The 128778-nt window shown below is 45.1% G+C and overlaps 3 protein-coding genes across 3 annotated transcripts; 2 read left to right on the top strand and 1 right to left on the bottom strand.

Annotated features, from left to right (window-relative positions):
• Window positions 1-8534: 8534 nt before the first annotated feature.
• Window positions 8535-47041, top strand: ARHGEF5 (Rho guanine nucleotide exchange factor 5). The gene is made up of 15 exons (XM_052788898.1): window positions 8535-8567; window positions 28204-31798; window positions 33610-33691; window positions 34063-34127; window positions 34451-34713; window positions 35632-35792; window positions 36670-36822; window positions 38180-38309; window positions 39220-39294; window positions 41175-41264; window positions 41599-41753; window positions 42437-42598; window positions 43012-43082; window positions 43418-43522; window positions 43798-47041. The coding sequence occupies exons 2-15, from the start codon at window positions 28216-28218 to the stop codon at window positions 43950-43952; spliced, it is 5250 nt and encodes a 1749-aa protein (XP_052644858.1). The 5' UTR covers window positions 8535-8567; window positions 28204-28215; the 3' UTR covers window positions 43953-47041.
• Window positions 47042-50913: 3872 nt separating this feature from the next.
• LOC128143533 (homeobox protein ARX-like) lies at window positions 50914-66119 on the top strand. The gene is made up of 9 exons (XM_052790848.1): window positions 50914-52404; window positions 52819-52925; window positions 53483-53601; window positions 54538-54671; window positions 61199-61644; window positions 61912-62182; window positions 62755-63101; window positions 64945-65289; window positions 65870-66119. Exons 1-5 carry the CDS (start codon window positions 51669-51671, stop codon window positions 61210-61212), a joined length of 1110 nt encoding a protein of 369 aa, XP_052646808.1. The 5' UTR covers window positions 50914-51668; the 3' UTR covers window positions 61213-61644; window positions 61912-62182; window positions 62755-63101; window positions 64945-65289; window positions 65870-66119.
• Window positions 66120-85711: 19592 nt separating this feature from the next.
• CD9 (CD9 molecule) lies at window positions 85712-101705 on the bottom strand. The gene is made up of 8 exons (XM_052789823.1): window positions 101555-101705; window positions 94605-94707; window positions 91625-91722; window positions 90338-90412; window positions 89305-89397; window positions 88632-88721; window positions 86767-86850; window positions 85712-86054 (listed from the first exon to the last, which is right to left on the bottom strand). Exons 1-8 carry the CDS (start codon window positions 101618-101620, stop codon window positions 85989-85991), a joined length of 675 nt encoding a protein of 224 aa, XP_052645783.1. The 5' UTR covers window positions 101621-101705; the 3' UTR covers window positions 85712-85988.
• Between the last annotated feature and the right edge of the window lie 27073 nt (window positions 101706-128778).

Genomic DNA, 128778 nt, shown 5'->3' on the forward strand with positions numbered 1-128778 from the left:
TCGGAATTTCTGAACTTTTCAAGTGCTTTATTTCGTAGCCATTCAAGAGTCTCTTAATACAAGCCAGGGACTTTTGCGTGCAATTTGTTAATTAACAGGGCATCATCTTTATTGGTGCATGGGACAGATTAATTTGTTTGTGGGCTGGATTTTGTGTCTAGCCAACAAGAGGAAGGAAAGTAAAGGTCTGGTCTGAGTCACTGCTACTGACCCATACCACAAGCAGCAACACTCAGATGGACATTATCGTCTGAGGATCTCAGCTAGGAAGAAGTAGCTTCCTAGCACAGGGGTTTCCAAGTGAGCAGGGCCGGGCAGGACGGGGTTGGGGCAGAGGCAGCGCTGCTGTTTCGAGCACAGGGAAGAAGGTTTCTGAATGTCATCCTCCCACCCGTGCTGCACATGCTAAGGTGCTGCAGCTGCCTGCACGCATGCATGTGCAGTGCTTTCTGTATCCAGCTCCTACACAGCAAGATCCTCCCCTTCAGGTTGAACCAGAGGACTGTTTGGCAAGCCCCTTCTGCTTCTCCTTTCATTTTTGCTCTCCATGTTCAATTTTGCTGAGGTTCTAACTATAGTTCACTGTTGGAGCAGCTCTGGACTAGAATAAGATTGCCTGCAGTGGAGTGACTTTGTCCGTATTCCACCTTTCCCTTACAGTAATTTATTTCTCGAGCTCACAGTTGAGCAGGAAGCCTGAAGAAATGACCACAGGACAACTGGCCTGAATCTGAAGAGAGCAGGAAGGCAGAAAGGAGGAATGAAGTTTCCTAGTTGTTCTGGTAGCTAATTGATTTATTTGCTGTCAGCATCCTTTCTACAGGGGGCTTTGTGTGGCATACACATACACCTAACAAGTTATTGCCATGAACGCCTGTATATGTGAGAAAAGTACAGAGGAAGACTCTGCTTAAGTTCTTGCCTTGGCAAATGGAGTGGAGGTATTCTAAGAGTCCCAGTAGCCTTCTCCTGGGCTTCCCAAAGGACGTTGGGGGAAGAGAAAGGGAGAAAATAGCCATTGTCACCGATCCGCTCTGTTTAGGCCTTTTTTCACTCCCAAGGAAGGAGAGGACACATCAGTGTGTGAGGTCCAGGTAAAGGGCAAGGCCGTTAGAGACCCGAATCCAGCACTTGCCTGCATGCGTAAGTGAAAGAGAGACGCGTGTAGGGAGTGGGCTGGGAAACAACTTACTGCACCAAGACACAGCATTAGGACTCTGATTCATGTCTGCATGAGGATTTAGCTGAGTCTAATTCAAGCATTTCTCTTCTGCGCAGCTGCCCTCCCTGCCCCTCGGCTGCCACCGCACAGGAAGGACAGCTGGACGCGACACTGGCAAATTCCCCTTTGCCCGTTTGCCGATGCTGATCTCCTCCGACTTCCTCCATCCCAAGAGGCCAAGTTCACAGGCCATCCCCCTCCGCCAGTCTGCAGGGAGAATTTGATTCTTAAAACGTCTGTAGGATCAAGAGTCCTGCAGCAGTAAAGAGAGGGAACGATACCTTTAAAGTCTCGAGGCTACGAATTACAGCCACGTAGCCTGAGCTCTGGATGGAGTCCCAGAAGAAAACGAGCACGTAAGAGCAAAGCTGTTAGCAAATTAGTCTCCTGTTCAGGGAAGGCGACAACCGAGATGGGGCTTTTAAGATCTGGATCCCAGTCAGACAGCTGCAGAGGCATCACGGCAGCCTCGCTGCCTGGACCAGACTTCGCAGTATCTTCAGGAAGCCGCTGCTCCCCTGCGCTGCAGCCCACAATGTTCTCAGCTGTTCTCACAGATCTCTGAGATCACCAAAGGATTTGGGGGAAAAAATAGCATTTTGCATTCCTCTTGCAGCTTTCAGATTCATAAACACAGAAATCAAGAGCGCTGCAGGAGACGGAGAGCTGCACTGTTGGCCTCCTAAAGCCTCCCTGGGAGCTGCAACGGAGGATTTCAGTCTGTGAGAGGCACCTGCCAGGAATAAGCAATAACCAGAGTATCCTTTGCACGTAGCATCTCAGTGGGGAGACAGCGTAAGCCCAAAGATTTCCTTAAAATTGTAACTGAGCTAGAAATTGCCTCTGTCAATTGGTGTAAAAGAACAGCTGTTTGGAAATGTTTGCATAACTAGCTTTCATTAAGATTTTTCAAAATTTGTTTGTGGTATTTTTGGATAGTAAGACCCATGTTGTGTATTCTGGACTACCAGGAATTAACACTTTGGATGATGGAGTAGAAGCAAAGTCCATTAAAAGCTTTCCTCTCTTTCTCTTTGTCTGACTGCTCATTCCCTAGTACAAATGTTTTTTCTCCGTGATGTGTTTTTGTCCTTTTGGAGGCATCTTAATACTATGTAGCACAGTTTTTTAACCTGTTTTTGGTTCTAGGATCCTTGTTTACAGATAATGCCTTTTATTTCCAGTTACCTTTTGTGGATCCTCTTCAGGTAGCCCATGGACCTCTGACGTGTGCAGACAATGGCCCAGAAATTACTGCAATAGACTTACTCAGTGAAAGACACCTGTACCAACATTCAGTGTGAAGTACCAAGGAATGCCCTCATTGCTCTTTCTTGGTCATAAACCATCTTTTCCCTGCACTAGTTCAAGCTTTACGTATTGGAAAAAAAGTGTATCTCAAGCTCATGTTATTTAGCTGCAGGGACACTTCCATATAGATCTGTGTGTATTAATCAGGTGGGAATAGGGCTTGAAAAGCCATATATTCAACAGGAAGGAGTGTGGTGTCATATGCGTTAGGTATATCAAATGTAATTTTTGCAATTTTGGCTGAGGAAAATCTTAAAAATGTAAAAGCTTACTATTTCACTGAAAATTCAGTCACCGAGTTGCCAAATACTATTGGTGAGCAGGAAACAGGTTGCTTTGTCCACAGTATTGTACTGTTAAAGGTTGAGCACCTGCTTCAGAGAACATACCCCATTTAGTTATAGCTCCTTTTTTTCCCCAATATTTATGCAAAGGAGCTTCTTGCTTGTGCAAGAAGTCAGTATTTTATTAACCTTGAACAAAAGGATTTTTAATTGAATTGGACTAAGCTTTAATCTATTCCCTTCTGTCTTTTAAAACAGTATATAAGGAAACAGATGTGAAGTTTTGGGTTGTGTTTTGCTGTAGCTAATCATATTAAATCCTGTGCAGGAGATATGTTGTGGGGATTTTTTTTTCTTCTTTCTTTGGTTTGTACCTAATGCTATGAGCAGTTCACAGTAGTTTGTCTTACCTTCTGCTCGGCTGACAATATTTGCACCCTCAGCAAAAAAAATAACATCGGAGGCTATTTTGCCTGCTTTTGCTATTGGAGCCTGCCCATCCTAGCTCCAATTCAACCCAAATCAGGAAAGGTCAAGGAAACCAGCATTTGCACATGTGAAGGCCACAACTTTCTGAAGTCCTGGCACGAGCAGTTATTTTCCTTGACACCAGTCTGGGTTGCAGTGAAAGAGCTGCAGCTGTGATTGTAACTGGGAAAGCCCAACAGCCTCTGCCAGGCCCATGTTCCCAAAGTAAGAACCACCTTCTTGCCTTTTAAAACAGGCAGTAGCTTCTAATCAAGTGAATTGTCAGGCAATGTCGGGCTAAACGGATGTATGCAAATAGAAATACGCTTTTGCCACCTTATGCAGCTGACAGGCAGGGACTCTCCAGACAAGCCCTTACCCTTGTGCCTCTAACAGCAGCCTTTGTCTTTGACTGTCAGTCTGAAATCTTGTCCATTTGTTTAATTTTTCCTGGCAGCATCTGTAAGGAAGCAGGGTTTAGCAAGCAACCCATTTAGGACAATGGCCCCATTTGCACATCAGGCAAGACCACTGCTATTATTTTGAAAGAAATTTGTACAACACACTAAATGAGCCATTAATTCTTAACCCATCCTGCCAGCATAGACCTTCATAGTAACTGATACATAGTTCATCATGACATAAAACTATCACTCCATGGCACATATGTAGGTATCCATTTGGACAGAGAGTCCTTAGTGCTTTTTGTAGGAAAAAAAAAAAAAAAGGATGAGGTTGAGTAAGGATTATAAAGTCATACAATTTAAGTGGATTATTTTGCTCCTGGTTTTATTCTATAAGAGCAAACATGGTGTTGTGTCTAGGTCACTTGTTGGCTGCAGGTTAGCTGGGATTCCCAGGAGAGAAAGCACGTGAGAACGAAATGGAGGAAGCCCATGGCAGCCTGTGACTGCTCTTCTCGGGATGTACACGCTCTTTGACAATACGGGTTTTTGTCTCAGAGCTACTGTTATTAACTCAGATTACATCAGCAACGCGGGTTTATAAGTAGTTTCATGTAGGAAAGCATCTCTAGCCCTATCACCTGAAGGACTTTCCCAGTTCCACATTTTCCTAATCCTTTCTGTCATGGCCACCTATTCCTGGACATAGGATGCCACAAATTTCAGGAAAGATTCCAGAAATCAGTACTTGTCTATGTGAAGCCCATAGTCTCTTGAATGCCTGGGGTAAGTGATGGCTCTGCCAGACAACAGTAGGAGTTCACCATTATAACTGCATCCACGACTGCCACTGAAGCGGATTCTCAGACTAAGACAGGCCCAAGCTCACTTCCACAAATGAAGAACTACTATAAGTAAACAGACAAACAAAGACTAAAAATACTGCTCCTTCCTAGCCGTTGTCATGTGAGGAAATCAGAGCACACAAGGTACACCTTAAGCTGAACCAGGGAGACTCAAACCCGTATCTCTGAGAGATGGTTTGCACACCAAAACAGCTTAATATTCCACTGCATCCTTTCTGCCCTACCAGACTGAATCCAAGGGGATTGTTATAAGAATATATAACTTCTGTCAATAATAAGGCTGTATTCAGGATAAAACCAAAAAATGTGAGTGAACTGTGCAAATCTGACGTTTTTTCCTCTTTTTCTCCAGCACCTGCTATAGCTCAACAAGGCGCTAGCATCTACAAATCCAACATGAGCATGGGACCTGTGGTACCGAAGCTGAGCTGAGGTCTGGGAGAGTCCGCACTTCTCTTGGGGTGCTGGAGAGGGGCCTGTGGAAACGCAGTGCTGGATGCTAGGACTCCGCTAACTGCCGAGAACAAGCCGTAAATAAAGGGCAGGAAGGGAGATGACTGAATTTCAGAAGGACCGTTATCGCTGGATGTTCACAGCAAGCCTTGGAGGAAATGAAGGAAACAGCCAGGACCTGACTCACTGGGGATGGGTGTTTTACTTGCTGCTTGTGTAAACTTACTTTGGTTCAGTTTCCAAGCTCAGTGTTGTTTCCATTCCTATGAGGCTTTTTCTTGCCATACACGCAGGTTTGCATCTGCTTGGAGGAAGGTATGGCTGCTAAACATGCCCCGGGAAGTTATTTGGTTTTCCAAGGAGCGAGGGCTCAAGGAGATGATTTTAGTTAATTTTAAGAAGACCCTTAGACCCCCGCCACAGTACTTCTGACATGTCAGCAGCTTAACTAAGAGTTACTAAAACTGCGAGGTTCTGTCCTGCTGTCTGCCTGGCTTTTTACGTTTACAGCTGTGTGTTTTGCATATAGTAGAAGTTAAACCCAGAATAATGTCTGCTATGGAGCGGCGAGGATGAGACAACACAGGACTTGAGCTGGATGGGATGTTGACGAGGAGGATGTGCTGCTCTCTGTACTGCTTCCCACTAATGCTGGATCTCGACTCGCTGGGAGAGGACGCCTGTGCTGTGGGATCTACTGGCCAAAAAACATTGACTCACTGTAGCTCACCTTCCTAAAGGAGAAGGGGAGGTATTCCCAGCATGGGACAGGACCTCTCTTGCTCACACTGTGCAGCGCTCCAGGTGTGCAGATGTTCTAAACGTAAGAAACCCCTTTCTTTTACCATGAGGGTGATTCAGCTGGCCCAGGCTGCCCAGAGAGATTGTGGAGTCTCCATCTGTGGAGATATTAAAAGCCTGACTGGACACAGTCCTGGGCAGCCTGCTGCAGCTGACCCTGCTCTGAGCCAGATCTCCCGAGGTGTTGGCCAGCCTCAGCGATTCTATAGCACGCTTACTTATTCTTCGTTGATCTTTCCTCCATGCCACAGGCAGAAGCACCTGAATGGCAGTGCAGTAATTTTGCATGGGTCCACACAGAAGTTAGGAGCCCAGAGCCCAGCGAGTTAGGGAAGGAGAGCTTGGCCCACAGAAGGATATAGATATTGCGATACCAAGAGCTCCACATTATAACTTTTAGGCACTTCTTCACCATATGTAATGCATGAAAAATAGTTAGGCACTGAAACTCTCTGTGCAACGGGCAGGGAAAGCGAGGTACCTCAGGATATGATTCACAAAAGCAAATAGAAAGCTGCCTCTGCAGCTGCTGGAGGTGCCAAGGAAAGGGGTAAAGGTTAAGCCCTTCTTAGACAATGCGCTGTCCTTTTCTGGATGACAGAGGTGCTGTTTTCCAGTCAGGATGCCCAACTCCAGCCCGCTGCCAGTTGCTAGGAATTTATAAAATGCAGTAGGAAGAGGCATCGCCTATTTATGTAATGTCCCAGAGGTCTGAGAACCAACCTGAGAGAGACATGATGCAGAGTTGATTTCCCCAGTCTCTTGGCTTGTGGGAATTTGAAGCATCCCTTTCCTCTCCGTTGACTGTAAATGCAGTGATGTGGAATAGGAATCTCAGCTGCAGAAGCTGATCCACTACGATGAAATAATTCATCCACACAAACGAATAAAAGCATTAATTGAATCAGAAAGCAGTAGCAAGCACAAGTATGATTTTGTTGCTGGCTGGGTAGAGTTTTCAGTGTGCCGCTTCTGGAGTGAGTCTTCCTGCCTGGGAGACCCCGCATGGGTCATGCAGGGAAGGGAAGGTTGAGGATTCCCTGGGTGTGGGCTACAGGGCTTCTCCAGTTGTGGGGTCAAGCTCCCTCTTCTCTTTTGCTGAACTCTTCAGAGCACATCCTGGAGGATATACACCTGCAAGCCTCATGAAATGATTAGGAAAAAAAGACTCAGCAAAGAGTTGGCACTGGGTATCAATTTGAGGAGGCAGAAAATATAATATAGGTAATGCCTTAGCCACCTGCGTAGCATAATTCTTTGCTCACCTTGCATTCTTTGTGAGCAAAGATCTATACTGCGGTCAAGTGCATTCTCACATAAATCCTGTACTCCTTTAAGCAAATCCAGGCATCTATGCCGCAAATAATAAAACTGGGGCAGTGGAGAATCAGGCAACCTACTCTATTTTGCCATTGAATGAAACCCCCAAAATTTCTGAATTTGCCCCTTCTTTTATGGTCACACTAATCAGCTGTGTCAGGGCTTCCCTTTGCCCTGCTACTCCCAAGCACATGTTGTCTGGTATCTAGTCGCCTTCCCCTTCTTTCCCTTTATTTAAGCCTTTTCTCTGCCAAGCTCTGTTCCACTCTCCTACGTGGGGGAAGTCTCCCTACAGGCTCTCTGCCCCTATCGCTACAGTCAGGCTGGCAGGCAGGGACAGAATTTCCTTGACTGGGAACGGATATGCTGTCCCCTTTCAGTCCACAACAGACCACAACAACCAGAGAAAGCTTTGATGCAGGCAGGGCTCCTCAGGATATTTACCTGTGTACCTAGGAGAGACAGGATGCTTGAGAATGGTAGCTGTGGATTCAGATTTTTAACACAACCTACAGAGTTTTTTCTACCCGCATCCCGCTCGATTTCTTGTGAATCCAGGTGTTTAATTCATTTACATTTATTTGACGATCTCCGACGTAATCTTGGGATCCCTGAGGTCTGCTGCTGCAGAGGCAAAGCCCCGCCACGTGTAGCGAGGACGATTCTCCCGACACCCGGCGCTTTTCCTTCAAACCCCGGCTGCCTGTTGGGAGGAAATACAAAGCAGGAGGGTTCACGCACGCGAAGTTAAGGAGTTACCTGAAGGAGCGGGAAAACAAGAGACTCAGGTAACGAAGACAAAAATTAAAAAAAAAAAACCAAAAAAAGGTAATAAAAAGCTCTTCTGTTTCTTGAGCCAGTCCGGGTACCTGGGATGGGCGGGCCAGGTGTACCCGCTCTGCTTTTGCGCCCTGGAGGCAAAGCAACCGAGCGCTGAGCACCTCCCCCCCCCCCCCCGCCAAACCCGGGGGAGACGCAGTTATTACCCCCGTTGCAATTAAAAAAGAAGAGCAAAATACCTCACGCTCGGACGGACTGGGGCGGGGGGCTGCGGCCGGGTCCAGGGGCCGGGTCCAGGGGCCGGGTCCGTGCCCAGGAGCCGCGGCCGTGGCCGGCTCCGCCGCGTCCCCCGGCGGCCCCTTCAGCGGCGGCTGCGCCCTGCCCCGCGCCGTCGGAGCGCGGCCCGCTGCCGGCCGGGCTGAGCCCCGCACGCCAATCAGGGCGGCCCGCCTGCCTTCCTGTAGGTGTGCCCGGCTACACCTGGGAGCCTCGGCACTCATGACATACCTGCGGCCCCGCGGGCGGCGGGGAGACGGCGGCCGGCTGCCGAGCGGCGGGGGGCCGCGGAGGTAGCGGCGCTGCCGGGGAGGAGCGGAGCGGAGCGGAGCGGGGGGGGGAGCGGCGCTGGCCCCGGCCCGGCGATGGGAGGCCGGCGCAGGTAAGGGCGGCCCGGCCCGGCCCGGCTCGGCTCGGCGGGAGCGGCGTTGCCGTGTTCCCGGGAGAAGGCGGGGTGAGGCGCGGGCCTGGCGCCGGATCCCCGCGGAGCCCGGGCCGGGCCGGAGGGGCGGCTGCCCCCTCACCGCGGCGGGGGGGGGGGGTGTGGGCCGGGGCGGCGGGCAGGCTCGGGGAGCGAGGCGGGAAGAAGGAGAGGGAGGGCTCCACCATTTTAGGACCCGAGGGGGACGGGGAGGAGGGATCTCCTGGGAAGGGAGCGCTCGCCCCTCCCGAGGCGGGACGGCGGGCCTGCTGCGCTCCTCCGCGGGGCCGGGCCCGCGGCGCACAGGTGTGGGTGCGCGGGGAGGGCCGCCGTCGGGACCCGCCGCCCCGGGGAACCGCTCCCGCCGGGGGCTGGGGGGGTGTGGGGGTGTGTGAGGGGGGGAACGGCGGCGGCGTGAGCCCCGGCGGACCGCCGCCTCCCAGAGCGGGGGCGGCGAAGGGGACGCCTCTCCGCCGGCCGCGGGGCAAGGCCCCGGGGGGGGCCGCAGCCTTGGCGGCGGCCTGTGCGGGACGGCGAGGCTCGGCGCCCCGCCGGCAGCGCCCGTTCCCCCCCCCCGCTCCCCTCCTCCTCCTCCTTCTCCTCCTCCTCCTGCTGCTGCTGCTGCCGGCAGCAGGTAGGGCCCGGAGCAGAGGCCCGGTCGCAGGCTCAGCTGGCAGCAGCAGCCGGGGAGCCTCTTCCCGCAGCAGCGGTGCCTCCCACGCAGGAGCCAGATTCCACGGTGTTCGCTGGGTTTTTGGCTCCCGCCGGGCCAGGGTCCGCGAGTCTCGGGGCTGTGCTTGGATGAACTCTGGACACCTTGTTGTTTTCCTCCTGGCACTCTGCTGGCTGGCGCCTCGTGACTTTTATGGCCTGTCACGGAGGGAAGGCAGTGGAACGAAAGGCGAGATACCTGCGTGCTGCTCGCTTCCCGTCTCCTTCCCACAGCCGCTTCGGAGCCCCAGCCACTGCAGCAGCTCTGATGGCAACCTCTGCGCCCCAAACAACCTGCCGGAGGGGCTTTCGAGCTCCCACGGCTCTGCCCTGACACATCCTCCCCCCCCCCACCCCCAGCACCCATGTTATCCTTGCGCTCGATGCTTCGTTTATTCCCGGAGGTTGGATAAGACCTGGATCAAACCTGGTAGGGAGTACAGGGGCAGGGAAGGCGGTCTGAGTTCAACTCATCTGTGTTGACTTGTTGCAGACTTTGCTAAGGAGCTGTTGGATGTGGATGCCGTTGGCCTCTCCTTGAGCTGCGTGCCCGTTCCCCTCTGACCAAGCCGCATCTGTAACGTGGTGTTGGAGTTTTGTGACCTGATTCTCTGGGGCTTTGGAGTTTCTCGTAACCTAAAATGGCTTGTTGGAGATGGCTTGGATAAGGGCAGAGTCCTTTGAAAGGGTTGCACGGGAGGGAGGTGGCTTGCTTTGGAGGAATAATGTATGGGTGACCCAGATTTCAGAACTGCGACCGAATTGGGTGAGGAGGAGGCATCCATAAATCAGGCTTGAAGTTGTACCAAATCTGAGTTCTTAATTCTCAATTACTGTTAATTTTTGGGAAAGCTCAGCTGGCTTCTGTGTAGAATCTCATTTTGCCAACTCATGACTGAGGGCAGCATTTGTACTGTACTGTCTGTATAGTAGCCTAGTGATCTTGATAAATCTGTGAGGGGGGTTGTACGGTGTAATTGCTAGTGACAACAGGCGACTAGGCTTGAGCTTGGTGCTCCTGCTGAAGCCCCCTGTTCCTGCTGTCTGAAACAGTGGGACTCAAATGCTTCCTCTGGGAACCTCTTGTGCATCCTGATAGGTTTTGCCAGTAAGAGTCTGTTCCCTGGGACTTCTATTTCATCCTCTTAACTTTAGGTAGATGTTCTTGCTCCTGTTCTATTGTGTCTTCTCCTTTCTTACAGTTCACTTGTTTCAAGTGCTTTCTAGAGTTAAAGAGCCAAATTTTGCTATAGTTTTGTTTTTTTTTTTTTTTTTTAATGTACTGTACTTTGGAGTCTGGTTTAAAGTGGGCTGGTTTATTTAATTAGTTTGTATTCATGCCAATTATGTTCACTCTCCATGGTTATTCCAGGCAAAATTTAAGAAAACAACCTGCAAGGGATTTCAAATTCATAATTGGAATCAATTTTTTTTCCCCATGAATATTTGATTCTAAGAATTATTATGCTTTCTGTCATCTGGTATCTTTCCAGTTTGATGTTGGCTACATAGTTAATGCTTAGCTAAATTATACATAGCTAGCTTATTTCAGTAGTCATGCCTGATAACTTTTGTAATTCCTTTCAGCTTTGCAGCTCCCCACTGAACTCTGGTTGTATCTTTTAATGAAGTACTTCAAAGTGTCTTCAGCGCAAGCGTAGTTGTGCTCTGTTGTTTCGGCACTTGGGCTGTACGGAGAGAAATTGTTTCCCTCTTCTGTGAGGTGATCGTACAGTTCATGTTCCTGTTATCAGCCGTTTGGGGACAGATGCCTTATTCTGACCCCTGGCTGGTATTTACATTCCCAGCTGGCTATCGCTGCGTTGAATCCAAAATTCTATTAGAAAAGTACCCGGTCTTGATTTCAAGATACCAAGTGATAGACTGTACTGGTTCCCCAGGTAAATTATTCCAATGGCTGATTACGCTCGCTGATTTCTTATCTCAATCTGTCCAGCCTGGTTCCTAACCGCAAAGTCTTGCTACAAATTTTCATGCCAGATTACAGAGCCTGTTGCTGCCAGGATGACACATTCCAGCAGAAAGATGGCCTATTGTACCGCAAGCTTACAGCTGTTACCCGTGCTAACCTCTTGCTTCTGGGAAGAGGCAATCGTGGAGCTGTAGTCATAGGGCGACTGGTATGATTTAGAGCAGTGGCTAAGTGCGCCTGGCTGCGGTGTCTGTGTGCATACAGGGCTTTCTGAGAAATGTAATTGAATAAGTTGCATTGCTCGGAGTACGGCTGGATTAACGGTGGTTAATCCAGCATAACTACAGGCTGCTGCTGAAGGAATGATCCAGTTCTCATCCAGTCCTGACTGCAAGCTCCTGCTGCTCTGATTGGATCGGATCCAGTGACCAAGTGGCCTCAAATCAGTTCAGTCACTGCTCCAACTGAAAATTAACACCCTTCCCTAAACAAAAAATTACGACGTTTGGATCTGGAAGTTGGATCAGCCTGCTCTGTGGCCAGGTGGTGCTAGGTCTGATGCGGAAGAGTAGCATGCCACTGGGCATGAGAAACGTGAAAAGGGACTACCTCTTTCAATAGCAGCCCTGTGCCTGTGCCGGATTAGACGCAAGAGGGAATTGTACGTTCAGTTCCTACGTTTCTGTGCTCGGATAAACAGGCTGTGGTCGCACAGATCCTCTCGGCGGGCACTGCCATTGAAAGAAGCTGTCGTGCCTACATGTTGTCATCCACGTGGTTTCCCTGCTCTGGTCCGTTGTGAGACCACAGGCATGCCTATACTGCCAGAAGAGAAAGGGCAGTGTGGGGGTGGGAATAAGCGGGGCAGAGGATGGGACTCCTTTTGGCAAGCTGAAGGGCTTGTGAAACTAAGGCTTGAGATACAGGAATTGTCACAAGCACACCGTACCTTAAATCTTAATGGAAGCTAATGTATTTTTTTTCACCTTCCCTTTGCAGCAGATGCGTGAGAACAGATGCCCTGATTTGCTCAGTAGCCCAGGTTAACTCTGTTGCATGACTTGGGAGAACTGGGTTTAGCCAAGACTGGGTTTAGGTCAGCTGCGTTTGTGTCTTTCGTCAGGAAGTGTGTGTTGGAGTTGGGGTTTGTGTGGGTAAGAGCATTTAATGTACAAAGAAGGTCTGTGCCTTGGCTGTGACGTACTGATACCTACGAAAGGTTCAGCAGTGCAGAAAAGTTGCCAGCTAATGTATTTGTGCATTCTAGATGTGAGGTTCTCAGTGGTTTTCAGTGCCTGAGCAAGGTGGGGTACCTTTTTGGGAAGGCTTCATTAATCTTGTCTCTTCCATTAACAAGCAACTCCAGCTTTCTTGCTCTTCTAGTGGAATTAGTTTGCTGGGACAAAATCCATTCCCCATCTATTGTTTTAAACACCATTCCTTCAAGTGCGACGCTGAACACTGCAGGGAACGTGGAACTGAGCCTGTGGTGGAGACTCGTTTTGAACTCATGGTTTGGGAGTTGGATTACAGCTAGATGAAGTCAAAGAAGAAATTCCCATGACTTTAGTACAAGTTCAGTACAAGGTCACGGGGAGGGCTATTGGTTTTGATAGTGGGAAAAATTTAGAAGGGGGGAAGTTGATTATCATGACATGTGTACAAATGTACGTATGTAAATAGACACACATATGTAAATGTATACAAAATAGAGGGTGTTCTGATGCTAGAAGAGGTTGGGGAGGAGTGGCTATAGAAATTGTAATTGGGTAGTATACAAGAAGTGAACTGAAGCGGGAGGAAGCGCATGAACCTGCTGCTCAGAGAATACTGCATTAAAGCAGAGCTGGCCATAAATTAGCTTCCTGAGAATGTATCCTATTTGCAGTAAGTCATGTAGAAGTGTGCGACATTCAGATGTCAAACTACCTCTTTGTAGTCTCAAACTGAACATCTAGCTGCACGCAGGTGCTCAGCGTGTGAGGTCCGCTGCCCATGGCCTTGCTGGTGCTCAGAGTGCGTTCAGCACCAGAGTTCCTGTTGCTGATCACACACAAAACTTCCCAAATCCTTACCTGCGTCAGGCTGACGTGGTGCCCAGTAGGATCCACAAGCTTGGTGGTCCCCTGAATGTGCCAGCCGTGGGCAGAGCAGAGTCATACGCTGGTGAGCAGACCCAGCCTTGCACAGGGTGTGACTGGAGGAGAAGAGGTGAGGAACAGCTGCTGCTTCATCGACGAATCCAACAGTAGAGTTTATGGGTCCAAAATACACCCCTCTAGAGGGAGGGGATTAGGATCCTGGTCGTGTCAGGGCACGATTCGTTCAGATCGCAGAAGCCCGGAGATAATCGGGGACGTGTGGCGCAAGGCTGGGTTACAAGCAGACCTGTAACCTGTTGGACGTGCTCGTTGTTCACAGCTGCCGAAAGGTGGCTGCAATGGCTATGCTTGCATATTCACTTTTAATAAAAATAGATGCCCAGATCAGTGTTAAACTAACACATACACCACTAGTGGGAGGAGGGGCAGCAAGAAGAAGATGCTTTGCCCACAGTGTTGCTGGGCAGCTACAAAAAATAAGCATGTGTAAGCTTTATGGTGTGTGTGCTTTATACTCACAAAAATTTACAGGTGTAATGATCAAAAGTGCCTACATATATTCTTTGAATAGCATAAATCTTAACTGGGCCCTTATGTCTTTACTACAGATTCTTGTTCTGTGAGGAGGTGCTAGCAGAAACTTTGTAAGAGTACACCAGTAAGAGTATAGCTTTGCTGGTATACTTCATTTCATAGGAGAAGGAAGGATGCCATAGCTATACCAGTGCCTAGCAAAGCCCCGATGCTGTAGCTGTGTCTTTAGTGGGCCTAGTCTCTAGGTAAAAATCCTTTTGGCATGCATTAAGCCTGAGCTTCTGTTCAGACACAGAAATTTTACCGTAGGTATTCCATAATGCAGGTGTCCGAGGGTAACTCTAGACCTATGAAATGTAATCTAGCTGCAACATTTGAATCAATCTCCTTTCTGAAGTACTCTGAGACCACTATCTGTTTTTACAGGCGAGGACTGTCAGGTTGATAGGAGTGAAGTTGAGAAGGTGTGGTGTGTATCTATTTCCCCTCCGTTGCTGGCTTTATAGGAGAGGAGATGTTCTGAGTATACTGCCAGCCCTGCAGGACAGGGACAGTGTCTCACTGCGCAGTATTTAGAATGGTGAGGATTCAGTCCTGATTGTTGGTATTGCAGATGGCTCAAATAACTCTTCCCATTGTTTGTTGCTTCTCTGCATCTCTCTTTTTCTGTAACTCACTTTGTGCCTGGAGATATTTCAGGCTTAAGTCTGAGTACAATATAGCTGATGCATCTTATGGGTGTTTTTAGAATGATGTACTTCTCTCTCCCTTCTTTAACCCTCCCCAGGAAAGGTGTTTTCTCCTGGAAAGGCATGTTTTGGGTGTAGGCCAGAAGAGGCTCAGGATGGGCAGTGGGGGTAGCACTGAGAAGGCTTAATACAGCACACAACCCCGTCAAGACTCTGTGCTGTGACAAACCGTGGAGCAAAGAGAGGATGCTGTGGGGAGACAGGCAAAAAGAAGTGGGAGTATCCCTATTTTTATAGCAAATTATGGGTCATGGCGTGTTTTCCTAAATGTGCAAGTGACTGAGAGAGATGGGTTTACCCCTCAAGTCGCCCAGCAATTTCTGAACAACATCTGGTGCTGTGTTGAAGGATGGGAGGTACATTACTACACTGTTGCTCTCCTCCTCATCCCCGGGCACCACTGGGAAGAGCGAATGTTCTCTCAGTGCACAGGGAAGGGACTGAAAGGAAGCTATAAGGTGTTCCTGTAGGCATAGGCTCAATACTGCTCATTTCAGTCTGAGTGCTGTGCCACCTGGGAAGGGAGTCTTCCTCTGACATTGCTCGTGCTGCCCACCTTATCTTCCTGCCCCTGCGCAATGAGTAAACCGAGCTGTTTCAGAGAGGTGCAGAGAAAGGGAGATGAGCAATTTGGACATATGCTGGAGCAATGAAATGCGCCTTATCCTGGAAGAGCAAGGCCAGGCATGCAAGTTATGTCACTGTAGTGTGTGCTCTGACCAGTCACAGGGGAGGGTCAGGGCCATAAAAAGCAGCCTAAAATTGTGGCTGCATGTATAGAAAATTCACGACAGCTGAGCTGCCCAGTGGCTGTTATCAAGCATACCAAAGCCATTTTTCCTTTGTTCTGTACAGTGTCATTTTTACCTATTCAGCTGCTGAGTGTGTAATGATAGTGATACCAAAGGCATGAAAATAGGCATCTGAGTGTAAAAGGGGAAAAATGGATTGACTCTGACTCTTATGGTCATAGCAAAATGACTTTAAAAAAGAACAAGAAAAGATGAGATGTGCTGCATTGCGTGCGGAATGAAAACTGGCATGAACAGAAATCTCAAGTTCAGCAAGGCAGTATGGAAGAAAATCTGCCCTGAAATGTATTATGTTTTACTAGAAGGTTGCCTTTGAAAAGTTAATTTAAAAGATGGCATTGTACAAAGTTTGGTTGTGACAATGGAAAAGGGTAAACAAAGTGCATTTAAATAATAAAAAAAGTACTAACAGATGCAGGACCTAAATACAGAAGTGTTGAGGTAAGCACGTGCAAAACCACCAACTTGGTTTTAAAGAATGGTTTGGTAGAGAGATACAGTTTTGTGCTTAGAGGTAGCAAGAAATACCTGATGCTGTATGTCCTAAGCTCATAAAGTTGATGGAAGTGCAGAAAGCATCTCAGCTGAATGTGGACACAGTGAGAAATAGACAACCGTGAATATCTGATGTGTGTGACGTTATGGGGCGGGGGGCTTTCATTGACTGGGCAGTGAGATCCCTACAGTACAAGAAGTATGATACCAGAATAACACTGGTCCAGAATGAACTAAAGCAACTAATTATGGACACTACTTTGTGTGAAAGATGTGTCTATTGTTTGTACTAAACAACTCTGCAGCACAGAGGGAAAATATTTTAGTAACGTGTTTTGTGTCTGGAAGAGCTTGGAGGCAAAAGACACAGGAGAGAACAGACTGAGCAGCCAATATATTTTTGTTGGTGAAGGGATTGCTTAAATAAGACTTTGCTTACAGTTGCAATCAGATACAGAGTTTATAGCAGGGCTTTGCATATTCAGTGTACTGAGCAGCCACTCCCTGACTAATCCTCAGACTAAGTCTGTGAGGTGGGAGGGGTTACTATTACCTCGGTTGCACAGATGACCCTCAGACGGGCAGAAACTACTGGAAACCGCCAGAATTAGGAACTGGTGATTGTGCTGGATGAGGTCTGGGGATGAAGGCACAGTTCTTGGTTGCCTTGAAAAAAAACTAGTTATAATCTAAGCCTTCTGTAGATCCTTCTTTTAATGAGTGACTGCAGCGGGGAAATGAAGGAAGGAGAGCTCCTAGTATCCTAACATGCATGTTCCCAATTCAGCCTGTATTATGTCACTGATGATAACAGTTATCCTTTGTAGACCCACTAGCTTGAAATTCCTAGGTGACCGCAATTGTGTTTAACTGTTCATAAGCTGTAGCTGTTAGTAGAGGCAAGACTTGAAACAGCAGTCCTATGGGTGCATCCTTATCGCCTTCTGTTAGGGTAAACGCTAGTAGAGCAGGCATAGCCGAAAGTTTGGAGTGCAGGGTGTTTCCCACATGTGCAACAAAAGCAGTAATGCTGATATCGCCTGCCGTGGGTATAGCTGTAATCGCACCTTCTTTAATGCGATTGCTTCTTGGGAGCCGATCTACCATGATCAGTGTCATACCTCCTGTGTAAAGCGCTGCCAAGGGTGACAGAGTAGATTTGTCACATCAAGACACGTGCCTCTGTTCTTTGCTTCAACAGCCTTGTGGCAGCGAGTCGTAGCCAGTTACAACTGTCAGCGCTGCAGGATCTGCCACCAAGCAGAGGCAGAGCCGTTGCTCATAAACCAGTAGCTGGACTCTGGTTGTTAAACCCTCCTGCTTTGCTGCCCTTCTTAGGCGAGGACCACTGCCTCAGCCTCTCGCTCAGCCGGCTGCAAGGGTGGGACCTCGCTTGTCTTGTCCTCAGCTCTCTGCCTCACTTGCGGTTCTACTGTCCCGTTGAGCCGGACACTTGCAAAAGTTGCTCGTTTTGTGCCCCTGCCTGTCCGCTCATGTGCTGACCGGCTGGCTGTCACACATGGAGGAGGCGGGGTGCTGGGTTCAGTAATAGCCAGCAAACGTTTGTGCTGAAAGCCGGGTTCCTCAAGTGCACCAGTCTGGCAGAGGTATGACCGAAGACCCATTTTCCACACAGGAGGGCATTTGGGAAGGAGACCCTAAGAAGGAGAGCTCTGACTCTTCCCTCCCTCTTGGGCATGGTCCACTGACCCCCCCTCCCTTTCCTGGTACCCTCCCGATCCTTTCCCCTTCAGGCACCTCTGTTGCTGTTAGCTTTCCTGAACTACAGCGATCATACCAGATTGTACTCTTTGCTGTTGTCTGTAGTGATTTTTTTTTAAGCGCAGCGAAGCATTTTGCCGTGTGCCAAGTCCAATAAACTTGTTTAGGTGAGTTTGATGGGCAGTGTCAGAAGTTACAACTGAGAGCCGCCTGTGAGGCTGAACTGGAGGAACTCTGCTGTATCTCATTGAACTTGGGAGAGATGGGATGTTTATGTGTTTGTTTATGCCCCACTGATCAAAGCATGTTGCAGGTAATGGGAAAGACAGCGAGCTGAGTCTTAGATTTCATTTAACTGGTGCCTATGGCTTCCCAGGGGAAGTTTCTCATTCATGCTAAAGTATGTACAACTTCAATTAGAATATAGCATGCATGCTCGCGTAGGTTGGTGGATGCGAGTGTACCGAGGACTTTGCATTCCTCAGCTGGAGCTGGCATTATTTTGCGATCGTGTCATAAAAGAGGTAAAGGAAATTGTATCGGGTCTGTATTACACTATTAGTCACGGTGACTGTTAGGAGTTAAATTGGCTCATGTTCTAATTTCTCACTAGCACACTGAAGTCATGAGCTTGGGGTGAATTTAAGGCACACAGACCTTATTTTACTCCTCTGCATCGCCATCTGATAGGGTGGGGCCTGGGAGGGGAAAGAGAGAGGTAGTTTTACATGCCACAGGGTTGAGGAAAAGGAAGCCGTAGGCCAGTCAAGAGTCAGAGTCAATGTCTTCAAAGACTGCCAAAGGGCAATCTCAGGATTTTAATTGCTCGGCTAATGTCTGAAGAGCCATGGAGCCATCAAGGAATACTACTTTAGGAAATCTTGAAGGGTGGTGGTGAGAAGCAGACTCTGCCCCCTCATTCATATGCAGAAAAATGAAAATGGAGGGAGGAAGGATTAAAATACCTGAAATTGTTTCTTATGTGTTGAAACTCATTTAATTATTAAAATGGAAAAATATTGTTATTAATACATCATAGAAATGCTAGTGGTATTTCTAAGCTGGTAGGAAATCTATGCTTTAAACTAATACAGACTTGGAGCTGGACTACACGTGAAAGTATGCGGGCATAATTTTTGCCCGTTGACAAATAAGGGGACATATTGCTGAATTAGAGAATATCAGTATTGTTGATCTGGCTGTGCTATTTCTTTTTTTTTTTTTTTTTTTAAGGTTGGACCTGTAGGGCTCTACTACTTTTTTTTTTTTTTTTAATTTTTATAATATGCTGTGTTAATTACAGTATTAGGAACTAATGCTAAATCTTAACTACAACATCTATGAGCTGTAATTACTACTATAAACTTTGAAATAAGGTAGTGGTAATTGGTGAAGCTAGTTATAAAAAGCATTTTATAAGATTGATGTATATCAGTTACACCATTTAAAACCCTGATTTATACAACTTTTCACCGCTCATTCTGAAAGGCAGTGTCACAAAAATGCCTTCCCCTCCCCTTCCATTTGGAGTATTTCCATGCTAGACTTTGCAGAGGGTTTGAGGAGGTTTCCAGGGCTTTCCCTAGCATCTCCTTCATGTTGTTACTTGTTTTCAGAGTTGCTCACAGGGGGCTGGCTCCTTCAAGTTCATCTGGCTGCCATGCAACGTCCTCTTAGACCCAGTCCTTTGCTGAGAAGAGAAAGCTGCGTTTGGGATCACGGGAACAGTAGAGTCAGCGGCAATAATGAGACAAGGAAGCATGAAACCATAAAGTAATGGCTCCTTTGGAAATGGTTGTAAATCCAATTAGAATATCCCGCTTCCTGTAGTGCCTGCTTCTAACCTGGAAGGGTAGCAAACGTGTTACTAAGCAGAGGGCCAATACTGAAAATGTAAAATTTCCCCGCTCCGGTGCTTGTGCTCTGCGTGGGCTGGCGAGGGTGCACCTGCTTCTGCGTTTGAAGTCCTTGGCAGTCACACGCGGCAAGACACCTACGCTGGAGCGTCGGGGACTTGCTTGTAGGTCCTGGGTGTGGTTTCACTATAACTTAGGTCTAAGTCCAGGTTTCTCCTTTACCGCTCGCCGGCCCGTCGCCCAGCCTCTTGTTCCTGTCCACTCGTTGCAGCTGCTGCTACAGCCTGTACATCTGCACGTACAGCTACCGCAGGGAGCTGTCATATTTACCCCCCCCCCACCATGTCACACCTTTACAGCTGCTCACATCTTTCTGCTTCTGGGTTGGTTTTTTTGGCTAGATAACTCCCTGAGCTGGCTCACATATGGTCACGTGCGCACTGGCACGTGGGAGAAGATGGCAGCAACCTGGATGCATATTGCCTTAATCTGTTCTGGATTTCAGGGCGCCGCGTCGAGTCTTAATCGAAATTTATTATGACCCGATTGCGGGTGGTGTTGGGTGGTCTGTACAGTCAGCAGCAGCAGAAGGAATTGAAGGAGCTCTACATCTTTTTAGGACTGGACCATAAACAGATGAACTTTGCAGAATATCTGCAAATACTTAAATTGGACTTGACGAATTTGATTATTCATCTTTATTAACCCAGTTATGGCACAGCATGTTTCTCTGCCAGTCTTCTAGTTTCTGGTAGTTTGTGGAGCTCACTGGATCAGGTCTAAATACTCTGCAAACAAGTTCAGTGTCATCAGTCCCAACTGCTGAAAAACAGTAGTCAGGTAGAGGGGGAAGAGGGAGTTGCCCTTGCTCTCGTTAGTCACAAGTTAAGGCTTAACATTTTGGTTTAAAAAATGGAGATAAACCCAAACAGCAAGATCTAATTTTTGAGCCACACTTTGTTTTTCAGGCCTTTTGCACACCCATTAAAGGCCAGACGTGCGTTTTTTTTAATTGTAAGCCAAAATTCTCACGTAACCACATGATTCTAGGAAGTGGGACTATATGAAAAACAGAAAATATTGTGATGCGCACAATAAACCTATGCCAGTTGGCCATGCAGGCGTTACACCGTGAGTAACAACAAGTTTTCCATGTGTTTGCATTAGTACCTTCCTATTCAGCACCCACACAATTCCTGTGGCTTTGGGTGTGTGAAGCTATTTTTCCACGGGGAGAGGGAAAGGGTCCTTGCTGGTGCTTTCCCACATTTACATTTCTTATAACATTTTATTTATATCTAGTACGTTTTTCTCCCAATAGCAAACATGCCTCATTGTGCTTGTTAGCTTCTTCGATCTAAGCACACCAGTTAAATTTCCAGGAAAGAATGGTTTGTTCCCTGAAAAGCTGGGTTAGGGGAGGGTTGTACCAAAATCTGTTTTCCCCACACACATCCCTACATCCCTTTTGGATGGACTTCTCTTGGTTTTTTTTTTCCTTTAGCTGCAGTTTTCAGTACAAAGCTGCATCACTGTTGCAGTATTGCCACATATTTTTGATTATGATACAAGTCTCATAATGGTTTTTTTCACTTTTTTAGAAATGCTGTGGGGAGCTAAGGCTGAAAACATGCATTCTAAAAGCACAAAATGAGGACAACCATGTTCAAGATTTTAATTTTTTCTTCTTGTTGTTGCTATCTCATGGTATGTTGATACCCACAATTTTTTATTGTTATCTCTAGTTGATGGTATGGACAATATTGAAGCCAGATACATGGTACAGGTTTCTGCTGTAGGTATAGTGGTTGTGACTGATGAAGTTGTGGTGGTAGAAGTCATTAGTGTGGTATGACATAAAAGTGCAGTTTTGTTGGTATTTTAGGAATTGCTTTGGTTGCATTGGATACGCTCTACCTATTGATACAAAAGTGGCATTTTGTCAGTATATTTATGGATGGGTATATTTTGCTGTATAGCTTATCAGTCGTCCCATACTGCTAAAATGTTCCAACTTTGTATCTTCTGTCCTGTGGGGGTCTGACAGCTATCGGTAATGGCAGCAAGAAATCTTACAGTTTTCAAGGTGGAACGTAATCCGGCTGTGAAAGAGGTTATATTAGGTGTTTGCCAAGAACATTGGACAGGCTAACTTCAGAGGCCCTTTCTGCAGGGGTGGACAGTTTGTCCCGGCTCAGTTTGCTCAATATTGTTCATCCTTATCTGTCTGTAGCTTAACTGTGCTCAGGACTGGTACAGGTAACGTGACAACAACTGTGCTCAGCAATGGTTCCGCTGTGCAGTCTGGGCAAGGCCAAGCTTTCAAGTGTGTTTCCAAGCCCTTTGATGTTTTAATGGCATTTGCATCTGTCAAAATGGTTTGGTGCAAACATTAGCATTCTTTAATCTGAAACTCAAAAACAGCAGCGTGGGATTCTGGCTCATGCTTCTGTAACATAGTAAGAGACTATGAAATTTCTGCTGCTAACTGGAGAAGCTCTCCCATCTAGGTCCTGAATCACTCTGTTCAAAGAGAAACTGGGAACTCCTCTAGTTTATAGCAAACCTGCTATCTAGGACTGTGTATAGCATGCTGCTAGCAGCCTACACTCCATAAAAAAATCATAGCATACATCGCGGAAGTCCTTGCCTCCTTTTGTGTCTCAGATGTTTCTGTCGGTCATCTCTCCATCCCCAGAGTTTGTAGGGAGACCTGCACAGAGCAACTTGCAGTGACTTTGTACATTGCTTTCACTGCGGGAATTCTTCAGTCCACCCAGTACTGTCAATAATCTTTCTACTAAGCTACAGCAGTGAGAACCATACGCCATTCTTGTTTGTTCCTGTACTAGAAGACTGCAGAGTATCAAGGCTCATCCATTGCTTTTATGAATATAGAACTTAAGCTGTCCTTAAAGTGAACCAGGTTTTTTGATATACAGGTGACCCCATTTTATCTTAAGACTGAATCATTTTTATTGCATCTCTGGGAAATGCAGTGTGCAATCCAAGCCATGGTCTTCACTTGCTGTTTGGCAAATGTTCAGTAGTAATTTCCAAGATGAAATTTTGTTCTACCCAAATTGATGTTTCTTTGGTGCTTTTTTTTTTTCTTTGTTAGCAATAAGTATTATAATCTACTGAAATGGAAACAAATGTAGGAAAGGTATCCTTATTTTTTTCTCAATTGGTGAATCATTAGATAATTAATAGGTTTAGTATATCTTGAGTGTGCCTACCATGAGTGAAAGCTAGTAAGATGCTACTGGGAGTGTTGAAACTCAGGCAAACTGTCTGCACCAGTGTGACCAGGAGGTCTCGCTCACTTTTCCCAAGCTTCAGGAGAAGTTCAGATGCATTTTCCAGGAGATCAGGTGCTATTGACAAGTTTGGTTTTTTTCTCTCCTGCCTAAAACACTTGAAGTGGCTCCTAGTTCCCAGAATACTAACAGCATGTGGACCCTTTAGCACAGCAGTAGATTCTACATTATTTTGGCACATACCTGTTTAGATTGCTTTTCTTAATCTATGTGTTCTTTCCTTCAGCAAGCTCTGTCTGCTCTCTGTACCCTCAAAGCTGTCTTCACGTAACGTTATTTCCCTCCTTCATTCTTATCTCTAGCACCCTGTGTAATCTCTTCCTGAGCTCGAGAGTTTTGACCCCATTCCTTCACCTCTCTCGATGGGCCGTACAGCGATAGAGCAGCCCAGGGGCGGTGCGTGAAGGTCGGTAACCGTTTCTTTGCAGAGGAATACGTGCGGTGGGCATCTCTCACGTGGAGGGGGCATCCAGCTGAGAAAGGCCATGCAGGCCCAAGCATGGCATGAGTAGCTGTATCAAAATAAAAACCGAGACTTGCGGTAGGGCAGGCTTTGCGTTAGAGTGGTTGCACTTTCCTGAGTGTCTCCCCGAACTGAAAGAGAGCGTGACCTCCTGGGAGAGCTGGTAACTCTGGTGGCAATTCTGCTGCGTGGCGAGCTCTGGATTTTGTATGGAGAAAGGCAGGCTCTGAGCTAGCCCCCGCTGACCCAACTGCTTTTAAAGTGTATCTGAACTGTGTGACGGAGATGATTAAGCTGAGCTGAAATAGCAAGAAGGGGCTCGGGGCAGCCTTGTTGCCCTTTGGGTGGGTGTTGCAGCTTACATGGACCTCTTCCCTGCCTGAGCTGCAGCACTTAAAGCTGGCGTCGGCATTTCTACACGAAGCTGTGGCCACGCCAGCAAGAATATGCCCAAGCAATGGATTGCTTGGGATTCTTTAACAAGAAAATCAGTGTCGTTGTCCACGCTGCCCAAAGGTTGCTGCGGCTGGCTTTCTCCTCTCACGGCCAGAAGCTCTCGCTGCTGCGTTGGTGAAAAGGAGGAGAGCCGGGGAGAGAAGCCCCTGGTGCACCGACCGGCAGCCCGGTGGGCTGCGGAGCGTCTGTGGCTGCCGGTACAGCTCCGGCACGGTGGCCGGGCCCAGCCCATCGTTGCAGGGCTGGGCTTTCTCTGCTGGGAGCGTGTTTGCCGCAGCCTGGGCGTGTGGGCCGCCCCGGTGCCCGCGGCAGAGGGAGCGGGATGGGGAGCGTGGCCAGACCCGCCGCGGGCGCCGGGGCCAAGGCCGGCCGGGAGGTACCCGGCACCGCGCGGGGAGGGTGAAGACGGCACACGGAAAGCTAGGTCTCTCCCCGGTTTCGGAGGAGGAGGATCTCACGGCTCCGCTTAATTCTGTGTTGCGTTGTTTCCTGGCTAGCTGAAGGGCTTGTCTGTGCTTGATAGCACTTGTTATTTCTCCTTTCTTGTTTGTTGGAGGAGGGGGGGAGGGAAGGTGAGGTACTTTCTGTTTAAAACCAGAAGTGTTTGTCATCTCCGTCCAGGTGAATTAACCCGCACTGGAAGGAAGCATGACATTCACATCGCCTTTTGTAATGTGGGAAAGCTGTGGATGGATGCGTGCATCATCGCAGGCGTTGCTTTGTCCACTAATGCTTTCACTGCTGTCCTGTTTTGCTTATCTGGCCACCTTCCACACCCTTCCCCTCTCTCAAATTTTGTGCTCCCTACTGCTGTATGACCAAGCACTGCCCCTTCGTTTTCATGCTGGCGTGTGGCCAGCAGCACCCTCTCACGGTTCCAGCTTGCAGTGAGTTTGTGCACCCAGAGTCACCTACGAGTTAGGTGCCTGTGAGCTGAAGTTCTGGATTTCCAGGCCCTCTTGGGAGAAGAGCGTGGCTAGCTTTATCTCAACAGGGGCCATCAAATCACCTCATTTGACGAATAGAGTCAGAGCTTATGAGGGAGTGATGGCAAGCTCAGCATCTGATCCAGAGACATGTGGAAGATCAGTAAGCCCCAACAGTGGTAACAGTGAAGCTTCTGGGAGAGTTTGTGGAGCCTGCTAGAAGCTGACGCTTGCCAGATAGGCTCCTGTATGCTTGTCTGTCATGTTATTGGCCCTACTGCAAATGCTAATTGAAAGTTTGCTTTGGCTAGCCCAGCTCCTGGGGGTCTCCTGGGCCCTCCTCTGGTGGAAGACCGAGCTGACCTGCAGTGGGAGCATAACATGGCAGTGTTCCACAGGCAATCTCTTCCAGTAACTACTGGGCTCTTGTACATAGCTTCTCTGTATGTGAAAGCTACAGGCGTAGGCAGTCTTGTTTTATTATTTCCTCTCCCATCTCCCTGAAATCCTTATTGCAGAGACATCTGCATCTTTCACTGCATTGCAACAGCCTTCAAGCAGGAGCTTAACTGTTTCCCTGACAAGATGCCTAAGTTCTCCCCCGCTGTCTCTGCAGAAAGTTTGCCTGTCCCTTCTCCTGCCTCACTTCCCAAAGCTTCTCTTGCTCTCCCTGAGGTGTGCAAAACACCTGGCAGTAATATGATGAGACAAATCTCACTTGGCAGCTTCCAGTGTTGATCTGCTGTGTACCTCCCTCTACCCTGTCTCCCAGTATCATCATGGAACTGCTCCAAATGCAGCTTTAAACTTGTCCTTTCACCTGTCCAAATCCCTTGTAACAGAGCCAGGGAAGTGGAAAGTGGGTCTTTGAGCTTAGTAAGAGGAAATTCAGTGTTGTGTACATCTGTGACAGCACAGTGAGCAAGAGTTCTTCCAGCTTCTGTCCAAGACTACCTGTCTCCCTGAACACTCTCTCTGCTCCTGGGGAGCCTGTTTTTGAAAACTGTCTGTATTAGGTGTGAGAAGTAGTACTTTTGTAGTCATGTAGCAGGGGAGACTCAAGTTAGGTAGCTGGAAGACCTAAGAGCAGTGTAGCACAAGAGTGATCTGATGTGATCGTGGAACCTTTGTTAAAGGAGGGGTAGATGTATGTATCGGGAATGATGCAAGTTGATCCTGCTTTGGACAAGGTGGCTGCTTACAAGTTTGTAACCCTGCTACTTTCTGTGCTCTGCCAAGCTCTCCTTTCTGTGCTGGAGCTTCTTCCTTACAGTCCTGTACCTTCCCATGTGCAACAGTTTCAAAAGACGGTTTAGCAGCACCGAAGTAGTTTACTATTAGCTGCCAGCAGTAAGACGTGGGAGAAGCCCCGTGGGAACTTTCGGAGTGGACATCTCTTTGAAACATACTGTTTGTTGAAATTATAACTACTTACAACTACTCGCTGCTTGCGGGTGGGAAATCCAAATTGCTGAATAATCCCAGTTCTGGCCTGGTTTTGTAAGAAAGATAATCTCTCTTCAATATAAACAACAATTAAAGATTACCTGAGAAAAAATACACAGGAACTAAGTTAACTGATGAGTTAACTCAATTAGTTAACTCAATTTTTTCCCCATTTTTTAAAAAGCTGTAAGATGATGACAATCCCCATGATTAAGGTGTATATAATGCTTCAGTTCTAACTCCAGAGCATGGACTCATTGCTTTCAGGGCAGGTGTTCTGTTTCACTTGACGTAAGGGAAAATATAAGCTAAACCAGCTTTCAGGTCAGGCATGCCCTGGCCATGGAGTTAACTGGGACAATTAGTCCAGATGTAATCAAGCCCTTATTGCTTTTACTTTCTGTGTGGGATCAGAAAGTTACCTGTGACTATAGAGCCACTCCAGCACAAGGAAATCACCACTGATCTCAAAGATTTCCTTTCTCTGTTTGTGAGTCTCCCAAGTTGAAATTGTCACACGCACCCCGTAACAGCAGTTGAAACTCTGGAAAAAACGCTGTTCTTAAAATTGTAGGGAAATTAGGAATGCCAGAGAAAGAAAAAGTGTATAGATTTGATTGTCTGTTTTGAGCAAGAAGAGGAATGCTTTTTGCACGAGCTTTGTGAACAGCCCAGAGCCAGGCCTTGGGGCTTTTTTTGCCACTAAACAGCTAGCAGGCTTTTACCTGAAGAAATGGGGAATGGTTTCTCTGACCAAAAGATGCAGGAGTACGCATTCGTGTCTGGAAACTTCGACATCTATAAAATAGGATGAAGGAGGAGAACGCTGAAGCTTTATTCAGGGGGAAGTCCAACTGTGGCTGCACATTGCAGCAGATCCTTCAGGGCTAAATTACAAGCTCTGGTATGACTGCAAGGGTAGCCAGTGTATGTGAAGAGCCCAAAGCAGCAATTTATAAGCCATTTCTGAAAAGCAGGGGGTAGGGAATAGATAAGACAGGCTGGAACACTAGAGAAAGTGTCCCAAAGGCAGAAGAAAAGCGAGGGGAGCCACTAAGGTTTGTCTCTTTCTCATGTCTTTTAAGGTAGGGATTGTGGGTCATGGTATAGGTAGAAGCCAGAAGGATAAAAGCGGTGAATCAGATTCTACCCTCCTTTTCACAGACATATCCCAAACGTACATTCCCTAGTGCTTTGTCATGTCTGAACTGCAAATGCAATAATGGATGGGAAATTCCACTATATCCGTTGGGAAACTGTCCAACACGCCTGAGATTACTTCCCCCTACCCCCCCTCTAAAAGTCTACCTAAAAGGGTAGACCGAATGATGATACAGTTTCTCTTTGTAGTCTGTAGATACCTCCACACACACTGGAGGTATTCTTCTAAACCCATGTGGTTTAGAGCCTTCAGATATCTCATGTCTTGTGTCATGTCCTAGTTATCTGTTAATCAAATTATTACATTCCTATGTCTTGTTAATCAATTCGTGTGATCAGTTGCAATAAGGGCCTGTGTTGCATGTACATACATAGAGATTTGTAAAGACAGCCATCAGCTCCAAAGTACAGGCCTTTCCCTGTTGAAATCAAAGAGATCTTTAAGACTCAGCTAGCCACTAGAAGAGGTCATGAGTATTTGTCCAACATGCCCCACAAAAATTAATGGAGATTTTGGTGATTTTCTTGTTCTCTGAAGGCCTTCTGGTATCCTCTTTTGGGGTTGAGATAGCTAGCCATGGCCAGCACTTTTCATAAGTTGCACTGCAGCCGTTACAGAGAGGTCAGCATCTCTGCTCTTTGACCAAAGTCACTTTCTGGATTTGCCTGTAAAACTAAAAAGACACTAGTAGTTTTATTTTGGTGTTACTCTCATACTGCAAGCTTACATTGGGTGCTTGCGTACTCTCAGTCTTGTTACTTATTTCCCAACTCTTATTACCCACTAAGTATGTATTTTTGGATTTTTTTTCTCAGCTGCATTAGTACCTGTTTTTAAAAGTCTCTTAAGCCAATTAGATCCCCCATATTATTCTGCACTAGTAACAGAAAATTGCATTTTTCTTTATCAGGATGTGTCACTGATGGAGTCTGAAGAAACCAGTGAGGGAAATACCACTCCCCCAGAAGCCAGCAGCACCACTGGGGAAGCTTGGGATTCCACAACAGTCGAAAGAGAGCATCATGCCTCTCACACATCAGCCGAAATGAGCACCAGCCCATCTGACTCTGCAAAGGGAGCAGAGCTCAGCACTCCCAAGGATTGCCTTTCTGCTCCAGGGAAAGCAGCAGAGATGCTGGGCAGACCCTCTAACCCTGTGCAAAAAGTGCCAGCAGGACTGGAACAAGAGCAAGGTGATGCAGAGCCTCAAAAGGGACTCTCAGAATTGGAAGCAGAAATGCTTTTAGAGGAGGGTGGACTGGATTGTTCACTGAAACTTAAGCAGGTAGAGCTGGTTGACCTGGAAAGCAACGAGGACTCTTCCTCTCTCAGCACAGTCCAGGATGGGCCAGCCCCTGGCAGTGCCATCCTGCAGGCTGTGGACCTCAGCACCGAGTTTCCTCACTGCCAGGCAGAACTAGCTTTTCATGGCTCAGACCCTCAGGCCCAGCATCCGAAATCTCCTTTGGCTGATGCCATTTCCTCTCAGAGAGAGACGCCTAAGTGTTTCTTGGTGTGTAAAACTGTTTCAGAGGGGCATTATAAGGCTGAACCATTTCTGGATAAGATCTCCACAGATTCTTTGCAGGAGGTTGATACTGGTGCAGCACAGAAGCAAAGCAGCAAAAAAGTGGCACCAGCAACTGATGAGCAGCCTACCTCAGAGGAAGCAGTAGAGGACATGGCTAAACCTTACACTTCTGAAGATGCTAAGGAAAGCATAAGAGCACTCCAGGGTTTGGAAGAGAATATAGAGTCTTCCTCTTCCCATCAGTTGTCTTCCACCTTAATAGATGACAGCCAAATAACTTCACTACAAGCAGAAGGAAACATCGCAGCTCGTGAAACAAGGAATAGCAGCATGGTCAAAGACCAGGGAACAGTAATAGTTCCTAAAGAAAACTCACCCAATTCCAAACACCTTCATCTTGAAGATGATCACAGAAAAACAGAGGACAGACCTGCCTCTCCATCAGAGAGTGCCTTCCAAGTAAAGGATACTGCTAAACAGCATAAGAAACCAGCACAGGAGGAGGCAGTGTCTGAACTTCAGCTGGAAGAGGAGAAGAAAGAGTGCAAAGAGCAGAATCTGCTGGAAGAAGGAAAATCTTTGGAGCCCAAAGATCAGAAAAACAAGGAACAAAATGAGCAGGAACAACAACTGCAGAGGGAAGAACTCAAACTGGAGGAAGAGCTCAAACTGGAGGCTCTGATAGAGCTTTCAGCTTTCAGGTCAGAGATATCTTCTGTTCCCAGGCATAGTGTGGACTTGTGTGGTCTGGAGACAGTTTTTCTGGCTGAGCAAATGGGATCAGCATTTCCTCCTGAGGAACCTGTCTCTGTGGATCAGCATCCTGGTGAGGATGTACTGCTGAAAGCTCATGTCACAGAAGCAGGCTCTGGATGTCAGCCACCCACTGTCAGCTCTCTGTCCTCAAATAACCTGAACCCAGTGGGTGAAACTCCACTGGTGCCTCCACACACATGCCATATCTCTGACCAGGCAGAAGACCTAGAAGACTCTGGCCGCTTTTCCATCGGTGGTCAGGACATTGGAGAAGCTGACTGGGATGACAGGATAAGACTGGGCAGGGAGGATGAGCACAGTGATGGGCATGGAAAGGCTGTCCAGAGGTTTGATAAAAGAGATGCACCGCTCCATGGAGGAGTGGCAGCACCTTCTAGCGCAGACAACTCAGAGGCTTCTCTTCCAGCACACCCTTCCTCTGGTACCAAGAACTTGGAGCCACCTGATCCCATAGATCCTCACCTCGTTACAGAAAATCTGGGAAAAGCTGAGCTTCAGCACTTCATTCCAGCTTTACCCTCAGAGCTCACCTCTGTGGCTTCAACGTCTGGCCCACTGCAAGAGGGTGCTAATGGAACAGCCTCTGTGACCCCTGAGGACTGTCCTGGCGCCAGCCTGAACAAACTGCTAGACTCTGTAGAGAAGCCAGCCAGCCAAGCTGCTTCTCTACATGTGCAGCACCAAACATCAGGGGAAACTGCTATTGTAAGTACTGATCCAGGGGAGGCCAAAACTTCCCATGAACTCCTTACTTCTGAGGAAGGTTTTCATGAAGACCTTAGTGGCCCATCTTCTTTCTCTGTAATATACACGAGCTGCCTTCCTCTAGGGGGGAGCCTTCCTGAGGATAGGCGGACTGTGGCTATCATTGCAGGGCCTCTGGAACCCCCCCAAACACCAGGCAGGACTTCCACTCCCCTGAACCACCCAGAGACAATTCAGCAACCCCCACCCGAAAAAAGTGCCATTATCCAAGGAAAAGAAATGGGAGCAAATGTGGATCATGAAGCACAACAAATACCTTTACTTGATCAGTCTGGCCACAGTTTAAACCAAAAAGAGCCTGGATCCAGAATCTCCAGTGTCCTGAGCACCCTAACTTGGCCCTCTGAAGAAGATACGGTCCTTTCCGAGAACCAGCAAGAACAACGTCTGCCCCATGTGTCCCACTCAAGCCTACCTCTGGTGTCCGAGCCTGATGCCAAACAGCTTCCTCATCCTCCTTCCCATGTCCAAAGCCCCAGTCACGCTCAGGCTGCTGCACTTAATTCAAATCACCTTGCTCAACCTCCAGCCCTTGAAAGTTACCAGCCGCTGGCTCCTGTACTCTACTCCAGGCCACATCTCAACTGTGGTGTGGACAATAATAAGTTACTAGCCATTCACTCTACTATAAGCCATCCTCTCTGGACTGCCGCCTCTGTGTCTGATTCTAACACTGTGGCCTCTGCTTCTGATGGAGAAGATGTAGCAGAGAAAGATGACCTTGTTCCAGTAACTAGAGAGTGGGATCTTGGTGACTCAGGTACCCATGATACAGAGACTTCTGATGACTCAGGGGTCAGTTTGTTGGCCAAAAGCTTTTCTGCTGTTGGAAATGAAGCGTTGGCTGGCTGCTCTGACACCAGCCCTGAAAGAGCGGACCAGCACATGGATATACAGTGTGGAAAATCCTCACCTGACCACCCTTCTTGGCCCTCACTGGAAGGCCTGATGACATCCACAGACTCCAAGAGCAGAGACTCTGCAGAGCCACTTCCAATGCTAGCATTCACCAATCCAATCCACTTCTTCCAGCTCAGCCCTCCATCACCGCCAACCACCAGAATGACCTGCCAAGAGGAGGAGGTCTCAGGGGAGCTACGATGGGAGCAACAGGCAGGCATCTTTGGTGTGGACACAAAGAACATCCAAGCTCCATTGGCAAGCACAGAGAAAACAGAAGGTGAGAGGAGGGTCAAGCAAAGGCTGGAAGGAGAAGGAGGACAACACCACTTTGTAGCTCAGCCAAAGCAGGAAATGCCCAGACATTCACCCTTGGAAAAATCATCAAGTTGGCCAGACAAAAAAACGATCAGGGTAGTTGCTCAGGAGCCAGCAGCCAATCAAGAAAACCCAATTAAACGCCGAGTAAAAAGCAAGGACTGGCACCGTCAGGGCCTGAAGAGGACATCAGTACCACCAGATATCTTGCAGGGTGAGTCCTCTCCTCCATTGCCCCCCCCTTCCCCCAACCCCGCCTTATTGCAGATACCAAAAATGTAGGATTAAATTAAACAGGCAGTGTGACAGAAGCATGAGAGCTGAGAGCTTGGCGTTGCTCTTGTGCCTTTGTGGTAATACTCCTTGCTCCAGCCCTGTAGCCCCCTTGCTGTCCTGCCCCAAGCTCCCCCCTCCCAGCTCTCCCCCAGCTCCTCTCTGCTGCCCTGGAACCAGTGCATCCTGCTTGTTCTCCTGAGTAGGGCTGCACTCTGGGGCTCAGTCCCCTCATTTCACACTAACACCTGCAACAGAGAGCTTATCTCGCTTCACAGATGCTTCACCCCTCGACTTCGCATCCCCTTTCTCTTCTTGTCCCTTCTCCATGTTTAATCATCTGTCACCCTTCTTCAGTAATGCAGGCTGTTTTGGCCTACCTGCAGGAATGAGTTTCTTGGTGGGGCTCAGTTCAGAGCTGCTGCTTATCATCTCTGCTGCCATCACATGGCCGTTGCATTTTGCTGCACTTGTAGCAGCCGGTTTCCAGGCAGTGAGGAAAACGTATGCACGCATCCTCAGTAGCAGGTATCTGTTACCACATGTTTTAGTTCCTTGTTTATTTGCTACCTGCCTTTATTTTGCAACCAACACCTTTAGGTTCCAATTTGACCTTCTGAAAGGGATGATCTTCCTGAGAATGTAGGATTTGAGATTACAGATAAGAATGCAAATCTGTCAAATCCAAGGTCCCAACTTGCATAGAAGCCAAAATGCTGATGTCACAAAAGAAAAACATGCATCTCCTGTAATGCAGCTCATTCAGATAGTACTTACTGTCAAGGTGCATGTCTGTTCTTTGTTATACCTTACATGACCTTTAAACGTACTTGCTTCTTCTCAGTTCTTAGTTTATTTTCCAAGCTTCACAACATGCTGGACTTTTGGCACAGAGGAAAAGGAGGGGAGCATGGAGGGATGTAAAAGGTTTGGCAGCACTCGAATCAAGATTTGTTCATGTGTTCGACCTGTATATTCTTGGTTCCAAATTTTAAAACATTCAGGGCAACAGTACTGTCTTTCCCCTGACCCATTCTTGCAGCTCAGTCTTTGGGCTTTCTTCCTCCTACTGCTTCCAGTGAACTTTATATAGAATTTCTTCACACCTTATTTGGTTAAATCCCTCACAAAACAAAAGAAAAATCCACACTTTCCCCATTTTACATAAACAGGAGATGACTCAAGCAGCAGTTTGTGAATGCTCACATAGTATATAAATGTGAGAATTGGATTACAGCGTTGCATCCTTTCTAAGACTCTTCACAGAAGTGACTGTTGGATGTCCAGCATTTCTGCCCCAGAAGTCACTGAGAGTTTTTTGGGGCTCAATGTCCACAAAAGAAAGTCTAAGACTTTCAGACATGACTAGTGACTTTGGGTCCGTTGATCCTCCGATGGCTGGCCCAAGTTGCTGAAAGGGGAAAGGCAGCACCAAACAGGGCCCGCAGGCAGTGTCTTCACGTGGGCAACTTGAGAGGGAATCTCTTGGAGTTCCTGTCATCGCTGAAAGTGTCAGCCTTTTTCTTTGTATGAAAAGCAAACGTGGCTAAGTAACAGATGTAAAGTGTAAGTAGTGTCAAGGATTATTAAAACCAGAATGTTTCTGACCCAGAAGTAAAGGTCAGGAGGGCACCTGTACTCCAACCCAAGACCACCACTTAGGTGGAGTAAGTGGTATCTGTGTATCATTTGGATTGTAGCTTGACTCTAAAAATGGACTTACTGTTTACTTTCTATTTGTCTTATATGCAGAAATTCCTTCTGTTCCTTCAGAGGAAGAAGCTCACAAGGCACACAGGGAACCACCAGTCAGTTCAGAAACAGTTATATTGCGGTAAGTCTCTCAAAGGCCCCTTAAAACTTCCCCATCCCTGTGTAGCACAGACACCTGATGCTCCCCATTGTTCCAGAGGGACCAAAGATGATGATAAGGAGTAGAAAACTATAATAAAATGATTTAGGCCTGTGTTTCAGTCTGTGCCCTCTGGGAGAGGATCCCATTGCAACAGAAGTATTTCTGTCCCTTTAGGACAGTGTCTCCGTTAAGCCAAACTTTGTTCTTTGTCAAGTAAAGCATGTGGAGCTTGAGCTTCTTGGAAAGAGAGGTCCTTGCTGTTACAGATCTGTTGCTAAGATTTGGATAAGCCATCTCTGGTGCTGTGCTCTTCATTCACTCTTTGTTTCCAAATCGTTATTCCCTGACAGAGAGAAGAAACCTGCAGACGCAATGGAGAACTTCAAACGCCGGCACTCCAAATTGATCAACTCCTGTAAGCACCTTTTGCCTGAAGTGCTGTGGCAGACCCCTCTCCTCTGTCCTCTCTCACCCTTGCAGTGAGCACAAAGGAGAGGGGCTCCTGCCACACAGTAGCAAGGAGGGAGCGGAGCGTTAGAGAGCGGTGTTCAGTGGAGGCAGTGAAACCAGAGTCCTGCAGTACACTCAGGCAGCTGGTCAGCTTTGCTTATAGCAGATGCATGTGGTCTAATGTATTCAGTTGTCCTAATGTGAAACAGTAACAGAGTTTTCTTCAGATTGAAGCAGAGGGCAAGTAGCTGCTATAGAAAGTATAAATGTATATGCCTCTCTTCACAGCAAGATTGCTGTATCAGGAGTACAGTGACGTGGTTCTGAACAAGGCCATTCAAAGCCAGAAGAGAGTGGATTCTTTTGCAGAGGATATAGAGTCGAGTTTCCCAAGCTCCCCCAGGCTACGGAGGAAAGTGCTGTCTCCTCAGGACTCATATTTGCAACGTCTGTCAGTCTCATCTAATGCGTCCCTCTGGCAGGACATCCCCATGATACGGGGCAGCAGAATGCTACTCAATATGTCCCGTGATGAGCAGAAGCTGCAAGAGGTAATGGACGGATGTAATAAGGTAGATGGGTGGTCTGTAGTCAAGAAAGAGTCCCCAGAAGGGTGGTTAAAGTGGAGAGCAAAAATTCTGATGTGGGAATGCAGGTGGTTGAATGCAGAGGTCACCTCTACCCATGTAGGCAGTATGGGGATGTGGTACCAGTGCTTGTGAAGTAGTACAGCGCTGAATTGTAGAGAAAAGGAGCGCTGAAGGACGGACTCTGGACCATATCAGTAACTTCATGAAAACAGACATGGGGAAGCTGGAACAAGATAAACCAAGGAATTTTGAGCATGCTCAATGCAAAAGAGAATATTAAAGTAGAAGACTTCCAGCATTGTCCCACACATAAGCTTATGAGAGATGCTAATAAAACCACAGTGAATTGTCATTCCTGTGGTAGAGTGTGAGTTTACCAAATTGACCTGTCTGAGCTGCAGGGCTGAGAGGAAATGGGAGGACGTATGGGTTCAGCAAAATGGTACATAGAGAAACTGGGTAAGGAAAATAGGAGGAACTGAGAAGTGGATGGGAGGACCCAGAGAAAGAGGCGAAAACAACAGCATGGGAAATGTGATGAAGGAGAAAAACGTGAGTGATGTGGATGCTGGAAAATTTGTGGGAGCATGTAAAACAGGGAACCTAGTGAAAGTGGAGTTGAGGGGGAATAAAAAGGAGAATGAGAGCAGGTAGCTATTTTTCTTTTAAGTTATACCACAAGCCTGTCTTCTAAAGAAAGAAAGACTATATGTAATGACATGCTTGCCCTTCATTCCTAAAGCCTCTCTTCTGTAATTGCGCACTACTTACATCATGTACTGGGTGGTTTTCTTGCTTTGCCCCTGCCTCCTCTCCATAAGATTCCTCACAGACTTAGGTAGTCTAGTGATGCTGTGCTCCTTTGTTTTATTTCTCAAGGCCAAGTTTGAGTTGATAATGTCTGAGGCATCATACCTGCGCAGTTTAAATGTTGCAGTGGATCACTTCCAGCGATCAGCAGAGCTCCAGGCAATGCTCACCAATCAAGAGCGTCAGTGGCTTTTCTCCCGCCTTCATGATGTACGCGATGTCAGCGCCAGGTGAGATATGGCCCTTTGCTTCCAGAACTAACACCCTCCATGAAGCACAGACACAGCCCGTCATTTCCGTCAATAACATCTCTCACTCCTGTTCTGCATGTTCACTGACCTTCAAGGTAGATACACAAACACAGCACTTTGTGATTGCATACCAACACTGCCCTGAAAGGAACACTCGCCTTTTTAGGTGACAGGGCAATGTAAATCTTGGTGTTAAGTCCCAGATATTATAGCACAATTGTGCACAGAGCTCATTGCAGGAGATCAAAATGTTCAAAATCCTACTGTAGCCATGCGCTATTGGCTTCAACTACCACTAAACTTGACTAGCTCAAACCAAATGCAGCTCCTGCCAAATACAAGACAAAAGAAGCAGCTGCATGAGACCTGACCAAAAAAAAAAAGAGGGAAAAAAACAAGTAAGCTACAGCCATCACTTGACAGAACCTAATGTGAATCAATTGAGCATAAGTCATAAAATGTAGACATGACCCCACATGCAAGGAATCCTGTATGCTGTAGGATTCTGTTCTGCTTTTCTCCTGCAAGGTTTGGCTACATATATTGCTAAGCTAGTATGGTTTGCTGCTACCTTTTCCATTTCTACTAGTGGGATTATTCTGGTGATGTCTTAATTTTCAGTTGTTTCCTGACCATGCCTTTAGAAGTACGACCTCTCAAGAAGAGAGGTCTTTCCTTGCTGATATCTAGCCCTAAATTGTCATTGTACAGGCATTATGCTCTCTTTAGAACTAAAGAGCTGTCTTGTGCTTATATGTGGGCTGTCAGGATTTTAGAGGACTGAGGCCACTCCAGCTTTACTAAATGACACTGATATTTCCTTCTCCTTTTATGGCACCACAACCATGTGCTGCAGTTTCCTCTTTGACTTGGAGGAGAAATTTGAGGAGGACATGTTCACCTTCCATGTGTGTGATGTGGCTCTGAAACATGCCCCCGAGTTCCGCAGGGTGTATCTACCATATGTAACAAACCAGACATATCAGGAGCAAACCTTCCAGCGGTTACTGTAAGTTTTCTCATTTTTTGCACCTTTCTCCCCCTTACTCCCTTGCTGCATCTTGAATATTCACTCTTTCAAACGATGGGGAATGCTGCAGGTACAGGCTGTTCGCCCGTGCTCACTACGCCCCCAGAAGAACAGGCAGGAACCTTCTTCAATTCAATGGCATTTGGGACAGCAGGACAGAGCTGCATAGCATAGCATTGGAAAGGGAATGAATAATTAATATCTGATTCTATTGCAGGCTATTCTCTCTGTCTACCCTCTACTGAAGAGAGCAAAAAAGACTGTCCTGGATAATGGTTTTCAGTCTGTGGTTTTCAGACTACTAAGAACTGGAAAGTGATAATTTCAAGTGGAACTTCCAACCTCAACCATTTTGTGATTCTGTAATTAAGAAAAATATGGCTGCTGTCAGTAAGCTTAAACTTGCTACCCAGGAGTCTTAAAAATGGATTGAAAATCCTGGGGCCAGAGAACACCATCGGTCTCTCTTGCTCTGGGTGGTGGAGTGGAACATCTCTTGCCCTCCTCTTCTGTACCCAGTGGCACAACCAAGCATTAATCAGGCATGGGCCCGGTCCTGAGCAAGGTTTCCTTGCCACTTCTGCACTGCTTCCCTTTGTAACAACCCAATTCCAGTGAAGCTACAGTTATTCCAGGAGAAGACACTGTTCCCAACAGGCTATTCAGGCACTGTCTCTGGGTGCTGCTCTAGTCTCGCAATTGATTCCCTTCAGGGAAGGCTCAGTTTCACACAGAAAGGACCTCAAGGATATTGTCTAGGGCACGGTCTACTGGGCTTACAACCTTCTTCCGCATCTCTTCAAGGATATGGATGGCCAGTGCCACTCTCATACCATTAGCCTTTTATCTGCCACTGCCCAGTGTGGACAACTGGATGGCAGTGGCTGTGTCTAAGAGCGTAAAAGAGACATTAGGGGAGAAGGCAGCTTCTCTCAGGAGTAGCAAGAGGGGAGGCAGCTGTTTCCAGACCCTGAACACAGCCCCTGGAGCTGGACTGTTCAGTGTAAGGAAAGAATACAAACCACCACTGTGTCTGTGAAAGATGCCCTACCGATAGAGGGGAATTGAAATGTAGATGTTACTTCTGGCTTTTATTCCAGAGGGCTGTGGCAGAAAGAGGAAAGATATTACAACAGTTGTACTGCCGTCTTATAGCTGTTAGAAGCCCATACTTGCTCTTCATCAGCGGAGTGGCGTGGTTTCTTGACATCTCTTGCCCCAGGGACAAAACCTGACTGTTGGGACTACTCCAGCACTCAGCACTCACTGAAATCTGATACTAGGAAGACTATTTGCTCTGATGCCTGGATGTCTTCTTTCTTTACCACTCCCACAGAAATGGAAATGCAGGGTTCCAGCAAGTCCTAGAGAGACTGGAAAGTGATCCAGTGTGCCAGCGCCTCTCACTTAAATCCTTCCTCATCCTCCCCTTCCAGCGCATCACTCGACTCAAACTCCTTCTACAGGTAATTGTGTTGATTCTCTGCTTTCCTACAGTTTCTCTCAAGCTGACCCTTCCTCAAGTGTGAAAGTCATATAAATATGAGCTAGCTCCAAGCACTGGGTGGAAGGACTGCATACAGCCCTTCATGCTGTATCTGTGACAAGTTTGGCAAGATGCTCTAAAGCCACTCTGTTGCGTATATTGTGAATATGCCTTTGCAAAAACGAACCCGTTTGTCACTGTACAAATGCTTGCTATGCATTAGACCAGCACCATGAGTTGGATATGATAGCCTGTGTGAGGCAATGCAGTTTGTATACTGATTAGGACTTTGTTGCAACACTACTTTAATTGTACTGCAATAGATAATTTATGGAGTCTTCTCAGAACATGTTGGTTTACATTTTATTGAAGTTTTTGGCTTCCTGCTAGGAAAACAAAGCAAGGGTTCCTTGGCTGCCCTCTGGAAGGCAGCCTGTCTCTACTCTTTGCCTGCAACATTGACAAATAGGAGCCTTCCAGACAGGGAATGAGCAAGTCCCTAATGAATTAGTTTTGAGCTCTTTTAATGAAATTCTTCTTATTGATTATTTGAGCTTTTTTTAATAGGAGAATAGGAGTATCAGGCAAAGAACAATTCTGTGCATAAGGCCATTTGTGCTTGCATTAGTGGTTGCTTCCTATGCTGTGTAACTTGTACATGATAGTTAATAGGATTTAGATTTTCAAGGATGCCCTGTTCAATGCAGCTTATCAGTGACATTCTGCATCTCAGATTTCTGGCCTTGTTATCTCCACATCTCATCACCTACCACTGCTTTAGTTTCCATTGAGGCTGGCATCTTGGTGTTTCCTTGTTTCTCCTACCCCTCCCTGATACATACGTCCAGCTTTCCCTGTTTGCGTTATGAAAAACATCTTTTCTCACACAGAATATCCTGAAGAGAACTCGGCCTGGGTCTGAGGAGGAAGTGCAAGCAACGCAGGCCTATGATGCACTTGAAAAGGTAAGGCCGTCAACCCGTTCTGCAGCCCTGCAGAAAGGGACCTGGGGGTTTTGGTGGATGGTACCCTCAATACGAGTCAACAATGTGCCCTGGCAGCCAAAAGGGCCAACTGTATCCTGGGGTGCATTAACCGCTTGAAAGAAGTCATTGTCCCGCTACACTCAGCAGTGGTGTGGCCTCACCTCGAGTACTGTGTGCAGTTTTGGGCTCCACAGTATAAGAAGGATGTAAAAATGTCAGAATGTGTCCAAAGGAGGGCAACAAAGGTGGTGAAAGGACTAGAAGGCAAGACTTAGGAACGGCTGAGGATACCAGGTTTGCTTAGCTTAGGGGAGACCGAGGGGTGACCTCATTGCTGTCTACAACTTCCTCATAAGGGGGAGCAGAGAGGGAGGTGCTGATCTCTCCTCTCTGGACGAAAGGGGATGGCTTAAAGCTCTGTCAGAGGAAGTTCAGATTCGATATTAGGAAAAAGCTCTTCACTGAGAGGGTGGTCAAGCATTGGAACAAGCTCCCCAGGGAAGTGGTCATGGCCCCAAGCCTGACAGTGTTCAAGCCTGACTGTTAGGTATATAGTTTAACTTCTTGTTTGCCCAGTGTGGAGTCAGGAGTTGAACTCGATGATCCTCGTGGGTCCCTTCCAACTCAGGATATTCTGTGGTTCTCCACAGCCATGTTGCATCACACAGCTGCAGGGCACCGAAGTGGCCCAGTCCTTTTCATTGATCCTCATCCTTGTCGAAGGCCCTTGTCATTGATCCTCATGAGTAACAAATTAGTGTGTTCATGTGACTCTCCTGCATGTGCAGTGGTTGCTGTGAGCAGAAAACACTGAAGCAGGAGCCAGCTGGGATGCGACTGAACCTGCACCAATGATAACAAACTACTTTTTTCAGGACTCGCTCTTTCCAATTTCCTAACCACCATTTCACCTTTGTGTTCCTTACCTTTGTCTCTAACTAGTGATCAACTCCCACACTAGCCCCTGCAAGAAAATCTTGCTTTAAAAAAAAGAAAGCATGGCAAGACATGACTGTACTCTTGCATCCCTTCCTCTATCCTGTTTTATTACAGAGACCAGATTTAAAGTCTTCTGGGACAACTTATCTAAAATGTGTACAGCATCATAAGGTAGACTTGTTCCTAGCTAGCTCCTGTTCTGTCTAGTGATAATTTAACCTTCTTGGAGTGTCACTCTCTTCCTTACAATCTCTCCCCTGTTCTCTACCACAAACCTAAGGACCAGTTCAACATGATGTGTACCTCCTTAAAGCTCTTAGGACTGCACCTGTGTGCTGCACTGCAGTCTGAGGTGGGTGGGCAAAATGTCATACACTGAAGTCCTTAGACTCCAGCTGTGTTCAAGTCAGCGTTATCTCTGTGACACTGTTATGCAGCTGCCCTGTATCACCTCCGGCAGCTACATAGGCAGCTTACAGGCTGAAGTACCTCTGTTTCATTGTGTCCTGTCCTCACAGGTACTGGCAACAAGCTCTGGGTTGTGGAAAATCGGGGCTGATGTTTGCCTAATCAGCCTCCTGTGTTTACAGTGGAGCATCTACTAAGAGCTGCTCCCAAATGACCAGCAATTCAACCTTTGTCACCTGAGAGAGATGTCTCTAGTATTCCCCCCAGTATCCCAAAGTTAAAATGATACTTATCACAGAGACTTCATCTACATATTATCTTCCTTAAGAAAGAAGGATGATCATTGTAGGTATGGAGAAGTTTACTATGCTCGCCTGGAAAAACACTTTTTTTGCCGGAGGATGCCTAAAGAATTGTCACTTACACTGACTCTTGAGTGGCTCCTGGGAGTAGTACTGATCCCACCAGGTACTTCTGCTTCCACCACACTGATCGTCTGTTTTCCTCTGCAGCTCATCAAGGATTGCAATGAAAATGTCCAGCGCATGAAGAGCACTGAAGAGCTGATCTACCTCAGCCAGAAGATTGAATTTGAGTGCAAGGTGAGCTCGTCCAGTCCCTGGGCCTTGCTCTAGCCTAACATATTTTCTCTCTTTCCTCACAAAGTCACTTCCACTTACTTTTTGTTCTCCTCTCCAATATACACAGAACTGTTGAACCAGAATATCATACACAAGTCAGCTCTTCATTAGTGCTTCCCTTGCCCAATCGTTTGTGTCAGCCTTCAGCCAAAGGTGCCTACAGTGACTTACGCCTGTCCAGTTGGAGAGGTGAAAGCACACTTCCTCTAGAGAAAGGCGAAAATGCAGATCTGAAACTCATGGATACTAATTTCCTTGTACATGCTTGACATAAATGTTTATTTCTGTCTTGCAGATATTCCCACTCATCTCACAGTCGAGGCGACTTGTGAAGTGTGGTGAGTTGACAGCACTGGACTTCAGCACCCTGAGTCCAAAATGGAAAGTCACCACTCGTCCCATCTACCTACATCTTTTCAATGACTGTCTGCTCTTGTCTCGGCCGAAGGAGTGAGTGCTTCAACACAATTCTTGCTGCCCCTTCTAAAATACCTGTCTCTTTCTGGGTCTGTGCTTTGGTGAAAGAGTCCTTTCCCTCTGCCTGCCAGCAAGTGGCAGCATTTGTCAAGTCACTCTCCTAACCCTACATTATGTGAGTATCATGCACGTATGTGGAATCTGATAGTCCCAACTCTTAATCACAACATATGCTAATATAATAAGATATCTTCTGGTCCCTAGTGCCACACTTTTATTCTGTCTTTCCATCTCTGTAATGTGAAACACTTTAATAATAACAATTTATTCTAGTTTTACTTGGTAAATAGTTTCTTTCTGAAGGACAGTATGAAGATTAGTGAATATGCAAATCACTGGTTTGTTAAGAAACTGAGAGAGTTGTTGGTTGGTTGTGTTGGGGTTTTGGGGACATGGTTTGTTTTTAAGCTGTAAGCTATCAGGTAAAATTCTGACAGGACAGAGCTTAGTATTTCTACCCTTTTCATTAAGTCCCCTCTCTCTTCTCTGGCCTTCTGAGACTTCTAGCAAGAACAAATCTTAAGGTGCCTGAAGCAGTTGAAGACTCATTAAAAGCTTTTTGCTTTCCCGACATCAGAAAACAACATGGACTCGCTTTTGTAACCCTCATCACCTTAAAACTCACAACTTGTTTTGTTCCTCCTCTTTACTTGCAGGGGTGGACGTTTTGTTGTGTTTGATCATGCTGCCTTCTCAGATGTGCGTGGGGAGAAGTGCGAGATGAAACTGCATGGAACAAACAAAAATGTTTTCCGTCTCTTTCTACTTCAGAATTACCAGGGAAAGAGAGTGGAGTTTTTGTTTCGTACAGAGACACAGTAAGAGCTCAAGGTTGCCCTCAGTATAACCTGTTACCATAGCCAGACACTTCCTAGGAGCCTGATGGTTGTCCCTCAGCTACCCAAATGCTGAAATATCAAATGCAGTTGCTGAGCAGAGGACTTGAAAAACATCCTCTTGCCGTAACAAGCCCCTAATGAACCACCTTGCTCCTCTCTCATCATAGCTGCTCATACAGTCCTACCATGTTATGTCACACCATCAGCCTCCAACAATGGGAGTTTTTGCCTTTTCCTGTCCCCTTTCTCCACTTCCACTCTGTCTGCTTCCCTTAAGTACCACCTCCCTGACCCCTGCTGTGAGCACACCTGTACACACACCCCCCCATTCCCATCATCAGACTGCTATCCCTCACATTGAATCCTGACACCTATCTGGTGATGTTTTCCAGCAGTGAGAAGCTGAGGTGGATCTCTGCTTTGGCTCCTCCGCGAGGAGAACTGGACCTCCTGGAATGCCCTGGTGAGACTGCTCTGCTACTACAGCAATGGGGTGGGCTGGCTCAGAGGAGTTGGAGTCACTGTGAGGTGGAACATCCCAAAAATGACTCCAAGGCAGAATACTTGCCTTTTTGTAAATAAAGAAGATGCTCACTGGGCTTTCCCTCAGTGCCAGGTTCTGCCAGTTATTTTATCTATTTTTACTCCTCATATTAGATAGAAGACCTGTAGTCCCTCCTCCAGTTCTCTGCTCTTTAGTGTTTGGGCAGTCCCTTATCCCCTACCTCCTCTGGGGCTGACACACACAGGTTTACAGTTGCTTTCTAGTATACCATTATGATCTTTCCTCCCCTTTAGATGCACCACAGGTTCAATGCATAAAGACTTACAAGGCTCGGGAAAATGATGAGCTGGCTTTGGAGAAAGCAGATATCATCATGGTTATGCAGTACAGCAATGATGGTGAGCAGAATGAACAATGGCTACCTTAAATTACGGGTAGGAAGTTACTCTAGTACTGTAAAGCCTTAACACTACAATCAGGCTTTAGAAGGAGCCTCTCATTTGTGATTGTTGGATTGAGAGGATGAAGAGACTCTTCATTAAGACACTTTATTTGGAAGCTGAAAGGGGATCTTTTTTTTTGATCTTAGGGCTTTGTTGGAGGGGGCTTTTGGGGAAGAATGAAAAAACATTTGACTATTTTGCCTCATGTTGTGCTTTTCCCCACACCACAGGATGGATGGAAGGAGTAAAACTTTCAGACCGGGAGAGAGGCTGGTTCCCCTCAGAACATGTGGAACTAATCTCCAGCAAACATGCACGACAGAAGAACCTGAAGGAGGAACAACGTGTGAAGAATGCCAAGCAGCACGTCTTCTGCAAGAAATAAGACTCTACTTTGTTTGGACCTGTACAGTCTCCCTGCCATGGGGAAACCATCTTTTTTCTATTGTGCCTCAGAAGAAACACCTCTGCAAAGAGCATAACACAGCACTTTGACAGAACTGGGTGCTTTTTGCCAAAGAAAGCGGGAATTCAATCAGGAAAAATCATTCACTTCCTGTGTGTCACCAGGACTACGGCAGCAGTAGGAGGAAAAAGAGTTGCATGTATTGCTTGCTTTGTGGTAATAGGGAGGGACTTTACTCAGACAGAGGTCTGGGATCTGGACTTTGGAAAATATATTCCTGGTTTTGCCACTGACAAGTTGCAGGACCTTGGGCAAGTCACTTCAGAATTCTGCCTCAGTTTTCCCATCTGTGAAATGGGGGTAAACTTACCTACCTCACTGGATGTTGTGAGGCTAAATTCACTAGTATTAGCATACGAAGAGCTTTGAGTTCCTGAGAAGGAAGGTGCTAAGTGCAAAGCACAATAGAGTTGAGGAGACTCTTCCATTTGAATATCCTCTTGATATCTTGATGGTATTGATCTCCATAGTGTAATTTCCACTTAGAACAATTTATCTATTTGATTGTGCAAGTCTACTGTTTTTTAGATAGGCAAGTATTTCATTGTACCTAAATTTAACTCAGTCTCGGCATACTGTTAAGAGTCCTTGACAGCATTAGAAAATCCACTGGAGTTAAGCGAAGTTTTTGGAAGCCACTGTGATGATTTCCCCCACCTTAAGAGGTATCAAGCTGCAGAATCTGTTTTACAAAGGTCACCTCTCTGCTGAACAAGTGTCCCAATAAGCCATCTGCAATGACCCTTTTTTACTCTGCCTCACACTCAAAGTAAACAGTGACTTTTGACAAAGATTTTTATTTCACGTTGGTACATGCCCTGTACAAAATAACCATGACTAGGCATATGCAATGAAGTGGCACTTTCCTGCTGCTCTTAATTTGATAGCTGATGTGGTATTGCATGCACCATTTTGCACACTTATAGAAAACACTGAGATATTTAGCCACTGTAGATAAAGTCAAAATATGTACCAGGGACTTTGTTCTTTTTTAGAACTCTCTGGTTTTAAGTCCAGTTTACATGCAGTCCTGCTTTTGTGCAGAACCTGTCTATTTGAGGATATGCCTTCAACTGTAAAATACTGTTTCTATGTTAACGTGTTTGCGTTCAGTTCAGTCAATGCAAGATCAAGGATAAGAATCAATACACCAAAGAAAGCAACGTGTAGCCTTCTTGCATTTAATATATTTGAAGAATTAGTTATCTTCATTTCTCCAGCTTTCTGTCTCTGTAACATTCTGCCTTTAATTCCCATTTACCTTGTACCTAGTATAGCTTATTACAGCCTATTTATATCAATAATTTTAGCTGGATTAAAAAAAAAAAAGTTGCTTTTAGTCCTAATAAACTCATGCACTTCTCCAGTTAAAATAAACAACTTTCTGCTTTCCTGTTACTTAGGTTTTCATCTCAGATGTAAGTAATTCAATTTTTACTGAATATATATTCAGTATTTTCATTATTTTTTCCATAGAACTCTCCTTTCAAAGTGAATATTAATTACAAATAGCTATACTTAGCAGAGGCAGTGAAGAAAGCTTGCTTTACCAGCCATGCTGTAGGATTCTTCAGAGTGTTATCACCAGCCCTGAAGTGACTGCTGCTGCAGGTTCCATAGTGGTGCTAGTCATCAGTATATCAAGGTAAGCTAAAGGGATGACCTACAGAAGGTGGAAGTCCAGTCCACTATACTAGTAAGACAGGATGCAATTATTCAGTTGTCTTTTAATCTCTGGTCCAGACTATAGTCTGTCTACATGTTTTTTCCCTAGAAGAACTGAAGCTGGTCCCTAGCTAAGAATGAAGGCAAAGCCCTACCTCAAACTAAAATAAGTGACATAAGAAGACTTACAATCCTCAACAAGACCCATGAATGTTTAGAGATCCAAAATACCTGCTTGTCCTAGGCTGTCATGAATTTATGCAATACATAAGTCATCAGGTTCACCAATGTCTCAGCCGGGATACAGAACACTGCCATAGGATCAATTCAGTACGTGCCCGTGTAAGGTCATCTTGGGTAAAGAGTCTGAGGGTCCCACATCCATATCAGCTTCATCTTTGCTACTTGTATCATAAGGATGCAGGCCGTAGATACTGCTGTTCTAAATCAGAGGTCATCTTGTTAAACATTTTAAAAGTCAAGAATGTTTTACTCTTTCAACTTCCACCCTCAAAAACAAGCAGGCATATTGTTCATTAGGATCTCCAAAGGTGGTTTCTATGTTGAATTCCATATGTTCTTGTTGAGATAGGAAACTTCAAGGCCACTGTTGTGACTGACAGGACTTCTATACTGTCTAACTAGTTGTATCAAAGGCTAACTTCTCCCTGTCACAGGTCCAGCCTTTATTTCCTGTTGTCAGGTTTTTGTATGTTTAGGAACATTTAAAGGTCAGCTTATGCTTCTAAGAATAAGTGTTTATACCCTGGTTTACTTTGATTTCTTACGTTTCAGATAGGCCTCAACTTCTTACTATTTAGTTACATTTTTAGCCCCAGCACCATCCTGTCACAAAAATCCATAAACAAATCCGCACTGAATTGCTTTATGCTTTTGAAGCTGATTAACATCTCCTTGGTTTGTACAAACTTAATTAAACTTGTACAGTATCACTTACAACTGCACATTCAGGAGGCAGGAATCAAGTTGACAGAGTATCTGCTGTGTCCTATTACAGTCTTAATTATGAGTCGAGATGTCTCCCTACATTATCTAATGTGGATTACCCAATTTCCCAGAAAATCAGTATTAAACAGAAATAGAAGCGTAGAGTTTGCCAGCCAAATCCCTATACGTTTCTAGTCAGATCCCCAAAGAAAGTCCACAGAATGGGAACACTGTACGCAAGATGCCAGTGTATCTTAAACAGCCGGCTGTAAATTGAATTAGAAGAAACCATCTTCCACAAGAACCTGTGGAGACTGACACATAGTGTATCTGGACAAAAGAAATTTAGTATTTCTGTACTGAAAAAAAATTAAAGACAACCTTTAGAGGGCAGTTACACTAATTTCTCTTTGTGGTAGGAACAGCAATGAAATACAAGCACAAACTACATTTTAAAAGTTTTATTGAGAATCTGAGAAATTCATGGTTATGTCTGAAAATCAAGTGTTATGACTGCTGTCATTTTTTCATATTAAAAAGTATAAAATATATATAAATATATATACATATTTGGCTCAAAAAAAAAAAAAAAGGTCACAGCCCTGGAGACCTATATTGGTCTATCCTAAAGGAAAATAGATGAAAGCATTCTCCACAGTTCTTATTCCCTTTCACAATACAAGAAAAAGCTGACAGTAGGACCAGAGTTCAGTAAATAAACACGACCTTGCTCAGAAACGAGCCTCTAAAGCAGTTAGTGATTTTTATCTTTGAGCTTTTATCTAATATTGAGGAGATCCCATCCCCTCTAACATCAGAGTTGTGTTTTGTCAGCTGAATGCTGCTAACAAATTAAATGCCATTTTAGCTGCAATAACATTCCAGCCAGCATGCCTTGCAGTTGGTGGCTGAACCAGGTGCACTGTTAGACTAATTATAGTGTCACCAAAATGCTGGCACACATGCTTCAGTTTACACTCATTTAACATAATGAAACTACTCTCAGGTGAAAGCATCTGCAGAAGCAGGACCTTTGATGCTAGAGCAAACCTTGAAACAAAGGCAGGGCATATGGGGAAATACACAGTAGGAGAATGGTGCTGTGCCAGCAATGAGATGCTGAGCCAATGACCAAGATGAGGATGTTCTGTCTTGGTGCAGCAGAACACAATTAAGCAAATCACATTTTTCCAGCAAGCACTGTCTTTGCTGTTTGCAGACACACAAGTTGTGTTTACAGCAGGCTGCGCTTCACTTGGTGGTTAGGAAAGCTGTACACAGAGGATGCAAGAGCAGAGGGCTTGGTTTCTGGAACCACCGCGACCCAAGTTGCAGCACAGGTCTCTCCGTGAACTGCATGTGAGAAGGAAGAAGTCAGAAGAGCCAGGCTTAGTTCACTCCTACCCTTCATCTCGCGTAAACACCTGCAAGTGTACAAAGCTGGTTTAGATGTTACCTGGGCAGGTGACAACGCCTGTAGTAGTGTGAGACCACTAACTGCCTGGTACCACACTATTAGGAGCCTTGTTTTTTCTAAGAATTGTTAAGTATTGAAAGGATGCAAAATTACAGCACCTGAAAGTCAAGAAGTGCCGCTTATTTCTTGCAACGGCTAGTTTATGGAGAATCGGAAGCAGTGCTGAACAATTGCACCCACAGCACATAAAAAACCGAATCCGTCTTCCTGCCAGCCCGCAAGGAAAGATAATGAGGTTCATCTCGTTCACGTTACCCGGTCCAATCTCATAACATCTGGGCTTCCAAGGCGTGCTACAAGCGATAGACAAGCCCGCTCCTCACGGGAGCTGACGAAGCACGGTCTTCCAGGTGTCCCTCAGATCCACCAGAAAACGTCTCCGTGCCCTCCTGCGCGGGGACAGCTTTCTCCCCGCTCGCAGACCGGCCTCCCCTCCGGCCCCCCACTCCCACGCCGCGGGGGGAGGACAGGCGCTTCCCCGCTGGGCTGCCCGCCGAAGATGGCTCCCCCCGCCCCGGCCGGGACGCCTGAGGGGACAGAAGGAGGGCCGGCCGGGCTGGCTGCGGCCCCGTTACCTGCGGGTGCGGCTGGGGGAGCCCGCCTCTGCCGCTCCCCGCCTGGCCCGGGCGGCTGAGGTAGGCTGGTCCGGTAGCCTCGGCCCCGCTTTCCCCCGAGGGGCGCTGGCGGCCCAGGTGGCCTTGATGAGGCGGCCGGGGCCGGCGCACCGCGCTCGGCGCCGGGCATTAACCGGGCCGGGCCGGACGCGCCGCCGAGCCGGCATGGACGGGGCGGGCGCGGAGGAGGAGGAGGAGGAGCGGGAGCCCGAAGGGCTGGGTAAGGGCCGGGGCGCCGGCTCTCATTAATGACCCGGGGGGAGGCACCCGGCAACGAGCCTAATGAGTATCCCCGGTGGAGGATAACGGCCCCGTCGCCTCCTCCAGGCTGTAACCTGCGTGGCAGGCCCGCCGGGCGGGCTGTGGCAGCCAGGGCCGGCAGCCATTAGCCCCTGCCTCCCCTCGTCGCCTTGGGTTGGGGGCCCCGCGTTAGCCTGGCCCCGGGGGGAAGGCCGCCATTTTGCCCAGGGTGCCTTGGGCGATTTGGGGCGAGGGGCTGCTGCTCGGCCCGCTGCCTGCGTGGCCCTCGCCTCACCTGGCTCTTGTAAAGGCGCCTGGCAAGCCGGCGTGAGGGTCGGGAGCGGGTGGTCTTCTTCCCTTCGTATCGCACTGAGGGGTTCCTGCTGCCTCTGGGTTTCTAAGCTGCTGGCACCTACCACCTTCACCCGCTGTCCGGTTTTCCTCCTCCTTGTCTGAGCTTGCGTGGATGGACCTGTGAAGCTCGTGTTTTTCCTTGTGCGTGCGTTCGGGTTGCTTTGTACCAAACGCTCGAAACACCCATAAAAATCTTGCTGTTGCTGTGCAAGTGGCTACCTTGTTCCAAGAAATGTCTGAGGAGGTGGTTGTGAGAAGAAGAAGAGGACTTGGCTTCTTGCTTGTCCACCTTCAGCAGCTCAGGCGTTCCAGACCCTATATGTATGATGTTCCCAGTCAGTTAAAATCCCTTCTGTTTAAGGTTATGTTTATCTAAAAGTGGGACAAAGCGATGTTCAGTCTGTTCTCTTGTCATACGAACGATGGGGGAAAGGACTGGGTTGGCAACTCCCTAGTTGTTACTAGGAAGGCCTGTCTTTCTCTCCAAACTTTATTTTCATTTCGGGTCTTGTCTTTGGCAATCTCAAGTTGTTGCCTTTGCTATATGTTTTAGAAACAGAGACAGGAATTTACTTTTTCTTGGAGGAATATTCCTGTAGATGATATAAAACTCCCAGGCGTCAAATCTCTCTCTCTGCTGCAGATGCAAGGTACATGCACAAGACTTTGAAATGTATTTTGTGATGTAAGCACATACTGGTGTTTGCATAAAAGTAAAAACAAGTAAAAAGCCTTCTCAAATCAAAGCACTAAGCTGAAAATGCTATTCCTGATTTGAGGTAGAGGGTGAGTGACAGAATGGATGACACATGAAAATATTAGCTCTTTCACATAATGAGCGAGATGAGCTCACAGGCATTGAGGAGGACAGTGGAAAAAGGAATTATATAGAACATAGCAAGCTTCTGCCTCACTCAGTTCTTGACCCTCCCCATCAGGATATTTCATGTCATTTAACAGCAGCGGAAACTGTTGCTGCTTAAGATCGAATTATTATAGTTGCAGAGTTTCCTGCTTCTCTGTCTTCCCCCTGCAACTGATTAGGTTCTCTTAATCCTGTAAAAAGGTAAATTAGAAGGTCTTGGAAGCAGCCTGGTGTCCCCTTGTACTTGCATGATGATTCTCCCATCTGACTGGTGGTGTGGGCTTCCTTCTTGATTAACATTTGTTTAAGAAAGAAACATTGAGGCAGAAAGCAAGTCCTTTATTTTGGCATTGCACTAATATGTATCAAAAGTAGGACACAGTGAAATTAAATTATTTTAGATCTTTTTCCCCCCAAATTAACCACATTTCTCTGTAAGCACATACAACTGAAATGCTGTCAACACTCTGCTCAAACTTTCCTCTTTCCAGACAGAGGCAGATATGGTTTTGGTTTTACTGTTCTACTTTCTATTCTTAAGAAAAGGCAACTTTTTTTTTTTTCTTCTTTTTTTCTTTAAGTAGCAGAAATCACACAGACTCACACATTCTGAGACAACCAGGGGCTTTTCTTGGTTTGGAAATGTGTATCTCAGCTGGGAAAGTATAATGCTTGTTTATTTTTCTGTTGCCTATTTTAATTATTTCTTTTGCTGTGTTCTTTCTGACCTGTCTTGTACTATTCCATCTCTCTTAGTGTAATGCAATTTGTGCTTTTTGTTAAACTTGGTCCGACCTCTTCACCTATTTTTGTCCTCAGCCATCTATTTCATTACCTGTCTCATAAGTCTGTTATTCATGAGTGTTGTGGCTGAAGCTGCTGACAACTGCAGCTGCAGTTATTAGAAGGCAGTTATTAGAAGTTTGTACAATTAATTGGTTTTTTGCTTGGTCAGCTTGAGTATGATAGAAACAGAAAACCTCTATAAATCGAAAAGTGATGTCATTTGTCAGATAATCACTGTTGGCACGGTAGACCAGAATTTTGCTTGTATTTTCTTTTGCTCATTTTAATAAGGTGACACTTAGTGTCTTGAGAAGTCATTGATTTTTTTGTTCTGTTCCTTATTCCAAAGACCTTTGTTATCCCCAGTGCTATTTTCCCACTACTGTGTTTGTAATACTCAACCTTCCCTTTATTTTCTGTGTCTGGAATTAATTCTCCCTGTAGTTTACAGTTGGTTGATTTTGCAGGCATCTTCACTCTCACACTGAGACTTTTCTCATCTCAGATGTTTGAATATCTCCCTATTGACCACACTGCATTCTTTGCTGTTGCTTTCCTAGCACCACTCTGTCCTGCTGACAGTCTTTATTTTGAACTCTCTAGTTCTTTTCACTGTTGGGTTTCATTGTGTAGTGTTTTCCTTCTTCCGTAACTGAAACTTCCTATCCACACATCTGGCTTAGACAATGTGCATGCCGGGGGCTGTTGTTTTTCATTTTTTCCTTGTAGAGTGCGAGGACAAGGAGGACACATTGCTGAATACTGAGCACCTTGTGGCAGATGCTGATGCTATCGGTGGGCATGGTGCAGGGAGCAGTGTGCTATCTGCATTCCGAAGCACAGCTATAAACAAAGAAGTTGAAGATACCTTGGGAAGAGAAGATAGGATCAGCCCTGTAAAGAAGGTGGAGGAAGATGGAAGATACTGTACCCTGCAGGCAACTGGGTCAACTTCCGAAGACTCTGTGGCCCTTGACGGCCAGCTCAGCCTTGCCTCAGTGTGTGGGCAGCTGTCAGATTTCCTCGGTGACGTGAAGGCTGTGTCCCCACTTTCTGTGGCTGAATTTGCACAGGAGCCCACAGGTCAGTCAGGGTCACATGAACAGTGTGAGGGTTATTACTCTGATGGGATTGAAAAGGAGGCAAAGAAGAAAAAAAGTAACGACAGAAGTGGAATGTGCGCTGAAAAAGCATCTAGTGGAATCCCTGGAGACTTGTGCAGGCAGGATGTGTGTGGCCCAGCTACTCGCCGATCATCCAGATGTGCTTCAGCCAATGCTGCAGCTCAGCAGTCCTACAAGGTGTCTTCAGTCCTGGAATCTGGAAGGAGCCATGAAGGGACCAAGGGAAAAAAAGAGTTACTTGAGAATCCAGAAATTCTACCACCGGTCAGGAAGAAGTCACGCACCTTCTATAGTGCAGGTAGATACTGGGGAACCCACTGGCAGACAGTGACACTTGTACTGCCAATGGCGCTGATGTTTCCTTCATCATATTGAAGGCACAGCATGGAGGTGCTGAACTGCTCCAACTGGTATTGCAATGCATTCTGCACTGTTAGATGTGTGAAAACTTCTTCAAATAAAGGTTGCTGAGTGCCTTATATTTGAAGTATCCCTAGCGATGCTCTTTGTTTTACTGCGGAAGAAGGTTTTTGTTTATCTTTTGTGATTTACTTTTTAAAAAAATAACTTGTATGTTGTTCATGTATTTCTAAGTATCGTAAAAAATGTTCTGTTTTGTTTTTCCCCTGCCTTGTTTCTTTTGGGTTATTTTCTTTGTTTTCTTATCACATACTCCCCATCTCTCTCTCTTTGAACGATGCATCATTTCTAGAGCAGCTAGAAGAGTTGGAGAAGATGTTCCAAGAAGACCACTACCCCGACAATGAGAAGAGGAGGGAGATTGCTGCTGTGGTTGGTGTAACGCCACAGCGTATCATGGTAATGCCTGTGTGGGTAACAGTGGTGACCGTGGGTTCTGTGCAGAAAAATGACAGGGAGAGGGACTGGGGCAGGGTGGAGGAGTTTGACTAGGAAGGAAAGAGGAGCTCATGAGTAATGGGACAGAGACTGCACCTGCCACTGGTGACAAGAGAAGGAAGAGAGCTCACAGGGATGGACACTGCACAGCCAACTACCCCACCCAAAACGGCAGTGGGAGTCTGCGGTTGCGTACTCCATCTCTTCCTGTTTCCTAAGATGAGACACGTAATGGGTAGGTAAAAGAGGAGGATTGGAGTTAATCTCTTTATCTTGAAGATCATGGGCCACAAAGGAAACTGGTGTTTGGGGGTATCTTTCTGCTGTTATTCTTCTCTTTCTGCTTGCAGTGAATCTTGCAAATTCTCTGGAAGAAAGGTTTCTTAAGGTTCCTTTCTCTGAAAGAAATGTTTCTGGCCTCACCTGGTGTGTGGAGACAGTCATTGCTGATTCGTTGCCTGTGTCCCCATGTGTAGGTGGTTTCCTCTCTGAATGTATCCTTTCTTTCCATTTATCAGGTCTGGTTTCAGAATCGCAGGGCAAAGTGGCGAAAATTGGAGAAGTTGAGTGTGAAAGGCAACAAAAAATATCCAACATCATCAGCTCTGTCAATCCCCTTTGGGTCAGATGGTTATGGGTGAGGGACTTTGTCTTCTCATTTCTCCACAATAGATACCTAATGCATTAAATCTTCTCCTTTGCCATTTCCCCTTTACGTTTAAGCTAAGGAAAGCTGACCATTGAGTTGGACCTCTGTAGTGTGTCCTCTGTATTCTCCAGCCTGACAGATTTCTCGGCAAATTGTAGTGGGCCCTCTTAAGAGGGCTTTTGATTAACCTGTAGGACTGTTTTGAAATAAAACTGCTGAAATCCCTCTTGCTGAACTCATGTAGAAAGCAGGAGATGAGATAGAAAAGGTCTGTGGAATCACCCCTTCATTTTTAGTTTCTGTGAATGCATTGGCCAGGTGCTTTGTGTGCACTTGAGAATTCTTTTATCCCAGTCCTCCTCCCACCATCACTTACCATTTCCATGGATTTTCACTTGGTGATGGAAATGCTGCTTGCATAGATCAGTCTAATAAAGTCATGGGCTTCTTTGAAGAAATACAAGCTAGCACTTCTTGTAGGTGAGCAGGGGACATTTATTGGAGGGTGGGGGAAGGGAGTATGTGAGAGGATACATGGTGTTTCAAGGGGGAGTGAGGGAGGGAGGGAAGAAATTAGTCTCCACAGGGAGGTATTTATGGCAGTCTGGAGTGAGAGTCTTCCTGTGAAGAAAACAGAATGAAAAGAGAAAAGTGAAAGATTGGAGATCAGCTGACTGATTTCATGGCACTGTCCCTGCTGCCTGTCCTTTCCACACTAGTGACCTGGGGCCACTTCTCCAAATACTGTTGATACAGCATCCCTTGCACCGTTTCCCCTTGCACTCGTAAGTCAGCCGGCACTTTCTCTTTCCACCTGCTAGTGATCGTGGATTACCCGTTGTAGGATAGTTAGAAGAGTGTGTATATTTTATCATAATGTCTTGTCTTCTGGTCCGTGCTCATACCCTTTATGTATACCTCCAGGGCACCTCTTCTGCCCAGGCCTCCACTGCCTGACATTGCTCATGACCAGTCTGCCATGCTGAGTGTAGACGCTACGGCTGGGAACTACTCCAGCCTGCTCAGTGGACATCCTGCACCACTTGCCTCCTCCTCAGGTGAGACCCCTATTAGCACAAGTATTTTGGATAGCTGCAGCACTAGCTGGTGGTGCTGGTAGGTTCCCAAACACTTTAGGGAAGGCCATGTGAGAGCCTTACGCCATCAGTCCAAAAAGTGACACCAGGTTTAACAGCTCTCTGCTAATCGAATATCTACCAGCTATGTACCAGCACGGTGGTGCCTCTGTGCTAATGCTAGAACCAAACTTGCAGTCCTTATTTATGTCCTAGCACAAGCCAGCAAGGAATTCTGAATATGACTTCATAAGGATATGTGATTGGGACATTCTTCTGTAATAGGTGTTTGACACTGGTACTGCTTCTCTGAATGACGATGAAAAGTATTATTCTGGCTATTAACCTCTTCATGGCAGATACACATATCCCATGTTCTGGTTTAGACTGTAACGTTCCGGCTACAACCTGTAGTCAAGTGAGCTGTGTGAGGCAGGTGCATTGTATAAACTGTTGGGGTAGGAAAGCCTCCCTCAGGTACTCCAAAGGACGTTCCTTTACTTCTCCAGCCAGTGCAATTTTCCATTTTGTGCAAGACCTTGAGGGAGTGAGAATAGTTGAGTTCTTTAGCATACAGCCCAATTTAATTGCTGTTGCAGTGTTGTTGAAAGTCAGTGGGGTGTGCTGTTGGACCAGTTTTCTACCTGAGCTGCATTTAGATGTTAAAGATTGATGGCAACCAAAAAGAAAGGATTTGTTCAATTGTGTATTCATGTGTGGAGTATCAGAGCATTCCTCAGAGTCAGGAATGTTCCCTAAAGCATTTCCTATATATGTTTACTTTTCCAAGTTGACAGAACTTGAAAATATTTCCAAAAGGATGAGGATTTCACCACTTCCTTAGGGACGGGTCTCCCAAGCAGTAGATGTGCTGACATGTGGTGCTGTTGTGCGTATTTTCCTGCTTTCCAGTGTAAGTCATTCTTTTGACTTTCATGCCATCATTTCTGCCCCCTCACTGTATTCTAAATATACAGGGTTATCAGTATTAAGGGCAGTTCTGTGCAAGTAATTTTCTAATAATGACCCAAAGACTTTAATGTATTTTTAACAGTGTTGATGCCTTAAAAGTATTTTGGCACTGTAGAAAGCAACTATAAGATTGTATCAATAAGCTTAGAATACTAATAAATAGATATGTATGCTAAAAGTACCTACCTGAGATACTTTCTTGATATCGTAATTTAGCACTTCTGTCATTTACATTTGCCTGTCACAGTCTCAAGGCAAGGACTACTTTAGTCAATTCTATGAGCTGTTTAACCAATATGACTGTAATCCAGTTAGTTCCACTTTTTCCACTTCCTTCTGCAGCAGAGTAAATATGGTCAAAGTGTTTGAATAATTCACTGCTTCCCAGAGTGATGAAGTGGTGCAGTCCTGTATTTAATTAGATAAAGATCAAGATTTTGCAAAATAATTAATTTAAAGGAAACAAACCAAACATCCTCATATTTCTACACTTGTATTCAGAACTCTCCTGGTTCCTGAAGTACATTTGCAGACATGCTATTTAGTCAAAAGAGAGTTAAGTCTGTTAGAGAAATAAAGTTTCATTCAGGGATATGATCTTGTCATCTGTCTGTATTAAGCAGTTTCTTTCTGGGGAATCTGCACACTGGGATGCAATTCTCCATGTGGAAAACACAAGCAATCTTTCTAACAGGAAAGAAATGTCCCATCTGAATTCTTTGTGCAATGTGTAAGGAAGAAAAAGGGCAAGTGAATGTCCCTGAGAGTGGACTGCGTATGTCAGAAAATGAGCAATAAAGATAGCTGGGTTTTTACTCCTTGAATCCTTTGAACTTGCTGCTGACTGCCACCTATTGCACTTACTGTGTATGCATCTAGCTTTTATGAAACACATGCTTCCTTTGCGTGTCTGAAGCCCCTGTATCTTCAGTGTTAAGGACATGTGAAGATGAGAATGTCCTTCATTCTGCTAGATCTATGTGAGGGAACAAGCTTCCCCTTGTTCTCTTCAAATCATGCTGGGAAAGAAGTGATGAAATCTATTTGTGTTATCTAAGGCTGGTGAATACTTTCCAGATACAGATCTGTTTGGAAAAAAAAAAAAAAAAAGTACCTTTTCTAAATCACTTTTCAGAAGAGAGGCATGCTTTGCTAGTGCACACAAACTGTGAGGTTTGGTGATTGGTTTTTAACCTGGTTTCCTGAGGGAAGGGAGGAATATGGTGTGTGTAATAAGCCATGTACTCTCTTTGTTTCTGAAACCCATCCTGCCCCCCCAAATTTGTTTAACTAATCAAATTTGGTGGAAAGGGGAATTCTTAAAAATTACGTTCCCACAAGTCATGGGAGAGTTGGTGCCTGGGCAGAGTAGAGACGTAATTAGTGCTCCCTTTGAGGGAAAAGACTTACTAGGTGTAGAGTCCTCACAGAAGAGAGATCTGCATGGCACAATTGCATGAAAAGCTTCAGTTGCAGTTTTGCCTTACTAGATGCAGGATAACACAGCCATGGGGAATGAAGCTTGCTTTTTTGTTATCTAGCATTGCCTAAACAGACTTTTCTTTTTGAGAATGAAAGCAGAAAATGAAATGGAAAAAGAAAGACAGTGCGACTTTTGAATTTGTTCAGCCTCCTTGCTCAGAAAAAAAGTTTGTCAATAAACAGGGCCATCCAGGGTCCATCTGTTTTCTTTATTAGAATATCTCAGAAAATTAAGGAGATAAAACTTGGATAAGCTAAAATCCAAAGTAACAGATGCAAAATAAAAGAGGGAACAAATGAATAAAAAGGTCATCAGTTTACAAGGCAAAACCAATTGCTTAGTAAAAGTGGCCCTTGTGGAAGCAGCTCATGGCAGGTTTCAGCAAAATAATCTGTGACCTGTGCACAATGGTGCAGTTGAACCCAGAGACCTGTGGCCTAAAGGAGTGGCTATGCAGGTGCTTTCTTTGGTAGCAGTGTGTTTAACCACTTTCAGCAGGACAAGCAAATGACTTAAGCGCATGAGAACAGTACGATCTGTTACCCAACACCGTTGGAGTGTTCAGTGCTGCCTTTTCTGTTGTTTTTCCTTGCTCTAGCCAGGAGTTCTGACTGTTTTTGTTTTTTTTCTTTTATGTCCCACTGTTTTGTACAGTTCTCCAAACAAGCTGATTAAAAAAGCCCGCAACTTGTATTTGAGATGTGCTCTGCCTTGCTTGCAGTTGTGGTTTCTGATTTTTATATTAGCTACGCTACTTGCCATAAGAGCCTTTTGTGCTTCAAAAATTCAATCTTGAGCTTGCTTTGATCTTAGAATTGTTTTTTTTACTACTTTTGCTAGACAGGTAGCTTGCTTTAAATTAATGGAGGTGTTTTTGACATCTGCAGTTATTGGAAGTTTTTCTTGTTTGTCTGAAATTTCTTATGGAGATATATATCTGATTCATTGACTTAAAACACTGGCTTATGTTTTCTTTAGAGTTGACCCTTTAGAAAGAGAAGTTACTTTCTATGCTCCTGGTTTGTGGGAGGAGATTTTTCTGCCCCACTGGTGCTTTTGCAGGAAATATTTTGTTTCATGTGGCTATCTTGCTAAGGACACATGCCAGGAGCCCAGCCTATGCTGGTATCTCTTATGCAAATAGCAAGATGATTATTCAGTGGCAGAAGTGGGATTGTAATGGAAGTCTTGGGAGCAATTGGATGAAGTTGGATATGATCTGTCAAAGAACAGTAAATAAATGACAAGCTCTAATAATTTCACTTATAGGATTCTGGCTGTTGAACAAATTACATTAAAGCTGATGTGTAGCTGACATGGCAAGCAAGAGTCATACCTTTTAAACAAGTGGCAGGTTCTGGCCTACTGAAAACCCAGAAGAGGATCAGACTGACACAATTCTCAAAGCAATGCAGTTAGAGACTGAAGTTGGTTTACTGACCTTCAGTCCATTAAATGAAGAATGCCATTGCTCCTAAGTTTGATTTTGTCATTTACAAGAGAAATGTATTTTCTCATAATGTCAAGAAGAGGATGTATCCTGCGAAAAGCTTTGTGATGGCCCTTAATGTTCCAGTAAATGCTGCAATTACACAGGCATGTTTCATTAAAAGAAACTGGATTGGATAGTGTATGACGTAGAGACTCATAGTAATACAGCCTTTTGCTGAACTCTCGATTTGATGCTTGAGAAAGCAGCCCTAGCAAGTAGACCATCTGAGGTTAGACTGGTTGCTCAGCCTGTAAACAACATCAGCTGCACTGTGCCCAACACTGGGCTTGTTAAAACAGTTACAATCATCGTCTCCCACCTTCCAAACAGTCTGCAGGCAGCTGCATAGTTAACTGCCAGAATCATTGCAGGTGTCTCATGCCAAGGCCTTTTGGAGTCAATGTAACAAGTGCTTGACTAAGAAAATAATGTCTGGCTGATGTCACGAGGAAGGGCTCCAATGCAGATAGGTGTCACTCAGGTCACAAATCTTGTGCACATAATTTAGTCTGTTACCACCAGTGAAAGGAGCTTCTTACAACATAGTCTCACAGTTGAAACCATGCACTGTTGTAAGTTCGTGGACACCTCTCTAGAATAGGCCTCAGTCTCCTTCAAGACTGGTGAAAGACTGAAATCACAGTCATCCCGACAGAAATAAACACATCCATTTTTGTTAATTTAAGACTCTGTCCCATTCATTGGAAGCTATTTGTGTTAAAGAATGGGTCTCTTAACTCTGCTAGGATGTTGAGGAAGCAGCTACAGTAGGGGGAAGACACATGTGCAGCTGAAGACTTAGAATAGCCATTCTTGAGTTAAGACAAGTGTAGTGCCAGGACTGGTTTAGGGATCTGAAGCTGTAAATTATTAAATTGCTCTCCAAAAATTCCTGAGGTTGTCTCATGGACTGAAAACCCAGAAATAATGGAAGTGATAAACAAAAATCCTACTGTTACATTCCCATGTTCACTGGAAAGCCTTCTGAGGTTCTCTCTCTCTACATCGATGTTAGGAAGAGCAACAGAATTGTAAAATATAAGTATTACCTCAAGCCGGTGATCAGAATTCATCATCGAACAAGATGCTGGAATCTTCTGTAAATATAACGTCAGATTTAGCAGATATTACTCTTCTGGGAATTGTTTAATCTTACTGCATTTGTGACTTTATTCAGAAGATAGAAATTCAGTGTCTTTTTTTGGAAGGACAGAGATGTAGAGGAAACTTTAGAAAAGGCTGAACCAGCTCTTTGGAGGCCGCGTGTGCTGTCTTCAAGATCTCATTGCCTATGGTTCATGTTGCCATGATCCACAAAGATGATCTGCACTAAGTGTTGCAAATATTTCCAAAAAACAGAACTTAATTCTTAGTAGGTGTGAAAGTGGGTTTAGAAGTGATTTCCTGGGCTATGTTGTTAATACTGCTTGTATTCTTCCTGAGCAAGACTAAGGCCATCTGCAGAATAGCTAATCCTACTGTCATTATTGAACTGAAGCTTTATCTGGATATAGACTGTTTTTCAGGTAAGTTGTGCCCCACATGGCTGCTGTTTCATAATGTTTGTGTGAACTGCTACATTCTGGGACAGAATGGTTGGGAGAACCAGTGCAAATGAAGGTTTTAAAAAAATCAGAAGATATCTTCAGCTTTGTTTCTGGCTGAGCCATTTTGACTTGCAAGGAAACGAAACGTTGTCTTGAGTAGTGCTTTGTTGTGTGGGACTGGATCTGTGCTGTGTCAGAAAAGAGAAATGTGACAGGTACATCATAGATGCTGCCTGACATAGAGAAATAGTATGTTCAAATAGAAAAAATAAACCACTGAGAATTGCCTGGGCATGTGAATGCTTTAGAGATGCCATCCTAGATCTTGCTCTGTTTTTCTAAATGAGCCCCAAATCAGGGCTATTCAAGTTTTCTTTGAAACGTCATGACTCCCTCTCTCCATAGTTGCAGAGAGTTGAAAAAGATTGGATGTGGGAAGATGCAATAGGACAGACACAATTGCACAGCACACTGGGGAGTCTGAGAAATGGTGCTGCAAGGTGTTGAAGTGGCATCTCCTTATCAGCTCTCTGGGCATGCATTCCAAAATTATCTAAAGGTTGCTCATGCTTGCTGTGGCAGCTTTATGTTTAGGTTTTATGTTGAAGGTCTTTGATTCACACCCTGGTGGAGTGCATTTGATGTTACTCTGTAAGCCTGCAAGGGTGAAGTACAGCTGTAAACTGTCCACGCTACTAGCTTTCCATGAATGCTTTACAACATGTGGGAGTAGACCAATGTAACCTGAAGAGTCAGTGTTATTTTCTCGTATCTGTCTCATCCTTGTGCTGGTTCAAGCCTAGCTAGACATGAAAAATCATTTTAAATTGTGTCATGCAGACCTGATGGTTACACTTCTGGAGAGAAATCATTTGCTATTTGGCGTAATAAAAGAGAATCTTGTTCTCTTGCACCATGTGCAAGCTTCTTGAACTTCTGTGTATACTTGTTACTCTGGATCACCAGCATATGTGATTCTGACCTTTTCATTTCCTATATTGTCCTCTTTCCACAGAGGCTGTTTTGTAGGAAACTGTTCCTCTCTCCTTTTCCAGCAGTGACTGAGGAGACAGGTCACCAAACAAGATTCTAGCAACCAAATGGTGTTGGTTTCCTTTTCCATCTCCCAGCTTCTTTTTCCCAAGGCCCTTCAGCTGACATCTCTGCTTTTTTAATTTTTTTTTTTTTTGGCATGACTCATCAGAGGCCAAACCAGAAGTGAAAATTTGGTTAAAAAATGGCCTAGACAGTGGATCTCTAAAGGCACGCTTTTGTTTCTTTCAAAGCACAGTTAAATTTTTCAAAAGGGTAATCTGTGCAGTACACTCTTCCCGAAGGACAGTAGAGATGGAAGATGGCCGGGGGATTGTTCCTGGCTTTTTTCCAGGAAGTACTTTGCTTCATTTGGCTGCTTGCTTGAGAGCTGAATAAATCCAGTATGCAGAGACTGAAATCATGAAGGTAATCTTATTTAACCAATAAACATCATCCTCTGTTCCAGAGAGCTTGCTACTACTCCCTTTTGCTTCCCACTGCTCCCTTTTGCTTCCCAGCAGCAATGCTGGTATTTGTTTACTTTTATTCCCCTCAGTTAATCTCCACTCTTTCACTGGCATCTTGCTTTTCTGTTCTGTCACTCTTGTCATTCCCTCTGCTTGTTCCTTTTAATTTTTGGTATGGCAGCATGGTATGACAGCGTATTATGACAGTCTCGCTTTTTATTCACAGTCTCTTCAGTGGCAGAAATGGTGGCATCTTGTGAAGTAGTTCAGCCAAAGGCGTTACCACAGCTCAACTTCAGTTCTAGCAGAATGGAGTGCTTCCCTAGTCTTCCGAGCCCTCCACCCATCCGCAGGGCCAGCCTACCTCTCAGTCTGTCCGTCAACCCCCCCAGTCATATTGTTCCCTTGATGGTGGACACTCCCAGCAGTGAATGCAGCTCGTCCAGTCAGGAAAACGGCTCCAGGGAGGCCTTCACTTACAGCATCCAGAATCAAGGGTAGGAACAGATGAGATTGGCTTTGAGGGAGATGAAAAAATTGAACCCTGGGAGAAGCCTTGGGAGGGTGAAGGTGGGACATGGGACCAGGAAATAGGTGGGAGCATAGGTGAAAAGTTAGACATGGGAGTGAGAATGTCCTTTAAATGGAGTATGAAAAAACAGACAATGTGTGTAGTAGGACAGGGCACCTGCTATCAGAAAAGTGATACCTTTAATCAGAGTGCTCTCAGAATTGCATGCCTGTTAAGTGAAAGTGGGGTTCAGAAGCACAGTGAAAAGCAGTCCTTGAGAGAGGATGTTTTAGGCACTGGGGTGTGCTTTGGAGAGTGGGAAGAACTGAAGGAAGGGTAATCCCCACTCACGCGCATTGTTAAAGAATCCTGCAGTGAAAGCACTTGGCTCAAGTGGTTTCTGTTGCCCTTGCCCTGTGCCTGGCATTTGGGAGGAAGGGTTGGAGTCAGCTCAGGCTTGGAGCGGCTGTCAAGGGGAAGATATAACTATTGTACAGGTTGCTGTAGCTGTTGACCCTACTTCAGTCTCTCCATTGCCTCTCTCCTTGCTCTCTGCAGCTTGAGTTCACCAGTTTCCTGCAATTACCCTGAGCAGCTGGAGTCAGCAGGCAACCTAGAGACCACGCACTGTCAGTACAGCAGCCAGGGTGGAACTTACCAGCTGCCTCAATATCCCCAGCAGCACCAGCTCTCCCAGTTCCACCAACTGCCAGGTCACCTGGCCAGCAACATGCTCTCCAGTGTCCGCCTCACTCCTACAACAGCCACCGAGTCCCATACAGGTTTCCTCGCCTTACCTGGTAATAGTGGAGCCATAACCTATGGGGCAGCAGGAGCCACACAAGGCTACGTACAAAACCACATGGGGGGACAGCTTTTGTTACAGCAGCCAAGTGGAAACTCAGGTAGATTTCTGAAATCTTCTGGCATCCCGCTCCTCTGCAGTAACTAAACAGTACCCTGAAACATTCAGGATGATCAGTGGTTTTACTGATCACTGTGACAGAAAGAACGAATGTGCATATACGTGCATAAATATATATATATATGCTGCCTATCTTTTTTTATTTTAATTTCCTTGTATGCTTTTTTAAAAGTGCTGAGTGACCCATTAATTTGAATCAAAAGTTACTACATAGGCTGCATGTCAGAGAGAGCGTTACCATGTGAATAGCTCAGGTAGTGCAATGGTTTCATCTGGAATGGAGAGCTAACTTTTCTTTTTCAGGAGTGTACTGTTGTGCAAACTAACATGCCTTCAGTGTATGTGGGTGGGGTCAAGGGTGCAAAGTGGAAAAGGTGCCACAGCAAACAGAAGCAGCAAGAAAAACAGGCTTCTAACTCTGCTGGGCTTCTGGAGAAACCATTTTGAAAGAATGTTACGTATCTTAGGGTAGTGCAAAAGAAGAGGGTCAGAGACAGGGGCCAACGGAGTATGGATATAGCTGCTTTCTTTTTCTTCCTCTGACATGAATTTGCAACACTACTTAATTATGCTGAAGTGCTTTCTAAAAAGTAACTAGGTAAAAATGGCATTGTTGGTCTCCTTGTTTTGTGTCAGGGATTTGTATTTTAAGTTGAGCCCAAGTACAACCGAAAGATAAACTATTGCAGTTTGTTTGGACCATCAGGTCTGTTAAATCAAGCTCCCAGTCCAAAAAATACATCTGTCCTCTTCTCACATAAGAGAATAAAGAGTTTTCAGCCCACAGATGCTGTTCCTGTTTTTGTACCGTTTTTGTGGACCTTGTCAGGGAGAGAAGTCTGACTCACAGGCTGATGGGTGCAAGCTGGCTCATGTTCACACTGTTCGTGGTTAACGTTCTCCAGAACAGGTTGGCAGCACCTGTGCTATCTAGCACACTTGGCCTGGTTCTCCTCTCTGGTTGCAAGGCGTAATTATTATTTTCTGTGGTTTTTCAGTTTGAAGTGCCAGAAATAATGAGAGGGCTGTCTCCCAGTGCACCAAATTAATGTTTTTATAGCGTGATGCTGGAAGTGTGTTGCATGCCTTGGGGCTTGTCATGCAAGCATAAAGGGATGTGTAAAGGTGCAAGCCTTGTTAGGACTGATAAAGTTGGAGGATTTTTGAAGGAACAGAGGCAGAGTTGATGTTCTCTTATTCCATACTTCTGTCTGGAGCACAATCAGCAGTGCATGGCTCTTCTGTTCAAGGAAGGGATCCTATGACTGTTACGCAGTGTGGATGACCAGGACCTGGGGTTCCAGAAGTGCAATGGGGAGGGAACCAATCTGTTAGTGTAGACAGACCCATAATTCTTACTTCAGCGTGTAAGCAAGTGAGCAGTTTAGTTGAATTATAGATACTAATTAAAAAACATTCCTGCTTCCTGGATTGCCGCTTTTATAAATTAAAGTGAAGATTAAGCATCCAGTTTAAGCTTTGCAGAGCTAACTTGAAAAATAGGAGTGGAAGAAAAATGAGGGTGTGTGTCTCTAATACCATTTACATATACACTCAGGATCTGTGCTGAAGTGACATTGTGTTTTCCTCCTAATAACTATATTTTGGATAAATACACTGCAGTGTAAACACCAGAGTTAACCATCATACGTGCATGATGTCTGCTCTATTGCAGTAACCGTTACGGCATAACTGTAATACTGTACTTGCACTGAGCATGCTCTCTTAAGCACAACATACACATTTTTACATATACATGGTTTTAATCCTCTTTTACTTATTTTCATTATTCTGTCCTTTCTTTGTTGCTTTTTCCTCAGCAGGCATCACTGCCTATCAAGCTGTCCCCTGGAATGATTTCTACATGGAGGGAGCTCCATTCTCGAATCAGTTGTGCTCACAAATGCCATTTTCTAGCACAGCGGGAGGACAGTACTTCACAGAGCAGGTTTCCTACACTCAGCCGCCTTGCCTGCCCTCCTCTCCATGTATTCTTCAAGGGCCCAATGGAACAACATTGGGATCCATGCCACACACTGGAAAACAAAAGGAAGTGACGCCACCAGACCAGAGTTCATACCAGAACCACCAAACAGAGCCAGAGTTGACATCGCTTGCTGAAAGAGAGGAAGTAGAGAGTAGCAGCAAGGAAGGAGAGATTATTGTTGGTAACTGAACAGCCAGCTGATTTTGGGGGGGGGAAAGGGGGGATAAGGAAAGAGTTCCAAGACAGCAGTTGCTCCTCTGAATGCAGGATCAAAACTGTGGCATGAATGGGAATGGAACTTTTTTTTTCTGGGTTGCTGTCCAAGACAGGTCCAATTATCCTATATAGAGTTCTTAGATTCATCTATGTTTAGAAGTGGGGACTTACAGGTCAGTAAAATAGATGGCAAAGTTCTGCCCTCTGTCAGACATCATCTGTTGCAAGCTGAATGGCTACACAGGACTGATGATTTCTAAGATTTCCAGAGGCGTAGACACCTCTCTTCAAGGTAGAACTCCCTGAGCAAGAAGAGAGGAAAGGGAAGGGGAAGGGAGAGCTTTCTGTTTGGATTTCCATTTTCAGACTTTATTTTGGAAACAGAAGTACCTTACTCTAGATTTGTTGAAAGGTGTCATATGCCTTAAATATTGTTGGGGGGGGTGGGGGTGTCTAATTTTGAAATATAAAACGTGAAAAAATTCAAGGTATTCTGTGTCATGTGAGATCACATTTTCTTATGAATCTGTTTGTTTTTTCTTCAGATATTAAAGAAACTACTAATGACTGATGCTGCACTCTGAGGAAAAAAAACAAAGGAGGAGGAAACATTGCCATTTTAAACTCTGCAAAATCAGAAGAGACAAAAAGAGAGATAAGAATAATATTTGCAACAGAAGCACTTTTTTGTTTCTTTTTTGGGGAGTTGTATTTTTTTTTTCTTGTTGCCATGATTATTTTCCTGCTGAGGAAAGCAGCGGGGAAATTTCAATCAATAAAAGCTTCTGATCTGTGTTTTTTGCAATCTCCTGGCTTTATTATTCTTAATGAATTCTAATCTTGAGGAGCACACAGACAGGAAAGAGCTGATACAGGCACCGAAGTCCCAGGGGTAGGTGGAAATTCCAGATCACGCAAGAGTCAGAAGGTATGGCTGGTATCCTGGAATATGTGGGAAGAGAGCCCAGAAGAGTAAGATGTATGCAGAACAGGGGGAGGAACTCAGCAACTACGCCTAATTTTAGGGACTCCGGACAGTGAAAGAAGTGTCGTTGGAAGTCCACCATGGGCTTGGTGTTTGCTAGCCTTGAATTACTGTAAAAAAAATTATTTTCAGTATAAAACCACAACAATAAATGGCAGCAAAACTGTAGCTATAAATGCTGGCAGTGTAACCAGATGCCTATCAGTTATTAATTGGTTTAGCATCCCATTTGAATTGTAGATGGGTTTGAATGTCTGAGGATCGTGTTAAAAATTTTTTACAAATTACTTGATGGCTTAAGTATTTGGTGGGTACTGCTTGCTTGAGTTATTTTGTCATCATCTCTGGGACCGACCCAACAGTTTATTGCTGAGGTGGCTCAGTTATTTCAAGAGGGATTAAGCTCTCTGCTGTCTTTTTCGGTTACAGGAACTGTAGACAGTTTACGTGGGTATGCCTTGCATTTACATCTGCATCCTGTTCAGATACATTGCAGTTTAATCTGATAGGATGTTTCATAACTGTGGCTTTTCTCTTGCATTCCTCAAATCTTACAGTGGGAATATCACGCTGCAGTGTTAGCAGAGGAGTAGCTCAGTAGAGCAAGTGATCTTGGTTCGATAGTCTCGGCTTCTGCTTTACCTGAGACTGTCAGCCTGGGAAACAGATAAAGTATGTCTCTGAAATCAGTCGTCTGCGGCAGTAGCAGAGGACTCATGTGAAGAGATTGTTTACTCTGGTACATAAACAAGTGGCTGCAGTCCCTAGGAACCATGGTTCCCAAATAAGCTTTAACCACGTGAATGTGTGGGATACAGAATATGAGTGGCTAAAATGGATGCCAGGCTCTCGCCGTGTCCTTGAGAGGAAAGACCACTGCGTTGTAGGAAGCTGGAGGTATATTTTGTTTGACACTTTCTGTGTTTAACCCTGAGTCTTTTGAACACAGGCAAGGCCTGAATAATTTTTACATTTCCAGTGATCTGGGTGCCCCTTTTGTACCTCGTGAAATTAAGCGTTACCAGGTCTTTGGTTTGAATTTCTCCATGGTTTGTTCATAAAGAGTGTCTGGCAGAAGTTGAATGCTGCTGCTCCTCTCCTTTTTCTTTCTCCTGTGTCTTGTAAAACACTGTTTTATGTCTGGCAGTGGCTGAAGGCTGCTGATGACTAAGCAGTATAGTCAGGGACAGATTTATATCACGGATCTACAGATTTGTGTAGAGATTCTGGAATTCCCATTTCCTAGAGCAAAAGTTTATTCTTGCCTGTAACAAGCTGAGAATTGGTGGGGAATGTGCATTAGTTCACACTTGGTTCACTCATCCACAGCTGAACAGCCTAAACCAATATTTCCAAGAGGTGTGAATAGGAGTTTTCATTGCAATTACAAGTGCGCTCTGAAAACAGTTAGTGGTGATGACGGCAGAATTCTTCATTGCTAGGGCTGGCTATGAATCTTGCCTGGATCCAAAACCAACCCTTCCAGGAGATGAAGAGGACAAAACCAACAACAGAATGCCAGCTTGTCTGCTCCTACCTGCTCCTTCTCTTACAGTAAAGAAAAAAATAATTTTGGGTGTTTTGGGGGAAACTTTTATTTTCAGAAATGTGCATTTTGGATGTTGTCTGGTGGCAGAGTTGTGCAGCCAGTTTGTGTATTCTGCCCATGACATTTCCTATAAAAAGGTCATTTGGTCATTCAGGATCACTAAGTGCTATGTGATACAATCTCAAAAAGTTTGGGGGTTGAATGAGCACAGTCAAATTTTTGAAATGGAAAATCTTTCGTGTTCAAGCTTTTGCATAAAATGTAGGCTTCTCCGGGAATGGTTTTAGTGGAAAGGTTTGATTCATTTCCATGCTTGTACCTTAAACTTGCAGGTTCAGTTGGGCTTGAAGTTTTGAACTGAGATTTCTTTCATATCGCTGTTAAGAGCTGGAGGAAAGGGTGCGTACCTGAGAGTACAGAGATGGCCAGATTCATCCCTTCTGTGCTTCCACGGACTTTGCTGGAGCTAAACCAAGGTGAATCTACTCCACAGGTACGCAGATGGGTTTTTGCCCGCTGCTGCCACTGGCAGAAGCAGCGACAGCCCTCGGCCACGTGCCAGGTCGCCCACCAAGGTGAAGAGGCTTGCACAGTTAGCTGTGCGAGCCTCTCTGTTACACCTGTAATACACACTGCACTAATTATCTCGGAACCGTGTCCCTCCTTAGTCTCCTTGTGCCGTTCTCCCTGCTGCAACTTACTTTTAGTGGAACTGGGTACGTGTTGCACAGGCACCTTGGGTTTAGGCCCCTGTGTGGTTTTATTAGGTATTTCCTTGGCATGTTAAGTCTCAAGAAGGCTCACTTTGCTAGGGTGGCAGGATCAAAATTCAAAATGCTGTGGCTTCCTGACTGCGGCGTCTCCTCTTTCGAAGTGAAGAATTGTTTTGCCTCTGTATTGTAATTTTAACTGGAAGTGCCAAGCCAAGTAGTCAGAATTTCGAAGCGAGTCAGACTTGGTGCAAACGGATATAGCTGTGTGCGTTATCAAGTATTACTGTGGGTTTTTCCTAATTAATGAAGAGGTGGAAAGCCAAATCGTGGATGCGTCTATTTGTATCGGACTAATCCAGTACTGTTGTTGCAAGAGTGGAAATGAGAGCGAGGATACTGTCGCAAGCATGTTTCCACAGAAGGAAAGTGACTGTAAGGTTTTGTCCAGTTACCCGAAGCGCGGCTGTTCAGCTGAACAGTACACACACGCTCACATACGCATACCTATCCGCTATATCACATATTTTAACATAATTATTAATCTTTTGCTACTTCCAAATAGCTTACATATAAACAGGTAACTTTGGTTTATTAACCTTTTCCTATGTGCCTTAGCCAGCAAGTAGACATTATTTTCTACAAACAAGTCCTGTTTTTTATGGTGAGAGCACATAAAACCTCATGAACTAACTCTTCTGTTTTGGTCAAAAAGAGAAATCTTTTCTTACAGGCTGCTTAGTTTCTGTAAAGTGGGATACATTAGAAAGTATCAACATCTATTCAGTTTAGCATTTGAAATTCCCAAGGTATTTTTTGCATTGCTTATTATAAAGTTAGCTACAAATTGCATGAGAAAATAATCTATTGCTGAATGGTAAATGTTGATTTTTCTTCACGCAGCTGTGCTAAGCACAAGAACGATAAATTAAAAAAAAGAAAAACAAAAATCCATTATCTGACAGTGCCGTGCATCTTCATAGCTAAACGCTGACAAGCGTGGAAACACCTGTGATATCTCATTTAGCTTAATGATAACCATACCTTCAGAACTGATAATAAATCTGCCAGATGAGACTGCACAGCATAAGATGCACAGCGTAAGTTATCAAAACCAACACTGAGGGACTCCAGGACACGTTGCTTAGTCTTCTTGTGTGTCCTGTGTGCCCACATCTGCGTGACCCCATCAGACAAAGGTTGGTAAATCTTGAATATTAAGCCAACAGCTTCACAGAGACCAGGGTTGTGGTAGCAGCCTGCTAAGGGTTGGTGGTGGAGGAGTGAACTACGGAAAAGTGTGTGATTTTACGGCAAGGCAGCTGTAAATAGCCAGGAGCTTAAAGGTTCCACTTATATACAGGCGTATAAGCCATCCTCTTGGGATGCTTCTGGTGCCCTCTGTGCTCACTGTATTATTTTTACAGGGGGTGAAGCTCCTCCCTTGGTTTCTTTTCAGGAATTTTGAGCAAAGTATGAACGAGAGAGAAAGCTGCAGCCCATTTTACCTGCAAAGCGTACCTCTCGGGTCCACCTCGCCTTCTGGTCTGGGGGCAGAGAGGGGGCCCAGCTCCTCCAGCACTCCCTGCTGTGTAGGTTTTGGGGAGGGGAACCTTTTGGGAAAGCGACTTCATCCTTGCCTTTCTCCCTTACTTTTAACAGGGAAATGACCTGGCTGGTTCTCCTCAACTCAGCTGTGGGGTTTTTTTGCTTGTTTGTTTGTTTTTTGGGGCCGTGCAGCCCGGCGTATTCCCGTGTGAAGTCCCACCTGCCTGGGGGCTCGGGCAAAGGCTCGGCACCCTCCAGTTGTGCTCAGGCTCTTCCTTGTGCCACACGCAGCTCCAGAAGGGGTCATAAAATCAAAACATCGTGATCCGTGGTGATTGGGAGTGGCGAGAGCCTCTTGTTTTGAGCTCCTGTAATCTCTGAGGAGCGCAGAAGCATTGGTGGGGAAGGTCAGGGAAAAAAGAGAGCACCAAGGGGAGAGAATAATAAGAAAGAGGGGGAGGAGAAACACGTGAAAAGGCATGTTGTGTGACTGTGCTCAGGCAGTGATGGGAATCCTGAGCCCACGGACAGCTCTAGTTCGTTATAAATGTGTTTGTGTCCATACAACATCCCTGCTGCCGGCGCCGCTGCTGCCTGGCATCTCCTCCGGCCGTGCCCCTGCGGCTTTCGTTCCACGAGTGACCTGTGGGCTTCGGGCTACCCGGTGCTCCTGCAGCAGTCTGTGCTGGCAGAAGGGCGAGTGGAGGCCGCCAGCCACCTTTTTTAATCTCTCCTTTGGATTTTCACGCTGGGATCAGCACGTTGAGATATTACACGCCCGCCCCGAGACCGTACCGACGCCACAGGAGCCCTTCTTGGAAGCCAGCGGCTTCTGGGCACCGGCTTAATTTGAGTCGCTGTTGGGGAAGAAGGAACCGAAATAAAGGTTACTCCGAGACCCTTACTGAGAGGGGGTCCCCAGCCGAAGCCCGGGCTCCGTGCTCCCGTGTGGGGGCTGGCTGGAGAACATCCCCGCGGAGCTCGCCAGGCTGGCACCAGGACCTGCGCCTGCCAGGGCCGATGTTCTCTCTTCACTACAGCACAAATCCTCTGCGAAAGCTGACGGCTCCCGCAGCCGCTGCCACCGTTTTGGGGCTGCACGAACGTGAGCTGGCATGCGGGGAAGCTGCTGCTACTCGCTATCCCACACACGGTGGCAGCCTGTTTTGCTGGCTGGGTTGTTTACGCTCGCTCCATTTGCGACAACAAAGGCTGAAAATATTTCCCATAATTTCTGTTTGCTGTTCTCTGCAGAAGAGTCATGGTTTATTTTTATAGCAACCTTCCATCTGGAAAAGCACCTTCCTGTTTGTGTAATGTTCCTGCAGTGGCAGAGGAATACGTGCCCTCCCAGCCTGCGGAGTAGAGGAGAGATGTGACTCTGGAGAAACACTGCCCGACGCATCTGGAGGCATGCTCTCTGCTGATTCATTTAGTTAATGGCTCAGGAAGAAGAGCCCTTTGTGTACTGATGACTGCATAGCAGCCAATGTATCATAAAGCAAAAGTCATTGCCTTTTTTCTTCTCTCTTTTTTTTTTTTTCCTAAACTAGGCTCCCCACCCTGCCAGAGCTGCTTTACTGAGTCATTCCGCTGATTTAAAACACTGTTTTAAACTTTGTCTACACAAAGGGAGGAAATGGAAAGGGAATCCCCATCCACCTCCCTGCCTCTCTATAGGGGAGGCTTGCCCTGTGGTGCAGGGCTGTTCCCACAGGAAAGCCTCTGCATGGCAGGGAGAGTGAGTAATACTTGCAGGAATAGGCATCTCTCTCTTATGTGGCTACAAGCCACTGAATAAAGGTGGAAAAGAGAGGGTGAAGCGGGAAGAGACACGGAGGAGGTGCAGGTGGGTAGCAGGAGGGGAGCCAGCGCTGCCCCGTCCAAGATGTAGCAGGACGCTGCGTGGGCTGGAGTGCAGTGAGAAACGGGCTTCATTCCGCTCTGACTTAATTCCTTGTGAAATGAAATAGTTACTGCCCCAAGCCCGAGCCAGCTTGGTTGGGTGGACGGGGCCCGCAGCCCGGAGGTGCGGGTGCAGACTCCGCTGGCGATGATACAGCAGCATCGTGCCGCTGCTAGAGGCTGCTTGGCTGTTTTAAAGTAGAGGGTCTCCAGCAGTACCGTGGGCATTTGGAGAGGAAGGTGATCGCATCTGTGAAAACCAGGAGAGAGGTGCTTCCCTCCAGCCTGGAGGAAGGTGGCCAAGCCCGATGGGGATTTAAAGCACACTTTTGCTATTTGGTGATAGCCTATTCAGCAGGCTTGGCTTTAGCGAAAGCTGGGATTTGGAGTGTTTACTTTGCAGCCTGAGCAGGTTCCAGTCTGGTGGGCAGGACGATTCCCGCGGGCAAGGATCGTGGTAAATAAGTGTGCTGGACACGGGCTAGAGCAACGCCCTTCCTCTGTCCCGCTGGGGCTGAGGGCCTGAGAACACAGAAAAAAAAGAAAAAAAAAAAAAAAAAGGAGGAAGAAGAGCGGGAACTCCCTGTTCTGCGCTGAAAAGTGACTGTATAAATGTGATGGTGCCGAATAAAATACTAAAATAAGAATCGTTTCTGTTTAACTTACTGGATCTGCAAAATCCAGCCTAGCCAGGGGAAAATGATTGAGGTGCTCTGAGCCCACACAGCAGCAGCTAAATTAAGTTCCTGGTTCAGGAGCACCTTTTGCCCTCAAAGGTATTTGCACAAAATTAGCCACAACATAGTTTCACTAACATAAAAAGGAGCTGCTATCTGGAGAGGATGCAGAGGCACGCGTGGAATTCTCTGGGACCTTTTTACTGGCAATTGTGTACAAAATGGAAAATACCCTGCTTGAAACGGAGCTGGCAGGCAGAAAACAAACCCCAAGTTAGAGACTTTACACAGAGCGTAGCTGATGTGCAGCCAGTGACAAGCAGCAGTAACAGAGCCTTGAACAGTTGCTTTTTAGAGGGTAGAACAGCACTTTAAAGAGTGGAAATATTTCACCTCAAAAAAAATGCAGAAAATTATTTCAGTTAGTTAGTAGAGCTAAGCATTCAAAAAATTAGGAAATGCTGCTATGAAGGTGCAACTTTTATTCAGCCACTGTTGTGCCTATTGTATATGTGATCTTGTAATTAAAGACTATTTTTAGCTCAGAACCTCTGTCTCAGCCAGTGAGTAGGTAGGTAGTAATTTGGATGTTTTTAGTCTTTTCAGCCAGAGTGTGACTGAGGCCGTATTTACTTCATGTAATCTTAATTCCTCACAGAGTAGTTGTTAATAATTTCCATGTGGCATTTTGATGATGCTCATCAATATTGTTTGTTAGTGTCCCACAAACATGAAAGTATTCACATAACACCCTGCAGGAATAGGAGGCATTATTATAATTCTCTTCTACATCCTCACTTTACAGCTTGGGAGCTCAGGCACAAAAATGTTTTAAGTCCAGAAATAGGTACTGGCAATGGACTGAGACAACAGAGGCATAATTCTCCAGACGGTACGATGTTTTATAGTCCATGGCTCTTACAGACTTCAGCTGTTGCCATGTGGTCCCAGCACCCCAGCAAAACTAAAAGTACTTTACCCAGTAAACTCAGAAAATGAGGAATACAGAAAGAGCCCAACTGTGTAACTTGCTCCACATCACTTTGGGCCTGAAGCAGGACAACATCAATGTATCTTCGTCACCAGACCATTCTTTCTCTTCCTTGAGCTCCTTGATTTGTTCATCAGAGCCTCCAAGCTCCTGCCAAAAGGGAAGCACAGATCTTGCAGATCCGTGTTGCAATGCACGTGCACATGAATTAGAGGTTTCCTCCATGCTCTTCATACTAGCATCACCCAAGATTGCAGTCTTAATGTTGTTAATACATGGCAAAAGCTACAGTTCATGGTGCAGGGTGTCATGATTTAACCCCAGCCGGCAACTAAGCCCCACACAGCCGCTCGTTCACTCCCCCCCGGTGGGATGGGGGAGAGAATCAGAAGGGTAAAAGTGAGAAAACTTGTGGGTTGAGACAAAGACAGTTGAACAGGTAAAGCAAAAGCCCACAGACAAGCAAAGCAAAACAAGGAATCCATTCCCCACTTCCCATGGGCAGGCAGGCGTTCAGCCATCTCCAGGACAGCAGGGCTCTGTCACGCTAAGTAACGGTCACTGGGGAAGACAAACGCCATCACTCCGAACGTCCCCCCCTTCCTTCTTCTTTCCCCAGTTTTATATACTAAGCATGACATCATACGGTGTGGAATATCCCTTGGGTCAGTTGGGGTCAGCTGTCCCGGCTGTGTCCCCTCCCAACTCCTTGTGCCCCCCCAGCCTCCTCGCTGGTGGGGTGGGGTGAGAAGCAGAAAAGCCCTTGGCTCTGGGTAAGCCCTGCTCAGCAGTAACGAAAACATCCCTGAGTTATCATCAACACTGTTTTCAGCACAAATCCAAAACACAGCCCCATACCAGCTACTATGAAGAAAATTAACTCTATCCCAGCAAAAACCTGGACAGGGGTCATACTGCCACATAATGATGCTTAGAAGGTTGGAATCTTTGATTTCATCATTTGAGCTAAAAAGCCATCTGATAGACCCTTTTGCAGTGCCAGCATTTCAAGCTAGAAGAGCCCTTTATATCTTTTAGTCTGATCTCTTGTACACCCAGGCCATTACAGTTTCTCCCAGACATTACCTGTTCCTGTCATTCCCCACAACTCGGTGTTCTTGCTCATCTTTATCCTTATACCTATGCTCTGCATTTGCCTTCCCCGCTCTGTTTCCAGCGCTGACCCTTTCCTCCATCCCTAGTTTTTCTCCCTTCCCTTACTCTCCCAGCCCCTCAGCTTTCATTTCCCCTGATACAAGTCTCACCTTGTTCTCTGCGCTGCCGTTGTCCTGCTCCAGGTCGCAGCACAGGACACCTGCGGGAAGCTTTCCGTGTTGCTTCTAGGAAACAGGAGGAATGGCTTATTGCTTTATTTTAAAACGATGTCAGAAAGGGATGGGGGGGGAAGGAGAATGTGGTGCCCTCGGCCCCTACTCGTCCACTTTGGGTTACAGAGGCTAGGGCCCTCCCCAAGGATTTTGGGGAAGTGCCTCCAGCTCCATTGCTGCCTGGTAGCTTTGAGGATTGGCACAAAGAAAGCGGTCACTGGCTACTCTGGGATTTTTCATTTTTCTGTTAAAACAAAACAAGGAAAATCAAAAAGGTCCCAAAAGGAGGAGCGTAACCCTCCCTGTACCATCCTGGGGATGCAGAGGCCCGGCTGTGCCAAGTATATTTCCTTATAAAAGAGCTCATTGTGTAAAATGCACGAATGCTCTTGGAACTGCTAGCTCTCTTCGCCCAGCTCCAAGAAGTGCCACAACCACCGAGCTTCAAAGTCATACGTCTCGCCGAGCATCAAGCTGTCCTGCATATTGCAACACCAGGACAGCAACGAAGGTGTGGGCATGAGAAAAACCTGCTCTCGTAGCTGCAGCACAGCAAGATGTTTCTGCATCGTCTGGCACATTCCGCTGTTGTGTCATGTGCAGTTTCTACAGGAACTTGGCAACACACCCAAGACGACAGCGAGTTTTACGACGCGGTCCTGTGAAGTCTGCCGTGCAGTATTTACTATCAAGCTGAGAGAATTAACGCGAACCAGTTAACCAGGAGGGCTGACTAGAGATAAAACTTCAAGGCTGCCCACCAGGGCACCCGAAACCAGATCAATAGGTTTTTACGCAGCAGCTACACCTCCTGAGACGACCAGTCGGGCACTTGGGATACCAGTAAGGATCCAAAAAGCCTGTCTCCCTTGATGGCTCTGGCTCCGAAAGACCCCGGAGCGAGGCACCCTGGGTCAGGGCAATGCCTGGGCACTGGGTGACTCCCAGCCAGGAGAGGTTAAGGCAGGTTAACCACTTTTTATGTTTTCTTCACTTGCAACTTTGTGTTCCCACACTCCTCCTGAAGACAAGCCTTGTTTTAAGTCTTGCTAGACACATTCTGTTTTGTGTTTCACTGCGAAGCCCGAGGGGTGGCAGGGGAAAAACCTAGGCGAATCTGAATGAAACCAGCAAATTTGCAGGGTGTTGTCCTGCCAGAGGCTGCAAACTGGAGCAGATGAAAGACCGGTACCTCAGGACACGTCTCAGTAGCCTGGGTGCTTTGTGGCAGCCTACAGCCGGGCTGCGCCAGGTCTGACGCTTTCAGGTTTTAGCTCATCATGGTTTCCCCCAGAAGAGTATGTGTTCCTCCTGCACCAGGCTGAGAGCAGAGGTGTGGGCCTGGGTGAACCAGAGCCTCAAAAGGGCCGAGAAAGCCTGGTCTCCTTCACCCAGCGCCCAGGCATTGCACACGGAGAAGTAATTCGGGCACTCATCTCCTTCCATGATGGCCCTTCGTCCTGCCATGTCCTTGAGAAAATTTGCCTCCGGAGTATTTATACCGCATACCATCTTCCAGGTATGCCATAGGTGTCCGTAAGCATCTAGGACAGACCTTCCCACGCAGGAGAGAGCTCCCCAGGGAGGCGGGTGAGGCCATCTCCTCCTGGGGACAGCCCAAGGCAAGAGCCACCCAACTCGGCTCTGACCAGGCTGAGGAAATCTGGTTTGCATTATGGCACAGCTCTTGTTCCCAGGAAAAGCCTCATGACTATCATCTACAGATTTTTAGGTGCATGCGGGGCTAAGCGTAGGCGAAGCTTTTGAGCTTTGCATTGTTAGTCCCAGGGACACGCTTAGGTGCCCACGTATTTTGGTGGCTTCACCTCCAGGTCTAGCAGGACCATACCAATGAAGGTGTCTCCCAGAAGCTTACACTTGGGTGCTCTTTTCCTTTCTAAAACGTCACAGGCACATCTCTAACAAAAAAAGCAGAAACCATCCACAACCCTCAGGCACTGCCTCCAAAACAGAAGCTGTACTTCAGTTAAATGGTTGCTAATTTTTTTTTTTTTTTCCTGAACATTAGCAAATCAACATTTTTTCCTCTAAGCTCATTGCTGGCAATAACTGAACTCCGTTTGCTGATAACTTCAGTACATCATACAAAAAACCAATTCAACTTGAGGCAGGCAGCATAGAAAGTTTTAGTCCAGGCACTTGAACTCTGGCAACGCTAAGGTGCTGATAACAGGGTCCGATCACAAAAAGCACAGAGGAATAGCTAGTACCAGCTGCACGGCTAATGTTACAGATAAATGTGACAGGCATTGCAAAACCAAAATGCTTATAGAAGGGAAAACTAAACTGTTTAATAGAAACCTTCCCCAGGAGTAAGATGGGACCTTTGCCAGCAAGCCAGAAGGAGGAGAGCGTCTCTTGCGGTGTAACGAGATGCCATCAGCAGTAAGCAAGGGGCTCGCTCTTCTGAGAAGGGATGCGGTCACTTGCGTCCACGGGGCTGGAGAAGCAGAGGAAGCAGCTCGCGAGATATGCCGACAGGCTCAGGAAGCAGAAGTGATGGCAGCAAAAATTAGCTCTTACTAATTGCAGTGCCAAGTCAAGGGCACAGCCAAGCTGGCCCTTGCAAAGAGGAGACACTTACTCTTTCTAGAGGACCTGGGCATGGGGGGTTAGCAGTCCTTGATGGAAACGACTTGCCAAGTGGCAGGTTTACTGGTTGCTCGGTTTTCTGCCCCGTTTCCACCTTCAGTTTTGTTTCTTTTTCCACAATAAAGTCCTTGAGCATGGGCACGCTATCCTTCGCAAACCCACAAAGTACAAAAGAAACTGCTTATTGTTTTTCATCAGTATAGTTCTTCTAACCTTGGCTACTAACGGGCTGCAGCTTCCCAAGGGAGAGCCAAAGGGCACAGACTCTTCCCAGAAAGCCACAGGACAAACACCATGGCTGTGATGACTTTTTTCAGGCAACTGCCCTATATGGAAGATATGTCTTGAAGATTATCCCAGAATGGTGGTGAGGTATTTTTCCCTACATTTGGTGTACTTGCTGCTGTCAGAACCGGACCTTCGGGTGGGACAAGTTTCCAGGTGTGCAAAAAGAGACATTCATTTTAAAGGAGGCCAGTAATAAGTGGGGCACTGTGGGTGGCTGCAGGGAACTGTCCTGTTTAACATCTGTATCAATAATCTCAAGGAGATGGAGTGCGCTCTCCTCACAGTTGCAGGGGGACCAGTCAATACACTTGAGAGCAGGGCTCCTGTCCAGAGCGCTAGACAGGCTGGAGGAAGGGGCCAACACAGACCTGGTGAAATTCAACACAGATGACAGCAAAGTCCTGCACCTGGGAAGATGTGATAACCCCATGGCAACAGTACAGGTTGGGGACTGCCTCCCAGCATTGTCTCCCTCCAGTATCACGAAGGCGTTGACGAACTGGAGCAAGCTCAGTGGAGGACAACCAAGATGGTCAGCATGCTGGATGGAGCATGTGCCCTGTGAGAAGATGCTGGGGTTACAGGGCTCGTTTGACCTGGAGAAGAGAATATTTGGGGCAGGGGGGCTAAACAGCAGCCTTTCAGTATCTGTGAGAAGACCAAAAAAGACAGAGCAAGGCTCCTCGCTGTGGTGAGACAACAGGCACAGGCTGAAACAAGAGAAGCTCAAACTCGTAAGGAGAAACTTTCTCACCAGGACACCAGCCAAGCAGTGGACCAGGTTGCTCAAAGAGTCTGCGCAGTTTCCATCCTCACAGGTTTTCAAGATCGGGTCAGGTGAAGCCCCGAGTAGCCGGCTCTGATCTCACGGCTGACCCTGCTTCAAACCAGAGGTTGGACGCCCCAAGGTCCCTTCCACACTGAACTATTCCGTGAGCCTATGATCCTAATTCTCTTTAAGCTTTACTGTCCTCATATCCTGGAGATTTTTATAGCCTCTGGTGTAAAAATTAAAGCACGTAGTGTGTCATCCTTTCTGCTTCTACAGGGAAAGGCCTCACTCATTCACCTCACAGACTTTAAAGCACAATTTGCGTGAGCAGATGGATGGGACTTAGTCTTCCCTTTTTCACCTATTAACACCATATTTGCCACCCTGATTTCTTTTCAAGAGCATTTTTGGTGTGCACATCATGCAAAAACCTTCAGCTCGGTGCAGAGGACAAAGGCTGCAGCCACAGACAGCGCAAGAGAGGAAAAAGTCCCTTTCTGTGCCACGCATAAAAGCTGAATGCTTACGTGGCTTCTAGGAAAATTTTAAAAAGAAGGAAAATAGAAATAAAGCCAAAATGAAAATAATTTTCTTCAGCTGGCGGTGTGGTGATGTTAATAGCTGAGGGCCTACAAATCACAGTGTTCCCATGCTACAAAGCAGCCGCCCTGTAAGAGCAGAGGTTCCTGGGGGGGGCTGTCTCTTGGTACCGTAAAGCAGGATGAGAAGCTGCCCCTAAGACTCACGCTGCAAATAAAGTAGTTTCTCATCTAAAACAGATACAATGATGGCTGTGGTAAGAGCAAGACTGGACACAGAAGGGCAGCTGGGTTTTTCATCATGGCTGGTGAAACATGGGATATGTCCCTGCTCACCCACGTGATGATAGGAAAATTTTTGCAAGTTGACTATACTAATAAAGCCAGTCAAGGAAAGGCACACAGTAGTGGTTAACATGGACTTTGCCCCTTCTCTCCTCTCCCTCCTCATACATCCAGCAAAGGCAGCCACAGTGCTGTGGAGCAACCAACCTGCCCCATAGCACAGCAAGGCTGTGTGGCTTTAGGGGGCCAGATTCATCTGAAATTTCCATCTGAAAATAGAGACAGACCCCACTGGCATCCCTGAACAATAAAGATTTTTCTGTCTTCACTCTCATGCAGAATAAAGTCACAGAGAACTGCAAAGGAGTGGCTAGTCCCATACAAGAAGAGGCAAAACAGTAACTTTATTAAACACCCACTGCCACTCTTAATATCTGTCTGTACTTACATTGTGCCCTGAATAGCCTGCAAGTAAACCAAGTCATGAATCATGACTTGCTGAACACTGGCCCCATCTCTCCTCTGCCCCTGTTGCATTGCTGATGATGGGACGTAACCTGAAATACTGAGATATCCGCCTCCCTCCTGGGAACTCGCTCTGCTCTGCATCTCCGCTGCCAGGATAACCACACGCTCAGGTACCCAGGCAAGGACAGGGACCAAGAAATCCCAGCAACAGGAGTGTCAAGGATATTTAAAGCTATTCTTTTAATTACAAACCTCAAGCTGAGGTGAGGCTGTGGGTTTGGAAAGGGCTGGTGAGTGCTCCCCCATCTTTCCACGAGCAGAGGCAGTACCAGCATAAACCAAAGGTACAGCTTGCGTCAGGCTGGACCAGTGCAAAGCTGAAAAACCTGTCCTGCGGTACAACTTCCCCTCCACCCTATTCCTTCCTCATACACAGCCAAGGAGCAGCGTCTTGAGACGCAAACTCCTTTTTATCCAGCAGGACCTACCATGTTAGTGTTTCAAAGGGAGCGGTTTGGCTGGTGGGACAGAGCAGCAGAAGCGCAGTCGTCCAGTGTGTGGCAAGTTAGGGACTGAACGCCAGCGTTAAGAACAAGGCATAAAAGGTCACTTCTCGGCCGCAGCCTGAATATCTATTGAACACGAAATAGGCAGCTAAAGAAGAGAAGCATTCAACGTGCCATGAATGGCTGCCTTGTGGATTCATTTTGTAGGAGCCACACATGTGGAAGCCTGTGTCCAGCAGTGGAAAAATCTCACTAACCTATTTTTATCATTGCCAGCAAAGTCTGGCAACTGTCTAGATGTTCTAGGTTCCTTTAAAAGTGACTTTTGATAGGGTGCAGGGTCCACACTGCTGGCAGTTCGAATTAGGTCATTTCCTCAGAGCTGCCAACAGGCAGAAGCTGAAGAGGTGGCTATTTTATAATCATCATAATTATACCATGGCCATAGGCATAAACCACCCTCTAAACATAGAAACCCAACAAAACCCAGCTGGGCCTGTGCTAAGTTAGCCCTTGTGCTCCTTAGTTGAAGCAGCAGCTCCCACCCAAGGCCAGCAGCCCCCGGCCCCCCCTGGGACCCATGGGTGCCCCTCACCAGCAGCAGCAGCCCAGACTTGTTTACTCCTCTGCAAAGCTCCTGGCACAGCTTCCAGGGCTATGCAGCCCACCCGTGTCCTCCCAGGGTGCTCAGACCTTCGCCTGCCTTCATGTCATGAGTCTCCTGCCAGCAGTGGAGGGGAAAAAAAAAAAAAAAAAAGAGAAAAAAAGCAAGCAGGATGAAAAAAAAAAACCAATCATGCTGTAGTACATAGAGAGAGCCCCTGCATTGCTTGGGTCAGTGACTACAGCTAAAGGCTCACAAGCACCTGCCTTCAGAGCTTGTAAGAAAACAGGGCAGGGCTCAGCTTGAACTTCACAGCACATCCCCCCATGGGAACTGCATCTGACTCACATTTATCACCAGGATTTTAGTCCCCACCACTTCCCCCCCCCCGCCCCCCCCCCCTTCAGAACAATTGCTCTGCGCCCATCTTACGCAAAGTTTGCTTGGACTTACAAATTCAGCTGAAAAACAAAAATAGTGGAGATGTACAGGCAGTTCCTAAGAACTGTCTGCAAGCACTTCATATTCTTTTTTTCCTGAGGAGTGGAGAGGGTGAAGTATAGTCCTGACTGGGATAGCCTGTCGAACTAAATCTAGGCTTTCCTGCCTGCTGCAGCCATTCCTTTTGGAGCTTTTTTCCAAAGTCACCCTGCAGGTAACTACATCCTCCCCTTCTGCAAATACATCTTCTCCACACCCTTCACGAGTAAGCCTATTAATTACTGAAACATAGTCAGACTGTGGTATGATGGATTTAAATTTTTGAAGTGGCTGAGAGGGTAGGATTTATTCCCCCCCAGACATGTTAGGCTCACACCTTTCTTGCCACCATTGCCAGCTTCTTCCCACATCCCACACCCTTTCCATATTTCATGGACCTGCTGTCATTTTTTCCTCGTACTCATTACAGTGCTGGTGTGCTAGGATTCCTATAAAATGACAGTGTGCTATACCACAGACAACTTTCCCAGCTCCACTGAAAAGGAGGAAGCTATTTTCCAGCAATAAACCCTGTCCCTGTGGAAAACAAGGCTCTCCCTGCCTTGGTGCACCTTCTTCCAACACTGCTGCTGACCATGCAGCTACCTTGAGACTCTCTCCATTCCTGAGGCCAGCTAGCTCTGATTTTCTAAAGTAAGTCTGCAAATCTTTCTTCTGGCATAATTACCTCGCAGATCACCAGATCACTTTAAAGTCCCTGCCCCTTAGTCAAACATTTGTTTTCTTAAGCTTGCAACAGCAGATACGCTGTTTCCTGGTGCAAATTCCCATATTTTAGAGCATGCGCTCTATTATTTTTCTCTACTGTCCTTGGCTAGCTTAGAACATGTAAATAGCCATATCCTTTAGCAGTTTGGCTTTATCTTCCCTTGTTTTCCTCGGAGCAGCGGACAAGGGGCAGAGCTGACAGCAGCTGTGGAGCAATATGGTGCAGAACACACCAGTATTTCCCCATCCACCCAAGCCGAAACCCAGCAGCAACCTCTGCTCTGCCACTTTGCCCCATGCCTTTCATGAGCTCATAAAATCTTTGCATAACATTATTCATTTAACAACATTACAGGGGGTGTGTTATGTTAATGCCTAACATAGGACTTAATCCCATTACCTGTTATCTTTTCTACTATCCCAATCCAAGCAAGCATCTGGCCAGGACTGCTCTGATCCCACAGCTCTTTGCTATCCACAAACAATTCCCATAGATGTACAATATAGAGTGTCACATTTGGCCACAAAACATAGCTACCTTAAGCAAATTGAGTGCAAAGGATTAGCAGCACCTGTGTTTAATGAAGAACTCTGCTTGTGTGTGAAAATAAAGCTCCTTAAGCCCTTTCTCACATTCCAGGCAGGCTTTAAGGTCTTAACATAGTTACACCTTTCTGTTTACTAATGGAGAAGCTAGGATAGCATAAAGACAAAGTAGTACTTTACTTTTGTATGTTCTCCTTCATCCTATCTATTCCTCCCAATAGACATTACATCCCACCTCTGGATAATTTTTTCCTACTCCTAGTTTTTTTCCAAGCATCAGTACTTGCTTCTCTGCTGACCCACCAAACCAGGACAGATCTCTTCCTAACACGGATCCTCGCTGTGTCCTGACTCATTTCACTCTCCCTCCCTTCACAAGCATTACACCACTGTTAGTCACTTCTGCCACAACACATACACTGGAAAAAAAAAATTAAAAAATGATTGCACTCTGACATTGTCCCAAACAGTGTTTCCTCTTCAGTATTGCAATTCCCCCATTCCTGCTCCCCAGAAAAATCTATTATCCCTTTTGTACAGCTGAGCCTCTACATATTGCTTCACAAGTCACATTTTGCTCCAGCTTCCTCAAGACAATCCTGACCTAACTGGAAGATGGGAAGTCACTCCCTGCTTGGACAGTCAGTGCTACTAACACAGACTTTTTAGGGCTACCATTGGTTAGAACCAAATTCTTCAGGAAATTTGGTCCTGACTGCTACCTGTAAAGTAAAACTTCTCATCATATAACTCATCAATATTCACTACTGAGAAGTATTCATTCCAGGCTAGCTTGCAGATCTTAGGATGACCGCAACCAGGTTTTGCATCTGTAGTTCATGTTCTTGCCAAAAGGAAAGTAGTACTCAAGTAATAAGCAGTAGCTCTTCTCTGATAAAAGACGACTTACCCATCTGTTGGTTACTCAGAAAACACCAGCCTACACACATAGGATGTTCAAAGAGAAGGACCAAAGATTCAGCTGTAGGACTTAAAATATGGGGAAGGGGGCAGGCAGAGAGGCACAAAGTGTTGCATTAAACAATGTGGTTAAGGCAGCAGCGTTGCAAGGTAAAGACTAACTCACAGGAAGCCCCCATCCAGCTTCTGTCAAAGGTGGCAACAGTGGAAGCTATAAACTTAAGTCTTCTGGATATTCAGTTGACCTGGATGCCAGTTTGAGAGCTTCCTCCACAGCCATTACCCAAACTCATCTCCTGAGCTGAGGTGCTGAGCCTACAGCTTAGTTCTCCTCACCCTAGTTACAACCCACTGCATTTTCTTGGACGTTGACAAACACTGCTAGTATTTGGACTACAGCCACATTGGATGTTGGCAACCCAAACACACGCACCAACACGAAGCAATAAAACCAAGGGCAGTTGAAGTCAGCAGTAAACTTTCATTATGGTTGACAGCAATTCAGCCCAGCTCCTTCAGGTGCCAGGTTCAGTCCCATGCCCAGAATGGCACAGCTGACAAAAACACTACTTCTCAGTTCTGCAAGAGCTCAGGGACATGGTAGTTCTCAAATTCCCATACGAGGTCAGATTTTTCCCTCCAGCCTCTCTCATATATCCAAGGAGGAAAGTTAGATCAACTCCTTTCTGGAGTCATTCCAGTCTCTGCAAGACACACAAAAGCATGATGACCATTTCACTTTTTTGAAATTCAGACTTTTTTTGTTTTTTTTACAAAGGCCCCATTAACACAGAGTAGTGCAACACATTACAGAGGAGAACTGTATGGTTTGCATAATCCCTTAAAGAAGTGACAAGGTGTAACACAAGGGTGGGCAATACATTCGTGCATTAATCCAGAGGTACAGCCAGAGCCTGACCCTCAACAATTCTGGTATTTCTCATAAATACCAACCTGCTTTCAAGAAGAAGGTGGGAACAAGCAAGGACTACTAAGAGACATTTGGAGCACCTAGAGGACAAAGACCAGAAGCTCCTAGGAACACAACTGAGATACAACAGCAGGGAAACACCAGATACAGGTATAGAACATCAACTTGCTGGTAAGGATCCAAGTCCATAGGCAGCCCCCACCAGAAGACATTTTAAGAGAAAAACCAACACTTAAAAAGCCATTCAGAGTAGAAGTACAGGACAAATTGGTAATTCCTTAGGCTAAGAGTTCCACACTAATGTCTCTGCTCCCTCCCATACCCATTTTTAAACTGAAACAGGATAGCCACAGCTCTAGCTGCTGCTGCAGGCGGGAACTGCAGAGCTGTACAGTAACCTCTCATGCAACTTTTGTTTTTTCCACTTGGAAACCTGAGATTTGGCACACATGCTGTAAGCCCTTGAGATTGTACTTCAGTGGCTTTAGAGAAACAAAGCACAAAGCCAGCCAACGAGAAAAATCTGGAGCATACACTATGGGAATCTGCCTCATCAAGGGACCAAGGCTGTGTCAGATGCCAGGGGACAGAGTTATGTCAGCAGACAGGCTGATAGAAGAAAGCCCAGCTGGCTCCAGGGTAGAGCCCAGCCTGTTTGCATCAAAGTACCACTGCCTGCATATCACCAGTGTGACAGTCATCCTTTGCCACCCTGTATGAAGATGACAGTAAAAGTGTTACAGCAGTAACATTTTAGGAATATAATTAAGAACTGCTTTTGTTCACACACGAGGAAAGGAAGAATGGCAACACCCTCCCTAACATGCTGACAGTCATCTTTTCTATTCCTTGGAATTCCTTTCAGATATGGCATTGGCGCAGGAGTTATTTCCTGCTTTATACTAAAGCCCCAGTGATTTAACACTTTACACATTATGCAAGTTCAACTCCATGCTATGCATCAAACAGTATGATTAATAAGCATAGTAAAATCTCCTCTTCCCCATAAACATACAATACACCTTACTCTTTATTAAGTATCAAATTGTCTCCAACATAAATTACATCCAAATTATGTAAGTTTCAAGAAAGTCAGATATTTTATGTACAATATTTGTCTTGAGTCAGATATACCTTTATCATTTTAACCTATAACAAAAAGCAAACCTACATCAGTACCAAATAAAGCATTAAAAAGGTAACAAATATATAACTTTTTAGAAATGCTTTCAGAACGCTAAAGTTAATGACAAAGATTTTATAGTGCAGCAGTCTTGGGTTTTTAGCTCTTAGACCATTTCTCTGTTTCTGCGGATAGCACAGCAGAGAACCATACTGAATATCATGCCGAAAATCTGTAAAGAAAACAAACACATTACAAATCAGGGGACCAAAGCACATTCTTTTATCAACATGGGCACAAACATAGCTGCTCTTCCCAGCCCGGATGCCATTTTAACACTTCATTCTGCAGTTCATGTCCCTGCCCCTCCCTTCCACCTCCAAATTTCAGTCCATTCTCATGAATCCCTTTCACCCTCAATACTTAAAATACAAAAATAGATCAGCTATAAACCACTGCTGTATCTCCTAAGAAATCATTGGTCATCCCAGCATATCTGCATCCATGTCATACTTGCCTCCAGAGAAGTCTAACAAAGAAGTGCAAATTTTCTTACTAGCACTGTTATTTCAGTTCTCAAGCAGAGTCTTTAATTGTTACAAAGGAAACAAAAGCAAGGATCCTCAAGAGATATTAGGATTAATAAGTGTGCTGGCAACATGACCAATACATCTTTGCCCTATCTATACATGCACCACTGATAAAACTTCACCACTGCTAAAACTACAAGGAGGCAGATCCTAATCCAAAGCAGAAGCAGGGAGGTCCAGGACACTCCACCCTCTGCGCTGCCTCGGGGCCCCGCAGCACACACCCTGGTCCTGCCACTACTTGTCATTAGCGGAATGGGCTTGTAGACTCCCATGCCAGGCACTGTTCAACAGACTTCTGCTGTAAGTATCCTTTGGCCGTACAGCTACCCTCTAAGTAATCTGGAAACTCACCATTATTACAGCAATGCCAAGGCCAACTGCTCCAATCACATTCAATTTTGAATTGAAGACATCATCAATGGCAGCAGGGCACGACTGAAAAGAAACAAAGCGTTCATTAGTGTTTCGTACATACAAAAGGTTTGTTTCTGCTTGTTTGTCTGAGCTCAAGTCTGCTGACTGATGCTACACCTTTGACCAAGTCTGCTTGCGCTAGAGATGAAGACTTATCTTTTGAAAGCTGCTTTGAACTGGCCTTTATTTTCACATCTTTAGAGAAAGCCAGGGATGTTGGCTCCACCACAAAAGTTGGTGGAGAAGTTTACATCTACTCTTCAAGTATCTAAACCTCTTAACTGCACCTTGGCTACAGCAGTTGATCAGGTAGATTAGGACCAACAGCAGTTGTACCAGACTTGTTACTAAGGGCTGTCAGCATTTAAGCTGCTGTATTGCTCAGCCCTTCTCAAAATAGATTTGAAACTGCTCTTGATATTTCCAATTGCTACTGTAATTTTGCAGACACCTTATGAACACACAGTACATGGGAATGGCAGGATTCCTCAAGCTGCATGCATACATGCTAGGCTATGGATAGATTCATAGAGGTGCCAGTCTGAATCCCAGGACAATGAATTACCATTGTAACTGAGAAAAGTTAAGTACAGTCCTTTCCCCAGCAAGGACACGTGGTAGCCAAGAAAAAGAACAAGGAAGTTTTACAGAAGGACAAATCTTTAGGAGCCTGGTAGCTGGTCAAAGTCTCATCTCAACTCCTGTCCTACTTACTCCAGCAGCAGACTACAGTGAGCTGCTGAAAACTACTTTTTTCTTTAGTTGTTCCTTCTCCAGTCCAGAAGGAAAGACTGAATTGAAGATTAAAGGGATATACTGGCAAGAATTAACCAGTTAAATCAGAATATCAATACAGACTTGCTTATAGGCACACAGATCAGTCACACCATTACATCCCTCTAATCTCACAGTCTGTTTTTCTACAGTTGGGACTAGGCCATAAACACATCACACATGAAGTCAACAGATGAAACTAAAACACATGTAGAATAAAAGCAAACAATAAAACCTGCATGCCATCTCAGCTACTCTCATATAGTCTAACTTATAGCAGATTGTATGGATGGGACTAAGGATACAGTCTAAATACAGATTGAAACATCTGATGTGGCCAGATACTTGCAGACACAAAATCATCTGTAGTGAAAGGAAAAGCACAAGTAATGTGAAAAAACTCAAGTCATTAACTGAATTCCTGCATTGCAAGAACATTATTTACTGTGGGAAGACTCATACGTGAGGTCTTGGACCATGAAGCAAGAGCACAAGACAGTTGTAAGAAAGAGGAAAAGGGGTAGTTCAGAACTAAACAAGATGTCTCTCCTGTATCTGTGGCATACAGGCCCCTTTGCAGCAGTATTTCAACAGGGGAATCCAATTCAGAGAACTGGCTTCACAGTGACATACTCACCTAAACAGGCCATCAATGCATTATCCCCCTCTCCTTTTCCTTGGTAAAACTTCAGACCTGCTCCACCCTGTGCTCTACTTCTGCCTAACCAAGAGGGGAGGCAACAACTCCCATGCTGCATTTTTTTTAGGTGAAGTTTTGGCCTTATGCTGTCCACCACGCCAGTGAGTCTAGTGACACACAGACTGCACATTTCCTGTGCAAGTTCAGATTTCCTGCTGACCCTGCTTGTTCTTTCCACAGTAACAGTATGTTGATTTTCCACAGCCAGACTGATTATAGAGATAGGTTGCTACGTGTGACATGGGAATTTCCCATGGACTGGAAGGGTCAGAAACATGTTTCTCATTCTACTCATTGGGCAGAGCTGTTAATTTAAGTCATGCTTTACCATTACAGTAATCGACTCCACCATGGTCTTCTTTGGACAGGTGTCCATGAACTGCTGCTCAAGAAATCCTGTAAGACCACAGCAGTCTAGCTACAAGAGAAAACAGGAGAAAGAGGCAAGTTAAATAATCCTTATTTTTGCTCTGTATTTATTTGGTAAAAAGGAAAAATAGATTACATTAGGTTTTATTACAGACCTTATGCAAACTTACTTAGAAGTCCTGCCAATGTAACTGCTATAAACCTGATTTTAAAAAGCCTTTATTGCATTAAAGGACAAGATTCTGAAAGGAGGAGCTAGATCTCATTAAGTATACACACATTAATTTTGGTGACAGCTTGTACAGACACAAAGAGGAACTCCTCATAGACTTGCAGTTGTGCAGACTATGGTGCCTCTAGATCAATACCATGGGTCTAGAGTTTCCCAGGTTTCTTCCAAGTTTTAGGAAAACAAGAACTAGTTCTATGCATTTCAGAGGTTCAGAGGGACAAAAAGGCATACTGAATTCACCGATACTATACAAAAAGATCTTCTCTGCAATTTGTTACTAATGGTCCTTTGGTTTCTTCTCGTTAGTAAGGTACTACACTTGTATAGGGGACTGGATGACATGAGGAACAGTGTGAACAAGCTGCATTACTGTCTGGTTTAATTATAACCATGTACTTACAGCTAACTGAAATGCTTTCAGTGTCTCTCGGGCAGCTGGTTGAGATCTCTTTGCATAGGTTTCCTTGTAGAAGTCCTTTAACTCTTCAATAACCTACAAGATAGCAAAGAGTTGTGGTGTATCACTGTCTTACCTTAATATCAGTTATGGAGAACTTGTTTTGAGCTAGGCATTAAAAATTCTGCAACCTACAATACCCATTCCTTTCACATGTAGAAATAGAGGGTGGACAGCATTTCTCACCCAAACAGGTGAGCCTAACTGGTACGCTCACCATAAAAGCCACACCTAAACAGATAAGATTCAGTTTCCCTTCCAAAGTTCTGAGCTTCCAGGAGGAGTGAGAAAACCAAGTCTTTGCCCACTGGTTACACAAAAATATTCCCTATTAATTTCTGTACCCCAGAAGCTGCTATATTCCCCTGCTGTATAATACAAGCAGAAAAGCAACCCTGATCACCAAGCACCTTATTTTGAAATAAGACAGAATCTTGACTGCTTCTGAGGGGACAGCCCAGGTCAGTCATGGTTTAGATGCAGAAACATTCAGCCCATAGCTGACCCAGCTCACATATAGAAGTGGTAAAGCTTCATTGATGGTCTGCTTCACTTCACAGCTCAGCCAGGAGGGTATCTCTAGCATGCAATAGCATCTTGGATTCTGGTTTCTCTGCTACAGTCTCATTTTTAAATATTATTTTTTTGTATTGTTTTGCTCGAATGCATCTTCTTCCTCTCCCCCAAATTCCCTGTGTAATCAGGATTTGACTAGTACTGCTATAGATTTCAGTAGACTGCTAACTTTCTGTGGGCACAGTCATAGAATCACAGAATGGTTTGGGTCAGAAGGGACTTTTAAAGGTCATCTATTCCAGCCCCCCTCCCATAGGCAGGGATACCTTCCACCAGACCAGGTTGCTCAAAGATCCACCCAACCTGGCCTTGAACACTTCCAGGGATGGGGCATCCACAGCTTCTCTGGGCAACCTGTTCCAGTGCCTCACCACCCTGCCAACTTTTAAGAGCAACCTACCTGTTCTTTATTTGCAAATCCCCAGATAGCAGCAGCAATTTCAAGGGCAAAAATCACAAAAAGGAAGAGGAAGAACTAGAAAAGAAAGACCACATCATTAGTTAAGACCATAGCACCACAAAACAGCTTCACACATACATACTGCAAGCTTGTCCAGTCCTCAGCACCCAGCCTTGTGGGAACTGTCACTCAACCAGATTCCAGTTGGAGGTCTGAAACACTGGTAAGACCAGGAGAGAGGACACACTGCACTGGGTCAGCACTTCTTCCCAGGAGCGTCAGAAAGCCTGGCAGTGTTTTCCAAGCAGAAGTCCTCCTTTTTGATCAGTGTTAATTAAAACCAATCATCTGTTAACTCAAACTTTGAAGTTGCCCAGGTCACTCAGACACATCACAACAGCTGACACCACTTCTTTTCTCTGGTTTGTCACTCCTATTGCTTTAGGAGTCATTACTTAATACCCAGCTTGCCTCCAACTCCCAGAGAGCTAATGGTCAGTTTGTTTTATTTCTATTTTATGCGATACACAAGTGTCATCTCCGTGTTTGACTACCAGGTCCAAAACACCACTACCATTTAAAGGCACTTTAAAGAGGGATATTCAGAATTACAACAAAGGGCTAGAAGCATTATTTTGCAAGAAATACACAAAATTAACTTCTTCCATGACACAGAAGGGGAATTGTTCTTTCACCAGCTATAGTAGTAGTCTTTTATTAACTAAGTCTTCTGGCTATTTGGCTGAGTAGTTCCACAAGTGTACAGATGTGCATGAACCCAGTAAGCTCTACTGGCCCCTCCAGTCTGAAAACAATGAGGTTGCTCTCCAATAATTGGCTTGCAGAGCAGTTGTCAACTAGAAGAGCTCATCCTGTGATTATGAACAGTAGAGGCTTGTTGTTTCAAGGATCAAATACCACAGTTCTAGTCTCAAAGATTAAAGATTGCACAGCCTTCAGAGTTCAGGACAAACTGTTTAATAAACAGCATTACTCTTATCAACATTTTAGTTCTGTGTTCACACATGCTCCCAGTCTTGATACTTCAATGTCTGAATATGTCCCTAAGGCCTGAAGTCATCCTATATTCAGATACAACAGGCACATTTGGATTCATGGCCAGAAGTGGAAGCTACATCTAACATTGTAGCATTATGTAGGTGACCATGACTTTAAACATTGTGGAGCCAAAACAATCAGCATCTGCTGCCCTTGAACCACACAGCAATATTTTCCTTCCTTTCTCATTGTGCTGCTAAAAATTGAAAAGCTACTCTGAACACTTACCAGGCCAAGCATACATTGAGATTCCTGCAATGCACCACAGCATCCCAAGAAACCAACCAGCATCATAAGTGCACCAGCTCCAATAAGGATGTAAACTCCTAGGGAGGAAAAAAATGGAGACATGTATACAGGCTAGTTGAGACCTCAGCAGCAAGGTATAAAATTAGTTGCTCCAGAAATAGCATTTGTAGCTTTTGCCAAGGTTTAAGTTTCTTTACTGAGGTGTTCCAAGCAAATAAAGGGCTGTCCTTAATTTTCAAAGCAAACACATCAAGACTTGTGGGGCAATGCATTGATAAATAAAAACTTCAATTTACAACATGTCCCCTACTGCAGTTTCACAGGTTTTAGAAAATGGGCAGGATAAAGCCATCTCAAACTGTAAGACACATGTTAAAACTGGCTCAGAGCCAGAGTTATCAACTTATCTTCAGATGAAGAGTGTTGCAGTTAGAGACAGCTGGAACTAGTGATCTATCAACATCTGAGAATTCTTGAAGCATGCTACCTCTAGGAGAATGGGTATTAAAAGGCATCATAATAATCTGTCATAAGGCTTTAAATGCTTTCCTACCCTGCTTTTCCATCAGGAAACACTGAATTATTCCATCAGTCATGGAGGTACAAGTCTACACTTCAGCTGCCTAACTTAACAGCCTCTCTAACCACAAGAAACTCCGCATTTTCTGCTTTTGCAAAAGCAGATACTTCTTCAAACTACATCAAGTGGCTGAGCCTGTAGACCATTCTGCCCAGAATTTAGGTAGCAAGTGTGCTGGAGCATAGAGAGCAAAGATTTCTGCACTAAAAGACTCCATTTATGCCCAATCCTTTCCTCCTAAGCTTGGGAACTGCCAGCCTAAGCATTACAGCTGCTAGCTGGTGAGAGCAAGATGTAGCAAGCAAAACAAATCCCAAAGGATGGCAAGAAAGTATTATTGGGGTGGTGAAACACGAGACAAAGAATCAGCACAAAGCATGTAGAATTAGTATGACATTTCTATCAATGTAAACAAAAATTGGGGTCCTCTCTGGCCCTCAGAGGCCAAATCAATACTATTTAAAGCAAGCCATATGTGAGCATTTGCAAATGATATTTTCTAGATGCAAACCAGTAAGATTAGCTGCCAAAATAAACATCTGCTTGATTAAGCACATGTAAGTGATTAAGCCTGACATTTCTTATCAGCAGGAAATTCTGGCACCAATTTTACCCCAGCTTAAACTTTTGCATTTAAAAAAAATCCATCAGAAAAGCTTTTGAGGTAGCTTGCTATTGTTACTAGGAGCAAATTGACAGATTCTTTCAGTTTCCTATTGGAAACTGCAGTCAATAACCACTCCCAGAAAAATATGTTAAAACAGTAATTCCTGTTAAACTTTTTTAAAACTCAGTTTAACCTACAGAGACTTCAAGTAGGTTTCACTGGCTGAATGCAGCCAGGTAGATTAAGTATCACATCATAAAACTTTTATGCTTTAGGAGGTGAAAGAGTTGTTTTAGACTACCCAGAATAAGACTTGTTAAATATTCAGCTCAATGGCTAAGTTTAGATTTCTGTTCCCTTTCCAAGGTCCAGTTAAAAGCATCTGGAAATCTTCCTGGCAGCTGCAAGAAGAACCCAGTTTGCTACCTTGCCAGCATATCAAGGGTGAAATGCCAACTTTCTTACAGAAGAGCCATCTACATGCCTGTGGCCTCTTCATGGAGTTGCACAAGCATTTCAATATTCCCAACTACGGTCTCTAACAAGCCCAACTCACCATTCCTAACAGTACTCCCTGTAGGCACAGGCTACCCTGGTACTATAAGGCTGCAACAGAAGCTGCACCACCCAGCATGCCCCACACCATCTTTACTGACCCTTTAGACACCAGTTTGGGTGTTGTGACAGGTTGAGTAGCTCACCACAGGAGCCAGTTTTCCTGGCAAGAGAAAGGCCAACCTAACCATGCTGTGGATGGCTGAGTGATGCCTGGCAAATCCACATGCTACCAGGATGTGAAATAGGTATGCATAAGGATTGTCCAAATCAAAGATGACAGACACCTATGTAAGAAAGGTACATATTTGAATTTGCTTTCTTCAATTGTTAGAGGTCTTCAAACACAGCTACTGGGTTTCAAAAAAGTGTTTGAGCACCTACAAGTGACAACAACCAAAGCAGCACATGTTCCTCTGCCCAAGCTTAAAAGTGACTCTAGAGATCAAAGCCAGCCAGTTAGGATAAAATCCTATTCAGTTAGGAACTCCTACAACATTAGAATAACAAGCTGAAAACACATGTGTTTGTCCTTTAGTTGGTAATCTTGCAAAACAGAATAGATCAAGGAATAACTTCCACCTGGCCTAACTAAAGCTACATTGATCTAGGTCACATGTAATAGTTGCTCATATAGACCAAGATATTTGTGCATCCTTTCCATTATGTTCAGTATAAATTAGCATACACAGGGCTGTAAAAGTTAGACAGTAGTACATATGCTTCTTCTGAGAGATGAGGCAATAGACTTGGGGTTTTGGGGTAGCTTAGGTTGGTCACTTTGGAGGAAAATAATTAGTTATTGATGTCACCTGTGACTACTCATTTAGTTGAGTGAAACTTTGCTGACTTATATTGTGAGAAGCATCAGGAAGAGACACCCTCTGTGTCTACCAAGAGTCCTCCCTGGTATGCTTACAAACAAAGGCTTACCAACAGCACTCAAAAAGCAACTGCAGGGTTTAAGCTGGGAAAAAGGTGAAGTGATATGTAATGCATAAAGAGCCAAGTAACAGCTAGCATGACACTGCTGCTGCCTGCGTGAGAGCTCAAAACAGAGGCTGGCCCCCTGCACCAGCCAGGGGAAGCTGCTCTGTCCCACCAAGGCTGTTTAGGGCAGTTTTGTCTTTAGCCTCAGGAAGACAAAGGTTTCTAAGCAGTCTGGAAATCAGGGTGCAAAAGTGTGATCTATCACCCCGAGCCATCTCCTTGCTTACCTGTGTAAAACGTTGTGTTGTTGGATTCCAGTTCAAAGATGCTTTTGGTCTGCGAATCAAACCGAAGCCATAGTCCAATTGCAAGAACTGCTGTCCCTGCAAGCTGTAAGGACAAGTAAGTCTTGTTAAATAATGCCAATTAATACATTCACCCTTGCATTAGTAGCATCAGAAGTAACACAGGATACAGCTGTTATTTAAAGAGGTGGTGACAGAGAACCAGCATAAAAGGATGGGGACACCAAAACAAGAACAAACTTAGCTCCTGACATGAAGCATCTCATTGACAGATGCGTTTGCATGTTAAACTACAATGCCACGCAAGAACAATGCCGTTCTTGTTCTTTACTGAAAATACCCAAGGTTTACCAAAGTGCCAAGTGTCAGTATTTCCACTGCCCCCTCCACCCATTGTTTTATTCTGGGTGACCGCAAAGACATTGCATGGCTTAGCGTGACCGCAAAGACATTGCATGGCTTAGCGATCTTAAATCTTCACACTGAAGGACTAGTGTATCACAAGAAAAAGTGCCTTGTAAGGCCAGCTAAAAGTTTTAGCATATTAAACAGACTGGTAAGAGTTCAGTGTACCACAGTACAAAGTTTAGAAAGAGTGCTCTTTCTTGCAAAACAGGATAAAACCAATCCAGTGAAGTTACTGCACTGACAAGAGGAAAACACAGGCTACTGAAACATCAACACAGCTGTGTGCTGATCTGGAACAATGCAATCAAGTTATGGATAAAAATATTTAGTTTTATTTTATTATCACCTCTGTCTGTGTGCCTCAGGTTCCTCTTAACATTGGTGACAGTGTTTGCAGAAAGTCATTGTGTGTATAAATTAGCTTCTGGGTGAAACATCTGGCAGAAGGCATCAGAGAAGTGTTGCAAGAGGGAGTTGCACTCTGGTATGGCAAACACTAACAGTTTGCCTTGAACAGACTGAATCCTCCCCACTTTAAAAAGAAAAAACTGGAGTCATCTTGCATGCAAAAAAGAAACCAGGACAAACTAGAAAGCTGGAGAGTAAGCTTCTCAGCTCTTCCTTCTCTCCTTTGAAGACCATTTAACTATCAAAAAAAGCTCTACAAAAGTGAGATGAGGACAGAAATACCACACATAGCAGCAGACATTAAAAATTTAATCTCAAGAGTGAGCAATAAGCTTAGAAAGTCTGGAGCTTTGGTTAGGCAAAGCATGCATGAAAAGAAAAACAAACCAAAGCCTTATCTCTGATAAGTTCTTTCTAGAAGGGAACAACATTCTTGATTCACCACCAAGAAACTGGAAAGTGTTTACTAATGTCAATTTTCAGTGATAATACAGAAGGCATTCCCACAGAAGGCACCTATGGGTATACTCCTTACTTCCACACCAAGCCAAACTCCCCCAGCCCCAAGCTCTCCCCACAGGGAGCCCAAGAGCCCTTTCTCCCCACTATGGGAGCATCCGCATCAAAAGGCAGGCACAGCTTTGCTGCCCATGGTTGTCTTCTCCAGCCTCCTAGGCTTGCTCTTCCAAAAAAAAAAAACAACCAAACCAGGGAATGCTCTGAAGATTCACACAGGACAAAGAGGATGGACCTAAGCAAAGGTTTAAGGGAAGGTATATCCCTTGTGGCTTCTCAGCAGAAAGCATGCCGACTGAAGTGCTAAAGGGCTCAGGTATCAGTGAAGAAAAGCAAGAGGCCAGCCGTGCCAGAAAAACCAGCATTTCTTGTACGGCAGGCACCTGACTCCCAAGGCTGCCTCAAAGAGGAGCTGCAGGGTTTTAGCTGGGAAAAAGATGAAGTGATACACAATGCAGAGAGAGCCAAACCCAAACAGAGGTTTCCAGACCTATGCAAAAGGCACTTTGTTGGTGTCAGGGGTGCGTAGGTGCAGGCTTACTCACAAAGCATGCAGCGGAGAACAAAGCCTGCACATACCTGCAGCTTTCCTTGTTAGGGATATGCTGACAAAATGATTTTAAGTTATGCTGAAGAACCTTGGTAGTACACAGTATGTCACAGCAGCATTATTATTTCAATTTACTGTGCCACAGCAGCACCCCAGGGGAAGGGAGAGGTGCAGGAGAGGGACTGGCAGAGAGAAGGGTTGCTGGTCCACCTGTGCTCACTGCTACAGCCTCACTTGAAAAAAAAGCCTTTGCAATCTCATCTCGCTTCAGGTCAAAAGCCAGGAGGGCTTAGCAATGGAAAACTCTCACACTGCTTCTAGCCTACAGTTAAGTCACCCAGTATTTAATAACACTGTCTGAGACTCACTTTCCTGGGTCAGTCTTCAGCTTTTATAGGCATCCAGATCTGCAGCATTAGGAGAAGAAACCTACAGCCTCCGCTTCTTTTGCTAGCACTCATGAATTGCAAAGCCACAAGCCTGAGCACACCCAGCTGCCTGCCATGTCAGTGGTTTGACAAGCCTCAGTGTTGGAGCAGAGGGCTCCAGGGCAGCGCTGCAAATGGAGCAGGGCACAGCAAAGGACTGTCAGAACTAAAACCCAGAGCTGATCCCACAGCAGACCTTTAAGGCCAAAGTATTCAAACTGTGAAGAAACTCCAAGTCGTGCTACAACCACGTAGATAATCTTACAAGTCCAAACAAAGCAGAAGGCTCAGTTAATGATCTCTTCAGAAACAAACTGGTTGGTTAACATTAGGGAGAGCTGACATACCTAATATGGTTCCTTTCCCAAAAGGAAATTTAACTCTGGGTGGTGGGGGCAAGGGTTGAGTGGCACATTTTCTCCTTGGGAAGGCAGTCATCCTGTGAAAAAGATGATCACAAGGAGGCAAGAGACTTGTGGGATCACAGAACAGTGATAATATGTAATGCCAGGGAACTGCTCCACATCACTAAAAAACAGTAGGATTAGAGAGAGAGTTCTCTCCATGGTGGACTAGGGAAAAAATGCAGCTCACTCTTCTGAAGCTTCCCTCCTTTCAGACTTAATACCCCTCAGTTCTTGCTCACTGACTCTTTCAGTACAGTCAGGCCCTACCCACTACCGGGCCAGCCATGATCCTACGGAGCTCTAACACGCTTCCCTCATCTGTTTCCAGGCTGAAGAATCCCAGTCCACCCACAGTTCCTGGTAGGAAGAGGAGGGTTTCTGCTTTCTCAAACATTACCAAGCTCCACTCTGTTCCTCTCAAGGTAGGCAGAAGACTGGAGCAGCCCACAGCACTGCAGGACACCAGCACACCATGGATTTGTGCAGTGGCATCATCTTTCCTCTCTTCTAGCTCCTTCGCTTCTGAAGCCGGTTTTCCTCTGGTGTTGCTGAGCCATTGCAGACCCTTTTCTCCCAAGACCTCATTGCTCTGTGGCAGCAGCTGCCCCTGAACCTACTAGTTCGTAACTCCAGGCTGCCTCCTGCTCCTGCCTCCCACACGCATTACTCCATGCCTACCTTTGGCAAGCGTCACCCTCTGCTTTGTCACGCAGCCTGCTACGCCAGCATGCACCCATCTTTGTTGCTCTGAGCAATGGATGCTGCTCAAGCACCGAAGTGTTACCTCGCCGGCTTTTCCAGGTTAGGTGGGACTGTACTGACCACCACGCAGTTTGCTCCTGCACACCAGCTCTGCCAGTTCTCTCCCCTACAAGAGAGTTCCACCTCAGCTCAGCCCTGCCTCCACTCAGTCAGCAATTTCATCCCCACCAGGGTCTTACTCCAGGACTGCTTCATTTCCCTAAGAGCCCTGAGATCTCCAGCAGACATCGAACAAGTGAACTAACATCAACCAGCCCTTGCTCTCTCCAAGATTCAGGCTTTTAAAGGCTTCAAGTTAACAGCTTCATCAAGCCCAACTTCCCCTTGCAGTAGCCATTCTCTCTCCTCCAATGTCACATCTCCATGCGTACACCAACTTTTTATTTTTAAAAAAATCTTCTCCTCTGCCTATTCCAGAGGCACCATGTGTGCCACTCTCTACGTCCTCCCGAATAACATAAAACAAAAACCCTAGCCTCAAATTTACCACATTCCAGCCCTCCAGCATTAAGGCAGGTGGTGAGCAGGAGGTTTTCCCTAATCGCAACACATTTATAGTTCTGAAGTAACTGTTGCATGACCCTGGAAAGTTGTTAATCAGCATGTACTGTTGCTGTTTCACCACCTTTTCATCAGGAGGTCAGTTCAAGGCTATGAGGGATTCAGAGTCAAAGACAAGTTACAGCACAGAACTTCCCCAAGGTCCTCCCCAAGCACCCCCACCCAGTAAGAGAAACTCCCACAGAATACCACTCCCATCATGCTCTTACACCTGGACCCATTACTGTCTGTAAGGGCTCCCCTGGAAGCTCCCTGGTCCTAATGTGTCTGAAGGACTACATTACTTGGGTTTGCTTTTGGAAGTTATTCCTAAAGCTTTCCTTTGGCTAGCCTTATTGTATTTGTGCATTTGACTCACCAGCATTTACGAACCTTTATCTCCTTCCTTCGGACACAGCTTCAACTTTCTGGGAGTTTCCCAAGTTTTGTTTTAATAGCCTCCTATACCAAGCTGTTTCACTCTCTCTGCTTCCTCTCACCCTTGCTCAAGTCTCTGATGGAGGCAAATCCATGCCACCTAACATGCAATCTACAAATACCCACAGGTTTACTGCAGACCATTTAATTCCTCACCTGTCCCTTTGAGGCAACTTATTTTAAAAAGGGGGTACTGTGTAAGCTCGATCACAGTTTCAAAGGACCTTTTAGCTTCTCTTGCTCCAGGAGGTGCACTAAATCTTAACTACATCATTGTCACCATTTGCGAGTAGTACTTGGGCAATAGGACCCCACACCCACAGACTACTCAGAAGCAAGCAAAGGCTTATTCCTCCCCTTGCAGCAGGTTCCCAAAGCCAAGACCCGGTCACTGGTTGTGCCTTCAATTTTAGGATCAGAATTGCACTCCAGCACAACACTTCTGCTCAATTTACTTCCATTATTTAATAAACTTTTCACATCTCCAATACCATAAGAAGCATTAAAGCCTTCTTTCTTATTAGGTTTGTTCCTGCCCTCTAGTGCTGCCTGCCTCAAGACACCTTTCTTTTTACACCATTCATTGAGGCCTAACAGTCTAAAATAGCCCTAAATATTGCTACTTTATTCCTCCATAGAGGACACGAAGATCACTAACACCACGCTTGAAACTCCCTTTTGACGGGGGAGTGCCCTTTTGGTAGGGCAGAGATCCATGCTGTGAGCCCTGAGAGCCATGAGCTACCCAGGCTTGTCTACACACACTTATCTCTGGCTTAACAGGTCAAGCCTGCATCCACGCTTCCTGGGCACCCAAAGGTGCAAGTAAAGTTGCTGAGCTTTATTACCATGACACCCCTGAGCAACAGATACCTCCTGAGCTAAATGCTCCCTATTCTCAGCCCTGGGTCCCAGAGAGGCAAGTGGTGATGCTCACATTAAGAGAGTCTTTGAGGCAATGCCTTTGCCACAACAAGCATTCTTGGGCTATAAAATAGTTTGTAGAAAGTCTGTAGTTTTAAAAAAAAAAGATAAAAAGCTACAAAGCAAACTATGAATATTTCCTCCTGTTTCAACAAGAGGTTTAGCACCTCACCGACCCAGAGGTTTCGGCCACTGTGTTGTTAGGCTTTTTCCTCTTACCAGCTATAACCCTCCAAATCTGACCCCCCTGCTCATACTCCTGGCGAGTCTCAGGTGGCAACACATGCTTTCCTGAGCCCTTGTGAAGTTCCTCTGCACAACTCCCCTCAGCTGCAGCCCAGTTCCATTTTCTCACTTTGCTGAAACCCATTTTTGAGAGTATTTTATCCATTAGTGTTGCGTCTTCCAGTCGTCCCACGCACAACACTGTAATTGACTCCAGAAGCGGTTTCTTTCCACAGCTCTGACTTAGTTCCTCCACAACAGAGGGTGAAAAGGAGTCACAGGCGCATTTCTCTGCCGTAGCAGATAGCCAAGAGAAAGCTCTTTTTTTTGAACTCCACACTTCACAACTACACATCAGGCACGCAGGCAGTTGTACTGTGTTTCCTGTGTACTTCTCCCCAAGGCAGACGATGCCAAATTCAGATGTCCACGCCCCGAGTGCTTGAGAAGCAGCCATAATCTCTCAGTTAAGCCAAGCTTTCTGACGCTGCCTGGCAAACAAGATAGTCGTGCCAGAAACCGCGCTGGAGATGCCATTTCCACTCGTGACCGTGGCGTGCTCCTACAGATTAAACTATTTGAGGATTTTCTTTACGAGACGCTGCCCAGAAGATCCGAGGCAGAAGCCACAAATGAGCCGCGACCATCGCGACCACAAACGCTAGCTTGAAGAATGGGCTCACCACCTCCTGTTACAGCTTTCACGCTGCAAAAACCTACCGAGAAGTACAACCCGCAAAGAGAGTTTCTGGGCCAGCCGTAGGTACTGCTGGCGGGGCGGGGGGAAGCTACCTTCACACCTAGCGCACCCCCCACACGTTAACGGGCAGGACACGCAGCCTGCCTTAGGCTAACCCCAACCCCACTAAAAAAAAATAAGAAATAATAAACTTGTGAGCCGGCTGTATGTCTTATTCAGGCGCCTCCCGCCGAGTTCACGGCACGCAGCACACTTCGTGCCGCAACAGGTAACCGGGCCCCGCGGCGGCGGGGAGGGGAAGAAGCGCCCACCCGGGGTGGCCGGCGGAGCGGGGCGGAGAGGTAGGGCGGCCGCAACGGGAGCGGCGGGGGGGGGGGGGGGGAGAAGGGGAATGGGGGGGCAGGGCCTATCCTGCCGGGGGGGGGTGTGTGGGAAAAAGTAAGGAAACCGACAAAACCCAAACGAAACAGCGACGACAAAAAAACCCGAACAAAACCACAAAAACAATAAAGCCACCGCTCCCGGCACTTCGCCGCCCCCCCCCCCCTCCCCGCTCTCCCGGGCAGCCCCGCCGCGGGCTCCGCAGCGGGGCGGGCTCCCCTGAGGCCGGGCCGCGGGTCCCTCACCCAGAAGATGAAGTTGAAGCCGAAGAGCAGGTACTTGATGCACTTGGTGCCTCCTTTGACGGGCATGGCGGCGGCGGGAGGTCGGCAGCAGCGGCGGCGGTGGCGAGGACACCTCGACCCGGCGCCACTCCTTAAATCCGGCTCCCCCCCTCCCGCCCCGTCACTCCCGGGCTCTCCCCTCGCCCGGCCTCCTCCCCGCCCCCGGGCCGCGCCCCGGACCGGCCGCCCAATGACCGGTTCCCGCCGCCGCCCCGCACCTGCTGCCGCCCCGGTGAGCCCGGGGTGTGAGGGCTGTGTAGGGTGGGGGGTGTGAGGGGGTATGTGTGTGTGTGGGGGGGGTGAGGGGTGTGAGGGGGGGGGTGTGTGTGGGGGGGGGTGTGTGGGGGGTGTGTGTGGGGGTGTGTGTGTGGGGGGTGTGTGTGTGAGGGGTGTGTGTGGGGGGTGTGTGGGGGGGGGTGTTGTGTGTGGGTGGGGGGTGTGTGGGGTGTGTGTGTGGGGGGTGTGTGTGGGGGGTGTGGGGGGGGGGTGTGTGGGGGGGGTGTGTGTGGGGGGTGGTGTGTGGGGTGTGTGGGGTGTGTGTGTGAGGGGTGTGTGGGGGGGGGTGGGGTGTGTGTGTGTGGGGGGGGGTGTGTGTGGGGGGGTGTGTGTGGGGGGTGTGTGTGGGGGGTGTGTGTGGGGGGGTGTGGGGGGTGTGTGTGGGGTGTGTGGGGTGTGTGTGTGAGGGGTGTGTGTGGAGGGTGGGGTGTGTTCGTGAGGGGTGTGTGTGTGGGGGGGGGTGAGGGGGTATGTGTTTTTGAGGGGGGGGGTGTCTTCCACCCACAGCCCCGCGTGTACCGGGCACGGGGATCGCCTTGGGTGCGGGGGTGTTGCATTCCCCCCCGCCCAGCTGCCGTGGTCCAGGGGAAGTAATTTCTTGCTGGAACAGCGTAATGGGCAACCCCCCCCCCCCCCCCAATCCCCCAAAACAACAGCAAAAAGATCGCAGCTGCGTGGGGGCCGATGCTTTGCCCGCTCTTGCATAGATTTAGCTTAACTTAAATGCGTCAGTCTAGCTTAAATCTGGAGAAAAGGAGGCTGAGGGGAGACCTTACCGCTCTCTACAACTGCCTGAGAGGAGGTTGTAGCGAGGTGGGTGCTGGTCTCTTCTCCCAAGTAACAAGTGATAGAACAAGAGGAAATGGCCTCAAGTTGCGCCAGGGGAGGTTTAGATTGGATATTAGGAAAAAATTTCTTCACCAAAAGGGTTGTCGGGCATTGGAACAGGCTGCCCAGGGAAGCGGTGGAGTCACCACCATCCCCAGAGGTGTTCAAAAAACACCTAGACGAGGCACTTCAGGACATGGTTTAGTGGGCATGGTGGTGTTGGGTTACGGTTGGACTCGATGATCCTAAAGGTCTTTTCCAACCTAAACGATTCTATGATTCTATGAAATGGGTCTTTTCCCCTACTAGATAAACTCACAGCATAGTTTAAGTGCTTTAATCTTTCAAATATGTCTGTCCCAAGTTACAAGCATGCAATTTAGAAAAATCAGGTGGGATAAGTTTCAGCCCACCAACTGATCCCTGTGAGGGGTTGCGCACGTGCCCTCAGGCCACCCCAGTTGTGAGACAAAACATGTTGAATTTCCCTTTGATTTTAATGGGAAGTTCAGCACTCAACTTCTGAGTCCGTGAGCTCAGGAATGAAAACAGAGGGCTTGTACCTCAATTTATCTTTAATACAGTGTGACTAGAAATTCAGCCGTCATCAAAAGTCAAAAAAACCCCCGAGCAGAACAGAAAGAACAGAAAAGACTTACTAAAATGCAAATAAACCCATGTTGGAGTTATTGTTACCAAAATAAATGATAAGACAGAGCACATTCCGGAGGTAATATGGTGGAGGAGATGTTGAATTGGGCAGCTGCTTCCCAGAGGAGGTTGCAAAACATTAATGCATTTCCACTAGAAAGCAAGGGAGAAAAAGAGCTAGGAAAAATTCAAAGGCGATTGTGAGTGCACGAGCGTAGCCAAACCGAGGGGCCTCTGCTGCCGCTGCCGCAGCCACACCACAGGTAGAAATGGAAAAGGAGAGTTTGGGAAGGGTGACTGGCTGCTGCGTTGCTCTTTGTGAATTGTGCCTGGCTGTAGCCAAACATTCGAGTGGCCTGATGGTCTGAGTGTCCGAAAGCAGAAGAGCAGGGAGCTGCAGCCTGTTAAATGATGCCATCGGCTGTCTTCTGCTGCTCTTGGTTTGGGGTCTCTAAATGGGCTGGTAGTAGATGAGCTTGACTCCAGAGGGGAGGGCGAATGGCGCTTAACTCGAAGCAAACTCTACCTCAAGCCTTTTGGTTTTTTGCAGAAGTCAATAAAGGGAACCGGAGGGATGGAGGCTGGCCACAGCAACATAGAACCAGCAAGGTTGAAATGCATGAATGCGCTTGACTGAAGTCTTGTGGTGACTGTAAACTGAGCAAGGGAAAGTCCTGTGTCTCACTCTTGAGCTGGGACTGATTTTCTGTATGGCTTTTGTGTTTTTTTGGTAACTTCGCCATTAAGAATTTAGGCCTGTTAGTTAATATCAGTAATACGGCTTTCCTTAACCTTCGAAAGTTAAGTATAAAAGAAAAACTTTGGATATCCCCCCCTGCCCTCGTATTAAGCTTTTCATGCTTACACTGTGTGAAAGCAACTCCCATTACAATTCATGGGCAGTAGCCTTTTGATCAGAGGCAAGAAATGGACCTGTAAGATCAAAACCTCCTGTGAGTTTATACTTGCTTAAAACTAAACTCTCCTCATTCATCCGGCAAATTAATTTATGAAGAGGTGAAACCCACTTGTGCTTCTTTAGCATTCTCAAGAACGCGGAATGAAAATTGTTAGAATTTGTGCTTATGTGGCTTTTTTCATTCCATATGAAAGGTCTGGTGAGAACATTCATGTTTCAGTCTTCGAGAGTCTGATGATCTGGTAGATGCATCTCTCTGAACATACCTGAACTTCCCTGACTATTGGAATGAGATAGTAATCAACTAAATTTCTGCATAATAGAAATCACTAATGGAAATTCATAACCCCTGTAGAGGTACTTGAGAATGATTTATTATTTTAAAACCTTGTATTTACATGGGATAATAGGCCAAAATATTTTGCATGAAATATTTATTATCTGCACTTAAAATTGTACTGGATGGATAAAGTGTTATTTTGTCCTACTGCAAGAGAGAACAGCAAACTCGGGATATTGCTGGTAAGAAGAAATCTGAGTTGTGACGGTCTGACAAATTATAGCCAATGTCTCAAACATTTGTTAAAGAACTTTGGTGGAGAAGATGGCCTCTGTAAAAGCGCTGGAGTTGTGTGAGCAGGAAAATGTGGCTGGAGCAGAGGGCCCCACAGAGGGTGGGACTGCGCTTCTCCAAAGCCACAATTCCTTATCTTAAGTGACCATGAGAAGAAGCACAACGTATGCAACCTGGAGGAACGGCCAGATAGCGCTCATGCCTGCAGGGAGAGAGAAGCAACTCCCCAATGACCCCCCAAGCCCACCGACCCATTTCCAGAGAATCCCAGGAACGTGAACTGTGCATGTCGAGACCACCGACTCATTTTCTGGAACACTCCTGAGCTCACACTGCGCTTGCTCAATGATGGCAAACCCCCACCCACAGTGGCAGACCCTTTAGGTATAAAAGAAGGGAGGACGAGTTCTTGGAGCGCGCCCTCCAGAACTGGATCTTTAGACTGGCTGGACCAATGCTGGACCCAGGACTGGTGAAATCCTTTTCTTCTCCCTTTCTTCCTCTCCCTCTCTCTCTCTCTCTTTTTCCCACAGTCCCTACACCTCATACTTCTAAACATAAATGGTTGACCAAGTCTGGGACTAGGAGTGAATCCAGCTGCCCCTGGGCTTCTCTTTGAGAAGGAGTCTGGAAAGCAAGGGGGTCTGCTCTGAACCTTGTGACTCAACGGGAGGGCTCTCCTTATTTCTTCTTTGAACTGATCCCCAAATAAATAAGGCTTATGTATGGTTAGCACGTGTTGTACAGTTCACTGGCACAGTTTCATGTTCCTTTTTGCTGCTTCTTTTTTTACACTTCCCTTCTCTTTTCAAATGGCGGCTTAATGACATGATGCAAGGTTCACATTGATAAGTTCACTTGTACTTGGGCAAGGTTAGCTTGGTTGAATAAATGTTGATTGTTGTTTGAACTCCCCTGGTGTCATTTCACCTCAATTCTGACAAACAAAATCCACGAACCTGAGTCACTCCAACCTTGGGATGCAACATGAGTTTACCAGAGGCCTCTTAGAATTACCTTTCTAATCATCTAGGCACGACACTGACTTATTTTTCATAGACAGATAAGCAGAATTATTTTCTCCTATTTTAATGTGAAACTAAATGTCTTGTTTGGGCCAATAGTGAAGAGGAGAAGTGTTTGCTTCTCACTGGGAAGGGTTTTACCCTGAGACTGCACTGTCCGAAGGACCCTGTTCCTTTGATTACTACAGCAAGGCAAAGGAGAGAGGGGGTTTCTCTCCTAACTCTATTAAAGGATGGTGGAAACTACTGGTAAGTACTGCAGGAGTACTGAGGCTCACAGCCTTCTTGACCCGTTTTCCCCATATCTATACTAATATGCGGAAGGACTGGTGTCAACTAGCTCGATGCCTTTAGTCTTCTTTGCATAAACAATTTCAGGTCTTTAAAAATGTTTCTTTCAGTTGCCTTAAATAGTCAGGCATAAACGATTCGAACCACAGAGAGATAAAGTACAAAGCTTTCCCCAGTGAAAGATAGGGATTAACAGAGTTTCTTGAGAAGCGTGGATTAGAGGAGAAAAATAATAACAATCTTCTTCTTTGTAGAGAAATAACATCTCTGGCCATACAAGCCAGTCACAAAAGAAAAAAACGCAAAAGGTTGTTTTCCTTGCTTTTTAGCTTTGGTGAATTTTTTTTTGCTGTGTAAGTGGTGACTCTGGTACACTATGTGCTGGGCGGGATGTGGCTGTCCGGTGAGAGAGGGGGCTGTACGACCACATCGCTTCTCTGCTGTCAGGGAATTGAGAATTTGGGATGACCCAGACAACACCGGTGTGGGGTGTGTGGCTTCCTATTTCCTCTTACCTCTCAAAATCCATCCCCGTATTTATCCGTGAAACTTCAGGTTAGGTGCCTTGCTTCTTCTGGCCTAACCTTTTCAAGCAAATTTTACAGGTACTTACTCTTGGTTCTTTTAAATGCAGCAATGGTTTGGAATGGCGTGATATACGGGAGAGCGCCATGATGGGTAAGTGGTTCCTGCTGGCTTTTGCATCTGGGGCTGCGAGGGAGAGGCTGGTTTTGGAGCTGGAGAGTCCAGATTTTCATTCCATTGCAAAAATGACTCATCGGATCAGTCATGCTGACAGCTCTATGTCAAAGGCACTGGCCTTTTTCCACTGCTGGAGGAAAAATGTTTGGTGTTTGGTATCCACAACAGATAAATTCTGGAAGACCTCATGCTGTGAGTAAATCTGTGCATCCTGGAAGTTTGTCTGCTTTCTGCCACGAGAAAAGGGCTTTGAAGAATCCACAAAGCCCCATGGGATCTCACTAGAACTTAGGTCTTCCTCTATAACTGGAAGTGTAGCTGGAAGTAAAGACCTGACACCAGACCTCTTAATTTTCTATGCTTTGAATTCACTTTTTTTTAACTGAGCTTTGAAGATTAGAAGAGATTTAGGCACATCCTTGAAAATACTTGGCATAAGACCTTTGTGTACAATACATTAGTACTGATAATGTCAGGAAAGCATCTGGAAAATCTCAATATGAACTTAGGAACCCATATAAAATTGTTTCATAATCAGTTCTCATTTTCAAACTCTGAGATAAAATGCATGGGATAAAAATAAAAAATATTTTGTTCTTTGTTTTTTAAATTTAAACTTTTAGGCAAAGTATAAGCATCAGTTCCAGACAATTCAGACTCTCTCTTGCTACTACCAATGATGAAAGCAGGTCATTTCAGGAAGGAAGGATGTAGATAATGTCATAGTTTTACTTAGGGAAAACACACCTGCTTTTGTATTTGTCACGGAATACAAAAAAACAGTCTTGATGCCCCTTAATTTTTCATAGAAGCAGTTTGACACCATTGGATATGTAGCCTACGGTTTAACTCCTTTTCAAGTGAAATTAACGTTTAAGACCCTCATGCTGCAGATATTAGTACCTGTATCTGGCTTTCAGTTTGTGAGCAGTCTCGTGTCTGTAGGACTGGAGCCCAAAGCTTTAATAAACAGTAGGCTGTTGGTAGTGACAAATGCTGTGACTCTGAAGGGTTGCAAAATGCCTTTTTTGGAAATCATGACTGTCACACATATGCAGCTCTAAGCATGTTTCATTTACTATTTTGATGTCTGTATATGTCAGATCTCTTGGTATAGGCGAGGTTATTTTAAGACCAGAGGACAGAAGTGGGGCCACAGGCTGCAGCTGCTATCGAGGTGCATGCAGTTAGGTGGGTTCTTGAGCCCAGGGACCCACGATGTGCCACATCTCCCTTGCTATTAATATAGCACTGTAGTGTGTGTGGTGACCTAGGGCAAACCTTTCTAGATGTCAGATTAAAAATCAGGCCACCGAGGGTCATCTAGGAATTTTGTGGAACAAATTGGAAAAAAATCCTGGCTTTTCAAGTGCGTGGGAGAGAAATACAGGTAGCATCAGAAAAGAGTGAAATGGCTCGAGATCTGTGCCTCATAGCCAAGAAAACAAAGGCCACAGTATGTTTTCTCATTATTCTGATGGGCAGCTGCCAATGTCCACCAAAGGCGACGGACTCTAAATTGTACCCCTTGACTGGAAGTCTGACAAGGTGCCATTTAGAATGAATCAAATTGTTGCTCTAAACAGAAAAGCTTCCCCTGGTGTGAGTGGCTGGCATAAACTGGTGATATCCACTCTCTTGCATTTTTATTCTGTACTTCACGCTAAGCTGCCCCTGGTTTTCATCTGTATGTCCAGTGGAAGAAATAAGTCATATACATGCAGCTTTTAAACCATCTGGGATTTCTTCCAAGTGCTGCTGCCCCAGGGCTACTCTCTAGCACTTTTATGCTGCTGGAGTAAAGAGGAACTACCTGCATACATTTAATAGTATTTCAGTTAAAATGTGAACACTATGTGTCAGGTACTAGTGCATATCTCAGACTATTAGCAGAATGGATCAGAAAGTGGTTTACTCAGTGCTGTGCAGCAGCCCCAATGGCATTGCTGCTCAAACTAGTGCTTTACCAAGAGCGAACAATTGCCTGTATTTAACAGTCTTTCTGGAGGCTTTCCTCCCCCGCTTCAAAATAAAGTGATTAGAATGGAATAGAACAGAATAGAATACTTCAGTTGGAAGGGACCTACAATGATCATCTGGTCCAACTGCCTGACCACTTCAGGGCTGACCAAAAGTTAAAGCATGGTATTAAGGGCATTGTCCAAATGCCTCTTAAATATGATTACTAGCTACGGTCCCAATTCTGAAATTATTTCTGGCTTTTATTCTGTTCCCATGAGGAGCTCTATAATCTTTCATGGGTCTCTTCGTGGTAGTCAACACGTTCACTGCGTCTGCTTGGCTTGAGCTGCACCCATTGGCTTCATCTATTTGTTTGACCAAGTCGAGAGGAGAAAGTTCAGGGGATGTGGATCGGGAGGCAGTGGTGGCACCGCAGAGAAGGTGTTTGGTTCACATCATGTCACGTAGGGCTCCCAACACTGTTGTCAGGTCTGTCGGTGCCCAACCTCCCTCTGCTTCTTCCTTTCTCTCTGTTCTTCCTTTCTGCCCCTTTCCTAGGTGTTGGCATCCCGCACCCTGCGGTGCAAATTCGCCGAGGTTTTCCCCCACGCCCGCTCCGTGGGAAGGCTGCTGGGATGCTCTGCTGGGGCAGCCAGAGGTGGATTTCCAGGTGTTTTGCCCAAATTCCCTTGGCAGTCCTGGTGTCCCTATTGCACATGATCCAATTCATGGAGAGCCACACAGCATGGGTTAGGGAGATACCTGGGCTTTTCTTCTTGGTGCTGCTAGGTGGCTGATTGGGAAATTGTCAAGACATCATTTTTAATCTGAGATTCATGGTTACAGTAAGAATTTTACAATTTAAATTTATGATGCAAAGCAGTCTGAATGCTCTGGCAGAACCTCAATTAACCATGCTTATAAATCCTTTTGTATGTATAAGTATAAATATTTTTCACATCTGAATAGGAACATTAGAGTTACATGACTGAGCTTTAAAATGCTGGAGTTTTAACTTTCAATTCAAGAAAGCAGGAGGAGCAATGTTTAACAATGGAGAAAGTGGGGATATTTTCCCCCGATTTTTCAGATACACAGGAGTGTTCCAGGAGATTCTTCCCACTGTCTTCTCAGAAAAAAAAAAAAAAAAAAAGCTTTCTTTATGCAAGTGCTGAGAACAGAAGAATTACATCCAAAACAACAAACAAATCATACATGAAAATAATAGAATATATCAGAAGATGCCTTTCATTTTTAGCAGTAGAGGTTTAGTATTAGGAACTGTTACACTGGTACACAAAAAGGCTCTATAAGCTCTATCCTCACTAAAAATTAGCATGACTTAATTTCCTAGTAGCTATTCTAGATTAGCTGTTGCAGAGTAACCTCCTGCCTAAGCACTCTCTCTGAAAGGGAGAGGGGTTTTATTTCTGGGTAACAGCACAGCACTTGCAGGTGAAGTTAAATCTTTTTTTAATTCTGAAATAACACTCATCTGAGAGAGCTGATCTAAATAGATATTCCAGCACAGGTTTAATTAGTGACAGACTAGATAAGTCTGACTGTTTTCCAGTACTGAACTCAACTTCTTTATTTTTGCAGACATGTGGATTTGATTTTAAGCTCAGAAACCACTCTTTGGTAATTAAAACAACTATGCCTACCTTTGAGTGTGTGAATTAAAAGAAGCTGTTTCTAGGATTGAGATTTATGTTTTATTCTTTTAATTACTTTTCTCTCTTTTATTCCTTATCCTCCCCTCCCCACTCCAATTCAGTTCTCAAATTCTTCTCTTATTTTCTTGGCCCTTTTCCTTTTCTCCCTTCCGTTTCTTCTAACTGTCTTGAGAACTGAGAAGGAAAGAGTGTTGAACAGGAGAAGTTGCAGGAGTGGTGAATATTGCTCCTTTGAACCTGTCAGCTCTGAAGAAGTCATCTGGGGTCTCTGAGAAGAAGTGTTATGGAGCTGTATTTCAAAAGGAACTGTTTAATTTTTTCATTCTAGTAAAGTCATTGACTTTAATAGTTTCTGTGAGATGATCAAATGAGCAGGAGCAGGGCTTCTCACATATTTCCGGTTACAGACTCTTACTGTCATCATGGGGTCTGTGGTCATTTCCTACTGATCACACCACAGATTGCTTCATAGCTTGGAAAGCCTGTGAAAAATCACTTCCCCTTTCCATCAACATCTCTTTTTTTTTTTACTTCATGAAATCTTTCCTGCAGACCTGGAAAAACGTTCAGGGTCCTCAGCTGGGAACTGCTGCTTTATACCACAGCGTGTAGGTCATCATAGCCGGTGTCACAGGAGGCCTATTATCATAATTTGTAGGAAAACTCTTAACAGGATTTTAATTGGCAATGTGGTGTTGGGTTGCAGCTTGTCTTTTTATGTAAGAAAGGCATCTAACCAGGTCACCTACTTTACATTACGTTGCACGTCAAAATCAGCTGACAAGGACCTGACATGTGCTTCTAGTGGACCCATCTTTTAAAGTGCAGATGAGCATTTGTCTCTGAAATTACCAGGAGGTACTCAAGTATCTTCTCAGGCTTTGGAAAATGATGCCAATATCATGCAGTGTTGCCATTTTATTTTTTTTTTAATGTCATGAGAGTGGAAGGCAAAGTACTGTGGTCAGGCACCCAGCTAGCATATGCAACACGTTAGGTGATTTATTTTGCTACAGCTGCTACTGAAAAGCATGACACAACCGATACCCTCCCTGTCCTTAGCAATTCAGAGCATTTGACCACTCTCAATTGCTGTTGTCAAACGTGAATCAGCTGGGAAGCTGTTGCAGGAGACTTTGTACAGGTGATAGATGTGTTCTTGGGAGTTGAAATTTATCTGCTTGGATTATTTTGGTGCCTGTGCTTACTTGGACGTTTATTTATTTATTTCAGTGATGGAAACAGAGAAGCATAGATCATCAAGACCTGCTTGAGGCAAACCAATCTGTATCTTTGAGAGAAGGGGTAAGAAAGAAGGCTGCTACAATCTGCCCATGCATTTCAAGCGTTGTAAAATGGAAACAACAACAACTCCCTTTGTTGAAACAAATACTAGAGTTTAAGAAATAGCATGGGAAAGTTATACCTCATATACTGGGGCCTGCTCTTTAGAACAGGTAAAAGAGAGGCAAAAGCCAAGATGGGAAAACTCTGGATATTGTGATTCAATTTAGAAGAGGGAGGTCACACCAAATTTGAGCTGATTGCCTAGTCTTCTTTCAGTGAGTACCCAAACAGGGCTGTGTTTACGTTAAATCCAGAAGCAAAGCAAGATTTTCAGTATGAACAGGTTGATGAACATGCTTTCTCTCTTCCATTTGATACTGTTAGGGGCTAGGGAATATCCCTTCATCAAAGACAAGATGCTCTGGGTAAAGTAAAGGAGCACTACTCTTTATGTCTTACAACTAATCTTCCACATTTCTTCCTATAAATCACACTGCCTTGAAATGATGGGCACACATTTCTCCAGCTGCTCCTCAAATCATTAATTAAATGATGATTAATTAAACCCTCCTGAAGAAATCTGGGCCAGCACATGCCCTGTGGTGTCACTTGGGAAGGCTTGTTTCCATAGGAAGTCTAGGCTTTCAAAGAGTAAGGTGTGTTTTTAAAGCCATGGTGTTGTATTCCCATCTCAACTTCAGCTTATGTTATGTTAAACTGAAAATCTTTCTTTAAAGGCATAGCTGTTACTCTGCTTATGTTGACATAACTTGTGAAACTTTCTCATAGTGGAGCAGAACCATAGGTCTTATGATTGCTTGATCAGCCCATAGGTGAACTTAACTTTGCTGGCTACTAACAACTGTAGCTTCTCTTAGCTGGTACCACAACCTCCTTTTGATGAAACCTCAGATGAAACTGATAGATAAAAACAAGGATCAAGATAGAGCATAATTGAAAATCATTGCTTCCATACCTATCAAGTCATGAAATAAAGACTGAAGGTCTCCTTAGAAATGGTGCTTTGTATGTGCATTTTTGGATATTCTGCATACTTCTCAAGGGGGCAGAGTTAGATTCTCTAAATTTTAAGTCTTGTTTATGTAATATATTCTGAAACAAATCTCCGCCTGAGAAGTTAGAGAGGTGGTAAAGAAGCATCATCGTATCATTTTGATTCTTTTTGCACTGACATAATGAAAATCCTTTGGTTTTGATTTAAGATGTTATCTTATTCAGCTCACTACTAAATTTGAAATTATATTTGTACTGTGCGTGGCCATAATATCAGATATTACTGCTCAAAAGATGTGTTGGATCTACAGCTTTTGTTGACCCTTGTGAGATAATAGGTAATACCAATTTTTCTCATGTGTGAGCAACTCATTGCCTTGGGTCAGGATAACAGGTGACTTCAGTTATGCAGTTGATCAAGCAGCCTTGTGGCTTCCAGGCTTTAAAGCACTGTGGGGGTTCTTTAGAATGAATCTTCTGGTATGGTGGTGTGAAGGAATGAATGAATGAGTTCATCTCCTAAATTGCTGTGAGGGAGCTGGCTTCTTAGATTAAGATGTGAGTATTTTCAAAAAAAGTTGTAACCTCTTTTAGGAGTTTCAAGTTGAGCGCTCTGAAGCGTATAAGGAAGACCTGACTCATGAGAAGTCTCTTTAGAAGGCACTTGATTTTGGCTCCCAATGGAAGAGGAGAAATGTTAATAATCAGCATAATTAAACTAGGGTGAATTATGGACTTTTCAGAAATCTTTTGAGCTACCTGAAGGCATGCTTTCTCAGGACTAGACTAAGTATTCTTATTTTCCCAAAAGATTATAGCTGTTTAATAAAGCCTGTGAAGACTCTTTCTGGAGGAAGGAGGGGTAGTCTTTCCAGACTACATGGAGGATAGGGGATTGAAGTAAAGTAGACCCAAACCTGGATAATATATACATAGGGAAAAAAAAAAAAAAAGCAAGCAGTAGACCTTTTGGAGTGTCTCGGGGAAAAGAAGAGTAGAGTTTTTAACTTTAACAACCAGTCTTCAAATGCCAGTAGGCAGAGGCAGACTGTGAGATGTGTCTCAAAATTGGCATGTGACTCTAGTCTACTGATAGCCCCAAAACTTCAAGAAATGCCAAGCAATAAATCAACTTCCTAATAGAATACTATGGTCTTGCTTGTGCGTGTGCTTTGTATGGTTCCTTGCTAGCTGCATTGATATTAGAGTTTGATTTATAGTAGGTCAACTTGTTCCTAAAAATTGCTAATGAACCCAACTATACACAAAATAAACCTCAGTTCTGCTTGTCTAGGTATGCTCTCTAATGTGGTATAAAATCTGCCATGTCTAGTTAATATTAAGTGCGGATACAGATCTTGCATAAATACTGCAGATTTGCATTTTTTTATTATTTTCTTTTTAACTTCCACTACTTGCATACAAACTTGTTGCCATGAAGCTAACCAATGTTTGGTATGACTCATCATGGAAACCTGAGAAAATGTTTGGCTGGAATTGCTAACCAGGCAGCTATATATAAAGCAAGAAAGGGTTGATTTTGTTCAGTCTCAGAGTCTAGTATTGACTTAAGCTGTAATTCTCAGATGTTCTTGGTGTCCTCAACTTCCAGGCCTTTGTTCTCATTAAAAATAAGGCTCTTTTCTAAATGCTCAGCAGTGAGTCAGGTATGTGGATATCTGTATTTAGGTCTCTAAACTTGGAATTAAGTGCTTAACTTAAATTGCTAAGCTTGAAGATTTTGCCAAGTATCTTTATTCCAAAGCAAGTCACAGAAAATAATCAGGAAGGGGTGTTTGATTTTTTTTTTTTTAAAATTACCATTGTGCCTTCAATAATCATAAAAAATGCTAGACAGACAGGAATGGAAACTGGTTTCTGATCTGTCAAGTGCGGCATGAGCAGTAACAGTGGAATTACCGTGTCTCAACCTTGAACTGAAGAGACCACCTATATATTTACCCTGCAGAATGGCACCCATTTATCCTGCAGGAATGGCCTGATGCCGTGCAAGACGCTGCTCCGGCACATGCTGGCAGTAAGCGTCTGAGGCTGGCTCTCTGCGGTGCCTTTCTTCCTTGCGCTGGCTGGCTGGGGTGGGGGCGGTCTTGTGGAAGGCTGTCCCCTTCTCCCTTCCAGCTGAATAATTTCCATAAGAAAACCTTTACTTGCTCATGCTCTTGACTTAACTGTCCATCGCATCCTTCAAATTATCTCCTCTGTGGAGATGCCAGAGAAGAGTGTGCCAGCCCAGCTAGCGGGTGGCTACTGGGTATCTTCTGAGATTAAAAAAAAATATCCCCTGTGTTCATCCCAAGTTGTTAATGGCTTGAGATTGCAGTTTAGGGCATAGCAAGTATCACTCAGCTTGTAAGAGGCAGCACTGTGGTAAACATCCATCTGATTGTTGATCCATTTGATTTTTTTTTTTAAATCTATTTTTTTAACCTAGTTGTATACTTGCTTACCTTGTTCTTTTGCTTCCTCCAGACTCATGCTTCTCTTGCTTGTCTCTGACCTGAGCAGTTTTTTCCTAGTCATTTTGCTCTCAATTCTTTACGTGGAAAGGCACAGCTTTTTTCCATGTGGCCTCAGCAACCCCCCGCTCTAACTTCTTATTGGGGCTGCTGGCTTGTCCCTTCTTTCTCCATAAACCTCTGTTCTCCCTGCTTTGTACTCCTCTTAGCTAAAACACAAACTTTGTATTTCCACAGCGGGGCTTGAATCGCTCCTTTAACTTTCTGGGTGGAGGAGGGAAGTCTTTGGAATTGAGTATGGGAACAGTTTGTGCAAAGGGCTGGGTTCATAATTCGGCATTATCCTGGAGCACACTAAGACAGTCAGCAAGTATGCGATACTGAGAATTTGCCAGATACCAGAGCTTGGGAGGACTGGAATATACTCTTCAGAAGGCTGTGAGAGCAGAGTACACAACTATTCTTTTCTGACCACAGACGCCATTCTTTACCGAACGTGTGAAAGCTGGGTTTTCCACTGCTCAGCTGCCACTTAGTAGCAAAGCTTTTAGGAAAGTTCCACATCCCATTTGAGTACCTGGATTAGAAATGTGTATTTCAAAAAGTCTCTGCTTCTAGTTTGAGGTCATTCATTTTGGTGTCTACGTAGCAACGGACACTTGCAAATATGTGTTGTTCAAGTGCTTGATTCTACCTAGGCTTCACAGAGCATGGGCTCAAGCCTGGGATTATACAAAAACAAAGCTAAAGAAAAATGAATTATGTGATATTTGTGATGGATATTTATTACTAGTTTGTTTGCTATTTAATATGTTCTGGTCCTTTAAAAGTCTGTGGCCACGCATCTGAGAGGGGGCAACTCTTTGCCTTGCCTTGGCTGTGGGGAGTCAGGGGGACACAGTGAGGGCACTGTGCTTCCCCAGGAGCTGCTGAGCCCAGGGTGGGAGGCTTTAGGGGTAAGGAGTCTTGGTATTTTTTTAGGTGTCCAGCTTGAGATACCAGGACAAGAAACTGAGAATATTGCAGTCCTCAGACCTTTATATATGTATATGTATATCTATTTATCTGTGTGTGTGTATATATATATGTATTTCTGCAAGGAGCCTGTGGAAGTTTACAGCTGAACTGAGTTTCCTGGTATTGCTGAGATTACGTATTTTGTTGTGTGACTTCAGGAAGTTGTTAAACTTTGTAGGTAATTTTATAATGTATTTAATAGGTATGTATAGTCTCCACAGCATATACAGCTGTTGGGGTTTTTTTGTTTTTTTTTTTTTCTCTTTTCTTTCTTTTTTAAGTTGGATTGTCAAAAAGTGGGAAAGTTTCTGTATACTCACTTCCGTAGATCTGATATCTGGTTTGGGATGAAGGGGAGGAGAGGAATGTCATTCTCTCTGCAGATGATTTACTTTTTGTGTCTGGGAATAAAGCCAATATTTCTTTTCCCCTATTATATTTCATATCTATGGTTGAAACCAGAAGTGACAGCCTTCCCATTAGTGTGATTTGCGGCTGGTTTGTTTTCATTTCAAGGGCTCCTCAGCACAGATAGCAGCAGCCCAGAAGGTACTTTCCTGCTGGATGCAAATCCAGGTGTGCTCATGTCATTTTGAGGCTCCATACTTGAAAGTGCATAGAAAACATTTCCCAGAGACAGTTTGAATTGTATTTGCACAGTTGGAATAATGTAACTTGCCTTCTCTTATCACAGTGATATGAGTACCAGTGTTGAATCAGTACTGGAAATAAATTTAGAAGTTCAAAGACTTTTTTGTTTTAGTACACCGGCAGCTGATCTGGGACTATAGCAAATATAGTTGTGCTTGAGAGCAACTTCACCCTGACACATCCTGAGCTGGAGAAGTTAGCGTTGCGTATTGGGTAGAGGCTTTACCCAAAATCGGCATGAATAAACCTTGGATTTAATCTGGCCCTTGCTGTGCTTGGTCACATGATGTTGCAGGGGCTTGTGCCTGCCAGAAAGGATGTTTTCTTTGTATCTGAATATCTGCCAAGATACTTGCCACAGGAAGACTTGTTCTATGGCGGCAGAAGTTGCAGAAGAGTAATACACGCTGAGGTGTAGGAGGGCTGGGGAGGCAGGGACAAAAGTCACAGCATCTGACAGATGAAAGCCCTCAGAACGTAACTCCCCACTGAAACACAGCGCGTTTGCTTTTTGGAAGATACACCCCCTCTTGTTCCTCCTCGCCAGCCTCCTGTCGTTATTCCCTCTGCCTGTGAATACAGCTGGACCCAGCTCGCTGGGGAGCTTGGGGTTGGACTTGCTGCTGTGCTGACCGCGCTGCCTCCTGCTCCCTCCTCCTCTCTTATTGTGGTAGAAACAGGCTGTTCTGAAGGCCAGAAATAATTGCTAGGCAGCCTGTATAACAGCAGCGATAGAAGTTTAGATTTATTCCTGCCTCGCATCGAGCAGGACAGATTTAAGTTATCCACCTCCTCACAAAACAGTCTTTAACTCTGCGTTTCTCACTTCTCAGCAGTTTGCATTTATATTGCCTTGCCTCGTTAGCCCTGGTTTCTGGAGACTTCTTTAACTGCGGTTAGCACTGAGAACAAGTTATTGCTGCACACCCTGACCTTTCAGTGAACTATGATTTTTTAAAAAATTACTATTTTGTACAGATGTGTCAGTTTTCCAAAGTAATTTTTCAGGATGCACATTTAACCCTGGCTGAAGATTTTGGAGTCTCTGGCTTCCTGGCAGTGACCGTGTGGGGCACGTAGTGCCTTGGCTGCATGCTCCGTCTTTCCCCGTCCCTTAATCTCCTACTCTCCCTCTTCTCACCTAGTGCAACACCGTTTCTGTTATTTTCCACACGAGGCATCATAGGATGTGCAGATGGGTTAAAATGGTCAGAGGGAGCAAGAATCAGGGGACTGGCTGATCTGCTACACGAGGTTGTGCAGTATTTCTAGAAAACAGGGTTGAGGACCATGATGTTCTCACTGTTGTGCAGTAGCTAACAAATGCTGGCATCAGTTGGGGTTCAAATATGCAAAATGACCTTTGTCAATCACTGGTGTGGGTTTGGTAGATCCTTATCTGAGGGGCTTTGAACTTGGACTGTCTGCTTAAAAGGCACAGTAAAATGCTAAGACAGTGGAAGTCAGCATGAATCTCTGGTGCTTAAAATCTTCTCTAGCCTTAGCTGAAATGATCACAACCTTTATTATAGAAGGGTGTGAAGCTGTCTTCCATGCCATTGCACTGTATTTTTACCCCTTTCAGTGTACAAAGCTTTGTCTAGACTAGGATTTATGTCAGTTGTGTGATTAGCTCCTTGAAGGCTGTAAACTCTGGCCTAGATATGAATGTGTCTTTCATCACTTGCAAAGGCTTTACCTTCCCTCCATTCCATGGGATTAAACTCAACGAGTTCAGTGCATGTGGTAGAGCTCAGTTTTGACTTTTTTTTTCTTTTCCTGCCGTGATACTGATGCTATTTGCAATGCAGAGTGGTGGACCCAGTCCCCACTTAGCAAAGTGCTGTACAAATGGAGAATAGCAACAAGGTGCCAGCTCCAAAGAGTTTACAGTGTGTGTCAAAGATGAGACGAAAGTTACCTGTAAGACAGGAGGAGCACAAAAAATAGTAAACCAGTATTGGTCAGCATCCTTGGCCATGCCCTTGGCAGTTCCTGCAGCCAAGCCAACATCAAGGTCCTGTTCTGCTCTTTATGGGCACCCTGATAAGGTGGTGGTCTGTAGCAGATCAGCCTGCCATCACGCTTTTTAATCTTTATCAGGATAAATGATGGGACTAGTATATACATTCTTTTATACCACTGAATGGCTCAGCTCCTGTACTGTTCAGCAACGACCAGATAAAACAAGACTGCAAACTGTTTTGAGCATTATTCTGCCCAGAACATCCTTGTCAGATTTATCTTCCTGCATGGCCAAGTGACATTTCTGGGTAAGTTCACAAGCCTTCCTTTGTCCCCACCGACAGTCCTTCAAACAGCCTCCTTGTTCTCCTGGCGCATTACCCGTTAAGCAAATTAATTGATGAAGAGGGGCACTGTGGTACTGTTTGACAGGAGCTGTGGTTCCTGAGTTTTCAGTACAGCTGGTCAGAGGCCTTCTAGAATTGTCCCTGGAAAATGCTAGTTCATCAGAAGATATGTTGTGCCTGTGGCACTTTTGGTTTAGGTTATCAATCTGTTCCCTTGCCCGATTCTCTTGTTTTTCACCACACTGCTTGATTGGGCTGTTGGGGAGCGGGGTGGAGGGGATCTAAGGCATCTAGGAAGCCTCCCAAACTGGGATGAGAACTTTTTGGAAATGAAGAATTTTTCTAAATTGCAAAAATATTGTTTCCCGGTTAGCTCAATTATCGCCAGGTTGTGGAGTTTTACAGGTCTAAGAGGAATTTGCAGGCTTCAAGCTGCTTCTGCGCTGTCCTTTCGATCAGGAGGCAGGACAGGAACTTTGCAAATCCCATGTCAGTTTTTCCAGATGGGACATTAAAAAAAAAAAGCCTATACATACATAAATAGTTTGGGGAATAGTGAGGGTAGTGGGAGTAGAGGCGTTAAATCTAGGATCTAGGGTGCTAGATCCTACAGATCTGTACCCTCTGCTCCTGCATCTTGTTTCTACTGTAATAACCACAGCTTCTCGTCCTCCCTCTCCCCTCTCTGGTCTCCACATTTCACCCTTCCTGCTGTCACCTAAGCCACCCCACAGAGCAGGGACTTCCCGCTCCCTCCAGTGTTTACAAACTACCATCAGGGAAAAAGCATTGAGTGGTTTGTAGTTGAGGCAATGCTGATAACTGCTGAGTGGGTGCTTTGGTTTTTCCTTTGCTGGGGACAATATTCCCCTGCCGTGTGAAGTTGCTGGTACTCATTAAACACAGAAGAACATGATTTGGTTAAAACTGGCCAAAGAATTATAAGTGTATTAAAATACGTATGTAAATAAACTTTAAACCAGGCTGAAAGCCAGACTTAAAGTGCCTCCCTTTAGGAAATTTTGAATTTTAGTTTCCAGTGCTGTTAATCCCCAGCCATCAACTAGGAGCCAAGAGATTTGGAAGAGCCTCGTCCCATGGGCAGGAGCTCAGCATGAACTTCAGTTCCATGCCTGAGAACCACCACCTCAGGACAGAGCCCTGAACATACGAACATGGCATGCAGGTTGCTTTCTGTTGCTAAATAAATATGGCAGCCGGAAGTTTTTAATTTTAAATCTCTGGAGGGACTAAGTCTGAGTTTTAGCCCATGTTTGTAATTGTGTAGTTAGTGATGCTAGGCTGATTCTCGCTAGTTCTAGTTATTGGAAATTGAGGCTTCTGTGCTTTTCAGCTTTTCTTTGAGGAACACTTTCTTTGGTTTCTCTTCTCTAAATAGGCCGTTTTGCTCGAACTGGAGTCACAAATTTTAGACTGCGAAGCTACAAATAGCTAAAAGTAGTGTTAAAATATTTAAAGCTGAATTTACTTGTAAAGCTAGTAAATTCCCAAACCATTCTAAGGTCTACTCAATGATCTGTAAAATTTTTTTCAGCATAACTACCTCGCTCAAGCATTCTTTCTGTGGTCTTCCTACTGATGCTTTGGGTTTGGACAGAGTTTTTTGTCCTGTGTTTGTACAGCACTTAACATAATGGGACGTTGGTCTGCGAGTAGTCTCATAGGTACTCCTAGGGGGTCTATAATGGAAGTCTTTTTCTTTCCTCTTTATAAATAAAACACTTGCGCAGGATGCATTTCCACTTCTAGTTACATGTGTTCGCTTCAACGCTTTTGAGTCTGGAAGAAAATCAGTATGTGCTTATAACAACTAAGTTTCATGTTGTCTTTTAATAAATGAGATGTGGCTGTGCTCCTGATTTAAAATGCAGTCTTTTAGATAATTTAAAGGTTGGTTGGTTTTTTTTTTGTTTCCCCAAAGAAATGCCTGTACTATAATATGTTTTACAATAGGCAAAAAATGTTTTAAATTTTTTTTACTTAGAGAAATTATTCCAGTTTTGCCGCTATCCTGTATAGAGCAGTTGATAGTTCTATATGTTAAAGCAGCAATTGATTTATTTGGCTTATGGTGTTAATTAACAAGTAGTGGATGTTTACTACTTATAAATGGGGGAAAAAAGCTCCCTGGACTTAGTTTTGGCACTTCTGCCATCACTGTAATTGCTATAAAATTATCTTTATGCAATTAGTAGTGGCACCTGTTACAACAGTACCTTCTGCATGTCTCTGCCTTCCTGTCCTCCCGAGAGTCTGAGAGTGATGACATGACCTGGGATGTATTTCTCAAATCAGGGGAAGAAGGAGAGAAAAAATGAAGAGAGCAATACATGGAATGATGAATGTATGTAAAAGAATGTATGTCACAGCATGTTAATTAAATAGTCTGCATTAAAGTAAAATGGCTGGAAGTGAGTTAACTTTTGGAAACTTCTGGCATTCATTTTCCGATTGAAATCTGGGGGGAGATGATTTCATGCCCTGTGTTGAAAGGTGAAATGAGAAAGAGCAAGAAAGACATTGCAAGCATCATGATAATTAACCTGAACATGAAGACCAAAAGGTGGGTATACTCTTCTCTCAGCCCACTAGGTTCAAATTAAACTTGACTTTTGCCATTTTCATATACACTACAAAATCTGCCCTAACCTTCCTGAGACAGCTATATATCCATGCTTGAATCTCACCTTCCAGAAAGCATGTCAGACTGCTGGGATCAATAGGTCGGTTTTGTATGTGTGTTGGGACCTGAGTATTTCCAGAATGTTTCTATGCGTAGCTTCAAAACCAGCAAGGAGGGTGCTGAGCCTGTGCTGTGAGTAGGGAAAAATGAAACAGAAGAAGGATGTGAGCAAAACTAAAAAGCAAATAAAAAATACAGATATATCCATGCTTGCATAAATCCTCAGGCGCTGTTCCTTCTGAATACCATGCATTTTTCAGCTAAGCAGGGGAAGGAAAGAAGAATATATTCTGCTTACTTTTGTTTGATGCAGAACGTAAGCATAATTTTTAACTGTTTCGTTTTTTCAGAACAATTTATGAGCAGCGTTATGTCCAGCAAACATAGATAAGCAAGATACAGTCATTTTGTTGTTATTGTTGTTCCAAAGATAAAAACCTTTGGAAATTGGCTTGCAAAACAGTGAGCTCAAGGTAGCTCTCAACTTTGAGGCTGTTCAAAAACTAAACTGTTATTAGAATGCAATTTTTTGCGCAGTTGTTGTCCCACTCAAAATGCAAAAAAAAATTGGACTGCTTGACCCATGTCTTTTTGTTAACAAGAGTGCTCATGTTAAACTTAGAGGGTATTTTTTAATTTTTAATGCATTTTATATAAAATTCCATAATTTTTGAAACAGTCCAGTGGGAGACACCCCCTCCCCATGTCTGCATTGTGAACTTGCCTGATGATATTTTGGAATCTTATACTATTTGGAGGGTTTTATCTTTTATTTGAATGCCAAATATGAGGATTGGGATTTGTTGTGAATATCTCGGCTTTGTTTTTCATCTTGAAGTAAATCTCTACCCTTCATGTTTCTGAAGAGAATCTTGTAAATGCTGATCTTGAGTGTTAGAAAAAAAATCAAAAGGCCTGTGAGAGAGAATAATAACTGGTTCTAGAATTTCTTAGTTCTTGTATTAGTTTTGTGATTTTTAGGATATGTACTGTATCCCAATATGTGAGGAAAAAACAGGAGCCTGAGGCAAATTTCACAATCTGAGCTTTCTTTTTTTTTTTCCTTCTTTTTTTTTTTTTTTCCCATCCCCCGTGCATGTATTAGATGACTGCAGGAAAAAAAGGGTGGTGGTGGGGAATGTGCATAAGACATAGATTTGTTGATCACATAATGGTACCAATTGTTCCCAGGGAGCAGTGAATGTTTCTGCGACTTAATTGTCCTCCACAATGAGTAACATGCTCTGTCTTGTACTAGGGTAAATCAGCATTTCAGAAAGAAACACGTGACTTTGTCTTAACGATCTGCTTATTATTAGAGTTGTTTCTTGCTCGGCATTAGAAATATGAGCTAAATAGAAGTCACATCCATACACAACCTTTCTTTTTCAGAAGTGATTAAGAAAATGGAATAAACATTTAAGGTAAAATCCTAGCTCCTTTTGGTGCAGTGTAATGAACCTCCATGGGCCAAGACTTCAATCTTGGGGACTACTCTTCCTAGTGGAGACCTTTAGGAACTCGCTCTTCTTCAATGGCAACTGGCATCTCTATGCAATTTGGTTTAATTCATAGCACTTTTCCCAGTCTTTTATGACTGTGGTGTTTGTGTGCAGAGGTTTCCTGACACTGGAAAGTGTATAGTAGCATTTAGTCAGAGAAATTTCCATTTATAGTCCATATTCAAAAGCGAATTAAGTCAGTGAGCCTGAAAGCATGTATAAATATTTTATTAAGTTAAGGCCAATATGAATATAGCGATTGAATCTCTGGTAGAGATATGAAAGTTGAAGTCCAGCAAAGTTGAAATAAATGGAAAAAAATATTTTAATGTATAAGATCCCCCTTGCTGACTGGTATTTCTGGTCACCTGTAGTTTGACAGCACTAATACAACCTGGTTTTATATCAAAATAATGTGTTCTGAATATGAAGTTTTCATTAGGAAATTATAATGTGATTTTTTTTTCCTAATTACTTACAAGGGCAGCCAACATTTAGCGTTCTCTTGCTAAATGTCATTGTAAATTCAAGTTAGATATTTTAAACCAACAAGGCCAAATAATTTCGACTTAAAAGTGTGGAAGGATCTGGATAGATTAGTAGTTACATTATGCTACTTGGGCTTTTTATGAAATTTGGTGGTTTTATGAAAAACAGATCATGTCTAACAAACCTTATAAACTCTGGCAAATAGTATTAATACAACATATTTGGGCACCTTTAAGATTTGCCATAACATCATTTGGTTGACTAGAAAGCCTGGAATGATTAAAAAAAAAAAAACCAAAACCCCAACCAAAAAAACCCCCCCCAAACCCCAGCAACTGAGTGCTCATCACATTGATTATATGTGGCCAAATGATAATCATTCTTCTGAGAAGGTTTGTTTCTGGTAGAGTCTTGGTAACATCTATCGCTGCCTTATGCTATTTAACATGGTGAGCTGGTAGAAGATGCTGGTGAGGAGAGGGAGGGATATGGACCAGAAAGGCAATGTTGCATTTGTAGGGATAGCAGCAGTGTTAGATATTTAAACCTGGCTCTAGTTCTGGTCTCTGGAGAGAGTTAGAGGTGAGCCATGAAAACCATTTAAAATGGGGAGGAATTATGCTTTAGGGAGTCAATCTGGGAGCTCAGTTGATTTAACTTAAGTGGATAGTGGAGAACTGGCTTGAACTCACTGTTGGGGCAGGTGTGCGGAGAAAATGTGGTAATAGATGTTTCTTAAGTTTTCATATAAGCCAATGTCTGAAGTCTGCATCTGAGCTAGCTGAAACCCGAGTTACAGCGTGTATTTTTAACATGGTGCGGTATTAATTGTTGGAACAGTTTACTAACAGTTGTATTGGGTTGAAATGTTAAATGCACCCTGGTGGTATTCTACTTTGAAAAATCATGAATTTAGGACAATCCTACAGGGGTCAGCCTTGAACACAGAAGCTCCAACTGGCTCTGGATGCTGCCTCGGTTGGGCGGTGGAAAGATGTTTAACAGTTGCAACCCTGAATAGAAACTTGTGCTCTTGCAAAAGCATTTCAGGAAGTCTGTCGTTAGTAAACTCCATCATTAGTAAACCTCCTAGGACCTCAGACCAGTCCTCTGTGCAGAACGGAAGATGTTGATTAGTTTATCCTTGCTTACACACTTGTGATGCAAAGTCAAAGTATTGTTTCTGTCTTATTACAGCAGGGGAGAGGGATGAAATTGCTTCTCAAACTGTAAAGCAGCAACACAGTGTCTGTCTTTGCTCCCTTCTGTAAAGGCAAGGTGTCACTCTGCAAAAATAACTGCTTATGCTACTTAAATGTCACCTGGCAAGCTATGGCTTTTGTTTCTGTTGTTGTAACTGCTGAAATAAGTGAATTTATAATGACAGACATTTGGGTTTTAGGAACAAAAACATGGACACTTACAAGACAGGTGATTCAAAATCAAGACCTTAGCTGTAAGAACTAACAAATTAAGACGTTAGTTGTCAGAACACAGACACCCCAGAAAGATGGTTCCCCCCCCCCCCCCCCAGTGTCTGCCCACCCTAAGAGGATATTGCCCATCTTTTGGCTGTTCCTGTTTAATGTACTGAGAAAGGAGCAGAAGTAATGTTTTCCTGTCGGAACAGATGTAATTGGTGGATACATGCAAATGGGTACATATATTGGTGTAGATTTGTACATGCATGCATTCATGGTGCTTAATTGCTTTGGGGTTAATAATAGGCTTTGATTCTCCCCCTTCCTGCCTGAATGGAGAGCACAGTGGTGGGGGTCTTTTGCCTGATGTCCACTCAAAGCTACATTTCTGTTCTGTTGGCCTCCTCCTGCCTTTGCTCCAGGATCATCAATCAAGAGAGATTTCTTTCTTTTTTTTTTTTTTTTTTAACTGCAAATCTTACAAGCTTACCAAACTCCAGATATTCCAGTTAAAAGACCAACTGAGGACATTTTCCATATAAATGAGATTTGGAGATCTTTGTGTGTATATCTGAGGGTGACTTTGGCTAACTTAATAATGAATTACTCTACTGTATATGTGGTGTTACAAGGGGAATTGTTACTGCAACCATTTTACAGGCCCACAGCCCAGAAGTGTTAGCTAGTCATATTTTTCATGGTTTCACTTAAAGGCATTTTAGCAGCCAGGCATTTGGATAAATTTAATCCCAGAGGGAGGGATTAACTGCTTTTAAAGCATGGGTTTTGAAAACTGGCATGATGTCACGCAGAATTCAGACTCTCATTTTCTCTTATTATCTTAATGGAAAAATTCCCTCGCGTTGTTTGTATTTTTTTTTTCTTCAGTAGCCTAATGGTGATATTGTGGTGGTTGACCGGTTAGTGTCTGACGTCAGTGCTGATACTAAGGTATGACAAGGATGCTGAAAAGTTTGCTCTATCTGGAACAGGCTAGATGAATAGAAAGCATCCCACAGGATAATTGTGGACTTGGTAAAGTGAATAGCATGTATGCATTGAGTACCCTGCTTAGAAAAATCTTATGCCTGTAAATACACTGTGTAAACCAATAAGGCTAGAGTTCTGACTAGTTGGGGAAAAAAAAAAAAAAGGAATATGAAAACCACAATTCCACAGGAGGGGGGGAATTGTTGAATTGGCCTTGGCTGACTTCCTGTATGCAGGGAATTTCAACCCAGGACTGGAGACATAAGACATTAACAAGAAAGAGAGCCGTGAGCAACTGCTTCCGAACTCTTACAGGAGGAGACTGAAAACGAGCGATCCCCTCCTAGGCTGTGCTGTTCAGCCATAGGAGCATCCCCTTCCTGGGGATGCTGAGATTTGTGTTCTTGTCTAGAAGGTGCAGTCAGGCGTATATCCTCAAGGTGACACCTAACTTATGCAAGGGATAAATTGTCCATAGACCAGGAGAAAAAGAATTTCTCCCCTGCCCTTTCATTCAGTTTCTGGTAACTCTTTGTAATGTAGTGCAAATTTATGAGGCTTTTGGCTTTTCAGCTAGCACAGACTAGAGTAGTGCCACTGACTTAAGCAGAGCAGTACCAGTTGGCACTAGCTGAAGATATCCTCCTTCAGCTATAGTATTCTTATTTCCCAGAAACATTATAGGGTCATTGTACAGGAGGGGGGATATTTTGCTTTGACACTGTGCTGCAGATTGCTGGGCTTACAGGATGCAGGTTTGTGCTCTGGTAGCTACGCTGAAGAGCTTTGTAGAGGGTAGCACTGAAGAGCCTTGCTTCACTTGCTATAGCCTTGAGGTCCTTTTGGCTCAGGTGGCTCAAAAGATAACCCTGGGGAAGGCTGTGAAATTGGAAATCGTGTGAGCTTGCCACCAGGGAAGGAGTTCAACTGGTAGTAAGAAGGGTTGTCTTTAAAAATGTCCTTCTCTGATGGGTTGTGTAGTTAGGAGGGAGAGTGCCCAAGGGTTTGTTTTGCCTTGGGAACTTCTCAGCATGTGGAAGGATGTCTGAAGGCTGACGGGTTACAAATACAAAATGTGGGTGGTTGGTGCCTCCCTTCCCCTCTGAGGAGTGTCTTTCTTTAAACTATCACTAACTGTGCCAGGAGAAGCAACTGAGCACTGATGACCCTAAAAATGCACTGAAGCCTCTGCAGCTCATAGGGGACTAGAGCCAATGGCACTGTTTAGTTTTCCAAATTGGCTTTCTGGGCGTTTCAGAGAAATGTATTCTGCTACTTGTTGCTGAAATGTGTTTTAGGCTGCTGTGTGCAACAAATACAGTCCTGTTCGGGCAGCTGCCACAGGGACGGATCGTGGCTCCGGCTTTCTTGTTGCGATGCAGCTTAGCCGTCTGTCTTGCCTTGCTGAGGAGTGCCTCGGCACGGCAGAGAAGCATCGGAGGGGTGACGGGCAGCTCCAAGAGCAAGCAGGCATTGCTCCTGCCCTGCTCAGGGACACAGGGCAACCTTCTGGGCAGCTCTGATGAGTATCCCTTCCTTCTGGTACTGTATTGCGCTGCTAGTGCCTGTCTAGTTTGCTATTTTGGCCACTACAGCTGTCTGCATGTCCTCCTTTCTCTTGAATATCTGTAACTGGCTTATTTTCCCTACCCTTACTTCTGCCCTTAAAACATGTCAATGAATAATTATGCGGTATAAATCTCATTCAAGGCTTTTCTGCATGGGGAAGGTCAGTGCTCCGTTTCAGTACTAGCGTACTTTGTTCATCTACCTCCACTTTTTCCTCAAAGGAGTACGGTAGCCTAAATATTCCAAAGGGAGTGGTTCAAACATAGGCTTCTGTGGGGTTTTCCAGCTGATATTCTCACATGAGTGTGTTTTGGGGTTGGTGTGTTTCACCCCCCCCTCCCCCCCCCCTTGGGTATGGGCTAGGTAGGAAGGGATGCAGAAGTAACTTTGCTAAGCCTGAGCCCTGTGTTATTTCTGGCCTGCTGCTCTGGGCTTTCAGGAACTGCCACGGGATGCTCTTATTTTCAGAACTATTTGCAATGCTTCTTATTTTAGCTTATTCATTGTTGCTTGTACTGAGTTTCACTGTTTGGTCTCTAATGGAAAAGTTAATATGAATCTCAGTTGTGAAAAAAACACTTGAGACATACATTCCTGCAGACTGGGATAAAGAAAGCTGTCTTGGTTTTTTGGTGGTGTCTTTTGTTTGTTTGGGTTTTTTGTTGTTTTGGTTGTTTGGTTGGGGTTTTTTTTGTTAGTTTGTTTTTTGGTTATTTGGACAAAGAAGTAGGATTCTGATGGCTAACGGATGCTGCTTAGGAAAACTGTTATGAGAAATGGTGTATAACATTAAAGGATGGGATTTCTGCTTCCAACACTCAACAGGGTAAACGCTTTCTAAGCCACAA

The sequence above is a fragment of the Harpia harpyja genome, chromosome 6 (genome assembly GCF_026419915.1).
Source record: "Harpia harpyja isolate bHarHar1 chromosome 6, bHarHar1 primary haplotype, whole genome shotgun sequence".
NCBI lineage: Eukaryota > Metazoa > Chordata > Aves > Accipitriformes > Accipitridae > Harpia > Harpia harpyja.

Excerpts from the sequence above, each read along its gene's own strand:
- ARHGEF5 (XM_052788898.1), top strand. The coding sequence starts at position 28,216 with ATGGAGTCTGAAGAAACCAGTGAGGGAAATACCACTCCCCCAGAAGCC. Across the intron at positions 35,793-36,669 it reads GTACGCGATGTCAGCGCCAG|TTTCCTCTTTGACTTGGAGG; the intron begins GTGAGATATGGC and ends CATGTGCTGCAG. Across the intron at positions 43,083-43,417 it reads GGACCTCCTGGAATGCCCTG|ATGCACCACAGGTTCAATGC; the intron begins GTGAGACTGCTC and ends CCTCCCCTTTAG.
- LOC128143533 (XM_052790848.1), top strand. The coding sequence starts at position 51,669 with ATGTGCATGCCGGGGGCTGTTGTTTTTCATTTTTTCCTTGTAGAGTGC. Across the intron at positions 52,405-52,818 it reads ACGCACCTTCTATAGTGCAG|AGCAGCTAGAAGAGTTGGAG; the intron begins GTAGATACTGGG and ends CATCATTTCTAG. Across the intron at positions 52,926-53,482 it reads TAACGCCACAGCGTATCATG|GTCTGGTTTCAGAATCGCAG; the intron begins GTAATGCCTGTG and ends TCCATTTATCAG.
- CD9 (XM_052789823.1), bottom strand. The coding sequence starts at position 101,620 with ATGCCCGTCAAAGGAGGCACCAAGTGCATCAAGTACCTGCTCTTCGGC. Across the intron at positions 94,708-101,554 it reads GCTTCAACTTCATCTTCTGG|CTTGCAGGGACAGCAGTTCT; the intron begins GTGAGGGACCCG and ends TTGTCCTTACAG. Across the intron at positions 86,851-88,631 it reads TGGAGTCGATTACTGTAATG|TCGTGCCCTGCTGCCATTGA; the intron begins GTAAAGCATGAC and ends GTTTCTTTTCAG.